Genomic DNA, 127,881 nt, shown 5'->3' with positions numbered 1-127,881 from the left:
TGTAGCAATTTTCATCATTTTAGAAACGCCAGCAACGAGCAGTCTGTCTTTTCGTATTCTATTCAATGTTAAATTTTTTAAGCTTTGAATTGCATTGTCTTTTCGTAAATGATGAAAACCTAACTTTGATTTAAAAAGCGACAGCTAATGAGACAGATTTATCTAACTCAGTTGATTCTGAAGATGTTGTCATGTATTTAATTATGATTTTAAAAATTAATAACAGAATTAATGTTGAGTTTATAGTCCTTGCATTAGTCTTACTTTGGACGAATCAAATTCCAATCCCCAAAATATACAAGGGAGACAGACCCTAATGGATTAGGTTAAACAAACTCGTACATGTGCAATCATTGCCCTCTTCCTTGCCCAAAGCTTTTTCGCGGCATTTAATTACGTTCATCCTAATCAATTTGGTAGTATTTTAATCAAGTTTTTTTAAATAAATTGAAGAGTAATTGTATTCAATTTGAATAGCAAACAATATGCCTATACATATATATGTATGCATGTTCTCTCCTACATGAAATACGTTTATCCTAAATCAATAACTCGGCAGCTTCATGTATGACAATAGAGCTAGTGACATTTATAATGCTCTCTTGACCGTTAATATATGATAATTATGTCAGCTGACTGTCTCATTTAAAAACTGCAAAGGTCGATATCCCTGCCATTAGTCTTTGCCAATATGCCTGTTCATGTAAGACACAAATCACTGGTCGCAACAGTTAGGTTCACGTGATACCACGTGCTGTCTCGAATTTTCTCTGGTGCACAGGCACTTGGCGTTAGAAATATTTTTGGGGTTTTTTTTGTATTAATTTAATCCTTTTTTTATAATAAAATGTACAGGACTATCAGCATTATTCTTCTACAACATTATTGCGAATGAAACACACTGCGTTGCAACATTTGAAAGGTACACTGTATCAAAGGCTTGATACCACCACTCCCACCCAATCTGTATTTCCATAGATGTTACCAATTTTTTAACATCATTTCGTTATCAAACAGTTTTGACAGCAAGTTGTTTGTTTTGTTTTGATTTGGGCTTTTTTTTCTTCCTTTTTAGAGGTTTTTTTTTCATTAAAAAAAGTACACTTGGTTTCATGATGTCACTAATAGTAATATACGTACGAATCAAAATTCGTTCGTTAACTAAAAATGGCAGTTTCAAGAATACGTTAAGTTCAGGTCATAAATGTGTCGTATATTTGATAAAAAAGAAGTTATTAATTGTTGAAAATTAATCAATTAACTTTTTTTCTGAATCACTAAACAGCGAAATCAACGAACATTCAAAGGACAGGTACATCGCATTGGGGGGTGGCGGATGGGATGATGTACAGGTACGAAAAATCAACAGTGAGATGAAATTAAAAGGAATACTAACATGCCCACCCCCCCCCCCCCCCCCTTGATAGGGTTTTTATGATTTTGGAAAAGAGATTTTTCTTTTTTTTCTGCTTCAAAGTGGAAATTTTTGGATGAGGTCTCTCCCCCCCCCCCCCCTTTTTTTTCAAAATCGATGTTACGTGCCTGCATCGATCGTCAACGGGACCACAGTAATTCATGAGATAGTATACAATTATTTAATGCTTGAGCAGTCAATAGACCAGAATATTTTTCCCGAGGTGCAGGGAACAGCTCAGTATGATCTATTGCCCGAGGCCAACGGCCGAGTCTATGACATCATAAAGTTTTATATTACCTTTTCCCACCATTTTCTCATTTTTAGCATAAAACGGTTTGTTTTGAAGCAGTTTTTTTTAAAGGAAACATTGAGCGACTGCTTGAACAAACAAAATATTTTCACCGAAGATGTATTTCTCCAATACTTATAAGTGACAAAAAGTTCGTTCTTGTTCAAAGAGTCGCTCTATATTTCCCTTTCGAAAAAAGATAAGAAAAATATCAATTTTTGACTGATTTTGATTGAATTATAAAAATAACGTCACTTCTGACGACATATACTGCCAGTGAGTGCATAATAATCAAATAAATAAGTGAAAACATATTTCATGACAACTCTTTTATAAAATAACACAACAAATTAATGTACAGGAATTATTTTAAAAAAAGCGAATTAATGTTACTTTTCAAACTTACTAGTACATGTATATCATCTTTCAAAAGGCTTGCTCGAGTAAGTGTTTTGACTGACCCCAAAGGACATCCACACTCATTGTCTGCTACGTGCATGATTTACAAACAATATGAATTCATACTATATGCTGGTCTGAGTTGCTGCGCCTGAATATCGCAGGAATTATAAAACATGCTTTGATGTGTACAGCGGAAAAAAGTTTCCTACTGAGTGTGTCTTATTCACACAGGCACATGTACAATAATGTGCCGTGAGTATTTATCACAGGTAGTTCTTGTTTTGAGTATGTCACGTGACGAGAAACTCTTGATAAAAAGTCATATAAATGTAATTAGCACAAAATGAACTCGAAAATGAACAAGAGAAGTTTTAAAATACGAATTACTCGATCGTATGAACAGATTTTGAATGCAAAATATTTTTCCTTGTTAAAATCTTAAAATCATATATTTGGGACAAATTAAACTCAAACAAAGGAATTTTCAATACAAACTACTCGTCTGAACAGCTTTTGGTTAGATTGGCTTTTATATACATACAGGACATAGTTCTCTAGTTGTGAACTCACTCAGTGCGGTCATATGCTTGAGGCGTCTATAAGGGATTTTCACATAGCTACTCGAGGTGCTGTCTCCATTTTTTTTTTTAATAAAATGAAATTTATCGGAAGGAACAACATGTCCAAGCCATGGCCAGCGGATATGAAATGCTATATTAATGTAGGCGATAGCACGATAAAGAAGCTGATACATGTATATTGTACAGTGTACCAGTTAATCCACTACTTCTTTAACCTTCTTTTAATATCATTTAATCGACGGAAAAATTTAATTCCCGCTGATAATTAAGGTCTTCCGTTTCCAAACGGAAGACCTTGTTTCTTTTTCACTATTATTAAGGTCTTCCGTTTCCAACGGAAGACCTTATTGTTATTGCTTTGTTTCTTTTTCACTATTATTTTTATTGTTTTTTTTTTCTGTCACGTTTTCTCAAAAATGCTTCAGCCAATTTTCATGAAATTTTCAGATCTTATTCATGACAAAATTTGTAAGAAAAGAACACGGGCTTTTTTTGGTCGTCACTTCCGGTACCGAGAAATTAAAGATTTTACGTTTTTGCTTGTTCACAATTTTTCTCAAAAAGTATTTATGCACACAACATTTAGCAATGCACCAACGTTATTCTACATGGCTTGAAAAGGAGGACTGATTAGTATTTGTTCACATATATAGATACACGCTTGCATTAATGCATGCGTTTCTTGACATACGTTGCTGATATACTGATTCCCTAAACACTGCAAAAAACTAGAAAATATCTCTCTCTCTCTCTCTCTCTCTCTCTCTCTCTCTCTCTCTCTCTCTCTCTCTAAAGTATATAAGAACTAAGTACAGGTAACATGCAGTAAATTGGATAGAGGCTAAATGTACATTGGCGTCCAAAAATTATACATGTATTTATATTTCAAGTTACGGGATAATGTCTATGGATTCAAATAATTTGAAATTCATTGTTTAATGATTGGCTTCTTACTGATTGGAAGTCAACGCTAAAAAGTCATTTTTATTAAAGATGGTGTACTTTTTCCTTTTTTGTGCATGTCTATATACTGATACAAATCTGTTGCCTGTCTGGGATTAAGAAAAACCTACGAAGTTTATACTCGTAACTACACAAACGAACGGGTGACTGCGACAAGATTTGAAAACTGACCACCCGTTTATGAGTGTTAACGTTTGAGCCTAAAAATAAAAAGATGTAAAAAAAAAAATCAATAGTTACATCTTTCAAACAACGCTTCTACATTGTTTTTAACATATGTATTTTATTTAATACCACATATTGCAATATGTGATATTTAGAATTTAATTTTCTACGTTTAATATAGAAGTCACCGACCGACACCCCCCCCCCCTCCAATTGCAAATTCATAAAATCATTTAGTTTTTAGGGCCCGATTTTACTTGATCTTTGATCTTCGACCTTTAATTTCAACTAATTACCATTCTTGATTACTGTACTAATTACCAGACCAATTCGTTCATTATTAAGAGAGTTATGAAGCTTTTGGCATTTGAGTTTTAGTTGTTGTGTTTGACATGTACTGTAAAAAAAAAATTCTAACTCCCAAGCCCTTCACTGAATCCTAATGAAAATTCGTGAAAATGAACCTCTGACCCCATTCTTATTGTCTGTCAAATATGCAGCGGATTGAACAATTAAGACGAAATTCCTGAGATTAAACGGCGCTTGTTGCCTATACGTGGAAATTAAATTTACACACTGTACACGCACCGACCCCTATCCCCCCCCCTTCCTATTCACAAAATCATTTAGTTTTTCTGGCCTTATTTTACTGGATCTTTCATCTTGAGCCTTTATTTTCAACCTAATTCAATTCTAGATTACTGTACTAATGACCAGACATATTCGTTCATTTTTAAGAGAGTTATACATTTTTGGGCATTTGAGTTTCGATTGGCGTGCTTGACATGACTGTAGAAAAAAACCTTGGACCCCATTCTTATTGTCTGCCAAATATGCAGCGGATTGAACAATTAAGTAGAAATTCCTGAGATCAAACAGCGAGTATAGCCTGTACAGAGACCTTAAATTTACACAGTACAAGGGATATAAGCAGCCGCATAATATTTCTGTTGCATGTATACTTCTACTTATGAATGTTAGAACTGTGGAAATTACTGTCATCAAATTTTTATCGAATAAATTTACGTGTTACTGATTTCGTTATTTCTACATTTATAAAGATTTTATCAATCCTGCTGAAATAGAACAGTCAAACATAAAAGTAAACGACACGAAAAAAAATCTCAAAACTGAAATACATGGGTAAAATGCATCAGTCATTGTTTTAGGACTTTACTTCCCCTAATTGTCGTTAACCGAATCCGAGATCCACACCTCAAAATTCTATTTTCGATTTATTTAAGACGAAAATCAAGCTCGGGTCTTTTCAACCCCCTCCAGACACAAACACGCATCAATATTTCAAATGACCTCGCACTGTTACCAAACCTGAATAGTCAGACATCTTACACGTTGTTTTTCATCTCATACAAAAACTCAGCTCCTCTTACGGGCGAAAACGCCCCAAATTCAAAGACAAATTCGGGAATTATTTCGCGTCAGCCATGTTTTGAGACACCTGCAAAGGTTGTGTGTTCTAATCTCGCCGGAGCCAAGATTTGCTCTTTCTCTATATTAATTTCTCTCCTTTTTTATTTCTTTTTCTAACTAAAATATTCAACATAAAAGTGTTGTTGGACTGTAGTACAAGTCGAAAAACACTCTTCAATTAAGATTTAGACAAAAACAGTTTTTTATTATTAGGGTCTTCCGTCTTCAGCGGAACACCCTTCTATTCTTATTGTTATTAGGGTCTTCCGTTTACAAAGGAAGACCCTCTTTTTTTTCTTTGGTTTCTTTTTATTACAGGTCATTAGACCTGTTATTAGGTCAAAAGATCTCTTATTTAATATGATATAAAATGGGGCTTTTCCTTCAAATTAGGAATCCAACGGGGTGTATAATCCTTCATCCATCGCTCTTTTAGATCACATATGCATTTCTTGATATGTTTCGTTGATGAAGATAGGTGGTGATGAAAGGCAAGGTGGTCATTTCCTCTTCTAAAAATCGGACGGAAGACCTCCTCGTTGCTCGCAACGAGATCGTGTCTAGTTTTTTTTTCTATTTCTTAAATGTTCTATACAAATTGACAAGGAAATACAAATGACGTTTCAAAACAACAACGGGCACCTGATCATGATTAAAAATTCAAATAAGTGCGACATGTTGAAATCTCCCTGTCATTTTCAAAATGCAATTAGTTTGATTTCTAGTGCTTTTTCATCTAGTCTTTAACAATAATTTAATGGTATTCACAAAAATTGTGTTCAAAGGTTCGGGAAGTAAAAATGTTGGTAAACAAGTTAACGAACTAAAGTAGAGTTATTGCACCTTGCGCATCCTATTCAGTGCCCTAGTCTAAGGCAATCGCAACTTCTCGGGCCTTTCCAGGGGTTTTTTTCCGAGCTCTGTCGGAGAGGCCTGAGAAGCTGCAATGAAAAATAGCAAATTTGATACTGTTTCGTAAGGTGGTGGGACATCAGTCGATATTAATGTGAATTAAAGTACATTATAATTCAAAATACTTTCAACAATTCAGACTTTCTAATTTTACAATTTTTTTTACCAAAAAATACGTTTTAATTTTATTTTTTTTTTGGAAAAATAAAAATGATTTACAGATTCAGAGTGAACCCTCTACGCTCTTAGCTGACAACTTTTGGAAAGAACCTATTCATAAAATTACATTTGATTTTTTTATCGTTTATTTCGATAAATAGCAGGTCAAAATACGGTAATGTCCAATACCACCTTAATTAAGGAGTTCAGTTATTACGAGGCAGAACAACCGTTTGGTTGTCTGTACAGAATATAGAAATTATGCGAGATATGGGTTTCTCTCAAAATTTGGTATTATTTTTTTTAATTTATGTATTTTTTTTTTATCATTTTTTTTTGCCAATATACCAATTGCAAAGATTATCAATAATATCTAAAGTCATGACTAAATTTAAAATTAGATTTAATAAACAATGAGTTTAATTTATGATCAGAGCTCCATGTAGTTACATGTATTATAAAATACATAAATATTTAAGTATACATATTGAAATGTAAAAATGGATTTCATCAATGTTAAGGTCATGTTGTAAGTTTTATCTTAAGAAATCTTCTTACTCCCACATACTTTTTATAAAAACTAAATGCATGGTTATAATGCTTCTAAAGCCATCTATTTTTGTAAAATTCATGGCCCTTAAAATTTGTTGGGGTTTTCAGGCGGCGCCAATGTAGCCATTTAGTGAAAGTATATTTAATCTTAAAAATTTTCCCATTCCACTTTCACACACATTTTAGAAAAAAATAAAGATAAAGAAAAAAAAGGTAAATGTTAATGATATTCCTAAGGTTTTCTATCTAAATTCAGCAATTCATGGCCCCCCGTGTCGGCGTTCCTGGGGACCCTTGTTCGGGTCCATTATGACCATATACATGTAGTGAAAATGTATTAAATTTATAATTTCCACAGAAGGGGGAGATAATTTGGAATCAGTTTCATTCTTGGGGGAGGGGGGTTGTTCGCTGGAACGTGTAGCAAAAATTGTCTTTGCTAGTGGGGATGTTATATGTCGTTGGTACGTGTAGTGTGAAAAGTTTGATAAATATTAAACAGATGTCTGACTGTAAACTTTAGATATACATGTAAATCGAGGGCATGGCTTCCCATCGAAGGTCATGAACACTGGTCCCCCACAGTAAATTAAGATTCGACAGTATATTTATTTTAATAAATATTAGAATGATAGAAAGCATTCCACTAAAATTGCAAAATTTGAAAAAAAAGTTTTTTCAGAGTGTGGCAGCATAAGTCGCACAAAAATGTATTTTTGCAATTTTCTTATTTCATGTATATCTGATAGTAAAATTAAATATATGTCTACCAAAAGTATTATGTGACATGCGACGCATTAATCCAGGATATGTGTTTCAAATTGGTTTTACTATGAAAATACATCGGCTTGATAATTTTAAGATCTTTTTTTTTATTCGTATGAAGTCGTTAATATATGTATTTTTTTCTCTCTGAATAAAAAAAATATGGCAGGACAAAATCTTATTCCAACACTCTTTCTTATGATTTATTTTCTGTAATGAAAAGTATTACTTCCTAACTCTCTTTGCTACACCGATCCAAGAAAGAAAGACAACTTCAAGATTTTGTAATAGATAAGAAGAAAAGAAAAATAAAACAGATGAATCATCTAATCGTATGCAGAAGTTTCATAGTGTCAAACCTTTCAGTGGAAAAGTACACAAATTCAGCCTTAAGAAAGTGGTGAGGCATGAAAAAAAATTAAAACAAAATATGTATGAAACAGGTTTTTAAAAAATGACAAAACAATTTAAGAGCCTATGCCAGGAATGCTTCGAATACAGATTTAGGATGCTAACTTCGGGTTCTGGCTAGGGGTAGAATTAACTAAGAGACAGCGATATTGTTTTGAGAGTGGCAGGTCCATGTTATATTTTATGGATACTTAGTTGGAAATGCTGGAGGTGGAGTACCTATTGCGATCACCTGAAAAATCACACCTTAAACAGAATTAAAACAGGTCTTTTTGGTAAAGAAAATCAAGTAAATTAAAAAAAAAACCAAAACATGGCTCTCTGTAAAACTATTTGGTATAGAAGCGGAAGCTTTTGCTCTGACGCTGTTCGTTTTTTGTTTTTTTTCTTTAATTTTTTTTTTTATTTTTGCAATGGTGACATCGGTTCCAAAAAACTTAATTTTATACACGTAGCCAAAGGCCGTTAGGGATTTCTAATCTACATCCTCTGCCTCTGGCTCTGGCGAGCGAAAAAAAAACACCTTTATAAACAAAAAGGTTGCGTCCAATTTTCATTTTAAGGATGTCGGGGAAGACTACCAAGCAACGGGTCGCTGTCATTGGAGCCGGTCCCTCGGGGCTGATTGCTCTCAAGGTCAGATCTCTCTCTCTCTCTCTCTCTCTCTCTCTCTCTCTCTCTCTCTCTCTCTCTCTCTCTCTCTCTCTCATAGTAATGTTGTTTTTAGAATTGGTGAACAAGGTTGTTTTTCCCTTTTTCCGGAATAAAAATGACATTTATTTGAAAAAAAACTTTCAAACCTATGAGGTTATCGATATCGGAAAAAAGAAACAAGTGGGAACAAATTTGTCATTCAACAGTTACGAGGGCTGTTCGAAAATTATTGAGACATTTTCTCTTATTCTTTTAGTAAAAAAGATAAACTCTTGAAATTTCACCAAAAAGTAAATCAGGATAGAGATTATCAATTTGAAAAGTTTCTTGTCCATGGCATGAATAGATCATTCCTGGTAAGCTGGCCAACGTGCCTTCGTCCAGTGACCCGGCGCAACCGCAAACTTTTCGCAACGTCATTTTAACGCTTCTTATTGCTCATGTGTTTTAAACACCTTACAAACGAACGGAAATAAGAATTATTCTTGATTTCTCTCTTTTGTTTTCATTTCAAGATATCATCATTCACGTTTTCTCTCATTCTTGGTTTTTTTTAAAGGAAAAATCGAGTTATTTTTACCCGAGAGTCTAATTGCTGTGAATGTCTCTTGCAGTCATTTTTTTTTATATATTTTCGAACTGCTGACAACAGTTAGCGTGTCGAAAGTACTTGATAAATAATCCCTTTGGCCTATTTCTAGTTAAACAATCAGTGAAAAAAATATGATGAGCTGAAGCTCTATACCTTGTCTTGTCATCGTTTAGTTTTTTAAAGCAATTGCGTGGCCCTAAAAGGTCTTCTGAGATTTCCACCAGTTTGACGGTTTTCAATGCGCCGCCTTGACGTCAAAATTCAATGTAAAGTCGTTGTCAGATTTCTATTGCTTAGTAAATATATGTTTACCATATCCGTATTTCAACTCGAACATCAGTGAAACTTAATCAAAAGTTAGTCGCAAAGAATAGCAAAATGAACATATTTAATTTGATTTCTTTTATCATTAACTGTAATTCTACGTACACTTATAACGTAGATGTTTAAGTTGTTAAATATCCGAGTTCATGGCTGCGCCGGGTACCCCGACCACCGACTTGTTTATCTACCGTCGTAAAAAAAATATTAAATATTCTTTTAATATTACTTTGTTTTATGATTTGCTGGCGTTTCTTCCGTGTCGATGCCAATTTTCACCAAAATTCGTCAATTAGAAAAGAAAATATTCGAATTGTCTCAATAATTTCCGAACAACCCTCGTATATTTTACCCAGTGTTAAAACCTAATTATGAATGACATGTCTTGACCAAAATAAATTATGAAATCCGTTCAAGAAAAATCGGTATATAAAATGACTTTAATCATATGTGTAAGGTGCAATAAGACTGGAAATTAAATTCATCCGAAACACGGCTAGAAAAAATTACAGTGTCGATTAAAAGAAATCTGCAATAGTTTATTAAATATGTGGCCATCTCTGGCATAGTTTCTGACTGGTTATGGCCACCAATCACCGAGTAATCATTCTGCAATCTTGAGAGTGCATGTAAAATTTTAATTTGATTAAGAGTTTAAAACACGGGTCGTCAAAATTGTTGCTGAGATACCTGTGCCTTCACAACAGATTTCAGTGACCTAATCTCTGGCAATAATGCATTGCATTTCCTGACTGCACATGGGCTGCAATAATCGCATTGCAATTATATTGAAAATTGCAGATTTGAACCTGTCAAAACACGGAGTAAAGCTGGTTCGTGTTCTAACAATGGGGCTTCAGGTGGGATGCATGGAGAAAAGTGAAGTAAAGCTAATTCTTTTAAAACGCCCTCCGAAAATTCAGTTAAATCATTCGAAAATTTTGCAAAGAACCTTTTTATAAAAATGAAAACTTAAGATAGTTTCCGGACTAATTAAACGGCCTAAAAATGGAATAGAGTACTAAGCATCACTTAAAGGTGTAGTTTGAAAATATTTACAGAATTCTAAAACGTACCTAAAACAAGCATTTAACAAATTTTATTTTAATTTAAAAAAAAGTATTACATCTGATCGCAGCTTACTTTTTAATTGGCTAAATGTAAATACAATAGTTTATAACGTATAGAGAAATGATGCCTATATCATAAATATTCATTTGGATTCTCAATTATTATTCCATTAAATGTACCAGGAAAATAAATTATATTCATCCCTGTCCTGATTACATTCTGACCTAAATATTTAGTATTTCTCAAACTGTAAAGAAATACCTTGCGGCGTTTTCCTCAAGGAAGGGACATGACCTAATGAATCAGCAAATCATTTTTAGCATTGATTGCTTAAATTTGGATGTCGTCGGTCCTAAAACACAACTAGTCTGTGAAGACAAATTGAAAACAGATGTTGCAAATCACTTTAAAATAAAATTCAGAGAGCGTTAAAGCAATATGAGCTGCAATTTTCATGCTGAAATTTTTTTTTGTACCAAAATGTTATTTTCTACTAAAATGACAAAAATCTAATGGTTTTTAAATTTCTGTTAGGCTTATTTTGTGGTAAAAGCCGTAAAGAAGCCTTAATTGAAGCAAAAATGAATTATTGTCGTCCTGTACAAAAACTGATCTACTATATATTCCTTAGAAGAGAAATCTTTCTACTAACAAAAACTAATGATATTTTCAAATCTTATTTATCATAAAAGTTTAAGTTACATGCAGACTTTACATACTAGCAGGTTTTTGAAGCAAAATAAAATTCTAAAAAATACAGCTCATATTGCTTTAAATTTTTGACCAAATGAACGCATTTTGATTATTTTTTTCTCAAAGTGTGTTATAAAGATACATAAATATTTTTTTTATTATCGAGACACTAACGCACCGAGAAAAAATATGTATAAATCACATATTGTCTTCATTTAATTAAAAATAGAAAGAAGGTCCACTACCCTTTATTTTTCCTTCCAAAACATATGATATTATAGCAACTTGGAGTAAACGTATAAGAACAGAAAAAGAAATACGCTTTGTTGTGAATTAAGTACAGTGATATTTTTTTTCAAAAAGAGCTGGCCAAACAATGATTTCTCCAATGGTATCTTACAGAATCTATAAGTTTTTCAACATAAACCCCTTTAAAAATCAAATCAAATAAATCACTTCATTATAAAATAAAAATTACATTGACAAACATTAAATTAATGTTAACGTAAAAATAAGCATTGGGTTTTTTTCTTCTCGTATTGATGTCGTAAAAGGTCATATTGTTTTTAATAAACATAAATACGTAACGTATCATTTTCTCCTATCATGTTTGTTTATAAGCACATGCAATTGAAAGCCGTTGAAATACATTGATCTCTAGTATCAATATATGTGAATCATTTTCGTTTCTGGCATAGAGTAGTTTACCAGATAAGAAGTAAACTTGCTGTCAAACTACATACGCTTATCAGAAAAGAAAAAAAAAAACAACAACACTAACCGAGAAACAGTAAATCAAGTTAGCTGAGAATGCATTAGGTTCTTTTTCAAATACATCCCATTGAGCTAAACAAGGTTAATAAAAGCAATTAGTCTTTGTATACAAAAGTATCAATTATTTTGACCAAACCTTGAACAATTTATTTTCAACGACGATATCAACGCACTTTGAAAAAAAATATTTTTTGTTCGAAGTGCGTTGACTTGGTTCCAAAATTAATGCACTTGGGAAATCAAGGAATTGTTCACTCTGTATCTATGTAATTGCTAGACAACTGGCTTTCAAATTTTGACTGTTCTAATGTAGTGTTTCAAATAATTATTTTCAGCTCAGATCATTTTAACCAAGCCCATTTAAAGAAATTTCTAACGTTTTATGACGGCATATATTATCAAGAAAAAAATTCCTATAGTATAATCTATTTTACAAGGAAAAAAATGATTGATTGAATGTTTTTAAAAATCAACAGTAAAGTCAGACTATAAGCCACCGTTAATTTGTCGCCAGTGGATTGAAATCAGAATGCCTGGAAACGAAAAATAACGTCACGGGCTCTTTTTGATTAGTTACATGCATTAATTTGTACATTAAAATTATTCACTTAGTATTGAAAGTTTTCATAATTGTGTAGCATTGCTTTTTGATCAACCCTCATTTATAATTTTCTCTCATCTTTTATGTAGTGTAAAATAAATTATTCCATTTTTATAGAATATTTCGATCAGTTTTTCGGTTTTTCATACTGCACGTAATGTTAAAACGTTTTTTTCACGAAATGCGCCATTGTGAAGAAACATATCACAAACACGTGCATCTAACATATGCATGCATGCCCTTGATTTTAACTGTCGTTGATCAACAAAAACGCCCAAACTTAATATCCTAGTAACTCCCATGAATTTTTACGACAAAAGATAAAACGCGGGGTTTTTCCCTTTGGTGCAGATCGAATTGCAAAAGCTGCACAATGCAAGTCCTGTCTAGTTGAGAGTCTGTTTGATCAATCATGACAGATTTAAGATCAAAATGTCTCTGCGCGTGGGATGCTGTCGTGTATTTCTGGTTTTTAATGTCTCTCTGTGTTTACTTTCTTCGACTAAAGATAAATAATTAAATGGCTTTCAATGCAGATTTGATTTTCTTAACCAAATGATGGACATAAAAAAGAGTATACCAAAAAAACCAAAGTTTTATCCAAAAATCGTGTTGAATTCAGTAATTAAAATGGCCTGTCTGCTGATTTATTGAAAGAAATGTGTAAATATTTAAAAGAAAGTTAATCCAACATATTGACAATATTAATGATAAAGGATTTTATAAGATTTAGGTCAAAATAGTTTTTGCACCCTATCACTTTTCTGATATTTTTAACCTTTAGTTTGTCTACTATGAAGAAAATGACACATTATTATATTATATGTAACATTAATGATTCATTAAGCCATAAATAGTTTGCAACCAAAATATTCAGTAATTTACATTTCTAAAGTAATCAATTTTTAAGTGATTGATTACATAATTATTCACACAAAATATAATCCCTGTTGTCTGAAAGCGCTAGACTAAATAAAAAAAAATATTTTTATATGTACAATAAAATGAAGGATAGATGGATGACTTTTGTTTAATGATCGCTTTAAAAATTTCCAAGGCTGATAGCGGCCTCCCGAAAGAGATAACTCACGCTGTTAAAATGCCGCTTCCGCAATTTTACCGCGAACCAATTTCATTAGTTACTCCGCCCGACGTTGACTTGGTGTATACATGCTGTATTACTGTGACGACTACTGTGACGACACCGCAAGAGAGATAACTCTCGCGAACTTAACGGGAAAAATTATAACACGTAAAATATTTTGGTAAATCTTAAAATTCAAATGTTTTTTTGCGATGCAGTTTTATATTATTATGTTTTATATGCATGTAATGTATTATGTACAGTTAAACACGCTTATAAAAAAGTGCCAGGGACGAGCGATTTCTCTTCGTTATCGGCGTAAATCGTTCCATGTACATGTATATCCGTCAATTTTACAACATTTAATAAAGTCATGAGGAATGATTCTTTTCATTATAACCGGTGTGGGATCGGTTTGTCCGGTGTGAGACTGCAGTGTGAGATTGTTCTACCTTACACTGTGTATTACTACGCCGCTTTAATCTGTAAACAAACGTTGTTTACCGTATAGAAATGCAAAATGATGGATTGAGATTATTCCTTTAGTAATTGTTTGCTTAATTAATTGCAGTTTATCATTTTTTATTGAAACAAAATGATATATGCTCTCATTTTGACTTGCGCTATATGAAGCATGCGGAGGGATAAACCGAAAGTAATCTTTTGAACGTCATAATAGAAAGTTGTCAGAAATCAGTTTTTAGTGTAAAATGATGCGAGAAAAATAATCATTCAGTATATATACTTGTGTGGGATAGTGAAATTCCACATCGGGTCCAATATTCACTGTCTAGGACTCGGCAAAGAGACGTTCTAGACCGTGAATCTTGTCCCCTTGGTGGAATTTCACTATTCCGTGCCTGTGATAATGAAAGGTTCTATTACTCTTGCTGTTTGCGTCAATTCATTATAAGTGCGTTCGCTGTAACTTTGTTTACATGTCTAACTGTATATGTTTATTGGATAAAAGTGCTATACATATTGTGACATTTTTTCTTTACTTTTGTTGACATTTGAATAATGCTAAGCATTTGCAAAACAACGAACTAACTGGTTGTTAAATCTTTGACTTAAAACTTTGATGTTATTGCTATCTAGTAACTAAAGAAATTTCCGCAATCCAAACCGCAATTTAGATTAGGGCGGAAGAATACATGCACGCATTTTTTTCAAAAACTAATGTAGATATTTTGTTTAGTTTTCAAAACGTGAGTATATATAGGTATGTGTATATAATTATACATTTTACATCATTCATTGTAAACAAATGGTTTTATGTCAATTTTGTTCTTTAAAGATTATTTTAGGAGGCTGTAAATATGTACGGCTTTATCGTGAAGTTCTTTAAAAAATTGTAAAATGCAGCCCTGGTTTGCATGTCATAAGACACGTCACATTGCACCAACGTCAAAAACGTACTAATCCGCTTGACGTTACATTTGAATTTTGAACAGATCTATTCATTTTTAAAAGCAAAACGCATTCAATTTGTATGAAATATTTTAAATTATAAGAAATGAACGCAATATATACTCGTATAACCTGGGTGGAGCAATTTACGTTTCATAATCCGCAATATTACTTGGGTAGATGTTGAGTTCATTTTTTAGGTAATCCTTAAAAAAAACGACTTTTCATTACATAAAACATATGCTTAAGATAAAATGTGAAGTGTTTAACCACATGGATGAAATACATGTAAGGACAGAATTTTTTAACGTATGTTTCAGATTTCCACCGTGTTTGGTTGCACGGCAATTTAAACATTTAACGATTTGATAGGCAAATGTGAAGTAAACAATTAGAATTTGACCTACAATATTTTCGCTTCTGTTTTGGAATGTCACAGTTTTGTGTGGCATTGCAATGTTAATGACAAACATGTTACTGCCTTATGCCGATTAAGTGAACTTAGGATTGATTGTAAATTGTTTCTTTTGTTTTTGTAAATTAATCATTCTTTATGGATAACTGCGTTTGGCTCATTAACTATTCAAACGATAAACTGATCCAAAACCTTTATCGGGAAATAAAATTATGATTTATTAAGTGAACATGCATATATTAATATTTTAATTGCAGCCAATGCAAACCCCATATTTTTCCCAAACATTAAATCCTCTCTGCGGTAAACAGTCACGGTATAATTATAGCAGTGATTGTAATAGTTTTCAAATGAAAATAAAATCAATTTGCTTTTTTGTTTGAAGATAATTTATTGTCAAGATGGTATGTACAATAGGATCGGGCACACTTTCTGTAAACTTAAAACGCCAAACGTCATATTAAAATGCCATCATTGAAATTATACTGAAGTAGATATACATTGACAAAAGAAAAAAATAATTAGTTTTATAACCCTGATCTCTTAAAAAATACTAGTAGCTGAACGTTCAAAAATAAATTTGCATTGCCTACAATACTGACATGAGTGCCGATTATGTGTTCTTATGTGTTCTTTTCCACATGAACATATTTCTTGAGAGAGAGAAGAAAATACTTGTACTAAGTGAATGCTAATATGTGACACAGTTGTCCTTAAACCGACCCTTTCAGAAAATCATCCGCAAAAGTTTCAATGTAAATTGCCCCATATAATGTGGGTAGTTCAGAATGTGAGTTAAATAACAACTTTGACACTAAACAGTAAAACTTTTGTATTAGTTCGGGCTCTTATCGTGTTTTGGTGCACAATTACATTACAATTGATGGTGATTGGTTGACACTGGTGAAATAAACATCTCCCAGTCTGACCCACTTCTTTATCACCTCTGGGGGTTTTTTGTGTGTGGCACTAGAAAAAACAGTTTATTGCCTATTACCGACTTGGTGAACTTATGATTTAAAAATGACCTACTTTTTTATCACCTGTTTTTTTTTTTATTTGTGTGTGGCAATAGAAAAAAGGTCATTGCTTTTTACTGACTTGGTGAACTTATGACTCTAAAATGGGACGCTGTTGTTTACGTAGATATATATTAAAATTTTATGAACAACTATATTTTGATAACTTACTATTCAAACATTAAACTGAGCCAACAGATTTTGTTGAGAATAAAAATGGTTATTTATAAAGTGAACATAATAAAACAGTAACATCACTGTGGTTAACGCAGATCCCGTATATTCTCCTTTCTGCGATAGGCCGATAAAAACAGTATCATGGCGGTATTTGCGGGGCCAGGAGTTCGACGCGACGGTGTACAATGTGCGCCACTATAATGGGCTTTTGTTTTGTTTTTGTTTGTTTTTTTTTTGTTTATTTGGGGGGTGTTTGTCCTTTTTGTATTTGCATTTTATATTTCATTTTTTCACATTCATACAAACACAAACACATAACATATCATGATTTATTATAATATGAAGTTGATACAATCAGCAAAAAACTTATGACATTTGCTCTTGTGTAGATTATATATAATAAAAAATATATTTTTCCGTTCAGACCACGCTATGATATGTTTGTATAGAGAAGAATTTCAAATTGCTTGACAACTTATAATTTCATATTCAAAATGTAAATAATACGTCAGCCCAGCAAGGTTTGTTTTTTTACTACAATGACATTGAAAGATAATCATACTGTTTGATAAATAAAGTTAAAAAGTTAATGACTAATATTGATGGATGGCCATTTGATCGTTTTCCAAAAAAAACCATGAAGCCATTGGGTTTTTTTTGTTTGTTGTAGTTGTTAGAATTAAAAGAATGGTGACAAATGATAATTTTATGGGGAAAACACATTATTTCTTTTAATAATATTCAACGAAAATTTCAAGAAATCCATCACTTTATTGTAAAATATCTAACTTGTAACGGAAAGATAATGTGTTTGTAAATAAAATTACATACATGTATGTACCACGCGTAAACGGCAACTTTATCTGATATAATCCCTATAGAAGATTGTATGATGTATTTTGTACTGTATTAATCAAATGTCAAAGGATCTTGAAGAATAAATTTAAGATATATAAGTAATGAACTAAATTATGGGATTAAAAAAGGAAATTTAAACTTCATCGCGTTTAATAAACTGTTTTTCCACTAAAACAAAATTGACGGATTGCACGTTTATGCAAAACACTTATATTTGAATAATGAATCAATTTTGTAATTTTTTACATTGCTTATGTTTATCTGAAAGCACAATTTGATATGCATACGCAGTCTACATTCCTGATTTAATAAGATTGCAATACAATTAAATACTCTGCATTGTTTTATAACAGTTTAACCTATCAAAAGATGGGTTATTTATGATTATTTAGAAAACGATTCAAAGGATGTTTATTTAACACCAGACAGTCGTACTTTTCCTTCCAAAGAGCCTCCAAAAATGTGTTAGACAAATAAACAGTGACTTCATTTTTTAATCCCGATATATGACAGTAATTACAGTGTGACATAAGCATGTGATTACATAACAATCACGACGGGAAGCGGCAAACTGTTTATGTAAGTGCGGGTTCCCACCGTTTCTAGTTGCAAGACGATAAAAAAATGACGATTTAACTGGCAAAGGTGTTTTTATAATTTAAAACAGCACTGCGTTAGGCCTTCTATAGCCCATAATTTTTGTCGGCTGATTCTCCGAACGCCTACTGTCCAATTATCATTATTCAATTATACTGGGCAATTATGGGGCCTTCTAAAGGGCCACAGGTAAACTTTACCTGTGTTTCCTTGAATGAAAAATAATATAACAGTTTGTAATTTTTGTTAATTTTTGAATGTCTTTATAATTAGAATTGTTGCATAAATAAAAAGAAAACATTGAATGAATTTTAATATATTTATTTAATTTATTAGCACTACATATAATTTAAAACAATAAAATAATGTTTTAAAATTGCATAACATTTTATATACAGTTTTCTTTTTATTTTGACACATAGCAATGTTTTATAACAAACTCATAAATACATGGTTGTCTAAAACATAAATAACAATTAAAAATGACATTAAGTTTTAAAAGTATAATTCATACCAGTATACGTTTATACAATATTTACACATATACTAGTATGGGCACGGAGTCTGTCATAATGTCCTTTCTCTTTCACTGTCACTATGTCAATGTCCTAAATAAAGAAGTTCCGAAGCTGAATCTGTGTAGGTCATAAGGTCGATGATCCCGTCTTGGTATCGCTCCTTTAGGGTCTGCAGTCTCCTCTTGATGTTCGCGTACTTCTTTGTTTCTGGATCTGTAGAATTTCTTTGCCGTTCTGGATGTCCTTGAAGATCTTGATGACAGTGTAGATGTTTGGGTGCGCGTGTAGGGCCATCCTCTTCAGCTTCCCGTGCCATGCTTCTAAGTTGTTATTGGTCCATGGTCCATTGGTTCCGAAGTGATTCCAAATAAGTCTGTCACCATTCACCTACTGTTCTGTCACATAGTCTGTAAAGGTCTCTCTCACTTCCGTAAGGTCAGCTTCATCGCGGTCTTCCAGGACCACACGTCTTCGATGCTGTCTAGAGGAACTAGGGGTAGGACGGCTGCTCTTCTTATCAGTTTCTTCACGTTCATTTATTTATTCACAGCTTGGACAAACTTGTTGAAGAAAGTGATTTTTTATCATAATTTTATCTCAGTCATAATTTAGATAATCAACATTCAAAATCTCTGATTTTAATTTATACCTTAAGAAATAATGTTTTATTCTTATTTTGTTAAGATGTAAATTTAAAAATGAAGAAAGATATTTAATTTTAATTTTTTTTAATTTAATGATTATTTTATTTCAGTGAAACATTTAGATTATTAAAAAATATGGTATTTTTCATTTAATGTCAGGTACATGCAGCCATTAGCACTATTTATTGCATCTTTTTTTAAATTAAAAATAAGACAATGTCGTCTACCTGTGTCACAAAGTATATACAGGTAAAGTCTACCTGTGTCACAAAGTATATACAGGTAAAGTCTACCTGTGTCCCCTTAGAGGGCCCCATAAATGCCTTGACCAATTATTATTTTTAATTGAGGAGTAGGCGTTCGGAGAACACACCTTTGTGTCCTTGATAAAAACATCCGTGTGTGGTATTGCATTAGTTGAAGAAAGGCATGTTTATTGCCCTATCCCGACTTAGTACTTGATTTTTTGGTCGTTATCTAGGATTTTTTTTAAAAAATAATATTCATAAAACCATCTTAACAAGAGCTTGGAGTTTGGGTAGTTGAATCAAACAGCAATGTGACGTAGGCCTCACTATTTTATTGCTAGCCACTCAGCCATGGCTCTTTGAAATCAACAAGATCTGTCTGGCTTTTGAGCTAAGACTATACAGGAAAAATGTCCATATGTGTAAAACATGTGTTTAGTACCACACATGTTTTACACATATTTGATATGTGTAAAACACATGTTCAAATTTATACATGTATATGTATAATTTATATGAAAAACAAAACATAAAATATACATATATTTCACATGCTTTTATTTGAGATAATCAGATCATTATAATCGCAACAGCCTATGGCCAATTTAATGAATATAAATTAAAAATAAAAAAACAGACGAAAATCGAGTTTGGACCAAAGCACAAATGATGGTTTGAAAAACATTACAGCTGACAAGATATAGTGCTTGAAAATAACAAAAAAACGGATGTAATGAATGCTAAAGCATTGTTTTTAAGGAACGTTATTTATGAATACCTTGAAAATACTCGGATTTTATAAAGTATGAAAGATTAAGATATTTTCGAATCGTACATGTATGAACAGTTTAGATATTTCTGAAATTGTATATTTTTTTTCATTATTTCAGCATTTGTCTGCTTTTCCTGATTTATTCGAACCGGTTGTGTTCGAACAAAATTTCTGGCCTGGAGGACTCTGGCAGTACACTGACAAGAACGGAAATGATGAATTTGGACTTCCAGTGAACTCAGCGTTGTACAACAACTTACAGTTAGTATCATTCAAAGGTCTTCTTAAATAAAAGTCTTAGTAAAAGAAGTTAATAATATGATAAACCTTTACATTTTTTAAAAATATATACCACATATCAACTTTTTGGGGTTTTCTTTTTCTGGTAGACAAAGTTCTCTTCAACAATTTATGCATGTTATACCTATTTGCTCTTCTTACAGAGTAAATATTCCCAAGGAAATAATGGAAATTCCTGGTTTCCCGTTTCCTAAGGAATGGAACAAGTCTTACATCACCCGCCAACAGTGTCTTGAATACCTCAACATGTTTGCGGATCATTTTAATCTAAGGAAACACATTCGGGTATTTTTTAAAAGTTTAATATAGACTCCCATTATAAACAACAACAGAAAAGTGTCCGAAAGTGTATTTAAAGGTTAACGACAAAACAATATTAAATATGCATCAGACCATTTCCAAAACTGAAAATGCATTTTTACCTGCAGTTTCATACACATGTCCGTAATGTTCAACCAATGAAAGAGGTCAGCGAGAATGGGAAATCAAAATGGCTGCTGACTTTCTCACCAGTTAACCAGACGTCGGAAGTCAAACAAGAGAAGTTTGATGCCGTATTTGTGTGCAATGGGTAAATATAACATATTGCAAAACAAAACAAAAAGAAACATTGTATTTATTATTTCCTTAATTGCTTTGAGGTTAAGGAAAATTTAACAACATTGTAGACTGTTGGTTTAAACGCTCCCGACTCTTCTATACTTGAATCATTTCAATAGATGGTGACCAGTTCTAGTAACCGACGTCTTGTTGACTGAGTAGATGTTCCAGATTTTCATACGTCTAATTGAAATTATGTCACTTCTGGTGTTGGAACGTTGAATTGTGGGTAAAGGATTAAAAACGACGCATTTCTTTTATTACTCTGTCTTGTTAATATGATATTTTTAAATATATGAATATCTTTATATTCAACGATCCCAACAATTGCCTTACTACAGACCTGTATGTTATTAGTTATCCAGGTTCAATGGTCTGAATTGGACTTGGGTAACAAATTTATTTCCTATATATGTGATTCGAATACTGTGGAGTCATCATTATTCGTAGATGACCAATGCTTGTGGCTTTCGTGGGTAGCCCTTGTCCACGAATTTAAACCCACACGAATGTTTATACTAGCATTTGTGTAATATTCATTTACGAAGTAGAACTTGTAACCAACGAAATTATGACCCAACGAACCAGGAATTTTTTTACTACCCACGAACATTGACCCCCACGAATAAAAAAGATTCCACAGTAAATACTTTTTCCCAGTCCAATCAGGGCCGTATTCCAACGCAAGGCCTCCTTGCATGTAGAAAGAAAAGGCTTTGTGACGTTATGTTAATTGTCTCCAGGTATATGGAACCGATAAACACTTTGTATCAACACAAGGTACAAATGACGCTCTTTTCAAGCAAAACATATGCAGATATTACGTGAGTTTTAAAGGGTGAAAATTCTTGGTAATTTTAATGGATCTTAACAGAAAGGCCGATGAAGAAATAGGCAGGCCAACGTTTCATTGCTGTATCATAAAACTTCAGAAAGAATAACGTCCTGTTAAAGGGGCTTTGAACTTAGAATAAGATCATGATACTCTTTTTTTCCCTTTTACAGCCACGATTCTAATCCATACATCCCCGATATTGCTGGAATGGATGGGTTTCAAGGAAGAAAGATTCACAGCAAATGGTTCCGATTCGAAGAACATTTTGATGGACTGAAGGTAGCCATTCTGGGCTGTCACTTTTCCGGGGAAGATATCTCAATGCTTGTGGCAAAGTTCGCCAAAAAGGTAAAAGAAAAATAGATACTTGTAACAGACTGAAATATGGTTACAGTGTATATATTTGTTTGAACATTCAAAATTACGTAAGAAATATTTCTGAACAATAAGAAATCAAACTAGAGCAAAGCTCGTTGCAAAGCAACTAGTGGGTCTTCCGTTAATGTCGGAAGAAAAGCCGGAAGTTCCTGGAAGAAGCAGAGCTCTTTAACCAACAACAAGAGAAACTTAAATAAAAAGATTTAAAAAAAAAATTATTCCTGGTACGACTTAACAAAATCCGAATGATTTTAAGTACGAATTAACAAAAACCTTTCTAATTTCAAGAACAACTTGACAAAAAAAAATCCGAATGTGTTCAAGCACGACTTAACAATTATTTTTGGTACGAATTAATTTTACTTTGAACCTAACGCTATTTTTTATCCCGAGGACGTGGAAACAAAATTTCCGGAAAAATCAATTTTTAAACCCCGTTATCTCTGTAATGCATCGTCCGATTTTCAAACGGATTTCAGATTTGAATTTACCAAGGCCAGTTCTATAAGACTGTAGTATTGTCTTATTTTGTTAAAAAAAATGAAAATTTCCAAAAATTGGAACTGCTTCCGGTTTTGAGCAAAATTAATGAACAAAATTTTAAACCCCTCAGTACATTATAGAATTGATACATCTATCATCAGTAAAAATTTCAAAGCGATATCTTTAAAGTTTACGGAAATTTCTTCCGGACAAAATCACTTTTTTTAAATTTAAAAATGGCCGCCAAATTTGAACGGAAGTGACGTAAATGCTGAAACTTTAACATCTTTGAGGCACGGTAACTTTACAAAAGCTCTGAAAATTTCATTGAAATCGGATGAAAACTTTTTGAGATATAAAGCCGAGAAGGAGTCAGAAAAAAAATAAAAAATAAAATAATAACTAGAGCAAAGCTCGTTGCAAAGCAACGAGTGGGTCTTCCGTTAATGTCAGAAGTAAAGCTGGAAGTTCCTGTCAGAAGCAGAGCTCTTAAACCAACAACAAGAGTAACGAAAATAAAAAGATGAAAAAATCGAATTATTCCTGGTACGACTTAACAAAATACGAATGATTTTAAGTACCACTTAACAAAAACATTTCCGATTTCAAGAACGACTTAACAAAAAAAATCCGAATGTGTTCAAGTACGACTTAACACTTATTTTTGGTACGAGTTAATTTTACTTTAAATATTACGCTATTTTTTAAACCAAGGAAGCGGAATCAAAATTTCCGGAAAAATCAATTTTTAAACCCCGATATCTCTGTTATGCATCGTCCGATTTTAAAACGGCTTTCAGTGTTAGATTCAGCTTAATAAGCTCTACAAAACACATATTCGTTTTTGATTTGATCAGAAAATTCATTTTTTCGAAAAATTTGTTTCTCTTCCGGTTTCGACCGGAAGTGACAAAATAATTTTTTCTGTACATTTGCCATAAGTCAATCCGCAGATTTACAATCACAGAAAATTTCAAGTCTTTATAAACAACCGTTTACGAGAAAAGTGCTGGACAAAATCACTTTTTGAAAATTTTTAAAATGATGTAACTAGAAAACGGAAGTGACTTAATGACTAAAAATTTGAAGGCTTCAAGGGACAAGAAATGAAAATAATCCCTGAAAATTTCTTGCAAATTGATTGAATAGTTTTTGAGATATAAAGCAAAAAAGAAGTCAGAAGGAAAAACAAGAAGAATAATAATAACTAGAGCAAAGCTCGTTGCAAAGCAACGAGTGGGTCTTCCGTTAATGTCAGAAGTAAAGCTGGAAGTTCCTGTCAGAAGCAGACTTCTTAAACCAACAACAAGAGTAACGAAAATAAAAAGATGAAAAAATCGAATTATTCCTGGTACGACTTAACAAAATACGAATGATTTTAAGTACGACTTAACAAAAACATTTCCGATTTCAAGAACGACTTAACAAAAAAAATCCGAATGTGTTCAAGTACGACTTAACAATTATTTTTGGTACGAGTTAATTTTACTTTGAATATTACGCTATTTTTTAAACCAAGGAAGCGGAATCAAAATTTCCGGAAAAATCAATTTTTAAACCCCGATATCTCTGTTATGCATCGTCCGATTTTAAAACGGCTTTCAGTGTTAGATTCAGCTTAATAAGCTCTACAAAACACATATTCGTTTTTGATTTGATCAGTAAATTCATTTTTTCGAAAAATTTGTTTCACTTCCGGTTTCGACCGGAAGTGACAAAATAATTTTTTCTGTACATTTGCCATAAGTCAATCCGCAGATTTACAATCACAGAAAATTTCAAGTCTTTATAAACAACCGTTTACGAGAAAAGTGCTGGACAAAATTACTTTTTGAAAATTTTTAAAATGATGTAACTAGAAACCGGAAGTGACTTAATGACTAAAAGTTTGAAGGCTTCAAGGGACAAGAAATTAAAATAAGCCCTGAAAATTTCTCGCAAATTGGTTGAATAGTTTTTGAGATATAAAGCAAAAAAGAAGTCAGAAGGAAAAACAAGAAGAATAATAATAATAAAAAAAAACAATAGAATAACAAGAGGGTCTTCCGTTGAAAACGGAAGACCCTAATAAAAAAAAAACAATAGAATAACAAGAGGGTCTTCCGTTGAAAACGGAAGACCCTAATAAAAAGAAACCGAAGAAAAACAAAAGGGTCTTCCGTTGGAAACGGAAGACCCTAATTAGTATCTCTAGAGCAATGACCACAATAGGAATAAAGACTAAGAATAGAAAAAAATAATTGGAAACAACAATAATTGTAATCAAACAAGAAAATTGCTAAATGAGCAAAATTAGACATGCTTTTTTCACGACCCCTTTTTCTATACCGGTATTCCAGCCTTTCGATAAGTGATAAGTAGTCTTCAGATCACAACATACGTTTCTATTTATATATATTTAAGGTGATTGTTTGCCACAGAAGAAAGGCAGAGGAATTTCCACCCTCGTTTCCAAAGGAAATCGAGCAAAGGGCACCCTTTGTCCGCATGACCAAAGATTCCGTCGTTTTTCCTGACGGAAGTTCCGAAAAGGTCGACGCCATTATTTTCTGTACCGGATATCGGTATTCATTTCCGTTTCTGAACGACGGCCTCATTACAATTAAGGATGAGCGGATCGAGCCAATATACAAACACATGGTTCACATTGAGCATCAAAATCTCATATTTTTCGGAATTCCCCGCCAATTGCCCTATTTCCCTCATTTTCATGAAATGGCAAAGTTCGCCATCAAACTGTTGGCGGGAAAAATAACCCTTCCATCTGAAGAGGAAATGCGGGCTGAAAGTGAAGCTGAATACCAGGCTCGTCTGAAGGAAGGGAAGCCACCCATTTTTGCACATTACATGGGAGATGGGCATCGACAAACCGAGTTCAATGCACAGATTGCTAAACTCGGCGGATTCGAACCACTGTCGCCTGTCATACAAATGATTTGGGATGATGTCATGGATGAAAGGTACATGAACATCATCAATACACATGAGTTTGACTATCTGGTTACCGGTCCAAGCTCGTACCGCTGTCTGACCCCTAACAAGGCCAAATCGAGGGTCTCTAAAGCTGAGAATGTCGTTAGAAAATAGAACATTTTCAGACCATGCTCGCAGAGTCTGGAACTTGTTCGCATGAAACAATGTAACAGCTTTTATTCAATGAATACGAAAGAATACAGCCGCTATATATTTTAAAATAGCAAAGGTGTAATTTTAAAATGTGAACGTTAGGCCTTGTGTATTTCATAGAGATTCGTATTGTATCAATATGTAATCATGTACTATGTATACTTATTATATACGTGTACCAATCAGTCTTTTCCTTTTCCTTTACTTGAAATTTTACAGAGTGTGATCGGATTTCCACTCGGTGGGTTTCCGAATCCAGATCACCACTATCTTAAACTGATGACGTAGTACACAAAAAATAACGTCTGTATTTTAGAGCTTTTTAAAAGAGTTCGTTTAAATTACCGTGGGTGAAAAAATAAAAGGTACACAAGGAATCTTAAAGAATAGTTTCGCAATTATAACTTTTGAATGGACAATTGTATAAAATTGATAAATTTGACATTGTTTTGCGTTCCTTTGATCTGATGATCCGCGCCTGAGAAATCTATCTGATCCGACGCTTTGGATCAAGTTCTTGTTATAACAATCTATACCTTTATAAGAATGTATGATTGTCAAGAAGTTGAAATAAGTGTATATATTAGCTTCATATGCGTACAAACTTTTCCATTTAACCTTAATAATTATATGATAAATAAATATGTATGAAACTCTACCATATGAAATATGCTTTATATTATATACATGTAGCTCTAGTATATTGGAGTATTTACATGTACCAGTGAATTGTATCTTGAGAAACAGATTAACATTATTTGGACAAAATACCAAAAATGTGTTTGTTTGTATAATTAGGTTATCTAAGGAGAAGATTTTATTTCCTGATAAGTATGCTTCGATGATACGGTTGTGGTTTTTCGAATAAAAATGATCATATTCAAGCTGTTCAATTCAGAATTATCAGTCTAACATGTGCTTCCTTCGTATATCAATTCATTGAAGAACAAAAACAAAAATCATTTGATGCTTTTTTTTTTTTTAAGAATTTGATACTATTACATACGATGCTGTTTTTTTATTATGCTATCAAAAGGTTTTTAAACAGTTATTGACCTTCCGAATATAAGATCGAATCACTCTCGTTGCAACAACTCAATTAACATTTACTGTGGAGATGCTAACAGGTTTATCTTTATCTTTAAATCTTTGAAGAAGTGTCTGCCTTGTCTAATTCATTGTTAAAGGGGCATGGTTACGATTTTGTTCAAATTCCATTTTCTGTTTTATTATTTACAATGATTAAGAAATGCGTTTCTAATGATCAAATGCAATTTGAAAGTCTGTCGTAGAGTTATAAGCAAGATACAGGGCTAACAAATCTTTATCTTGTAAACAAGGCTTGTGCCCTGTTTTTGTTTACATAGGCTCAATATTCCTGTGAAAAAATTTTGTTTCAAGCTGATTTATCGATCTTCTAATTCGCTTTAAGCATAAAAAGATAGTTTCTTACGTTCAACACATTCATTTTATGTGTAAAACTGGAATTTTCACTTCAACATTCAAAATGTAAACAAAAGCTTCGTATACATAGCAAAGAATTGAAAGTTCAGTAACTAGTTTATAACGCAACGAATGACACTCAAATTTTAGTTGCCTATTAAAAATGCCTTCCTGAAGCATTGCTAACATTGAAATCGGAAAGATAATTGTATACCCAAATCGTGACCATGCCCCTTAAAAGTGTATATATACCATACAATAATTCTTTTGAATTAGAACGCCATCTGCTTTGCTAATGGTTTCATTTATGGAATTTTGTAAACACCCAATATGGAATCATAGGATGTACACGGTTTCGAAAAACATCTTAAGTTTCATAAAACGAGTCCCAACTGATCATATCAAACTTCAAAATTTAGCAATTTTCTATGCGCATTGTTAAATTGTATATTTTATTTTGGTTTTTTTTTTTTGTTTTTTTTTTTTTTTTGCACAGTGAGTGAATTTTTAGCTATCAACAATGAAACAAACACAATCAAATTTCAAACTTCTATCAACACCTCCTGTTTATTCTGTAAAAGATCGTTCATTAACAATAACATGATTATGAATACGTGTTTAATGGCTTCAGGAAGTGGATTTGTTGCATGGATTAACTCACGAAATATCAAAAACATTTAACACACATGATTTTGATTATTTTGTATACTAGCAATATGTAGTAAATGGGCATACATGTATACTTCAGTCATTAATTTTTTTTTTAAATAGTACATTCCATTTTTTTGACAAGAAGTCATTAAACTCTTTAGGACATGTTTCTTACTGATCAAGCATTTGATTTGATTTGATTTGAAAAAAACATTTTAAATATTTAGGTTGGTAAGAGTATGGTTGTGGCATAATTTTTATTTTCTTTTTCAAATTATGATCATCTAACTCAAGTAATCTGTTCGTACACATGCTAAGTTCAACTGACTATTAAAAACATGAATCTGGACAAAACATTATACCCATGAAATGAAAACATGACTTTTTTATTGCGTGACATTATTTTGGATAACCCTTTTCCATTTTCACCCCATTAATGAAAACGATGTACAAGTTCATTTAGAAACAATGAGGAAAAAACTAATGTTTTTATTAGCATTTGTTGCAAACCCAAAACGTGTGCCATATTCGAACAATTGTGAACTCTTTCTAGTTTGAATATTGAAAACCGACTTTCGTCTATCGAACTATATGCTAGAAGATTATTTTTCTTTACAAAAGTAAAAATTATATTTGTAAAGATTCGAGGGGTAGATTTGATAATTTGCAGCTTATATCACTCAATGATGATTTTAATAACGCATTTATTTCAACAAGTAACATTCAACTTTTTTAGCATTAAAGTTATCCTTAGGCTATCTGATTTATAAATATAGAATAAAAACAAAAGAAGACATTTGGACAATTGGTTACCCTGCTACTTTCACAAGATAACTTTGGCAATTTAGTTAACTGATACATTGCCTTATATTTTGTTCCAAGTTTGTGGTAACTGAATGACACAACTAAGCCAGTTAGTCAACCAATGACATCTCATAACATTCAGTTGGCTGAATGGTAAAGGTTCATCCTGTGTTTGGTTTAGGTTGGATGGTTTTTGGGGGCATTTAAATATCCATGAACTTCTCGATGATGACTTCTAGCAGACACTTATTTACTTTCTTCGGTTCAGGCGAGGTAGAAATATAGTTTTTTATACAGAGGAATGTGCGTCCAATTTTCATTATAAAGATGTCGGGGAAGACTACCAAGCAACGGGTCGCTGTCATTGGAGCCGGACCCTCGGGACTGATAAGTCTAAAGGTCAGCTCTCTCTCTCTCTCTCTCTTTCTCTCTCTCTCTCTCTCTCTCTCTCTCTCTCTCTCTCTCTCTCTCTCTCTCTCTCTCGTAGCAATATTGTTTGGATAAAATTAAATATCCTTACAACTGTAATTTCTAATAAATCTAAAAGAAAACTGATGTATTAATGAAATCACAATAAACACAGAAACCAGATCTAGATATATGATGTATGCGTAAAACAAGTTCTAAAATTATACAGCGTTTCATAAACTACTGTAAAATCAACTTTATAATAATGGAAATATATAAATTTTGCAATTTACACCATGGAAAAATGATTCGTGTCGCCAAATTTCCGACTAGCATTAGCGATAAATTTTAGTGGCTGTGTGGTTACGGAAATGTTCACTAAAAATAAAAATGTGATTCTTTCTTAAACAAAGACAAAAAATAACCATTCACTTAATAATGAGACTAAGATGGTTAAGATGACAAATGTTTTCTAAAATGCAACTTCTCACAAAAACACTTGATAGATTTGGTAAGGAAAACCATACACAAATGCACCGTCCGGACATCTTGCATATATCTACATATGGTCAGGTAAAGGTACAATTGTGTAGTTTAATAATTGAATAATAAATGTATAACAAATGCCATTCATAGGATACATCATCGTCGGATACCCACGGGTGATCGCGTCTTTTACAAAAGACGCGATCACCCGTGGGTATCCGACGATGAGGATACATGTAAATTAATTTTGTAAAATGGGTTCAAGGGCATTTAAAACTTCATAGGTAGATGACCGATGTTTGTGTGAAAAGAAGCTGCTTATACATATATGAAGTGTTTATAAAATGAAAAATCGGAGGCATACATGTAATGATAAATCGATTCTACAAAGTTAACGCACCTTGTCCTTTGCAGTTGGTGCGTTAAGTCAGCACAATTTTAGACAAATAAGCAGGTTTATATCTGATCTAGTCAGATTTAAATGCAATCGCGTATTCTATTTTTATATGAACATTTCATAACCAGTTTTGATTATCAAGAGATGAAAATAAGTTAATAAAAAGATATCATTAAAATATATTCCTGTGCTGGTTCTGCTCGAGTTTTTAATCGTGATAAATTAACCCATTAATAGATTGGGTTGATTTAAGTATACCGGTAGGAGGACAATAAATAGATCGGAAAAGACATATAATATTACATATCACATGATCTATCTAATCGCAAAATCCTCAATATTCCAGAAAAAAAATTAGCCATTAAAAATATCACAAACTTTATAAATACAGTTTATAAATAATATTTATATTTTTAAAGAGCTGCATAAAAATGTTAAGGCAAGCCAACGTCACGTCGCTGTTAGGTATTATGAAGTTCTTATTTAAAGTCATCCTTCAAATGACCCCCTTCAAATTCGTCTGATAATTAAAATTTGAATTCACTCAATAAAATATCCTGATGAAATGGTAGTACATGTATAACCATTGTGGTTTAAGTATGAGGATTACATATCATCCACGATCAACACAAAACAGTAAAATGTAAATGAGTTTGTATTCTCACCGTTTCTTTTTGAATGCATGGTAAACAGGTCTTGATACGGTAGGCAAATGTGTAATAAACACCACTTAGTCGGATGTTTAATCTGATCGGCACAATATTGTGTAATATTTTAGAACCATTTTACCAAGGCCTTGGATTTTCAGTAGGACGTAACTATCTAATTATTGCGTCAAAACAAGGTGAAAATGACGATGGTTTCAAGTGAAATATACACCGATTGCGTAGTCTTAACTCAAAAGCCAGACAAATCATGCTGATTTCAAAGAGCAATGGCTGAGTGACCTTCAATGAAATAGACAGGTCTATGTCACATTGCTATTTGACACAACTACCCAAAGTCCAAGCTCTTGTTAAAATGGTTCATGCGAGTTTTTGTATTTGTATAAAATATAGAAAATACACGACAAAGTTAAAAAATTGTTGTAAAAACCTGAGTGTAGATTCAAAATATAAATATATATAATTTATCATATCCAGTATTGTCAATAGAACGTTCAATTTTTTTTAATACAACCTGATCAATTTTTCTGTCTGTGTTTTTATTTCAGCATTTAACTAATTTTCCTGATGTATTCGAACCGGTTGCATTCGAGCAAAATTTCTGGTTTGGGGGAGTTTGGCGGTACACGGATAGGACAGAAAATGACGATTTTGGACTTCCAGTCCACTCAGCGATGTATAACAACTTGAAGTTAGTGTTACAGTTGTATTATGAGCTTATCAAAGAAAGAATCGAATTTTAAGAAGTTGATTCAGTATATATTAAATTTGATATTTTATTCGTCTTTTAACTTCATATGCATGTACATGTATCTTTTTGCTCTTTTGTCGTTTGTTTTCTTTGAAACCTTTCATTTGCTGACAGAGTAAATATTCCAAAAGAAATAATGGAAATTCCCGGTTTCCCGTTTCCTAAGGAATGGAACAAGTCCTACATCACCCGTCAACAGTGTCTTGAATACCTCAACATGTTTGCGAATCATTTTAATCTAAGGAAACACATTCAGGTAGCCTATAGAGACATACTGTCTGCACCCCAGGGTTTATAAACAGTTTAATACAAAATCTTTAGTATTATTTATAACAACAAAAAAGTATGTCTTTATAGTGATTAAGACCAAACTGTCAACATACATGGGTGGACAAAAAATAACACATCGTACATTCGTATCTTAATTTATATTTTATGTTTTTGTCATTAACTATTATTTATCAAAGAAAAACATCAAGATTTTATCTTTAAAATTTGATACTTTCCTATATCTTCATTACATGAATTTAAGTCTAAAAATAGTCAAAACTATCTAGCCCTCTTGAAAATAATGAGTAATATAATATGAAAAAAGTTCAGGTCCTGGAATAATTTTTTGTTGCAGTTTCATACACATGTTCATAATGTTCAACCATTAAAAGAAGCCAACGAGGATGGCAAAACAAAATGGCTGCTGACCTTTTCACCAGTTAACAAAATGTCGGAGGTCAAACAAGAGAAGTTTGATGCCGTCTTTGTGTGCAATGGGTAAGTAAAATCTTAAGAATTACGTTTACTGAGGGTTTGAGATTCACAATTTTATTTTTACAAAGTTCAATACATGAAGTCAAAAGTTGATTTGAAAACACAAAATAACAATGTTATAGACAAATATCGATATTGATATCCATAATCTTATGATATTTTGTTTATTTGAGGAAGATATGCTACAACAAAGGTAGATTAATATTGAACAAAGGAAATTCTTTTTCACTAAAATACTTTGTGTAGCAATATGATTGCAAACGTTTAGTCCTACGTTTATTCATATCATTTTAAATATTTTAAGGTTGTATAGTTTAATATATGTGGCTGGCATGCAAAGGGAAAAACCTAAAAATTCATAAATTTAATTCAAGATAGAATATCTCGAAAATTTTATCATTCCTTATATAATGCTAATGTCAACGGAATAAAAACAATAAATATAGTTTTGTGCAATCAATGGTTTGGGACTCTTATGGGTCAATTTTTAGTAATACTCGATCAAACACTGGTAGAATATTGAAATTGAAAAAGGAAATCTGGGCTAAATTGAATTTAAAATATGAGCTTAAAAATATGAAAATAGTAAAACTATTCGTATTTTATCATTTTCAAACAACAAATATTTTTATTATTTCTATTAATTTCAAAATAAAGCAAACCTTGGAAAAGGTGAACAATTTTGACAAATATTTCAATAAACCTTCAGAGGTCACTAGCGTAAAAAGTAGGTCATTGACCTAGTTACTTGAAAGTGAAAAATAGCAACACAATAGTAGGGCCAAGATGTACAATAAGTAGTTTTTCGTTCCTATGGGTGGACATTTTTTCGCCCCTAGGTAAATGAAATCCTTAGGGGAAAACCCCATGAAACGTATACTTTTTGTAAGAGTTGAAGTTCAATAAAAGCCATTGAAACACGTTTGGTTTTGAAGTAACAATTAACCTTTATCATAAGAACAAGTTAAATAGTACGCTGTTCTGAAGATCACAAAGATTAAAAAGGCACAGTTATAGAAATGGACAAATTTCGTTAAATTCATTGCACCATGATTGAATGGCCGACAATGAAATAGACAAGACAACGTCACATAGCTGTTAAACACAACCCAAATACATGTATATGACCATTTTAAATGTAAAATTTAGTATTTAAAATAACAATATTAAAAAATTCATGAGGATATGAACATAGTTGGTACGGAATCAAATCTTTACGGCAGCCCTTCGGGCTTCACAGGATTTGATCTTGTAACCAACTAAATTCATATCCCGGTGAACTTAAATGGCTCTGATACTACAATCAGATGAATATGCATGTATTATTTTTCTCTATTTCAGCCACGATTCTAATCCATATATCCCTGTCATTGCTGGAATGGACGAGTTTGAGGGACGAAAGATTCACAGCAAGTGGTTCAGATTCGAGGAACATTTTGACGGACTGAGGGTAGCAATTCTGGGTTGTCACTTTTCGGGGGAAGATATATCAATGAATGTAGCAAAGTACGCCAAAAAGGTGAGAAAGTTTAAGACATTTTTAGACGGGAATATCGTGCATTTGTTTGAACGTTAACAAATAAAATTTCTTAAAGGGGCATGGTCACGGTTTGGGTTAATATTTTTCCGTTTTTAATGTTTACAATGCTTTGGTACGGCATTTCTAATTGTCAACCAAACTTTGAGTGTCATACGTCATGTTATATGCGAGATACGAAGCTCACAATCCTCTGTCATATATAAACAAAGCTTTTCTTAACGATTTGAAAGCTACAGTAAAAAAAAAGCAGTTTTAGATCTTGATAAACGTAAGGAACTATTTATTTATGCTTAAAAAGAATTAGATGACAGAGAAATAAGCTTGAAAAAGAACGCTTACCGTTTAAATGAACCAATGTAAACAAAAACGGGGCATGAGCTTTGTTTACATGAGAAAGAATTGTAAGCTATGTAGCTTGCTTATAACTCTTCAACTGATACTCAAATTTTCGTTGATCATTAGAAATGCATTTCTAAAGCACTGTAAACAATAAATATAGAAAGATAAAATTTGATTAAAATTGTGACCATGCCCCTTTAATAATAAAATTCAAAAAATCATTTTTTTTTAATAAAACAGGGTTTTTAATAGTAACACAATGTTGAATTAGAATTTTATGTATAAAAAAATTGGTGCTACAACAATCATCTTATTCACGACTTTGCCAGATTTTATTTACTTTGTACATGGCTCGTTTCACTAGCCGTCAGTTTTTGTAATAGTAAGTAAGAATTCCTATATAATTATGGACTTTGTCTTTCTTTTAAATACAAGGTATTTGCTTGTCACAGAAGAATGCCAAAGGAATTTCCACCCTCGTTTCCAAAGGAAATCGAACAAAGGCCGCCCTTTGTCCGCATGACCAAAGATTCCGTCGTTTTTCCTGACGGAAGTTCCGAAAAGGTCGACGCCATTATTTTCTGTACTGGATATCGGTATTCATTTCCGTTTCTGAACGACGGCCTCATTACAATTAAGGATGAGCGGATCGAGCCAATATACAAACACATGGTTCACATTGAGCATCAAAATCTCATTTTTTTCGGAATTCCTCGCCAATTGTCCTATTTCCCTCATTTTCATGAAATGGCAAAGTTCGCCATCAAACTGTTGGCGGGGAAAATAACTCTTCCTTCTAAAGAGGAAATGCGGGCTGAAAGTGAAGCTGAATACCAGGCTCGTCTGAAGGAAGGGAAACCACCCATTTTTGCACATTACATGGGAGATGGGCATCGACAAACGGAGTTCAATGCACAGATTGCTAAACTCGGCGGATTCGAACCACTACCGCCTGTTATTCAAATGATTTGGGATGACGTTCTGGATGAAAGGTATATGAACATCATCAATACACATGAGTTCGACTATGAGATTACCGGTCCAAATTCGTATCGCTGTCTAACCCCAGAGAAGGTTAAATCAAGGGTCTCCAAAGCTGAGAATGTCGTTGGAAAATAGAAACGTTTACCATGTTGTACAATAAAGTGTGATTTAGGCGAATCTCTAAAAATGGAATAACACGTTAACACCCCAAATATATCCCGGTGTATTAGTTTTGTAAAGAAAACCTTATATTGTAATATGTTATCATGTAGATAGCAATTAAGGATTACGTCATTTCAGGGTTTTAGATTTCAAAAAAATATTTTTAGAAAGTTCATTACCTGAAGTCTAAAGTTGTTTTAAAAACACAAAATAACAATTTTATTAACAAAAATCAATATTGATTTCCATGCTTTGTTTATTTGAGGAAGATATGCTACGATAAAGGTAGATTTATATTGAAACAGGAAATTAGGACTATTTTTTTCATTTTATTTTTTTTTTTTAATTTATGTAGCAATGTAATTGCAACAGTTAATTAAAAATGGGTAGAATTTTGAGAATTGATAGAGGAAATTCGGACTAAATTAACTTTAAAATATGAGCTCAAAATGATTCTTTGAAATATGAAACTAGTAAAGGTTTTCGTATTTTATCATTTTCCAACCAACAAATTGTTTATTATTTCTAATAATAGCAAAATAAAGAAAACCTTAAAAAAGGTGGACAATTTCGACACATTTTTCAATAAACATTCCGAGGCCCATAGCATAAAAAGTAGACCTGTGATTGACCTAGTTATTTGAAAGTGAAAAAACTCCACCACAGAATTAGGGATACAATGTATAATAAGTAGTTTTTCGTTCCTATCAGTGGATTTTTTTCCGCCACTGAGTAAACGTTATCCTTGATAACAGTATATTACTATTAACATTATACAAATATAGCCCTTTCATGAGGTCGATCCATAGATGTATCGACTTCACAAAAAAGCATATCGACCGAGCACGAAGTGCGAGGTCGATATGCTTTTCTGTGAAGTCGATATATATATGGATTGACCGAGTGAAAGGGCTACATTCGTTATATTATTTTCCAAAGAAGAATTGGCAAGATTAAAACAAAATTATTTCTATATTTAGAAAGTACAGGTCAATCTGAGTTTTTAAAGCTTATTTTTAGAAAGTACAGGTCAATCCGAGTTTTTAAAGCTTATTTTTAGAAAGTACAGGTCAATCTGCATTTTTATACTTTGACACGTGATGTCAAAAGAACCAATGATATACTTCGTTACAATGCATGAAAATAATATATACATGTATAATCATTTTTTTTCATTGCATATCAAATTTGCATATTGCACCTCTTGTATTTCTGTTACCCAAGAAAGGAAATAACATACATGTAAGACCGGCCAACTCGGCTTATTTCCCATATTTTGTATACTTCGGCAATAATGTTTACGCGCATATTGATAAATCTAATAAAAATTGAAACATTTTTGTGACGCCGTCTTTTGTTAAACCGAGTCCAGTTGATCTCTTATTGCCCTGCATCCCTCCAATAAGTATCTATAAAGCTGCCCAATAAGTTTCCTCTCATTGGACGGCTTCAAGTGACCTACTTGATTGCTACAAATTATTTGGATGAACGCATTCTCACAAAAAGTAATACAATGAAAAAATGACAATTACAAACTATCAAACATCTCGAAAATCTATAAAACGAAATACAAATTCAAAGCAGAGCAACAAGGACCTCTAAAAATATAGAGGCAGGATCAGGTGTGAGCATCTTCTGCTGACCGGTGTTGTATAATTTTTGGTCCGCCCTGTAAAATGGTCCGGGGCACACCATAAATGTTAACATCTAAGGTCCGCCTTTGCACTAAAAGGGTCCGGCCCGTATAAGAAAAGGTCCGCCTAATATAAAAGGTCCGGGTATATTTTTAATTTGTATTTTTTTTCTCAATTTCGAGTATTTTGTTATAAAATAAGTGGCATCATTTTGTAACTCTTTAAAAGGAGCACTTACCCGAGGTGAGTTGGTAAACATCCATCACACAGTGTTAATGAAAATACATTATTTTACATGTACATGTAGTTAGGACACACATAAACAGTTTAAAACTGGTGGGGTTTTTTTTTATTTCAACATTAATTTTGCCAGTCGATCTTATAAAAACAGGAAATGAAACTGATTATTCTCATTAATAAATCAATGGCTTCAGTTAGGTGTTATATACACACACGCACCACCCTGCAAGTGTGAAGGGTTCACACCTTCGAATTCAGGTGTTTGACTTTTTGAAATGATCATGTATTTTAACAATGGATATTTTATACGTCCTCTTTTTGCACATCTTTCCAATACGATACACGCTTAAAAACGTGACCCATTACAAAATTATAAGAAATTAAACACAGTCCTGTAAGATTAGCAAAGAGCCACATTCCTTCGGATGTCTTAGCAGTTTGTATCTTAAAATAATTTAAGGGGATTCTGTTCCTTATAAAGAAAAAAGTTGTGTGTAAAGGGCAAATGTTGACACTCCGTCCGGTAAAATTTTATTTTAAATTCCTGCTTGCTACACGCACATATAGTATTCGGGTTTTTTTCTCATAAGTATCATATAAACATTATGAAGTGCCTCGCCCAAAAAAGAATAAGAAGGCCATTAGATGAAAATCAATACCGTCAGACAAATAGGACAAACCGACCGTAATATTTTAAGATTATTTCAACGAGACACATTGGATTTCAGGCCTTTGTCACATTTTTAAAAAGTCGTCGGATAAACTCAATTATAAATTTGTTTTACTAGAGCAACTTCTCTTTCTTAACATTACATTAAGTTTCCGGTCTTTTTAGTGACACAATACATGTATATATATTTATGTACCGGGTCTCATTCCTTTAATTGGAATATCTTACGATGAAAATCAATTATTTAAATACTATTATAAATAATGTGTAACTTTAATCTGAATAAATAAAAAAAAAACCTATGCTAAAGTAACTTTTATGTCCACTCCAACAGTAAGAAGATCAAGTGAAAAATATCACTACAAGAATCAATATTAAAAAGTAGGGAGTGGGGGGGGGGTGGCCTTTCCCTGACGCTATGTGCCTAATGGTTAGGTCTAACTTTGCAAAAAATGTGGAGCCCCCCCCCCCCCCCCCCCCACCGGTTCCGATGTCTATGACATGTATGACTATGCAGTTCTTTTAACGAGGCGGACCTATTCTTGAACTATAATATTGGGTCCTACCTCTGAAATAAAAGATCATCGGGTCAACATACTGTGAATTTTTTCGCATATAGCATTTCAATGGGGCGGACTTTTTCTTGTACTATGATATTGTGTCATACCCTCTGAATAAAAAATAGTTATAGATAAACATCCATACATTATTAATATGTATTTACCTACTAGTACTTAATTCCTTGTTTAACTACATGTACTGACATGTTGATTTTTTTTTCAACGAGCGGACCTTTTCTTTAGCGATATTTTATAAGATCATCGGGGTATATCAAACCAAGTATTAATATCAGTATCAATTATCTGCATCCAGCATTTCAACAGGCAGACCTTTTCTTGAGGCATAATATTGGGTCCCACCCATATATTGAAAGAACATCGGGGTCATTCAAAGCAAGTATCAAATTGAATAAGAATTTTAATTTTCTGCATTCGGTATTTCAACAGGCGGGCCTTTTCTTGAACCACAGTATAAGGTCCTATCCCTAATATAAAAGATCATCAGGATAAATCAATACAAGCATCAATATGAATATTAATTATCTGCATTCAGTATTTCAACGGGGCGGACCTTTTCTCGAACTATACTATTGGGTCCAACCCACTGAAAAAAAGATCATCATTAAATGAAAGTTAATGCAAGGGTCAACTTGATTAACTACATGCATTTCCTATTTAACAATGATACATGTACCATTGCTGCATCGAGACTGATCTTATCTTGGGATATGAAATTAGGCACTTTTCCAACATGGAAGTCAGAGAGAGAGAGAGAGAGAGAGAGAGAGAGAGAGAGAGAGAGAGAGAGAGAGAGAGAGAGAGAGAGAGAGAGAGAGAGAGAGAGAGATTAGTCTATACCAATGAAAGACTGCTTCTCTTAGACACTATCCCTTTTGATAAGGACATCAATATTTTACTCCACGGAGATGCATATTTTTCTTTAAACCGCAAGGATACTGTTTTTTTAAGGCAGTTTCAAATATATTTCTGCATTAAAGCGCTTTGTAACATAGCAATTTTATCATAAATTATACACTTTGCACCTACATGTTGTTATTTTCTTCCTCAACGCAATTTTTGAAAGTATCAGTTCTGTCTTTAATTTTTAATAGATGTGCTTTCAGAGAAATCATAACTTGGACATATCAACAATTTGAATTTTGTAAACTTTATTGATGGAAACGGATTTACTTATTAAGTGTTTACTTGTAGCCAAATCCTTGCTTAATTACATGTATATTATATACTATATATTATATACATATAAAAGTATTGCACGTTTGATTAAAGGAAGTGGGAATAAGTCTTTGAGAATAATGAGGTGATCAAATACCGTGGGGAATAAACACTTATACTTTTTTTTAGGAATATTGCATGCACATTATGAAGAGTCAGAGAGAGAGAGAGAGAGAGAGAGAGAGAGAGAGAGAGAGAGAGAGAGAGAGAGAATATTATTACAACATTATCACTTTCATTACTTTTTTAAACACTCTACCGGTAGTCAATTAAAACATGCTTTTTAATTATGGGTACAAGTATTATCTAATAAATTTCATTTGTCTTTTCACGTCCTTACAGCTACCACAGCTACGTATGTACGCTATATTGTCAACGTATACCCTCTGTTACGGTCATCCACGTATGCAACCTTTTATTAATCTTGAACTAGTGATAAATTTACCTAGATACTTATAAATTATTAATATAGTATGATAACTTTCTGGTCTACTAAAAATTAAACAAAGCACAAGCTAAAAAGACAATCCTAGTTGCGAAGAACACTATACAGCGGAGACATTTTTTTTTTCTTTCTCAGCTCAGTGGTGTATTCTGATTAGCACATGGCTTCTTTTACCCGTGTTCACCTGTTGTGAAACCCTCTGCTAATACATTATACACACCGGAAGAGATTTAAAAACAAAGGGACTACATGGTGTGTGCAAATTATCGACAAAATACTCCTGGTTTTCTTTTTTTCAGATTCTTAAACAATTGGTCAAAATCTAACCCGCTATCAATATTTGATATTCCACAAAGTAATTTATTAAAATAATACGGTCATACATAAACCATACGCAAATGGCCGACTGGATTATGTAAACAAAGACATCTTTAAGACAATTCAATTCAATTCAATTCAATTCATTTTCACTCAAACCGTCAACATGACGGTACATGAGGTACACACACACACACACACACACACACACACACACACACACATATATATATATATATATATATATATATATATATATATATATATATATATATATATATATATATATACACAAATGTATGTATAGAGTCAGAGGTACATGTACAGTACAAATTAGAGAGAAAAAAATATGAGAAAAAAGTACACAAGTACATTAGCAAAAGAGAATAATTAATTCATTTAACTTTAATAAATGACTACGAGTAGGACCTTTTCTTATAGGAGAAAGCCGGACCTTAAATGTTAACATTAAGGGTCCGGCCGGACCATTTTACGGGGCGGACCTTAAATTATACGACACCGGTCACACCCGCCGTGTGCTCTTTGTCGTAATCGGGGGGAAACGGAAAACTTCGTAGACGATTGTTACATTAAAAGTTTGAAATTTATCAATTTAAATTTTAAACTTTTAGTGTAACACAGTTACAGTGTAGGTTATTAATTATGGTCTAACAATTAAATATTATAGATTAAAAACACAACTACTGGTTCCTCCAATCTATTGGGTATTTATCAGCTCCCACATGCAAACTGAACAGAATATCAATGATTATAATTTAGATTTTCAGATAAAAAAAGCCTATTCATTCTGTCAGAAACCACACTGTCAGCTGACGCGTATCGCACTGTACAATGTCAGCGAGAATGGGCAGTTTTCGGCTTATTACCATTACAGAAAGTGTTGTGTCCATCAATTCTTTGAAAGATTTATTGTAAACATACTTAACAAAAGATCAATAAATGTACTATTACTCATTAAAGAAAAAGAAGTTATTTTTCATTGCTTTGATTGAGTCTACTAGTGTGTTTAATTTGTTGTTGAATTCAAATGAGGGATTAATTGATTATTCATCTATATAAGACCCAATTATCCAAGAATTTTATTCTGCTTCTTGCTGCCCCCCCCCCCCCTTTTCCCATGTTCAGATAAGAAAGAGTTTGTTTCTCAAAAAATACTTCTAAACTAAGTGTTAATTTCTAAACAGCGCTAGCTTAATCTTAAAATTCGTCCATTTTTTTAAAAAACATTGTATGGGTTCGGATTTGTTTCAAGAAAAGAGTAACTTACTTTTTTTTTAATTTATAGATTATATCTGTAAGCTCTGTATATTTCTATATCGTTATAAAGGTCTCTTCTTTTTAAGGGGATTCCCTATACATGTAGTTTAAAAATGGCCAAAATCACATGCCCCATTCTTTGATAATCAATGCGGGATATGAACATAGCGATCATTATATTGCAGAAGAAATTTTTCGGATGGTATTAATAGCAGCAGGTACATACATATTTTATCATAACATGATTGTTTTTATACCTGCATCGAAAAAAAAATCACAAACTGCGTGCAGGTGATTATTAAGGTGGTATGGGGCATTTCCCTATTATGACGTATTTTTTATCGAAATAAACAAATATGGTTTTATGCCCCCTCCAAAAAAAGAGAAAAAAATGTTATCTAGCAGCGTAGCGCAATGAGGAAGAGTATGCAAGTCATCAGTTCGAATCCTTTCTGTGTCTTTTATAATTATTTTTAACGTTTTTCGGTCCAATACTGTAAAGAATGTTTGAAAATTCTATTACTGTTGCGGTAACCGTATTTTGTTCATAATGTACTTTTATCCACATTAATATCGACAGGTGTTCCACATCACATTAAAAGTCTTCTTTTTTTAATCGAACGGCAGACTTCTGCATGTACATTTAAATGCTCTGAGACTAACGATATATAGTCTATCGTAAGATAAATTAAACCTGATTTAGATTTACGTGCTTGGTGAAGTTTTTCGATTTATCTGCTGGTCCAAAACTAATTTTATTCATAATATACACTTAGATTACTGAAACGGGTCAAAATACTTCAAAAATTCCCTGAGTCAGATGCCCTGTTCATTTATGCCCTAATTGTTTTTATTATTATTAATCTAGTGTGCAAAGCTTTGCAAAAATGTGTTTGCATAATCAGTGCATGACGAGACTAAGGCAATCCATTGAAATTCAACAATGTTCTCTTGTGAGAGAAATGACCGATCGAACACAGAGTTGGCTGATAAATCGTTTCTTATAAAGCATTAAAAATTCTCTCTCATGTACATTCCATAGAATTCGTAGGAAAAAAGTCATACACAAATACTGTATAAAGTTCAAGCCTTAACTGTGCTGCGTAAAGTTAGCGTATCCGATTTATTCAAGTTAAGGTACAATTGTGTATAACCATGTTTTTCTTATAAATATATGAAAGTAAAATAAACATGGTATTTAAACACAGGCAACGATTTTTCTCGTATTGGAAAAATACAGCTTACTCCCTTCATTATCATACCAGCAGTGCAGATAACCGCTATTTTGGAATTTTTTCAAGGACAGTCACATATGCCCGACTTCATGGTCTGTATAACTTGAAAAAAAGAACTTTTTCTTACGATCATCTCCTTTTACAGCAAAATCTTCAACATCTTAGTTAACTTATATTACTACCAATTCAACTCATTAAATTTAATCAGAAACTCTGCATCTACTGATTACACCAGAAATACAACATGTGCATATTAAAATTAAAAAGGGGCTTAAGTTTTTATCTTTGTGCAACATACATTTTCCTCACACCGAGATTTTTTTTTTTGGGGGGGGGGGGTGTTTTTGGGGTTTTTTTTTTTTTGGTTTTTTTTTTGGGGGGGGGAGTGGGTTGTATTAATATCCTCATTATACCACTCGGCCAATTCAAATATCAGCTACATGTACATTGTAATGTATTTATAGTATTTATAGTGTATATTGAATTCAAACCATCATCCTGGACCATGGATCCCAGAAGAGGGTGGGGTGGCTGCAAAATTTAACCAGATTGTAGTTGAGATGGGTCTAAATTATATATCATTTTTATGTGCTTCATTTTTATATATATATATATATATTTTGTTAGCATCATAATCTCCAAAACTGTTGTCAGTGTTGATTCATTCTTTTAAATATTAAACTGTGATCATTGCTCAAAAAGACGATGTGTCTCACGACCCAATTTTTTTTAAAGGTTAAAATGCATTTTATTGATGTATTTTTGGAATCATTTTATTGAAAAATAAATGCATTGATGATTTTGAATTTGTAGAAAAAAAGTAAAATTTTAGAATACTATTCATTCCTTATCTAGAATCTTTGTAATCTACATGTATTTCTTTATTAGATTATTGACATGCATTCAGTGCACTTGTTATGGAGTAAGCTTAAATTGCATAATAATTATATATTCCTTGGATTGCATATACATGTATATATCCCTTGTATTGCATATATATCCCTTCGTTTACCCAACGTTCTTTTGAGCTTCTGAATATTCAAAATATAGTTTTCCAAGCAGGTCCGCCTCACATTGTTGTCCATTTTCACCTATATTCGTAGTTTTAAACACAAAACGCAGAAAAATTTATAGAGAAATAATTTTAATTTAAAAACATGAAACAATAAATCTTGTGAATACCCTAAACAACAAAATGCAGACTAGAAAAACAGATAAATTTTCATGCGCGGATCTAGAGGGGGGTTAGGGGGCCCAGAACCCCTCCCGCCTGTAAAATTCAAATTTCTTTAAAATTACATTATAAAATTACAAAAAAAACTATAATCGGACCCCCCGCCCCCCCCCCCCCCCCCCCCCCAGCACACTGAAATAACCGTCGGGACCCCCTCCCCTTGGAAAATTTTCTGGATCCGCGCATGTTTTTACATTGAAACATCGTGAGCATTAAGATTATCATCATTTATTTCATAATTAAGAGACTCTGAATTTTCAATCCTTTTGCGCATATGTTTTAACATGATATAAATAACATGTACCACATACAACTAGGATGTCATATACAATGCAGACGTCATACAGTTATGAAAAAAAATATTAGTTTCACTTTACTGTAAGTTATGAAAGGAACTTTACTGTTAGTTATGAAAGGAAGTACACACAAGGAAATAAATATACATACAGTTTAAGTATACGAGTAAATATAGTACATAATTCATGAACACATTTGAATTAAAATCCTTCTCCACGCCATGAGGAGCATACAGCTGGTGCTTATCCCCGGTTTCCGTGGTGCTCATTGGATGAGTCATTGATTTCCCCTGGGTGGGACACCAGTCCATTGCAGTTAACCACCACACAGGGTACACATTGCAGCTGTGTGTGTGTGGGGGGGGGGGGGGCTGAAACAATGCAGTTATAGAGCCTTGTCTAAGGACACAACACAAAACATCAAGTGTGACCACTTGCCCTAGCGAGGTTCGGACCAGCAACCTGTCGGCGTGGATGTAGGTTACTGTCCACACACCTTTGACCACTAAGCCATGTGCTCCATTAAACACATTAAAATCTTTGACAAAAGGTCCACATGATTGGATGAGCATTTCACAAAGGAGACAAAAAAAAAACCAGAGTGGTGTAAATCAGTCTCACTACATGTACATTGACTTCATTTTATCAAAATTAACATTATAGCTTTCAGACACTTTGCATGTTGTTATTCATATATATATATGATATTCAGTTCCCATTCATAAAGTTTTTCTTTGTTTTGAGCTAAAAAAAACTACCTTACACAATCTGATTTCCTGGTACGGGAAAACCTCCATCATACAATGACTATTCTTTATCCTCCCTTATATGCCAAGACTCTTAATCAATGCCAAGACATCCAAGATCTGGCAAATTGCCAACTGGCTCAGGCTTCTGATTAGACTCCTGAATTGACCAATCATCTTCAGCCTGACGGATGGGGTGGTGATTCTCACTAATCTGCACCTCAGAAAATGGCTGCTCTAATGGAAAATAGGCCTCACTGATTCCTCCAAAGTACCCTGTCTGGTAGCAATCAGTCAACAATCCTGCCCTGTCTCGAGCTCCCTCCTGCAGTGATTCCGATTCCTGGTTCCCATCCAATGACATTCTTATCTGTATCCCACTGACTGAACCACTCTGACTTGATTCCCTCATTTCCAGGTCTAGCTCCATGGGCTTCATGACTTTGTCTGGAATGGCGGATGGATGCTTGAGTAGCTTTCTCTTCAGTTCACCTTTCACCATGCGCTTTTTCAGCTGTGGGTTTTCTGCCAATATCTGCTCACTCTTCTCTGTCATTTTAATCTGAATCAGGCAAGAAAATGAATATCAGGAAATTTATTTTAATTCACCCAAGACATATTTTATTATTTTTTTAAACCCTGCAACTACTTGACTTGTTTAATACAATTCCTTAAATCATTCCATCTGTGTTCACTTACAAAGTTGTAAGTTTGTATGTGTAACTACTGTTGTAATAAAAAAGAAGTCTAATAGTGGTTTATTGACTTAGCTTTATTCTGTGAAGAGAAAGGGCAGTTGCAGAAAAAAGTATTTTAAACCTTTACAGGTAACAGAATCTATAAGGAAAGTTTATTTACTGTTGATTCATTAGAATTCACGGTGGCTCAATTTTCGTGGTATTTGTGGGTAGCCCTTCCCCTAAAAATTTACATCCTCGACGAAAACACAAATTTTGCAAGATTAAGTTTTCTACTGAAACTGAAAACCCATGCATCCACAAAATCATATCCCAATGGATAAGCAAAATATCCCACCATCCACAAAAAATTGGCCCCAATGAATTTAAACGATTTCGAGGTTACTGACAAATGAACTCTACCCACCTGTGGTGTGGATGACGGAGCTTCCTGTTTCTTTTTGCAACGTCCTCGTCTTGCCCGTGGTCTGCCCGACTGGATCTTCTTCTGCGCCACTACATTTTCTTCTACAGCTCTCTCTGACAGTGGCGTATTTTGGTCTTTTGCAGATAACATGGCTAAAATTGGAATTAATTTACATTTGCCAAACGTGCTTTGAGAAGTGTACTTACGGAGTTGAACAAGAACTTATAGAGAGTTGAACAAGTACAGACTTAGAGAATTGAACAGTAGAAGCACGTATAGCTTACCTTTTATCATCATCATTGTCTCTTCAGCTGAGGATCTTTTCTCAACATCAAACTTCAGCATTCCCTGTAGAACTCTCCTCATCTCTGGGCCCATTGGCTCCTGGATCAACAAGGATTCTGGGAGTGGTTGATTCGACAGCTGAAAGCAAATCGAAAGCATTGATCAATACAAAATTCTTACATAAACTATTAGAGTCAACTAGTATACTTTTAATATACCTAGCTATCCTTTATTTTCAAAAGCATTACCATATTAGGCTGTAAAACAAAACTTCAATGCTTAAACCATAACAGAAAATTTATTTCTGAAAGCAACAAGTAAATCGAAAATAATTGTGGTCATCAATTTTTTGTCGCATTTTGTTTATTCATCTCACCGAAAAATTTCCCCCATGAATTATGAAACTTTATTTGGACCATCAAATATTGGACCCATAAATAATCAATTCACAACTTCATACAAAGATTTATTTGAAAATTGAAGAGGGCTGAAGGGTCTTTGCCATTTTTAATTACAAGACTATATTTATCTTTCTAAATAAAAGAGCTCTTTACATGTAAAGATATAATAAAATATTCAAATTTTAAAGCTCAACTATTTGGATTTTTTTTTTAAACGTAAATGACAATTTATGGCTAAATATATCATATCTGAGATTTGACAGCAGATCTAATGGATAATTTGTTGATCATACAGCCTCAACAAATAAGATTGGAACTTACAGACAACAGAATGGCCAGTTGCTTTTCCTTATTGTCTGTGATGTTAGGTTTGTCCCTGGTGATGAACTGATTTAACACGTGGTCCCCGACATACATAAACAACACCACCAACCCAGCAGAGAACATGTCCGTCTTGGGTTGGAGGGTTCTTTCTATTTCTTGCTCGGTCAGTAAAATCCCAAGGTTCTCCAACAGGCCTGGAAAGTTTCTTTTCAGAAACAGTCTTGCCATCTCTGGGGTACAGTATACAGCAGTCCAAGCTGTCATTTCCGTCTGTGCCCCAGGCATTCGGGCAGACCCAAAATCACCAATCTTAAGAATGTATCCATTTTTCTCGTCTTCTTGCACAAAGAGGTTTTCAGCTAGAATTGCAAACAAAATTCATCATCAGATTACAAGTTCATCAACACCATGCAATTTACTGGTTAAGTGTTAAATCTCACACGTTTAATCATTAAGTCTTAAGCTTATACAAATGGGAATATATTAAAACTAAAAAATAGACATACATATATAGTGTACTTATCCACAAATAACATGCATAATGTAAATCATGATTTAGTCCTTACTGGTTATTTACACCTATCAATATATCAAACATAAATACATGCATGTTAAACATACGTTTGATATCGAAATGAACCACGTTTTCAGATTCCAGGAACGCTAGACCACAACAAAGGTCCAAGGTCAGAGACCTGATGATGCTTTCTTGTAGAGGCTTCACTGTGTTCACCAAGCTCAGCAGTGATTGTCCTGAAAGCAGCAGAAGAATGTTTTGATTAACAGATTTACTTTCCTTTGTATAAACACTATTTGTAGCCAGCTAGTCACAGTAGCTGATTCGGTTAAAGATTAGTAGAAAAGACTTGAAAGAGATTTATTTACTAATGCATTTTTAATGGGAAAATTTATTTCTTAACTTTTTAAAATTTTAGACTTCTAAGAAAAAATGTCAAACAATTTGGTAGCATTCATACATCAAATTGATAATTTAAAAAATGTTCATTCAATATTGATGAATATTCAAATTTAAAAAAAAGCCCAGATGCTTAAATTCCCTTACAAATTATTTAATCGTTTTACATCATGTAGTCCTTTCTTAAACCTATAATCAAACTTGCAACCCACTGACAAACTAACCTGCAAATTCCATGATGATTTCCACTTTCCCAAAGTTAACAATCAATCCATATGACTTGATGATATTTGGATGCGTGGCTCTGTTGGTAAATACAGCCTCTGGTTGGTGGAATTTCCCGGTCACCTAAAAGACATTTTAAGCAAATGTTTTAACATCATATGTATAACTACACCATGTACACTAGAGATTAACAACCTCTGATCCTCAGCAAAGTTTGATAACTCTTAAACTTGTTCATATCATTGATTTGGAACATAGATTAATAAATTGCATATAACATGTTTTTATTGGCTCAGTGGTATCACAGAGACTAATAACATTTCATGAATGAAGGTTACTGGTTCAAATATTAGAGATGAGATGGCATCCCTAAGATGTTAATATTACTTGGAGCTGAGGATCTGAGAACAATCAGACACAATATTTTTTTTGCCATATATATCATCATCATCATGCAATCCAAAGCCGCTTATGAATCAAAGCTGGAATTGGACACAGAAGAACATTTTAAATGATGTGCGTTCTTCAGATTGCAACGCAAAATTTCTTCTATCAATTCAATTTTGACAATGATGATAAAAAGGCAGAAAATACTTATGTTTCAGTTATAAACAGTATTAGAGTGCTTACCTTTTTCTTTACAAATTCTAAATGGTTGGGCCCAACACACTTGACAACAACTCCAAATGACCCCTGACCGAGCTTTGTGGACTGGATAATGTCAGGTTTCCGAGTCTCCAATCTCAGAGCTTCGAAACTCTGCATGAAAAAAACCCCCACATAATATGCTGTCAGAAGCTGGTATCTAAAGTGCATATTTTTATACAAAATTTGATCATGTAAGTGCACATGATCATGCATATACATGTATATAGTTATATGGATTAAGAACAGCTAGCATAATTCATTTAACCCCACATCACCAAAGAAATGAGCCATGTACCATATTCATCCTATTAAGCACCCTTAAATTCTGCTTCATATGCCCTTCCCTTGGACAATTCCAATCAATGGAGAATATTAGGACCTCTCAAATACAAAAGACCTTTTCTCTTTGTGATAAATGTGTTTTTTATGATTCTAAACAAGTACTGATATAAATTTTGATATGCAGTACATCACTTTTATTAACATTTAATCTTCCCCCTTTTCTCTATTGTTCATAGCACTTGAAGTGCTCGATAGGACAAATACGGTACAAGATTTTGTACAAGGGGGCTCTGAGTTTACCTTGTCAGTGTAAACACCATGTACGCCGGTTTTCAGTAGATGATGATCATGTCTCTGGGCCAAGTCCTCTACAGCGTTGGTACTTCCATGAACAACATCTCTACAATACAAAATTTAATATGAAATAATAACATTTCACACCCTGTTCAATTTCTGTTTAACATTAATATTATTTCATGGTAGAAGACAAACAATCTTTTGCAAAAAGATATGACAATATCTTTTCTTCATTTACTGTTTACAAAGACATGATTGGTAATACAGTTGAACTTCGATATCTCAAACACTGATATCTCGAAAACAATGGATACATCGATGCGATTTGCAAGTCCCAACCACTTATTTTTTAGACCTATTTTACCATCCAAGGCATATCTCAAATGCTTGGATATCTCAAAAGTTTTCAAACAGTCCCAACTAGTTCGAGATAACGAAGTTTGACTGTATTTGGCTCGTTGCAAGCTGATGAAAAGTGGGCACATTAACAAATATTATTCAGCCAAAGCTGTTTACTTATATATATTTCAAATAATGTAAAAGTACCCTAGGGAAAATTTATCCTTGGGAATCTCTTCCGGTAAATCATCACAAGTCATCTCCTGATCCATGTCAGTTTCTCCTTCAAACCCCGTATGATGATCTGAAGGCACTGTAGTTGTACAACAGTCTGCATCTTCTCTGCAATTCTTGACTGGGACTGCCTGAAAGAATCTAGCGTCCATTCCTGACATTTCCCCATCAGGCTCTAAGGCAGCCTCTTGAAGAAGCATCAATTCCTTGTCAAGCTGGTAGTCAGTCCCTCGACTGTGTGAAATATCAGTGTCATCCTTGAAGCTAGCCTCTAGGTTTTGCAACATTTCGAAATCTGCTTCTGGGCTCAGCATCATTTCGTTACCAACTGCAGAGCCAGTCTCTAGGGTCTGCAACATTTCCCTTAAATCAGCCCCTGAGCTCTGTGTTTGAGGACAATTTTCTGTGCTGGTAGAAGCGAAGCTGGCATGGCTTCCCTGTACATTCAAGTCACTATCGGGTAACTGATCAGAGCTTTGGGAAGACTGGGTCCAAGGAATGAGCAATTCCTTCACAGCAGAATTTGTATTCTCTGCCTCTGTTGCCTTTGATGAGTTGGGTACCCTGATATCCACGGACCATAAATCCCCATCTGGGGGATAATCTTTGAAGAGCTGGTCCAATAAATTAACAGTAACATTGGTTGTTAACTGCATGTCTTCTATCTCCTTATTAATAAGGTCCTCTGTTGGGTCTTTTTCAAGAGTCTTTGTGGTCAATTCCTGGTTTCTTGGAGGCATGACTTTCTTGTTTTCCGGAACAATGACACATTGTGTGCTAACTTTCTGTGGGGACTTCTTAGTCTGCAAATTCTGCTCATGTGGAGAATCTGCATTTAAAGTTAAAAGGTTAAAAGTAACTACATACAAGTGTTGATTTATGAAGAATGTAAGTGCACAAATAAAAACTAAAATTCCATGGCACATTAGTAATGGAAGTCGACAAGTCCCCTCATAGTTAGATTTATAGATGTGTTTTATGACATTCCATCAACAAACATGATTTTTTTTAAATGAGTTAATTACCTTGAAATTCTTTGCTGTTCAGACTTTGACAGAATGGAGCATAACTTCCTGTGTTATCAGAGGGTAGCACTTTGCAACTTCTTAACCGTGGTTTGAGAGACACTTCATGGTCATGAGTCAAATCAATGCCCACCTTCTGATTGACAACGGCCCTTCTTCTGGTGTTGTTACTCATCTTTGCACTGTAACTTAGAAGGACAAAAAACATGAATTAATTGTTGAGAGTAGGGCCTGAAAACAGATGAGAAAAAACTGACAAATTTTTCACCATTTTGATTGAGATCACCTATTATGATTCTTTGATTAGTCAACAATATGACATAGGTCTTAGAAGTAACCAGTCAACATAGTACTACCATAATTGCATTTTCAAATAACTCTTACTACATGACATTGTATATTCATAAATTATCCCCCCCCTTTTTTGGTGTATTCGTTGGACACTCATTGACTTCTGGCACACAGCCATCACAAACTGAATCTCAAGTCAATACTCAGCCTCAAGTGTGAGCATTGACCTCAAACTCATGCACTTTACTTTCACAGATTTGAGTTGACAACAGAGTTGAGTAATTTGAATATTGTGGCAAATGGGTCACATGACTCATATCTATGGCTCTGACTGACTCATCCAACCAAAAATCTCCAATTGACCCAAATCCCTGTGTTGCAATCTTACAAGTACATGTGATTTTTACAGTTTATACACAATATACTATAAGAGGGTTTTACTAAGCTTCAGTTCATATAAGCTAGAAAATATCAAAAGGTTTTCTTGGATGCAGGAGATTCTAATATTTAATTTGTAACCTGAATTTCAATCATAAAGTTCTACCTTACTATACATATGCTATACGTATATAAGCATCATAGTTCAACACTATATATTATAGTACATTGATGCAGACATTTCCTTAAAAATCAGCTTGCTAGATGTAAATCAGTCGATACTTGAAACAAAGAAATACACACCATAAAAATGGTCACATTTCTCAACCAATCAATTTATTTTCCCATAAATATCCTTGATGTAGGGTTTATTACTTGAAGAATCTAAATGTTCAGCAGTGCTTCTTTAAAATTGTCACACAATTCAACATATGATCATAAAATCAGGATAGGTATTAGGAATTAAGTTTACATATACTGTATACACTCATACTGAAAGAGCAACATGGCCTGTGTATCAATATCCTTATAGTACACATAGGGCACTTCTTCAAGAACTTTGTGCGCAGCAAGAAACTCATTAATGATGATTGGTTTTGGACCTAGTTGTAACAGCTGTACTATATCAAATGTATTTTTTAAGACATGACAAATGAAAACACGAAATAAAAATTGAATGTGGTGCTTTTCTCGTCAGTTCTTCAATTCTTTGATATATAGATCTTTATTATTATTAATTTGTCGGCTTGAAAAATGGCAATCCTGCAAAATCCCCAATAAGCCTCAAGGTTTTCAAAAGTTGGCACGTGTGACATTATTGTAACAATATGAGGTGCTTTGAATTTCCGGGGGGGGGGGGGGGGGGGGGGGTGGAAATATATTGGTTAGATTTTCAAGCATGTGTAACTTCTTATCTCATCGAGATTCGTCGAGTCACTGAAAATTTTAGAGAGAAGTCCGTCAAAAATTTTTAGTCTGAGTACTCTCGACGAATCTCGCTGAGATTAACATGATTAGTGTAACTTCGAGCTGAACAAACTCCCTTGCATTGTTGGTTTCTCAATAAATGTACTACTGCACAGTAATGTACTAACCGAATTGTATCTAAATGTAAAATACATGAATATACTATAAAGTGTTATAGTGGTTTCGTTTTGTAAATGTTTTTTTTTTCTTCCTTGATCAGTGTTGATATCGATATTTGATGATTCAGTACTATTTTTAGAAATAGGTTGGTAAATATATATAAATACAACAGCCAAAACAAGATAATTTTCTTTAAAAATGTGTAAAACATTACAGAATATGTAAATAAGAAAATTGAAATACCTTTGAAATTAACTTGACTCGGTCTTTTCAGCAAAAACTGAAAAAGTAAGACACCACAATTTCCACTGTCGTTGGTCTCAAAATGGTGTCCTAAAAATCTGGGACGTACTAAAGACCTGAAATACTAATGACCTGAAAGACCTGAAATTTTATATTAATGATACTTTCCTAAGATTTCTATCAAATAAAATTACTTGTGGGGGTTTAAATCATATTTCCAGGTATAATTTTGTTTAAAAAATATCATAATGACCAGTTACTCACGCAGAAATATGAAAGACCTGAAAATTTGAATTGACCTGAAAATTTCAAATGACCTAAAACTTTATATAATTGATACATTTCTATGTTCTGTGTCAATATAAATGTCTATGTGTAAGTTTTTATCATATTTCCAGGTATATAAGTGTTAAAATATATCATACCGTACATCAAGACAAAATTCGTGACCTGGTAAACTCGGCACCCTGTTCATTCGGTACCTTTATCTTGTTAGGTTAATTCGTCATCACATGTTTGTTGAATTAGCGCCGGTACATAATAAATATGTCACGGAATATACAATTACATATTTTTTTTTACATGCACATAGACATGGACATGGGAAGAAAGGTAGTGGTGGCGTGGTTGGGGGGGGGGGGGGGGGGGATAGGGGCGACGGTCGCTGCCGTTATAATTTTAATGAATTTATTCCAGCAATATCATGTTTAGATTAAAATTCAAGTCTTTTTTAAAAAAGTTCATCTACATTTAACCCGGGGGAGATTGTAATAGGATGAATATAATAAATATTTTATTAATTGATTAAGTATATAGATTGTGTTTAGGCCTATAAATTTTAAAATAAAACCAACCAAATCTGACACACATTTTAAATACACACCACACACACTTAGATCCACCCTGTACCTTTACACACCTGTATATATATCCCAGGGACAGTTATTTGGTAAACAATTGTGTGCACTGCCATGAGTTTTATTGGTCAGTTCATTAGGGTTGTTGATCATAATAATCCCCATGATATTTTGTGATCATTCAAATCTATAAATGCAAGTATACATTTAAGGTAAGGTTAACGGCTTATTTTATTTTCAGGAATTGTACAAACTGAAAGTCTGACTTCAACTTATGTATGCTAATATCCAATAAGTCTGATACATTTACAGTGTTAATTATGATTTGAGGTTTATTTTTTTTTTAACGTTATATATAACCTTTGATTAAGGTACTGCATGCATCCCTTGTGTATGAACAAACTGTTATAAGAAATAACCAAAATATATACTCTAATAACACACTGCTAAAATAATGATCACCACGGAAAATAAAACTACCACTCCCCCCCCCCCCCCCTTTCATCCGCCCCACCACGATTTTGGGAAGAAAATCTGGATTTGTACATGAGTATTCTTTATAACATACATCTGAATTTTAAAGAATTTTACACTTTATGCATAAGTTTCTGCAAATTTAAGCAAAAATATAAATATATCGATATATATGTATATTTCCTTGCTTATAGCTTCAACACGTGCCGAGTTAAGTAGAGACCGAATTAACCAGTTGCCCCTTTACTAAATGCCTGATCGATTTTAAGAAAATGTAATTTTTTGGGGTTTATCTACGCGTAATTAGGGAACTTATATAAATCGATTTTAAATTCATAATGGAATAACTCATTTCTTATCTCAACAAAAAACTGTTTTGTTTTGGTATTTTTTAATACATTAAATATGTGGTCATTTTAATTACCTGAAACACCAAAGACCTGAATTCACCTGACATTAAAATAGACCTCAAGTATTTTCCTTTTTCGGGGGGAAAATCATCTTAAAATTGCGAGAAACGTTTCCACAAAGTTTTTGAATTCCTTGGCTTTAACGCAATCGATATGCAGTGCTGGTTAATCTCATTTTAAGTCTAAGTTCATGATTGTAAAAATGTAAAATGTCTTAAGGTTTCAGATAATTGAATTTCCTCACCTCTCATTTTTATACTGGCTGCTAGAATCAATTGCAGGCATTCAATAGTTCAAAGGGGATTATTTGGCTAGGTAACTTACGTTATAAGGGATTTACTCGAGTGTCAAGGTCTGAGCTACAGGTACATGTATCATTTTTTTTCCGGTTTTACACATGTTACATAATTTTTGTTTTATATATAGAGACTATAATTATATCTATGCTAGGAGACTGTACTTATGCAAAAAGATTGTATGATTATATCTATGCTACGAGATGGTAACTAGGCAAACCAACCGGGAAATCTAGAGTGCTACCATTTACAGACTGTGTGTATTTAACCAAAATATTTACAAAAACATTAAATCGAAGTAAACAAACACCTGGCAGCTGACCGTCACATCAACGTGCGAGAATTTATATTTTAGAGTTTAAATCTTTGCTAAGCGCTATCATATGTCTACTTATAACAAGTCCAACAAAACGGTTTTTCATCGCTTTAAAAAGTACATTAATAATGTTGTAACTCTCAAATTGTTGGTACAGTGTAGATTATAGACAGAACGATCTACATGTATGCCAGTGTTTGAAAATGTCGGGGTTCAAATGATATTTTCAAATCAGAATGCATGTTCAGACTTAATTATTAAAACTTCACTTATAAACCAGCTGAAATTGTGTAAATTTTTAAGCTTTCCTCAAGCAGGGCATTAGCAAATAAATGTTTTTTTTTTAGGATTTCCTTCAGCTGAATGTTACATGTGTCGTTATTACATAATTTGTCTGCAGATATCAGTAGAATTTGTCTACAGATATCATTGTTCAAAGCAGAATATTTTCCTCAAACAAAATTCTGCAAAGAGAACATTTACTATAATTTTGTGAGAAAGTAATAAAACTAAAGAGAGTCAACTGAGGGGAATGGAATATCAAAGTGGAGTGGTGACAGTCGTTTACAGTTTATGATATGTATGCAACGTAGTCTAGTTTTAATTGTTTAGTCAGTATATGTGTCTTTCATAAAACATAAGTAGTAGACCATTTGTTCTCATTTTTGAATTAACTGTTAAACTGATTACTGTAGTTTCATTAATATTCAAGGGTATCGATTTTTGTGGATAAATTGAAAATCACAGTTTCAAGGATACGTAAATTTGTGGCCAATGACTCTTTCAATACAAATTGTTAATAGAAATTGCGTTTCAATGAACATTAAATTTCATGGATCAACTTAACAACGAAATCCACAAAAATTGGTATTCAACGAATATTGATGAAATCACAGTATGCTATGTATTTGTGTGCTAATTTTAATTAAATGAAATTAGAGATTTTCACTTTGTTCTTTTTCAAACTTTTAGAGGGAAGCATACAAGGAAACATGTTAGTAAATTATTACAAAAAAGATTACTGTACTTTTAAGTCATCAGGTTCATATTTTGGACTCCAAAAACTATATCACTCTTAAAAGGCCCGTGCCATAGATGACATCAGCGTTTACAAAGTCAGACAATGGTTAAATAGTCAAGATGATTACAGTTTACAAAAAACCAACTCGTCATCCTTATAAAAGAGCAAGAGTTGTAGTCTCTGGTATTGACAATCAATGGGAGCTGATCTAGCGGATATGTCGTCACTGTCTAAATATAACAAAGGTATTCCATTTTCATTAGTTGTAATAAACATTTTTTTCTAGATTTGTATGCAACCGTTAAAAAACAAAATCGCTAAAGAAGTTGTAAAAGGATTTAAAGAGATTCTACAGAAAGGTCGTAAATGTTAAAAAAAAACCCCAACTTAGAACGGATAAAGGAAGCGAATTTTCAAACCGATTGCTACAAGAGTTTTTAAAGTCTGAAAACATATATTATTTAACCGCATAGAATTCTAAGACACTAAGGCAAATTACTCTGAGCGTGTAATACATACTTTGAAGTCTAGAATATATAGGTATTTCACAAAAGAAACAGAACTAAACAATATGTTAACGTTTTGCAAGATTTAGTTGAAAGTTATAATGAAACACCTCACACATCTTTAAACAATATTGAGCTCAAAACGTTACCAAAGCAAACGAAGCAGATATATGGGCCTATCAGTATTTGAAACCCGTAAAAACAAAGAGCGTTGAACTTGTTCCCTTTCATCTTAAAGTAAATGATATTGTTAGAGAATCTCACGAAAATACAGCCTTTATAAGAGCATATAATGAACAATTTTCTAAGGAAATCTTTAAGGTAGCACAAATGTTTCGTATGCAGAGCATCCCTATGTATAAGATAAAAGACTTTTTAAACGAGTTGATTAAGGGTATTTTTTTATGGATCTGAAATACAAAAAGTCAGTAAGAACGAAGACTCTCTCTGGATCATAGGCAAACAAATTTGAAAACGATCTGTTAATGGCAAGGTTGAATACCTCGTATCATTTGAAGGTTGGCCAATGATGTAAAAATGTTGAAGAGTATAGAAAAATCCCCAAAAATGCCCAAAATGCCTAAAATAGTAATCTCTCTTCTTGACATGTTGGAAATGAATTATATGAGAGAGCAGTCAGTTATTATTCTTGAATACTATGAGTTAAAGTCTGTACATGCAAATTACTACGTCTTTTGGACCAATCAAAATTTCTTTTCCAGCGCGAAAGATGGATATCGCAATCTAGGCACATGGACAAAAACCTTTCTAATATAATTAAAGAGAACATTTCACGTGACTTGTCGTCGTCAGAAAGAGGATGTCCTAACTGTAGCTGTTTATTTTGTTGATCAATGGTCACTAAGGGTCACGCGAGATTTTCTTTTTACGTAATTCTGATTTGTAAATAAGAGTTGGTGTAACTCAGTCTTTAATTAGTTGAAAGGACATATTTGTCCAAGACAAATCATCAGAAAGAGGAAGTCCGGATTTTAACTGTTTATTTTGGTGACCAATGGTCATTAAGGGTCGTGGGAGATTTTTTTTCTTATGAAAACCAAATGATTACAAACTATAGAAATCATTAGTTATGAAAGTCGACATCTTCTCGAGACAAATATTAGTTTAAGGAGAATGTTTTTAACGGCTTAGCAATTTTGGAACTAACCAATGATTTAAACCTAAAATACGATTTCCGAAGACTGACGTCGTCAATCAACCAACAAATGCATATTTGATCATTGACATTTTTATACATCCATCTCAATCACACCCCCTCTTCAGTCTAGAACCAATGCATTTCTCACACAGTATTATAAATAGTGTAAATTTTCAAAACTCACCCCTTTCAAGTCTTAGAAGCAACCCTTAAACGCTCCTAAACGAATTAATTATGAGTGTCCTGTACGCATTAGAGGCCAACAACAAACTTAGGCAATTAGCGAAAGAGTTTGGTAGGAAGAAGAGAGTTGTTGTGAAATACAACATGGACTATAAATATGACCATATTTATGAAAACAGAAAAGGGGCGAAGTTCCAAGAGTTTAGAAATATCGTCGAGCGTATGTACGCAGCAGACAGCTTTTTTAGGCAAAGGTACGTATTTATATATCTTTTCATTTTTAGCTCACCTGAGCTGAAAGCTCAAGTGAGCTATTCTGATCACATTTTGTCTGTCGTCCGTCTGTCCGTCTGTCCGTAAACTTTTCACATTTTCAACATCTTCTCAAGAACTACTGGGCCAATTTCAACCAAACTTGGCACAAATCATCCTTAGGCAAAGGGGATTCAAAGTTGTGAAAATTAAGGGCCACACCCGTTTTCAAGGGGAGATAATTAGAAATTAAAGAAAAATTTCGAGAATTTTTCAAAAATCTTCTTCTCAAGAACCAGAAAGCCAGGAAAGCTGAAACTTGTGTGGAAGCATCCTCAGGTACGCAGTACAGTTAAGGCGGTCAATAAAAATATGGGCAAATTTTTGTGATGAAAACACGTATACTTTAGTTAAACTGGCATGTCCTTTTTAAAATCAATAACAGTCACTCAAATGCAATATATTTCTAAAATATATATATATATAACAATACAATATTTTATGTTCATAGTGGTCACGTGATATGGCAGTCGCATGGTACAAGCAGATGTATTTGTGGTTTTGAGGTCATTTAAAAAATTCAATATTGCAAGGGCATAATCATGTCAAAATTCACAACTGAATTATGAAATAACTTGATGTTATATCGTACATTTTGAAAAACGGTGCGAACTTTTTAAGATAAGAATATTTGTTAGTAGAAACCGTAATTTATAATGCATATTTTGAATAATTTTGAAGGTCACAGGGTTAATTTCATTAAAAATAATTAATTTGTAAGATTTTACAAGGATCGTAGAAGTTTTTAAGTTGCATAGCATATTTCAAATTCACATGTAAAAGTTTGTCGGGATCAGGTAAGTGTATGCCCTTGCAATTAAGTGATTTATTTAGGTACTCAGATTTTAGATATACGATATTTTATACAAAACCGAGGTGGCTTCTTTATACGATGCATACTTTTAACAAAGTGAAAATAAGATAATATAGGTAGCATTCTACTAATAATAATTTTAAACAAAATATTCATTTATACTTTTCCGTTAATGTATGACATTTATTTTTCTTCGCTATAAAACTGCACGATAGCCTTCAATGATTTAACTTAATGCGTCATTTTGAAGCATATGACGTCATATTTTGTAGTACAGCGAGAACGACATTTCGCTTATTTTTCAGTGTGTACGATATAACGGACATCAAAATTGTAAGTAATAGCATTTGTTGTTTTTAATCAAAAGATTAGTATAAGTTAATTTTACTAATAAATAGATTAATAAGTACTTTCGAGGTTTGTAATATACTGTGATGTCATAATGCACATTTCCCGTACTTTTTGTCTGAACGGAGTTTATTGACAGCCTTAACTGTGCTGCGTAGTGTAGATTCAAAGTTGTGAAATTCATGACCCCTGAGGGTAAGGTGGGGCCACAATGGGGGGGTCGAAGTTTTACAAAGGAATATATAGAGTAAATCTTTAAAAATCTTCTTCTCAGAAACTAATCAACCAGTAAAGCTGAAACTTGTGTGGAAGCATCCTCAGGGAGTGTAGATTCAAAGTTGTGAAAATCATGACCCGCTGGGGTAGGGTGGGGCCACAATGGGGGATCGAATTTTTACAAAGGAATATATAGAGTAAATCTTTAAAAATCTTCTTCTCAGAAACTAATCAGCCAGCAAAGCTGAAACTTGTGTGGAAGCATCCTCAGGGAGTGTAAATTCAAAGTTGTGAAAATCATGACCCCTGAGGGTAAGGTGGGGCCACAATGGGGGGTCAAATTTTTACATAAGAATATATAGAGTAAATCTTTAAAAATCTTCTTCTCAGAAACTAATCAGCCAGCAAAGCTGGAACTTGTGTGGAAGCATCCTCAGGGAGTGTAGATTTAAAGTTGTGAAATTCATGACCCCTGGGGGTAGGGTGGGGCCACAATTGGGGGTCGAATTTTTACAAAGGAATATATAGAGTAAATCTTTAAAAATCTTCTTCTCAGAAACAAATCAACCAGTAAAGCTGGAACTTGTGTGGAAGAATCCTCAGGTAGTGTAGATTCGAAGTTGTGAAAATCATGACCCCTGAGGGTAAGGTGGGGCCACAATGGGGGGTCGAAGTTTTACATAGGAATATATAGAGTAAATCTTTAAAAATCTTCTTCTCAGAAACTAATCAACCAGTAAAGCTGAAACTTGTGTGGAAGCATCCTCAGGGAGTGTAGATTCAAAGTTGTGAAATTCATGACCTCCGGTTGTAGGGTGGGGCCACAATGGGGGATCGAATTTTAACATAGGAATATATAGAGTAAATCTTTAAAAATCTTCTTCTCAGAAACTAATCAGCCAACAAAGCAGAAACTTGTGTGGAAGCATCCTCAGGTAGTGTAGATTCAAAGTTGTGAAAATCATGACCCCTGAGGGTAGGGTGGGGCCACAATGGGGGATCGAATTTTAACATAGGAATATATAGAGTAAATCTTTAAAAATCTTCTTCTCAGAAACTAATCAGCCAACAAAGCTGGAACTTGTGTGGAAGCATCCTCAGGTAGTGTAGATTCAAAGTTGTGAAATTCATGACCCCTGAGGGTAGGGTGGGGCCACAATGGGGGGTCGAAGTTTTACATAAGAATATATAGAGTAAATCTTTAAAAATCTTCTTCTCAGAAACTAACCAGCCAGGAAAGCTGGAACTTGTGTGGAAGCATCCTCAGGGAGTGTAGATTTAAAGTTGTGAAATTCATGACCCCTGGGGGTAGGGTGGGGCCACAATGGGGGTCGAAGTTTTACATAGGAATATATAGAGTAAATCTTTAAAAATCTTCTTCTCAGAAACTAATCAGCCAGATGATTCTTTATAATTGATAAGACTTTGGCTCCAGAACAATTCTTCGGCCTCACAAGAAGGTTCAGAGTTTGATGTAGCTTTATATCCCATATATAAACAATTGTTAAGGATCTTTTTGAGAACTGCAATACTCAACATCTGATATGACTATAAAATCATCCTGTTAGAAAAGGGACTAATGATTATAAACATAAGAATATCCAGGGGGAAAAGTGGATATTATTTATACAGAATCTACATGTATTATTGTACATTGTCCAGATTGTTTGTATTATGACCCAATTAAGCTGATTTTATCATACCTATTGTTCCTCAGGTGAGCGATGTGGCCCATGGGCCTCTTGTTTAAGTATATTTAAGGTTTCAATTTCTCTACATTGAATTTTGAAATATATTTTCAGTATCTTCCTTCCAAAGTATTTAAGAAAATAGCAAGAGCTAGGGATGCAATAAGGGCAAATGATACAATAAGGGCAAATGACCGCTCTGACCCCAGACCCGCCTCAGGACGACATGCCTGCTGTACAAGTCGAAAATGTAATTCAAATGAATATTTTCCCGGCAGCGTGATAAACAGCGTGAGGAAAACCTACCCCGGGAGCGTGAGGAAAACCTACCCCGGGAGCGTTAGGAATGTGGAAGCGTGAGGAATGCCTACCCTGGAAGCGTGAGGAATACTTACCCCGGGAGCGTGAGGAATACTTACCCCGGGAGCGTGAGGAATGCCTACCCTGGAAGCATGAGGAATGCCTACCCTGGAAGCGTGAGGAATGCCTACCCTGGAAGCGTGAGGAATGCCTACCCTGGAAGCGTGAGGAATACTTACCCCGGAAGCGTGAGGAATACTTAACCCCAGGAGCGCGAGGACATCTACCCCGGGAGCATGAAGTATACCTACGCTGGGAGAGTGAGAAATACCTACCCCGGGAGCGTGAGGAATACCTACCCCGGGAGCGTGAGGAATACCAATCCCAGGAGCGTGAGGAACATCTACCCAAGGAGCGCGAAGGACAGGATCGTTAACGGGGGCGTGTGGAGCACGGTGTGCTAGAATGTGAGCATGAAAAGGACATTTTTAATGTCGATATTTTATTGATTTCTTAAAGACAGTTGGGGAGTTTAACTTATCAACTCCTGACATAGAGACACCTCAACCCCCTGCTACAACGGATGCTGTTATGCCCACCGATCCATGCGCACTCCAAACCCCTTCTACGACTGATGCTCTTATACCCACCCCTTCAACACATATGCTTTTATATTTGTTTTATTATTTTTATTTTATCTTTAGTAGATATTGAAATGATACCATTGGTTACGTTATAAAATACTTATAAAATATATCTTAGTTGATTTTTCGATAGTGTTCTTAAATATACGTGACTTGTTGTTTCGGACTCGACGCTAAAATCAAGCAAACATTTTTTTCAATTGCTCGTCATTCATTTTGGTTGAAAAACTTTAGTGATCTGTCTAGGTAAAATGTCAGTACGCAACTAATCCGCTTTATTTGAATGTGTTTTTAAATCTATTAGTAAATATCCGTAAGGTTTTGATGTTGCCTTTTCAAAAGCTTCCATGAAATATTTACTTTTCCTCGGAAATCGCTGCTTTCCAAACGTTTGAATTTGAAAGCGGTGTCTGTAACACGGGGTCAGGATAAAATCAAAGTACTGAGGTACTGAAAGCCGGGCTCTTTTGGTGTTTCTTTATGCATATTGTGTAGTAAGACTGAAAATCTCTCTCTCTCTCTCTCTCTCTCTCTCTCTCTCTCTCTCTCTCTCTCTCTCTCTCTCTCTTTTAATGTCGGCAAAGCATCAGAGAGCGACCAAATTTTGTAAGCGGCTATAAACAAAAAATATGTCTGTCTAGTAGAAGTTAAAAAGTTCAACAGTTGCTGCCTTGAATTTTGCAACAAGCATTATATATTCAATCCCCATTTCTTCATCGCGCAGCAAAGTAGTTCATGGAAATTCATGTGCACTGTATGTGTCCAAAATGCATAGTAATGTGTTAAAAACACATTGTTAATAAGAAAACTCAAACAGATAGACAATTCATTCGAAATTTAAAAAAAAAGAAACAAAATGCCAACACTTTTTACAAAACGTGGCTCTTTGTGTAACTATTTGGTATAGCGGAAGCTTTACCTTGACGCTGTTTGGTTTTTTGTTTACTTGTGCTATTTATAGTAACATTGGCGATTTGCCTGCCTAAAGCCAGGACTCTGCTTTCAGCAGACCTTTATGACACGAGTTTTGTTCCTCACTAACCTACATGTAAGTGGCGAGTTGGAGGAAGAGATCACATTCTGAGTGGTTTCAAATAAAAACATTATAAAAGAAAATAAAGGAGCAGACTGATTATCTGATTTTAAACAGATTGATACCCTCGGTGATACGATTTGACTTTAAGAGCTAGAAAGTATGTGGAAGTCAGAGGGAAAAGTCTACCACTATACTATAATACAGCTCAAAAGGAGGGCCTCTTATAACAAAGATAAAATGTGAAGAAATGCTGACAAAATATTGTATTATTCCATTTATCGTATTTGTCAATTCAGCCATTTTATAGATGACAATTACAATTTCGGTTGAGATCAAGTCATACAGTTATTATGCTAAAAAGAGGAACTAGCAATGGTGTATTAAATGGATTTTAATTGCATCAATTTTTTTTGCCCTAGTTCAAAATTTGAAGATTATCATAATAGATGTTTTACTCGGTCTTCATAAACAAAGTTCGTAGCCTTCACATTATAAAGCACAATCACATTAAAAGCACCATCATATAAAAGAGCACCATCATATAAAAAAGTAGTTGATGGAAATTCATGCGCATTGTATGTGTCCAAAATGCATAGTAATGTTTTAAAAACACATTGTTAATAAGAAAACTCAAACAGATAGACAATTCATTCGAAATTAAGAAAAGAAACAAAATGCCAACACTTTTTACAAAACGTGGCTCTTTGTGTAACTATTTGGTATAGCGGAAGCTTTACCTTGACGCTGTTTGGTTTATATAAAAGAGCACCATCACATAAAAAACACCTTCAAATAAAAAAGCACCTTCACATTAAAAAAAGCATTTACATATAAAAAAAAAAAGCACATTCACACAAAAAAGCACCAACATATAAAAAATCACCTTCTTCATATAAAATCACCTTCATGTAAAAAAGCAGCTTCACATTAACAGGCACCTTCATATAATTACAGTACTGAAGTACTGTCGGGAGTTGATTTTATTGATTATAATCAATTTTAAAATCAACGATATGTTATTTTGCCTGGCAAGTAGTTTCTAATCTGTATTTGAATTTCGCACATTTTTATAATATGAATTCTCGAACTTTTCCGGCAAGAATTTCGAGAAAACCCCTTATGAATCATGCTGTGTAATATTTAAAAATAAAATTAATTCCATCAAACTGTGTATCAGTAATCGAAATGTTTCTAAAAATTGTACCCGTCTGGATCCAAGCAATATTGAACTCTAGTTTCGTTCAACCAGACGCTCGGCTGTCTCCGTTAATGTCCGACAACCAAGAGAGACTCTCTGCTTGTCGGAGATTTACGGAGACAGCCGAGCGTCTGGTTGAACGAGACTATATTTAACTCTGGCATAAGAATACATACAACTACAAAAAACAATTAAATTGTTCGTACTATATAAAATCTGACGATTTTCAAGGTATTTATAAACACGTGTTTTTTGAAAAACAATGGTACAGCATACAGTACACCAAATTTATCTATTATTTTCAAGATCTAAGTCTTGTCAGCGGTAATGATTTGTGTTTAGGTCCAAACACTGTTTCACTTTCGGTCTGCCAGAGTAACTGCATTGGAGAGTTGATTAAAATCAACTCCCAAAAATCACATTCACATAAAAAAGCACTGCCATAAAAGAGCACCATCTTAATATAAAATCACCTTCATATAAAAAGCAGCTTCACAGTAAAAAGCACCTTCATAAAAAAAGCAACTTCACATCAAAAAGCAAATTCATATAAAAAGCACCTTCACATAAAAAAGCACCATCTTCTTTTAATTAAACACAATTTTCATATAATATGCATCATCTTAACACAAAAAAACTCCATCTTCATCTAATAAAGCAACGTTTTCATATAAAAGAGCACAATCTTCATGTAACAAAGCACCGTTTCCATATGAAATAACCACTGCATGATATAATAAAGCACCATTCTCTTATGAAATAGCCAGCTATGGCGTTCCATACCCTAACCTTGCGAAGTTGAGTGGATCGTTAACCCTTTCGAGGATGATAAATGACTGTTTACGAAACTGTGGTACATTATTTGAACGGTTTTGAGCGGGGTTAATTTTGGTCATCAGCCTATTTTACTAAATTATGTCTGTTTTAAATGACACGTAATCCGATTTCAAAGATGTTTACTACATACTCAGATATTTGAATTTGATACTGTAATGTTTAATGTTTAGTAAAAATACATGAAACGCAAAAAAAAAAAATACTTTATCGATAATGTATGACAATACGTTATAGAAGTAGAGTACTTCTGTACTTCTTGGAAGAGATATTTTACTTAAAAGTAAATTAGCATTTCAAGCATGTCTATCTTGTAGAAAAAACATTAATCTAAAGAACAAAAATTCGGCCCTTTAGTGGATATAATTATGTTGTTAACGTCAGTAAACATACGAAGAACAAGAACCACACGTCCTACAGTCACGAATACATGGTTTTATCAATATTCGTTGAATACCAAATTTCGTTGTTTAGTTGATCCACGAAATTAAATGCTCATTGATGTGCAATTTTTTTTAACATTTTGTATTGATAGGGTCATTGGCCACGAATTTATGTATCCTTGAAACTGGGATTTTCACTTTATCCACAAAAATTGATGCCCTTGAATATTAATGAACCACAGTACACCCCATTTATTTCCTTCTGATTTAATGCAATTCACTCAATTCACTCAAGCCCAGTTCACTGGTATTTGAGGTTTAAAATAAGTATATATAAATGTAGACAAAAAAACCCAAAAAACACAGAAAAGGGTCACATGTACAGTAGAAGTAATAAAGGTAAAAAAAAGTTGAGTTTACAATACAGTAGGTTTTTAAAGTTTGTTGTTGGAAGAAAATTTTCGTGCATGCATGGTTTTTGCTACCCATTTTATTCGACAATTAAACACGATTTTAAAGATATATTGAAAGAAACGCTTATACTTCTTTTTCCTTTTTTAAATGACTGATTTTTTAAATTAGATAATTGGAGACCAGCTTGGGTCAACAGTCTCATCTAAGGTATCTTAACAATTATAAAGTTCATTAATCAGACTACGAATTATTTCAAACAACCTATTGTTTATTAAATTTTAACTTCAACGCTACCCTTTCTATGTTATGTTTGTGTATGGTTTTATGGATAAAAAAATATAGTTCATATAAAATTTCTATCAATGTCTTGAATTGAGGACCCATTGAAGCTTAGGACAGTCTTTGTGAAACGCTAACAAAAGATGTCAATTTATCAATGGTTAATTCAAACAAAATACGCCATGTCTAGTTGAAATACATGAAACAGAAAATATCTTAAGAGTGATTTTTGTCAGTACATCAGACGACATCTGTACTTTTGTAATAAAGCTCGTATGTAAAAGTAAATTTGCATTTCAATCAGCATTATCTTGAAAAAAAAAACCATTAATCCCAAAAAAAAAAACCCTTTAATAAAGTGGGTAAGATTAAGTAGTTTTGAATTTGAATACGTCAGAAAATACACAATACTTGTATAGTAAACAATTAGGTATTTAAAGTGTTTGGTGTACCTACACTGTTATTTATTGTACGATGTTTAGAATTCACCCCTCGTAAATCTTAAAATTTACAAAGCTAGTTTTAAAAAAACCCAATTCTCTATTACATTAGTTTAATAGCTAAACGTAATTCAATGGGAGAATTTATTACATAGTCATTCTGTCACGTTCAGATGCCAAACTTATTCTAATAAGTCTGTCAATCAGGAGAAAATGCAATTCAAAAGATCCATAATAATTATGGGGGAAATTTGACGGAGGAGTTTAAGGGAAAAACGTTAAACTCTATAGAAAATTTAATACCTTGGTCATTATTCCACGTTTACATGCCAGATTTGTTTAGGAAGAAAAAGTTAAATTCAAAATATCAATAATAATTACATGTATAATAGAAAAACATCGATTGAATGACACCGATATTTAGAGGATCTATATCCCGCTTAACTTAAGGTGGAATAACACATTATCACAAAATGGCTGACATCTGATCGAAACAACTTTTTCGTTTATTTTTTTATTTTACATGTATCTTTCATAGTTAAATAGTTTACTGATAATTTGAGTGCCCTTTTCCATGTGTGTTAATCCATATTAACTAACTGAAAATACCGCACTGTCAGGCATGTATGAATTATCAATTGTACAGTTGAGGAGACCGGGGGGGGGGGGGGGGGGGCGGGATTCAATAAAATCCCATCAGGTTACCTGAAAAGTTTAAGATATCATATTTTAAGATATAAATTATTTTTTTATGAAGAAAAATTGCACTTCATTTCAACCTTAAAATTAGAATGTTTTAATTTCTTATCGCTACTTAATGTTCTTCATGGTATGGAAATAAATATATCAAAAGATCGTCGCGACCATTCATCCCTGTTAAAGAAATATATACATGTAACAACGTTAAAAAGATCACTTGGACATTAAGGTGTATGATAAACTATAATGCACGTTCAAGTCTTCAGTTGTGAAGACTTTGTATAAAGTAATATTTCAACCATCCAGTTGTGAAAGTTCAATCAAAATGTTACTTTACATGAAGGGGGGATGCAAAGAGATTTAAAAGATATGAGCTATTCGAACTGACTGGATAATGTAAAACTAGAAAGACTTTTATTTCGCGAAATCCTGGATATAAACTGGCTCGCAACCACTATTTTACGCGATCACGTACGCTTTATTCACACATTTTCAAACTTAACACTCGTATGACAAAGCATCGTTCGCTGCGATTGAACTCACGACGTAGAGGCTCACGATTCTGGCGAATATTTATCGGGCGCGAAAAAAAAGGTTTACATACAATAGCTTACAGATTACGGAGATTAAGATTTTGCAAAAATTTGGGTTAGTTAATGAAATACCCATTGTTTTTAAAGCAAAATGCTAACATTTTGATTTATTTGAACTGATTCACTTTATAAAAAAATCATGAACATACATAAGCCTTTTTTCAAAAAAAAAATAATAAAGAAATTTTACAGTGTCGACTTCGGTCATCGTGCATTTACCAAATAAAAAGAAAAAAAAAGTTTATTAAATTTGCTGTTGAATTTATTACTTCATTTCATTTAATTTAGCTTAACACACAATCGGATTTGAATATACATGTACGCACTAGAAAAAATGTCATTTAAATCATCAATGACGCTCTATTCTCTCTCGCGACGATATATTTTTTTTTGCTTGTCTCTGGATGATCTCAATTGAAAATACAGATTGTTTTTTATGATAAGGAGGTCCTATTCAACCACAAGCCACCCATTTGAATCACTGTTTAATAAACATCTAAATAGCAAAATCCATTTAATTTTGTTTCTGAATACAAACGATGAAAACGGTCATGTGATTTAACTATTCAAAGTTAGGTGTTTGTAAAACCACATAATTTTAGACTGTTAATTTATAGTCAGAATTTAAAAACCCTAAAGATGGATAACCTGAAATTCACGTTAGTGATTTATGTTATACTTTGCTTATGTGTACCACAAAGTTTAGGTAAGTGTGTTGTATGTTGATATATTTAAAAAATTGACTTAGTATTTATTAACACGAATTCAAATTTATTTATCTGAATTACACTTGGTATCTAGTAAACATAAAATCCCGAATCTGTAAAAGAATCGATAAGGCAGATTAAGGTAAAACTAAAACAGTTTCTGAATTTCACAATAATTTTTTTCGTGTTTCTGGTTTGTTTGTTTTTTTGTTTGTTTGTTTGTTTGTTTGTTTTTTTTTTATCAAATTAGATCACTATTTTCTAGTTACGGATGCAATAAGATTTTCCCCATATCATATCTTTCAACTATTCATCAACTTAATCAAGAAGAAATTGTTAGATCTAAATTCAGAAGACCGTTATGATATTTAATTAGATATCTGATCATCTTACCCACGTCCATATACATCCCCATAAAAATCGAAATATAATTTAGATAATTTCTAGGATAATATGGTTTTATCTGTATCCGTAGGCTTCGGTTTTTATGGATTTTGTAAATAAAATTCACGAGAATTGTAGTTCAAGGAATTGTGAAGGAACGACTGTAGCATGAAATATGCCCTACTTATCCACTAAAAAGTGAAACTTCATGTTGAATGATTTTGTAAGCTAGAGTATTGAACCTTGACCACAGGTGCTTAAGGACAAGACCCAACCTCCTTCCACCCCATTCCCTGCAGGTTGGGTTTGTTTAAAATAAATCTTTTATTTTCAATAAATTCTCAAATATTTTATACGGTACATGTTATGTGCATAGCTTTAAAGGAATTTCTATCAAAAAAGCGCAAACTACCCCGGTGGTCTAAATCTGATTTGGATGGGGGGGGGGGGGGTCCTGTCCTCAAGCACCTGTGACCTAAACCTAATAAAATATCATTAGATTTGATATATTTTTATTTAATTTTGATATGGCATGCGACATACAATGTAGGCTCATAAAAGATTTTAACGATGCCTTTTCTAATGCTTGAGGGTTGAGTTTGATGTCACCAGGAAAATCCAATTAACAAAAATTGAAACAAAAAAACTTCTTTATGGCGGCTGGGTGGTAAGAAAAAATCTACATAATATGTACCTTAGATTTTTGATAAGATTTTTTAATACTATAAACTATCATCTAGAAAAGAAAACTTCGAAAATAATGTATCTTTAGAATTTGATTATTGGTCTTTATCTTTATACAATGCCCCTTTTTTATAGTGGAGATTGAAAATTTCGTCAAAATCCAGTAAGTTGAATTGTTATAGGTTCAGTTCATCTAAGTATCAATATTTAAAATTGGATTGATTAAAAATCAAACAATTAATTAATCAATCAATATTTCAAACATTTAGTATTTCAGTCATTAAATCAGAAATAAAATCAATAAATCAAAAATACAATCAATTTAACATAGAATACTCATAATATGATCTGTCAATACCTTAATCAATCAACTAATTATTTATTCCATCGATCGATCGATTAATCAATCAATCAATCGACCAATCAACCGATCGATCAATCAATCAATCAATTAATTAATCAATTAATCAATCAATCAATCAATCAATCAATCAATTAATCAATCAATCAATCACATGTTTCTACTTTATTATAGGACAGAATTGTCCCAGTACTAGGAAAATAGGAGAATCAAATCCATCGTCGAAAAAAGACAAAATTGATGCATTTGGTACAGGTAGGACTTATCAATCCATTTCTAAATGGTAAACATAGGTATTTTGTAGAAAATGAGCTTCTTTTAAAGATAATTTTTGATCAGCCATTGTCCCTTCACATGGTCTGGTCAGTTAGTTATACATGTACTATCCTATCGCAGATTTAAGTAATCCCCTTCTTTTTTGTATTGTTATTGTTTGCATGTAAGTAGGGCAATTTGAATAAAGTGTGTACAACATTTTGGAAATATAAAGCTCCGATCTTCGGCATTGAATTAATTCTTAATTCAGCAAGGATTACATGATTGTATACGTTGTTTTATTAGATTATTAAGGCGGCTGGGTGGTAAACAGGCAAACATTCAGATCTACCTTTGATTTTTATATTTTTATTTTTTTAAGAGACTAGCTTTAATCTGATAAGGAAAAAATTCATATATTTCATTTTAAAACTATGAAAGTTTATGATATCTATATACAGAACTCTTCTTCTCAAGGAGATAAAAATGCCTTAAAATAGTCGCAACCATTAAGCCCTCTTAATGTAAGGGGTGTTTGATTATTAATTACATTAGCTTACGGGCAATGTTGAAAATATAATATGTTCACGTTTGTGGGCAGAGGTTTGAATATGAAATGAGGTATTAATTTTTTCATAAAATTTTAAATAAATTTCAGCTTGTCAAGTATAATACTGGTTTTTAATCGCTTGGATACCGTAGTAAAGTTTCTTTAGATTTAAATACATGTATTACAGTGCTCGCAATGAAAAGAAAACATATATAAGGAGATAACACTTTATATCAGGATAGAGGCATACACATGTAATTGTTTGTCACAATAGAACGTTTAAACATTGAATGATGTGGGCATTGCGGCTTTCTATAAAAATCAATCCTTCCTATTCGAGAAATTTGAATTTAATGGAGGATGCCAAATGATTCTAAACGACATTAAATATGTTATTCATGACTTGTATAATTGAACATACTCGTCGCCCCAAAGCTATATATTCCAGTTCGTTTCTACATGCATATAACAATCTCAGAAGTGACATTCATCAAAGTGTTAATTTTCCAAATGATTTTTATTGAACTTAAGATAACCGATTTCAAACTTTCATGTGTAATTTTCCAAGATAAACTGCAAATTTTATACATTCTGCATTCAGTTTAAGGCAAAGTAAATGATCGCACATGCAAAACAAATTATTAATCAGTGTTAACAGTGACTTATAGTTTATAGGTCCAATGGGCAGAATGTTCGATTTATGTAATTGTATACTACTCAATTGTTTAAGATACACAGGTCATTATAATAAATGATTTACTTACTTACTTATACTTATCTGCGTGAAGAGGATGACGGGGAAAGTTGGGGGGGGGGGGTGTGATGGAGTTCTCTACTATACACAACCTTCTAATATTGTTTTATATCAAAACTGTTAACATGTATATAGCTAAAGAAAAGTGGAGTAAAATGTCGATTTATAAATTGATTATAAGGGAAAGGGGAAAGGTTGTGAATGAGGAATGAATCCTCCTTATTCTCGCCTGTTTGATATAAAATTAATAATATCACTTATTTCTTTAATTGAATGCTATTATATACATTTGTAAAAAGAACAAACAATGCAAACTTCAACGGGTAATATTTCAAATAAATCTACAAGAATTTTAAATTCTTCAGAATTTTCCAGCGTGATTGTTTTTCAGTGTGTTTAGAAATTGATTGAATGATCAAGCTTTCTTCTAAATATCAAGCTTTAAAAAAAAAAAAGAAGAAGTATAAATTGATAAGAAGTTCTGTTCTATATGTCACAGTGCTTTTTTAAAGAAAAAGTTATGAACCTCATTCACGCATTAGGCCCAAGTCTAGGTAAGTGGTCGGTCTTTTAGCAGAAGTTTTGTTTATTGCTTAATATATTTATTGCGCATATCTAGGAAGGTGGTGGGGATCCGGACCCATTAAGCCATTCCGGGGTATTTTATCGGCACCCTTGAGCACTTGCCAAAATGCCAAATTATTTTTGGCAAGCGCCTGCTCTTTTGAAGTAGCCTTTGGTTAGCTACAAATATCAGGATTATGCATGTATATCATTGTGGACAAGATGAGCGACATGGCCAGTGAGCATCTCTTTTTATTTTACAGGACTGGGAATTCTCCTAGACGCTACAGATGATGAATACAAGATCAACTGCTGTGGAGTGGTTGAGTCCTGGGAGTTCTACGTCAAAACCAACCCGGGTACCGTCCAGCTACAAATATGGCGGCCAGACGGTGCAGTGGGACAATTCAAACTGGTCGGCCAAAACAGCTACACCGTAGATTGTATGTGTGTTTATATATCCATTTAATTATTTGAATTATTTCTATCAGTAATTCAGAACGCATTTCACATTTAGAATGGTTTTAGAACTAAATAATATCTGTCTGCATGTTTAAATTGACATGCATGCGGGTTAAGCATCGTTTTTTGAAAAAAAGGGGCCAGCTGGTTTATATCAGTCTACATGTATGAGAATGTACGAGAAAGGTCTAAGGTTGTTTTTTTTTTTTTTGCACACCTGAGCTGTAAGCTCAAGTGTCCTTTTTGGATCATTTCTTTTCGTCCGTCCGTTCGTCTGTAAATGTTTCACATTTTCGACTTTCTCTCCAGAACCACAGGGTCAATTTCAATTAAACTTAGCTCAAAGCATCATTGGGTGAAGGGAATTGAAATTTGTTATAACTGAAGGGCTACCTCTTTCAAAAAGGGAGATTAAGATTTCTTGAACATGTGTTAGAATTAAAAAAAAAAATCTCAAAAACCATTTGACAAAAAAAGCTTAAATTGTGCCATTTTTCAGAACTTCAAAGCCTTTTCTTATAAAGATTGGGCCTGTTCTTCATATTTTGGTCAGATTCTAAATAAGAAAACAACCCGATTTGGATTTGGATTAAAAAAGTGCAGATCTAGAGATGATCCAATATTTATTAAACATATCTTTTGATCATTTTGTTTCCCAACAATGAAATGTTTTAGAAATTAAAGTTATGCAAGTCTTTATAAGCTACGCACTATATTTTGACTGAATGGTACATTTGTGAGAACAAAAGACATTAAATAGTGTTATATAACTAGGCTTTATTTGTTGTGGGTTTGAAAACCAAAACGTAAGACAATATATATGTTTTCTTACCGTTTGTTTAAAAAAATCAAAACTGAACATAGTTAACGATTGTGCTTTTGCAAACTTGTATTTAACCATTACTTAATAAATTTAAATGGATTTTTTTAAATATTTTAATTATCTTTTAATGGCCATATGCGCTATCTTTCCCTCCCCTGTTCTATGATCTTTTCTATCACAATGGCCAGATATTTTGTATATGCCTCCTTAAATTTTGTCCCCCTGTAAACAAAAGTGAAGTGTCCATCCAAAAACTAATAAAAAAGAAGTTTTTATAGTTCATATTGTGACAATCTGTATGATAAATTAAAGTACAGGTAAATAATATTTCTAGAACCTTACAATATGTCAACTATTTTTGTGAGAAAAATGCAAATTCGAAAATAATGATAATGGTGCTTCGTAATTATTGAAATCTTGAAACAGGGGTTAGTAGCAGTGGCTATACCTATAAACACTTTAATGAAACGTAAAATTTTTGTAGATTTTTAAAAAATCCCTATTAAACATTCAAAACTTGGTGAGGTGAGGATAGCTTTCAAGATTTAATTGTCTACAATTAACACTATGCCGGATAATTATGCCAGTGCCAAGGTGGCATTTTTGCCATTTCCTATCGGAGTATAAAAACTTCCTATAGGAATTTCAATTCCGATAGGATTTGATAAAATCCGATAGGAAAACTTAATATCCTATAGGAAAACTACATGTGTGAATCAAACTCCTACAGGAAATACCATCCTCCTATAGGAAATTTAATTCCTATAGGACTTTTTAAAAATCCTATAGAATTGTCAATATTTCCTGGAGGAGAATCAATTCTCCGATGGGAATTATCATTTTCCGATGGGATATTAATTTTTAAAGGTAAATATCTCACCTGTCAGGTGAAATACACTAAAAACAAAAGTGGTTATATACTCTCTAGACAATGGTCTATCATTTGGTATACATGGATTTTTCCGAAACTGCATCTTAAGCGGGTGCAAAAATGCCACCTTGGCACTGACATAATTATCCGGCACAGTGTTAATTATTTAAATTAAAAAAGCTCGACAAAAGTGGTCAGGCCCGCTGCCCCTTCCCCCTATAGTCTGATGCTACCTGCCTGTTTGAGTCGATGTCTTGTTTCTTATTCAGCCGGGAACGAAAACGCTGAACTTCTGTACAGTGTTCCAGCCAGCCAAAGAATATCCATCCGCGACGGGGACTACATTGGATTGTACGTACATTATAGACTATATAGTATTTATATAATAGACTAAGTCTATTTATATGATTCTCTTTCTCTCTCTCACGGGTTGTCTGTCTGTCTCTCTCTTTCACGGTCTGTCTGTCTGTCTCTCTCTCTCAAGTTTGATTTTCGGGCCTTATAGAATCTGATAACGTGACCAACCCAGCAAAAAAAAGAAAGAAGGAATCTCATTTTGTAAATGATTTTTTACAGCTACACGGCTGGAGACCCAATGATCTCACACAAGGTGGAGGGCGGCGCTTCGGATGGATATACCTACAGTACCAGTATAGGGGTCCTGACTGTGGGTAGTACCTTTGACTGGGGCTCCCAGACATCAGACACCAGGAAGGAATATGCTATACACGCACGTGTCGACCCGGGTGAGTATATTATGACCGGTAGAAATTCACAAGTCGGTTTATCTAATAACGATTTATTAACGATCCAAACTTGTCGTTTCTACACGATCTATGCAGTCGGCATGGACAATACAAGGTCCAGTCTCCAACTGACGATCATTTTGGATAACGATCAATTTATAGGTAAAACATACATGAGTGAATAAATAGAGTTACTCTTGGCACAATAGATAATTAATTTCAAGGATAACTCAAGATATATAATTAGTTCAATAACAGGTGACATCTTAATGTCCGGCGGTGAAGGTCTAATTAGAAATAATTAGCACTAAATCAAGAAACATTATGTCACTCGAAATATGTATTTTGCACACGGTGACAATACCCTCTTGCCCCCCGAAACACGTCCTCGTGTTTCCGATAGCTCCTTGCATTCCCGGTGGCACTTCCGGTACATGGATGGGTCGAATAAGCATAGTGAGGATTTTGTTGTCCTTGGTGACGTTTTGGTGTGGTACGAGGGCGGAATGAAGCTCTTGGTCTCTCGAGTAACGCTTTTTGGTCTCCTTTCGAATGCATTTTTTTAACCTTGTCTTGTAATGTCTGCAACGCGACTTGGAGCTCTTCTTGTTTAATCCTCGATTCCGCCAGATCGTCTAATTGGGCACTGAGTTCTTCACTTTGTTTCTTGATGGTATTGTCTTTTTCTAATATTTGACATTCGAGGGTTTTTCGATCACGTTTCCAAAAGTCCGCCTCTGCTTTCTTGGATGACGCCTGCTGCCTATATTTTTCGATTTCTGTTTCTATCATTTCACTATGAATTTCATTAACATTTACGGTTGCAAAAGGCATTTCACGTAAATTGTTTCTTTTATTTCGATTTTTGTTGAACTTTTTGATGCGATCTCTATCCCGAGTTTGTTTTCTGTCCGATTTTCTTTTCCCAACTTCTTCTGTTTGCGTTCTAATTGTGCGAGTTGGAATAGAAGAGACGGCGTTGATGGCAGCTCCGGAGTTCCTAGTTCTGCACATTCGCGCATAATGTCCTTTTCTACCGCACTTGAAACATTGAGATGAAATGGCGCTGCAGATGTTCCATCCATGCCTTAATCCGCAGCGTCCACACGGTTGTAGAGGGAAGCGCGGCCGGACTGGATGCATCCACGCAGGGCTTAGGGGGAAGAAGAAATCCATGGACTGGGGATTGCTTGCTGCTGTGAGTAGGTACTGGGATCCGACTACTACAAAGTATATGTAGCAGCCCCGGGTATCTTTACCCTTAGGAATTCTCCACCAAATATGACCGGTAGAAATTCACAAGTCGGTTTATCTAATAACGATTTATTAACGATCCAAACTTGTCGTTTCTACACGATCTATGCAGTCGGCATGGACAATACAAGGTCCAGTCTCCAACTGACGATCATTGTGGATAACGATCAATTTATAGGTAAAACATACATGAGTGAATAAATAGAGTTACTCTTGGCACAATAGATAATTAATTTCAAGGATTACTCAAGATATATAATTAGTTCAATAACAGGTGACATCTTAATGTCCGGCGGTGAAGGTCTAATTAGAAATAATTAGCACTAAATCAAGAAACATTATGTCACTCGAAATATGTATTTTGCACACGGTGGGAAAAAAGGTCAGAGGTCAGCGAATCGGTAAGTCGCCTTCCAAGCGAGCTCCGGTGATTTTGAAGATTTATTTATATTTTCTCGAAAGTTTTAAAACTTTTTGTTCTAGAAATTGAATATACAACTTCCCAACATAAGACTGTGTGTTTTGGGGGTTAAACCCCGTTAAAATACTAACTTTGAAAAATATTTTTGAACGGTCTGTGACTGATATCGTGAGCTCAACTCACCTGTATCAAACAATATGGAGCACCTGTGTGGAACACCTGTGTAGTGTGTAGTATCTCGTGTTATTATTGTGTTTGGAACGTGACTGATATACTAAAGTAAAGTCAACAATCAATATGAGTGAAACATCTGCAATACTTTCAGAGAGTCGTTCGATATTATATGGCCAGAGTGAATTAGCGAATGACAGCGAAAACGTCAGTCACGAGAAGCAAATCACCTTGTCATCTATACACTTTCTATTAACCCAAATGAACTCAAAACTCGCAAATATAGAACTTAAAAGTGACTCTCTCGACTCTAGACTATTTGCAATTGAACAGAAAATGGCATCATTCAATGAGCTCCAAGCCTCAGTAAATTCTTTAAATTGCCGAGTAGGTATTTTAGATGAAGAGATCGTTAAGGTGAAAAAAGATATGACGGATTTCGACAGAAACATGACATCCCTTGGAGACGTTTTCGATAATGTAAAAGAATCAACAGAAAGAAACACAAAACTGATGACTGATAATAAGACACTCACAGACAAGTGTATTCAGAGCCAAAGAGTCATGGAAAAGGATCTGGTGTCAATAAAAGAAGCTAATGAGAGTCTACAAAACTCTGTTACAGACCTAAAGGCTCGTTCAATGCGCGACAATCTGATATTTTCTGGAATCCCGGAGGAGAGACATGAAGACACCGAAGCTGTCCTACAAGAATTTATCCAAAAAAAGTATAAACTGGATTACGAAGTCCCATTCGAAAGGGTCCATAGAATGGGTAAATGGAAGGAGTACAGTTCCCATCCCAGAAATATTGTTGCCAAATTTACCTATTTTAAGGATAGAGAATTAATCCGTACACGTGCCCCCCAGAAGCTCCACAAATCAAACGTTTGGGTAAACGAACAATTTCCCCCTGAAATTGAGGAAAAGAGAAGGAAGCTATATCCCGTCCTCCGCCAGGCAAAGAAAGACCACAAGAAAGTAAAACTGGTCCGGGACGTGCTTTACATTGACGGACAAGAATATATCCCTCCTATAGGATCCGCTCCGAGAGCATTTCCAACGCCCACGCCAGCTCAGACGCGATCCGCCAGCAATCAAACAACTGAGCGACAATACACTCCGCAAAACCCGACCAAAGACGACCGACAGGCTTTTAAACGACAACGTCAAGGATCAACCCCCGACCGAATTGGATAGGGAGACGCAGGAGAACAACTCTCGCGAACAAACAGCTACACGTCTCTGAAATTTCTCTCGCTTAACGTATGCGGTGTCAAACAAAAACTAAATTACCCCGAATTTTGTGATTTTATTGCAAACTATGATATCATTGGACTATCTGAAACAAAAACTGATGATTCGGACAATATTCAAATACCCGGTTACGTCACTTACATGAAAAATAGACACAAACTTTCTAACAGACGTTCTGGTGGTTTAATTCTAGCTTTTAAAAATACTATTGTTAAATACATAAAAGTATTGGAAACCGATTGTAAATTTATTTTTTTGTTTAAATTAAGCAAAACATTGTTAAATATAAGTGAAGATGCTGTATGTGGGTTAGTGTACATTCCACCTGAAGGAAGCAGATTCTCCTCCCCAGATTGTTTCTCAGAAATTGAACAAGAGATAATTAACGTAGAAAGTAACTGTAAATATTTATGTTTGTTTGGCGACTTCAACGCCAGGGTTGGTAAAATGCAGGACTATTATACTCCTGATGATTTTTTAGCACACGTAACTCATTGTGAAATTCAATCAGAGGTCGCAACCCGCTCTATTATTTTTGATAATTATCAGATTCCTTTAGATAGAATTGTACGAGACCATACTATAAATAACTTTGGTTACAAACTGGTTGAATTCTGTAAGAATAATGATATTTATATTATGAATAGCAGAGTTGGTAACGATAAGAATATTGGTGGTACCACCTGTAAAGATAGTAGCACTGTGGATTATGTTTTAGCCAGTGCCAATTTCTTTGCAATTGTAGAATCCTTTAATATTAAAAATTTTTGCGACTTGTTCTCGGATGTCCACAATCCAATTTCTTTCTCATTTTCCATTTGTATTAATGACGCTAACAATAACATTCCAGGTAAAAACCAACCAAGCGTGAAACTCTGGTGTGTGGACAAAGCAGACGATTTTCGCAATAATATTCAGATGTCTGCGGTGTGTGAAATTGAAAATGAACTTAACGTTCTTTCCTCTTGTATCGATAATATTTGTAAAGATAACATTTCCAAAATAGCAAAAGATATATGCACTGTATTTGTCAACACAGCCAGAGAAACGTTCGGCATGAGTAAACACGTAGATAATTTTAGTAACGAAAAAAGTAGTAAGCCGTGGTTTAATCGGGTTTGTAGAACAGCAAGAAGGAAATATCATTTAGCAAAACGACTATATAATAGAAATAATTCAACAGATAATAAAGAAAATCTGAAGGTACTAAGTAAGCAATACAAGAGAACAATGGATGGTTGTATCAAAGATTATAAGAAAACCATTACTAAGAAACTTGTCAACTTGCGTTCTACTAACCCGAAAGACTACTGGAAAATTTTACATGGTTCAAGACGGGATGAAAAATGTGCTGTTAGCATTGACGATATGTTTCAATTTTTAAAGGATATGAATGAGGGCTGTGAGAACGGTGAATCTAATATTGATAACCCTGGTTTTATTGGTACATGTATGTACATATGTATGACGATATTCTTAACGGTGAAATTTCTGATGAAGAAATTGTTGCGGCAGTTAAGAAACTTAAAAATAGTAAAGCCGCTGGGTATGATCTTATTGTAAATGAACACATTTCATCTACTCTGTCTATTTTTCTACCAGTGTATAAGAAGTTTTTTAATATTATTTTCTGTAGTGGGTTCGTTCCAGATGAGTGGCTAATCGGTATTATCAAACTAATTTATAAAAATAAGGGGGATCCTACTCAGCCGGAAAATTACCGCCCGATATCTCTTTTAAGTTGTCTAGGTAAACTTTTCACTAGTATTTTGGCCAATCGTCTGGAAGCATACGCCACTGAGACAAATCTTATTTATGAAAACCAAGCCGGGTTTAGAAAAAACTACTCAACTTTAGATCATATTTTGACATTACAATTTCTTTGTGATATTTTCATGAAAAGAAAAAAGAAATTATTTTGTGCTTTCATCGATTTTAAACAGACGTTTGATACTGTATGGAGGACCGGCCTGTGGAGTAAACTTATTTTGAATGGAATTAACGGGAAATGCTTTAGATATATTAAAAACATGTACATGGGTATAAAGTCACTAGTAAAATTAAATGGTATTGCTTCTAATTTTTTTGAATGTAATGTAGGTGTTAGACAAGGAGAAAACCTTTCCCCTTTCTTATTTTCTTTGTACATTAATGACTTAAAAAACTTTCTTTTGGAAAAAAATATTGTAGGTTTACAAAGCATTAGTAATGAAATCGAAAACGAGTTATTATTACATTTGAAACTACTTATTTTATTTTACGCTGACGATACCGTCATAATGGCGGAATCGACAGAAGACCTTCAAAACGCCCTCAACGAATTTTATAGTTATTGTACTCAATGGAAACTTAATGTCAATGTTAATAAAACAAAAATAATGGTTTTCTCCAAAGGTCCAACATCGAAAAAGCTTTTTTATTATAAAGGAGAAGTTATTGAAAATGTTAAAGAATTCAAATACCTGGGTATCGTTCTGTCCAGAACTGGTTCATTTATTAAAGCAAGAAAGCATTTGTGTGAACAGGCTCAAAAGGCTATGTATGGTGTTATAAGAAAAATTAGAAATTTTAATTTACCAGTAAATTGTCAATTTGATTTGTTTGATAAGGTTGTTTTACCAGTTTTATTGTACGGCTGCGAAATTTGGGGCTTTGAAAATCTAGATATTATTGAACGTGTACATCTGAAATTTTTGAAAACAGTACTTAATTTAAGAAGCACAACACCGAATTTTATGATATATGGAGAAACAGGGCGCTACCCGTTGTATATTAATGTTTATACAAGAATAATTACATATTGGGGGAAAATGCTAATAAGCCCCGAGAACAAAATTGTATATACAGTGTACAGATATTTATTTTCACAACATTTTAATAGCGATTGTAAAAGCCCATGGATTGATTGTATTCAAAGAATTTTGAACATGTGCGGGCTACAATATGTCTGGCAGAACCATAATTTTGTCAATATAGAGTGGTTATCTGCTACTGTAAACCAAAGATTAAAAGACCAATTTATGCAAATATGGTCAAATGATATAAATTGTTCTTCCAGAGGTCAAGTGTATAAAATTTTAAAACCATATTTTGGCTTTGAGAAGTATCTTGATATTTTACCGGTAAAACTAAGAAAAAAATTCATTAAATTTCGTACATCAAACCATCGTTTTCCTGTAGAGACAGGCAGATGGTATAACATTCCTTTGAATGAGAGGTTATGTCTTTTGTGTAATAAAGGTCTTATTGGAGATGAATTTCATTATATTTTAGAATGTTCGGCACTAGAAGAAATAAGGAAAAAATACATAAACACAAAATATTGGAAAAGACCAAATTTTTTTAAGTTTTCTGAACTCATGACTAATTGCAATTGTAAATCGCTAAGAAAATTATGTGTATTTATTTCAAAAATTTTTGATGCTGTCTGCTCCTCTTAGTTGTTTTCCTATTATGATCCTTTATACTAAAATCTAACATAAGTAGTGATTCTTTTTTATTTATATTTTTTCCCGGTATGAAAATGTACCTGTTTGTCTGTACCTCTGACGATTTGTATTTGTATGTATTATATATATGTTCCTCTTGTACCAAATTATTTGGTCTGAGTGAATAAACTGAACTTGAACTTGACAATTTGTTGTCATTACAGGATGGTCCCAGCCATTTTTTTTAAATATACTTTATCAATCTCCTTAAAGAGAAGAGCTCTGTACCAAAAAATAGGGAATATTCAACTTTTTCCTTTAATCAGCTTTGTTCGTTTACTGTGAATTTTGTATCAGACATCCAGGTAAAGTAGTTATTTGCACAAACATAATTACATTTTTATACCCCCGCTCCCATTTATCGTGGGATGTATTTTTGTACCAATCGGACGTCAACTTCCTGTTTAATGAGTACTTTGTTTATTTTTAGCCAAAAATTTCAAACGAATTTCTGTCAAAGATTTCTCGGCAACTATTCATCGCAGATGCTTGAAATTTTAACACATTATTTGTTTTGGCATGCCCTATTGTGAGATATATTTTTGTATCAATCGGATGTCAACTTCCTGTTAAATAATGACTTTGTTTATTTTTAGCCAAAGTTTTCAAACAAATTTTCCTCAAAAATTTCTCAGCAGTTATTTATTGCGGATGCTTGAAATTTTTACACAGTGTTTGTTAAGGCATGCCATATCGTGGGATATATTTTTGTACCAATCAGACGTCAGCTTCCTGCAAAATGAGTACTATGCTTATTTCAGCCAAAATTTCAAACAAATTTTCCTCAAAGATTTTTCAGCAGCTATTTATTGCAGATGCTTGAAATTTTAACACACTATTTGTTTAGGCATGCCATATTGATGGATATATTTTTGTATCAATCGGATGTCAACTTCCTGTTAAATAATGACTTTGTTTATTTTTAGCCAAAGTTTTCAAACAAATTTTCCTCAAAAATTTCTCAGCAGTTATTTATTGCGGATGCTTGAAATTTTTACACAGTGTTTGTTAAGGCATGCCATATCGTGGGATATATTTTTGTACCAATCAGACGTCAGCTTCCTGCAAAATGAGTACTATGCTTATTTCAGCCAAAATTTTCAAACAAATTTTCCTCAAAGATTTTTCAGCAGCTATTTATTGCAGATGCTTGAAATTTTAACACACTATTTGTTTAGGCATGCCATATTGTGGGATATATTTTTATACCGATTGGATGCCAGCTTTCTGTTAAATGTCGACTTTGCTTATTTTGCATATTCACATCAGAGCGGGGGTATCACTAGTGAGCATTGGCTCACATATATTTTGTTGCGCTTGTTTATTTGGGTAATTCAGTTGACCTATTGCAATAGGTCTTTGTCCGTCGTCGCGCGTTAACAATTTTACAGTTTAAACTTCTTGAAAAATACTACAAGGCCAATAGTAAAGCATTTCCATGGTAAGAGAAAGATGAATTGTTAAATTCGTGGCTCTACCAGCACCGGGGCCATATAGGTAAGGCCAAATATGCAAAAAAGTCATAGACACACCTGTGGGGAAAAACTTACTGTATGGTTATAATATCAATGAAGCCCTCAACCTAAATTTTGAAATTCAGGGCTCTTGAGACAAGAAGTCAGACTCTAGGACAGGGCCAATATAGCAATATAGTGTACATGTATTGATTCCTAAAAATCTTCTCTACTCCCATTCATTTCTTTGAAAAACTTAATGCATGATTCTTATGTCTTTCTAAATTGTGAAATTTATCGTCCCTGTTACAAGGGTTCAGGTCTTATTTGGCTTATTTTGCAATATATTAAACATTTATCAAAATCTTTAAAAACATCTTCTTCTTTACTCTTATTTATATTTGAGAAAAAATGAAATGCATGGTGAGGATGTCCATGAAGCCCTCTAACTAAGTTGTAGAATCTATGGTCTCTGGATAAGGGGTTCAAACCCTATTTTGGTCAAAATGGCTACATAGTAAAAATGTGGTTGTCTCATGGGAGAGAAACTCATGCATAGTTACTATGTTCATAATGTCCTGATGTTAAATTGTGCAATTCACTGCCCAGGGCATGGGACAGAAATGGAGGCTTTATATCGTGTATCGGGGAGGGGGTGATAAATACATGCATGACTTTTTTTGAACATCTATTTTTACTCAGGGAAATTGCTGTTTGTCATCCATAACAATTTTAACTTCATTTTGAAAATAACACGGCAAATTGTCACTCAACAGTATTGAATTTAATATGTGTTCTATTTTTAGGAAATATACTTTAATGTCTTGTGTATTGTATGCTTTTTGAACAATTGCATCGCTTGTCCCCCCTCCCCCACATTTTCATGAATAATTTGTTTTCAAACATCAAATAATAAAAATGGGGTAACAGGCAGGTGTCTCAGATTATGGTTTAGACTTCAATATGAAGCTTATAATGCAAATATAAGACTCTGAAATGTCAAACAAGGGGCTATGGTACTCAGCTAGGTGGCCTTCAAGGCCTGCGGGCCTCTTGTTTACTGTGCACTGACAACCAGATGTAAACTTTTGAATTTTCTTCTTAGAGACAGAAAGGGGAACAAGGTAATTTAAAAAGCAAAATTAACATAAAATATCAAATTTCCTAAAGCGGGACTTATTCTACAGTGTGGAATCATTATTTTGATTGCTGGAACCGATAAATAATTAAAAAGTTATTTTGTTTATTGATTTTTTATTATGTTTATTTTCTTAGGTAATACACCAACTTTATCTAATTTGGACCAGACCGTAACTTTTCCGGATAGCACGGCCGCAAATACTCTGATGTATACCGTGACCTCTTCCGATAACGATCCACTGGACACCCTAACCGTTTCTATGACAACGACTACCTCATCGTTTTCCTTTGATGCGGTTTCCGGTAAAGTTTTGCTACTTAGCCAACTGAATCAAGCGCATTAACAAATATAGCAATTAAAAATTATATTCAATTAAAATAGTTTCATTCCTTCTTCCCACTACAAAAAAAAAGAGAACTCATAAAGATCTGGAGAAGATGGACGATGTTTTGCAATAATGAAATATTATTTTCATATGACAGGGAGATCCCCCTGCCATTGTTGTAGACTAGTTTGGATATATGTTATCTTGGGATCTCCCATCTTCTAAATGTGTATTCATCAATAATAATTATGTCTTACTTAGTCTTTAGGGAGATCCCACTGCCTGTCTGAAATTAGGTGCTTAATAAGTCTCTTTATGTTTATCTGGGATCTCCCTAGTAGTTCAGGTAGTTTATTTGTAGTTAGTTGTTTATCTTCGTCATTAATAAATGTCAATATTCATCAAGTCATGACTTGTAGTGTTTAAAGGAGTAAAAATTAACAAAGCTGCAGGACCAAGATGGAACTGGTTTCCATACATTTTAGCATAAGATAAATGGAGGACATTATTAGCTTTCTTTATAGTTTGTAGGAGTTATCAAAAGCTGTGAAACAAGCGGTCACACAATAATATTTGAGAGTATAGAGTTGAGAAAGTACAATGTACTAGTAGTCTTGTCTAGTTTTTGACTTTTTCAAAATATCAAAAGTATACCGTATACAGGAAAATGTTCGCCCCGTTTTATTTTCGCCTTATCTGCCCTCGTTGTCATCAAGGGGAATTTAAAATTGGGCAAATTCTAATGTTTCAGATCATATCTCCTTAAACAGAAACGTGTTTAGGCGAATTCAAGACGGGGCAAAACTGTTTGCAATTGTGGAAGGGCGAAAATAACACGGGGCGAAAATAATCCAGTTAACAGTATCTCAATAAGTTTACATTATCACATCAAGAGGAAAGAAAATCAAACGCTCATATTTTTAAATTCTTTCTAACAATTTCACAACTTAATATTTTTTGTTAAAGGTAAGAATGATAACCTTGACCTGAACTTGCTGCGTAAAAAGGTCAAATTTGATACCACTACTTTGTAATGCGATCTCTTGACTACGTAAATATTTCATGCAGTTCTGAATGTTAGGAATATGAGAAGACTCCTTAAAAAGTTAACTTGAAACCATTCTAAAGGTGGAATTATTGATTGTTTGAGATATTTATTGTAGGAGAGGTTCGAAATACAGGAGCACTTCCGCACGGAAACAATGACCTGTCTTTCACTGTCACCGATGATTGTGGAAATACAGACACCGGGACCCTCAGAATAACAGTAACCAATTCAGTATGTAACGCGCTTTCTGATTGGATGCTTCAGTTCAGTTTGTAATGCGAAATCTGACTGGGTGCTTGGATTCTCAAAATAAATGAAAGAAAATAGCTGTTGAAATTAAATAAATTTCTTACGGAATGCTCAAATTCTTAAAATGAATAAATGAAAGTATCAGCTGCTGAATCTTGATAAAATTACATGTATTTTGCTGTATTAATATGCAGTATATACAGGCATCAATATGACTTGACCAAAAAACTACAGTGTTAAAGGTGGTATAAGACACCTCTATGTTGTGACGTATAGTTTATATAATGAACAATGAAATGAGGTGTAATCATATAAGTAGTTTCTTTCTCAGTATTGTCACCTAACAGCGTAGCGCAGTAGGTTAGACGGTTAACTACGGCTCTGTAAGTCAGGAGTTGCAATCCCGCTAGGGGGTTTACATTTTTCACTTTTCCCAAAATTTTCAATTTTAATTAATAGCTATTTTTTTGGTTAAATAGTGTAAAATTTGAAAATTCTAAATCGATGGAAGTATTCTAATTTTAATGTACTTTAATCCACATTAATATCGACAGATGACCCATACAACCTTAATGCGTTTTGAATAATCCATATATCTAATATACATGTACTTATAGAGAATAGATTAATTTTTTTCACATTGATACGCTTTTTTCAATTTTATGCAATTGGTAAACATTTGCTGCAAAGACAACAATCATATTAAATACATCATTTGTGCGAAAATCGAATATTATACCATTAGCTAATCTTATTCAAAGACATCCATTTGACATTTTTTCATCAAAAAGGGGAAAAAAGGAAAATAAAATAAAATCTGAAATTTTAGGTCCCTGTCATTAATAATCTACCAGCAACAGCGGATATTACGGAGGATCACATGACAGAACAGCTTCTCTACACTCTGGATGTTACGGATGCCTCCCTCGCAGACACTGTCAGCTGTACAATCGCTAGTACGACCCCCTCCACAACGAATTTCTTCTCCCGAATAAACGCCGGAAGTACAAGTAATTACGTCGTTATTTTATATTAGTATACTTTCATTTTAAATACTGAAATCTGATTGGTTTAGACGTAGTTGATAATCCGTTCTATTACCCTCAGCGTTAGCACCACATTTAGCAACGGGTAACACAACTAATTGTTACATGCGCGTTAATTATGCGCATACGGTTCGCCGTGAAATTCACGTCACTTCTATATAAAATCAGTCAAAAAAACTCTAAAATGAAGACATTCAGTATAATAAATTAAATAGTGCCTGTTTGGGAGGATAACAGTTGAAATTGTCACCCCTCGAAAACCATTGTCAACCTCCGCTTCGCGTCGGTTGACAATGGTTTCCTCGGGGTGTCAATTTCAACTGTTACCCCTACCAAACAGGCACTATTTATATAATGCTACTGCTGAAAACCGACTAAGTTTTTTTGTATGCAGGAAAATTTCATGAAGAGTTTTTATACATGTATATATTCGTCCCGACGTTCTTAATGTCCTTTTAAAATATTCGGTGTCTCTGTTGTAATTTGTAAAGACTTCTAACATAAGGTTCAATGCTTAAACGCTAAAATTATAATGCCTGCGAACCTATAAAACATTGATTGGTCGCAATGAAGTCGTTGCGAATAAAGGATTGTTAACAGTAAAAAAAAAATCAACCAACTGTTGCTGAGGAACTGGATGGTCAACAAAATAGCATTTAGATGGACCTAAAATGTTTGGATAGGATTTAAGGAAACATTTTGATATAATCTATAGCCTAATAAAAGTGTTGATATTTTCCTATATTCTCTAACGAACTCTTTATCTTTAGGAGATCAAAATTGTCGCTGTTAAAAGTGTGGATATTTTCCTATTTTTCTATATAGAACTATTTTCTACAGGAGATCAATTTGATCTATGAAAGACAAAGACCATCCAGTCCTCTTTACGGCAATTAGTCAAGTGTAGTTAAAGATAATTTGAGACGACGAAATATGTTTCGATCATTAATATCTAGCCAAAGGGCCATACAACCTTGACAAACTTACTGTGAAACAAGTCTCATATTCACAAAAAGATCTTATTGTGGGAAAATGAGACCCAGATCAAAAGATCTTTTTAAGTTTCCGCTGTCAGTGTTGGATTTATGGCTGCATTTTTTTGGCTCCATTAAGACTATTTTTTTAAGATTATTTTTTTAGTACTGTATTTCTTCTAATCACAATGAAAGACGCCTTCAAAGGGTGTAGTCAGTTTTGCGTTTCCTTTTGATTTGTACAATCTTTTGCTTTTTTATATTCATCGACATTTTTTTTCAGATTTCTAGATTGAAATAGAAAAGATACATGAAGACTTAATAGGCACCGAATCTATACGAAAATAGTCTGGGGTGCGGGGTTTGCTTACTTATATTTAAATATTTATTCGTACAATGGCTTAAAATTATATAAATATAAGTAATAAGGAATAAGGAAGTATGAGGTTCTAATTTGGTCGGGCGTGATCAGATATACTATTAAGCCCTTCGAGCTTTATTGGATTTGATTATGCCCCGACCAAAATTATCAGCTCATAATACTCAAAGAATGATTCGTTATTAACTGATTCAAATTACCAACCAACATCTTTCATTAAAAGATCTATAACCTTTAGATGTATACCATTATATTATTATAACACGTATTAATTAGACATATTGAAAATTGCAATGATCGCAATTGAAGCAAATTGCAAAAATAATTAAGAATACTAGACATTTTCCTATATAATTATAACGAAATTTGATATTTGTCTGTGATTTTAGAATACTGATGAGGGGGAAAAACTCAGTAGGTAAAAGCCACAATTTTGACTAAAAAAATTACAATCAAATATTGGGAATCTCACGGAATTTGACCCAGTTTGATCATACAAGCAGAAAAACTCCCAGTGAATGTCTAAATTAGTACAGAAATAAATTGTATTTATCTTTAAAACACCACACGTGTTACGAAAGGTAAACGGTGACTCTAAAAAAAATATCTAAAAAGTAATTGCATACGGGTAAAACTTGTTACTGATTACTGTAAATTGAAATAAATTGATACATAATTAAAGTGATAGCATTGTAAATGCAATGCTCAAACATAAAATTCAAGCGTATTTAGTTTAAAAAGATTTTTTTTACTACAAAGTAGCTCACAGATTACATGCAATACTAAAAGTAAATGTACCGAATTCTAATAATCCTAAAATGGATACAAATACGTCCAAAGGTCTGGAGAAAGACATTGAGGAAAGAGAAGTTCTTAACGTATTAAAGCACATGAAGAATAATAAGTCCCCTGGTAGTGATGGGTATACCGCAGAATTTTTCAAGTTTTTTTGGAGTGATATTAGAAATTATGTTGTTAGAGCTATTAACTGTATTTTTCTTAAAAAAGAGCTTCCTATCTCTCAAAGACTTGGAATAATTTCATGTTTGCCAAAAGGGGACAAACCAAGACAGTTTCTAAAGAACTGGCGACCAATAACCCTTTTAAATGTTCTCTACAAGATCATATCTGGTTGCCTAAGCTTTAGAATCAAACAAGTTTTGGACATTATTATTTCAAATACACAATCTGGTTTCATAAAAGGTAGATACATAGGGGAAAATACTCGCTTTGTTTATGATCTGATGTCGTACACAGAGATACATGAAATTCCAGGGCTTTTGGTCCTCATTGATTTCGAAAAAGCCTTTGACTCTATGTCATGGTCATTTATTTATAAAGTTTTAAGTTATTTTGGGTTTGGAGAATATATTATCCAGTGGATAAAAATTTTAAACACAAATTTCCGTGCCTGCATTTTACAAAGTGGGTTTTTATCAAAACAATTTGACATACAAAGGGGTTGTAGACAAGGAGATCCTGTTGCTCCATATTTATTCATTATATGTGCAGAAATCCTTTCAATTCTTATAAAGCAAAACAATGATATTAAGGGCATTTTTGTTCATAATAAAGAACATATAATATCACAGTATGCAGACGACACTTTGTTAGCCCTTGATGGTTCACCAAAATCCTTGTTCGAAGCATTAGAAACTATAGATTTTTACTCCAGCTTTTCAGGACTTAAAATTAATACATCTAAGACAAAAATTGTGTGGATTGGTTCAAAAAAATTCTCTGATCAAGTGTTTCATCATACCAGATGGAAATTAGACTGGAGATCTACATCTTTTAATTTATTAGGTTTCCAATTTTCCGTTGAACTTTCTGAAATTGTTGATATTAATTTTGGTAATCAGATTCCAAAAATCATTGCACTTATGGAACAATGGAAAAGAAGAATTCTTACTCCAATTGGTCGTGTCACTATCATTAAGAGTTTGTTGATTCCAAAACTAAATCATTTATTTATATCGCTTCCTACTCCCAAAAAGGAGATTGTAGCATTTATATGCAAAGCCTTTTTTGAGTTTCTATGGAAATCCAAAACAGACAAAGTTAAAAGGTCTCTTATAACACAAGACTACTTGTCAGGTGGTATGAAAATGGTAGATGTTAGAAGTTTTATTACATCACTTAAATGTACATGGATTAAAAGGTTAACTTGCTCACATAAACCATGGATGGATATTTTCTATGCTCTCAATGGAGATGATATTTTACAGAAATTGTATGATTTTGGAGATAGTTTTGTGTTTGATTGTTTGTTAAAAGAAAATAACGCCTTTTGGAAAGATGTTTTGATTGCTTGGTCATGTTATATGAAATCTTTTACTTACTCTCCGCACTTTAAAAACAAATTTCATTATATTCCAGTGTGGTATAACTCTAATATAAAAGTTAACAACAAACCAGTTTTTTTTAAATCCTGGTATGAAAAGGGAATAAAGGTTGTGCAAGATTTTTTTGATGATGATTGTAATCTTTTAGACTTTGGAGTTCTTAAAAACACATACAATCTATCTGATAGTTGTGTGATGCAATACAATAGCATTGTTACAGCTATTTCAAAATATTTGAAATCATTGTTAATAGATAGGTCTTCTTTCAAAAGACTTCCTAATCCATATGTACCTTTATTTTTTTAACCTCTCATATCTTCTGAAAAATGCTCAAAAATCTTTTATAATTTCTTGAATAAAAATGAGGCTATTCCAACCTCAATCAGCAAGTGGGAGGCAGAGCTTAGGCCATATGGAGTAGACACAATATCAGTGCAAGATGTTTTTAAAATTTGTTATAAAACCACTAGTGATTCTTCTGCCCAGTGGTTACAATTTCGAATCTTACATAGAATTGTTCCTGTTGGAAAATACCTTAAGAAAATTAACATTAAAACTTCTGATTGTTGTGGTTTTTGTATGGAAAATGTTGAAACAATAATACATGTTTTCATTGCTTGTGATAAAGTACAAACACTCTGGAGTGATTTAAGTCTTCATATATACAGAAAAACCTCTGAAAGAGTTGGTTTCAATGTTTCGAATGTTATTCTCGGTGATCTACCATTGTCAAACAATAACAGGGTTATAAACTTCATAATTCTTTATGTTAAACAATATATTTTTATATCCTTAATGCAAAACAAAATGCCAAATTTTCTTGGATTACTCAGTCATTTAAGAATAAAATACCATGTAGAAAGATATGCTGCTATCCAAAATCAAAAGCTGCGCAATTTTGAAAAATTGTGGCTTACATGGAAAAACATTTTAGATTAGTTTATGATATTATGATTATTACTATTCGTATTATTATTTGTTATTTATTTTTTGGTTTTTTATTTTTTTTGGTTTTTTCTCTTTTTTTGGAAGCAAAGTAACCATTTACCACTAATATTGAAAAATGTATGTAATTATACTTGTGTGTGAGTGAGTATGCATGTGTATAAAATTCATAAAAACTGAATTTAATAATGTCAACATTAGTACTAGTATGTATGGAACAAAAACAATAAATTATAAAAAAAAAAAAAAGTAAATGTACCGAAAAGGTGGGCCGGTATATGAATTTTTAAATAAAATAAGTAGAAGCAAAGGTTACCTATGTGGCAAAGTGCCCGCGAAAAGACAAAAATAAAAGCGCTAGCTAACGTTACACAAGAAATGTTGATAGTTTTCGATACTGTCTTCTTTTGTATTCGTATTTTTGATTAAAACTTCCAATTTGGTATTTTTGGGTACATTGACAAGTGCATTGTCATAATCAAGGGTATTACATATTGTATCAAACTTACAATGGAATTATATAGCACATGTATAGTGTCGGTTTACTTTTTGGGGAGAGAAGCGCGGCGGGATCAGTTAATGAAATGCTGTAATCTCGAGGAAAAGGATATATATATTTTTTTTGTTCAAGTAAACAGTTACTTTTATTGCATAATTTTGACGGACGTCATAAGTTTGAATATCAAAGACAAGGAAATTAAAACAACGTGAATCTTTGTGAAAACATTACGCCATTTCATCCTGCCATATTACGTCATTGTGACGTCATTACTAATATATTAAAGCATTAACGGATTCAGTTGCTGTGAAAACTGTATCAGCTGTCTGTTTATTTGTCTTTTAAAATTTTCACGATTTTTTTATCAAGTGCAATAGTTTCAAGCTATAAGGAAGTTTATGATATTACTGGAATGTAAGTCTTTTAAAAATTGGGAGTTCATTTGAGTGTTGATAATTTTCTTTTTAATATGGGCACCAAGTGTCACCAGGCAGACAGTTGATGTCTTACTTTGGTTTTAAACTAAATATCCTCTATACTCAGTTTACATTTACCGTGTTTGTTGCCAGTCTTTTAAGTCATGGGTTGCAGAAGAGAGAGAGAGAGAGAGAGAGAGAGAGAGAGAGAGAGAGAGAGAGAGAGAGAGAGATGCTCTTTAAACTTCATTTAGATCTTAATTTTTTTTCATAATAATATCTTTCTATCATAACATGTCTATGGGTGGCGAAAATGGTTAAAAGGCATTAGTGCTAAACGCTAAACTTATTTTTAAAAACATCCTCAAATACGAAACAGAATTTAAATCAACAATTTCTTTGGCAGAATCAAACGCGATGCTTTAACGTCTTTTTTCGCCGCCGCTCATAATATTATCTAGTAAAGAAAATTCTAGTATTTAAGGTTTTAAATTGGAATGTTTGTTTTTTAATATCGTTATAGATAATTCTTTTTCCTAAGAATATTCAAATAGTCTGAAAATGAAACGACCATTGAACCCTCTTTAAGATAAAAACTACTTAGTTATTGTATAAAGTCAATTTTAATTTGAATATTCTAGCTCCCAAAAATCTCATGGACGAAACAAAAAGGCGAGAATGTCATTGCTAATTGAAAAGAACTTTGTTTGTAAATTACCATATATGTCAAATTGAATACAACTGAATGAAACAAATAGCTACAAAATGTATACGAGTATAAATTAAGTTGATACATTTCTTAGTCCGAGCTGTTTTGACGTCATCGCAATGGTCTATGTGCCAGAATTAACTTCTTCTTTTTTTTTTCTTTCTTTTTTTTTTTTTTTTTTTTTTTTTACAAGTGTTGACTTTTTAAATCTAAACCAATAGGAATAACTTGTAACAAAGAGATATTAAGGTACATGTTTAATTTGTTTTTTTTTTTTTTGGCTATGGAATTTCACAGGTGTATATGGAATTTACATCAAGGCCCAGCCTAGCTTATCTTACGACACTGCGCGGCAGTATACACTGATCATCTCATGCACTGATACGAAAGACACAGCACAGGGGTCATTCATTGTCTACGTCACGAGGAACAACCCGCCTACGTTCGACAATCTCCAAGGTAATTATAACGTGCTCTACCCACCGAGCTTGACGCCAATAGCTGCAAACGATTAAACGTCGAGCATCAAGTGTACCTATTCTATAGTATCAACCACCGATGCATGCATGTTTGATAAAATTTTGGAAATTTGATAAGACCTAAAAAACACGTTCATTCCCTTGAAAGATTATTTAAAAATCCCATAGCAAGACAAAACAAGAGACCAGTGGGCCACATCGCTCCCCTGAGTAACAATAGGCATGATAAAATCAGCTTAATGGAGTCATAATACAAAATATCTGGACAATGTGGTATAATACATGTAGATCCTGTATAAATAAAAGTCCATTTCCCCCTCTCCCGGATATTCTTATGTTTATAATTAGGTCCGTTTCCTAACAGGAGGATCTGAAAGTCATATTACATGTCGAGCATTGCAGTTCTCACAAAGATCCTAGTTAACAATTGTTTATATTAAATTTTACATTTGCAAATACATTTCCTTATATGAACCTAAAGAATGGCTCGGGCGAGCTAAAAACGAAACAAACAAAAATAAAGCAAACAAAGGAACAATAAAATCAAACAAAAAAGAAAACAAACAAAACCACCCTTGGAAAAAAAATGGGTGATAAAAAGGGGAAAACAATATATATCGTGTTGCTTACCTTCTAATTTCATGAAACGAGGTTGAATTGTCAACACATACCCTTCAGGTCTGCCTTAAAATATTCCCAATGTTGTATGTGGCCTTACACTATAATTATAAATGAGTAAAAACAGCATTGAATCTACTCATTCTAGATTTAAATTGACTAATTATTTAAAATTTACATGTATTATAGATTTTATTGAGTTCTTCGTCTAAAGCAGATCACTATGGTCTAAACATTGACATCACCATACAGCCTTCTAAATAAATGCATTTAGGAAAGAGTCTTTTTTATCCTATACTTTTTATCTAAGGATCAACACCAAAAAAATTGTATACTATTGTATACTATTACATACAGTCTATAATTCCTTCTTTGGTTAAAAAACCAACGCCCTTGCCAATAATGATAAAAACCTCTGATTACCTCGAAATCGTTGTTTTACGCAGACATATATGAAATTGACCCCTTTAATAAACTTTAAGATATGTCAAGGCAGGACAGTGTGTTAATAAAGCTCCGCCGGCAAGACAAAACACATTGCGATTGATTAAAATCTAAATATTGCAGATAAAAATGACACCGAGACTAAGTAAAATTATGAGAAAAAAATCAGAACAAGTATAAGACATTTCATATCCAAGCCAAGATAAAATTGAAATCGGAAAAAGTCTCGAGACATTGATCGTGATTTATATATCCAAAGCTCTTTTTTATATCAGCCCAAGTGTAATATTGGCATTGATTTTCTACTTATTTATCATCACAACATTTAGCGATAACAAAAACTGAGAACGGCTTTTCATGATTCCCGTTTTTAGAATAAATCGACATAGGCCTATGTATCTATGTCCAAGTAATGTCATATACTGTAATGCCTCATTGATTTGTGCTTGTTAATAATATCATGTTTATAGATATATATTGATGATAAGACCTGCATGCACGATACATTAAGTCCGTATCTATATTTTCTATAAAGTTTCCATAACTTGTATAATACATGTACATCTTATAATAACAATACTAATATATTAAGGTCAAGATCTAGTAAATGATTCCAGACTGTCTTTTTGGTGCTAGAACCATTATGACGTCATAATTGATTTGATGAATCTTTTCCCGTATTTTACGGTTTTAAAGGGATTATGTAGAAATTTAAACAATATCTTGACATTCTATATTTAATCAAGGGAAAAGAAATCCCGGGACCTATATTCAATTTGACATCACTTTAAAGTGGAGGTCAAGAGCTTGTTTAAAGCCGTTTTTGGAGAGACTGTATGCATTCTAGATAAATTTCATTAGTCAAAAATGGACAACCCTCCGAGATTTGTTACTTTTATCCTTCATTTTTCATAGAAAATTGTTGTTTTAAACATGTCCCGTTACACCCCATGAAACAAAGATATTGTTATGAAGCATTATTAAAAGAATTTATATCTTGAATTTCATAAATCTGTAGGCACCTTTCATTTTTAAACTGACGTTTAATTTTCTATCCAGCATAAGAGATTATGTAGGGGAAAATGTCGAATTCCAGAGGAGTATAATTGTGTAATATAAACAACGCAATACTAATTACACATTAACAAGTTTTATCTTGTAATGTTAAGGAAATCTTTAATCGATTTCCTACTCCAACTCAAACCCTCAATTAATAACGTTACAATATAAATGACTATGCAGAAAATGGTTAATATTTAAATTCTCTCAATCATTATCATAATGGTCAATGTCATATCCCCCATAAAAAACTTGAATTTGTGAATTTTCCCCCAATAAATACTAGTTTATTGTTAAACACCTGTTAAAGAAATCAATTTTAAAAAAACTGAGGGGGATCTGATGGAAAATTTGTTAACCGCCTAGTTTCCATAAAATAAGTTCCAGGCGTGGCTGGTGTCCTTCATGTATTAAGTAATTTACACTTTTGCATGCATATTAAATTGTTAATGTGTATTGATGTTTTGTTGTTGATAATTATATTGTACTTATCCGGTATTTGTCATTTCGTATTTCACAATGGAAATGACATTGCTCGTGTACCATACAGTTTATGAACATGACAGTTTGTAGAAAGTATAGATAAGGACTTATTGTACCACGTTTGTCGTTCATTTTGTTGATAAACAAAAATCAGGGGGGCGTCACAATTTATGACATCACTTTGACCCAGATACATTTGTCCATTTTTTTAAGACGGGAAGCATGAAAAATATCCTTCTTAGTCGTTGTTACTGTTAAATGATGTGACAATAAGTGAAAAGAAAATCAGTAATAATATTGCATGCGCAATTCATTAAAAAACTATTTATGGTTACTTCATGTTGTACAACATGACAGTCATGTTGTAAATTTTTTATTTACTGCCACCCGGTAAATTCAAAATTTGCAACATGACATTACAATACCAACGGATGTACGATATTACAGATAGTGTTTATTTGATTTTAATGATGGTTCAATCCACCCAACATCCATTAAAAATCATAAAACTTTTGATAAAAGTAGAAAAACGACGTAATCGTGTGGTTTTTTTTTTTTTTTTTAATTTACTTCAATTATGTTTGAATTCACCCCTTCAAAATAAAAATCAAAACTGACAAACTATTTATAGTTTGAGTACACGTGTTTCTGGCCCGAGGCCTAGCTACTGTGGAATCACCATTGTTTTGAGGGGACCGATGTGCTTTCATGGTTTACTCTTGCCCAAGAATTTACATCCCCGCGAACGTATAATTATTTTACAGTACAATTATTTGTTTAAAATTTATCAAAATTATGCCGGTTGCACTACCAACGAAATTACGTCCCAACGAACCAGAAAGTTTTTGGCTAGACATGACCATTGACCTTCACGAATAAAAATGATTCCACAGTATTTGGTGTTACATTACTACGTGATTATAAAATTGAAGTTTAGAACCGCGCATATATGACCCTCTCGATCCAATCTCCCTCTATTCTTCAATTGATTTTGCAGCAACCACCAGTATCACAGCCAGTAGCACCACCACAGGAACCACGATCTATACTGTGAAGTCAACCGACACCGACTCAAGTCAGCTGTACTACAACATGACGTGTGTTCCAGCCAACTGTCCATTCACCATTCATAACTGTAAGAGACAACCCCCCCCCCCCCCCAAAAAAAAAAAAAAAAACAACAACAAAAAACAAAACAAAACAAAAAAAAAAACAGCAAAAAAAACCAAGCAAACAAAGAAACAAACAGACAAACAAACAAACAACGAACAATCAAACAGTTAAAAAACATATCAGTGTGAGACAACAACAACAACAACAGCAAATATCAGTATGTAAGATAATAGTAAGACATAAGTCTGCAAGGGTGCTGAACAATTAGATCGGTAAATGTTCAGATATCAATCTTAAGTCTGTAAGATTAATGAGAAAGCAGATAATTATATATTGATTTTTTTAAAAAAGCCAGAGTTGGACAACATGCAGAGAACATTTTTTCAGTAAAAAGGTTGTTAGGCTAAGATTCTAAGATTACTGATAAACTTAATCAGTTTGGATAGTATGTTAGAATAACAAATAAATAGACCATTGTATGTGTGTTTCTTAGCATCTAATTGCTTTTTTTTTCTTAAGCTGGAGAAATACTTGCGACGGCCGACTTGTCGCAGCACACGGTCGCAGGTTACGATCTTTACATCTACGTCACCGATGGCAAGACATTGGTAGGACCACGAACCTTAACCGTTATCCTGTTAGGTAATTCATTATCGGATTATTCTATATACAATTAAATTAAATCGCAAGATGGATCTAATTTTTGACATCGAATGGTTTATTACAGCCTATATCAACTTTTTACATCATGTTAATATAATAGAAAGCATTTTATAATCTATCTAAAGTTGAACGATTTATTGAAGCCTATTTTAAAAATGTAATTTTTGACATGCTTGTTTTGTCTCAGACTCAAATGTCACAACGTCATTGGATTAAATGCGTCACGTTGTGACTGTCTATTTTCCAATAGTTGGCAACTAACATAAGATGGTGGCAAAAAATGGTGGCCATATCGTCTTTTTCATTGTAATTTTTTCTTCAATTCTAAAAGTCGATGACCTTGACAAAATTAAACTTAATTTGCTTACTGACCTTAAAGTACTCTAACATGTACATGCAATTTATGATAATAAAATGTTCAACTATAAATAGTATACTTGATAATAATTATTTGTTATAATAATGATATATCGTATTGGTTACAGTTTTGTAGATCTATCAGGTCATATTTTTACATTTAGTCAATACTCAAGGTGTTTTCTAAGGCTTCCTTTATTTTGTCTTTGTTAAACATGGATTTTTTTTTTTACAAATTATATTCATCGTTGGGCACAGGGTGGATGTAGAAAGATCATATATATACTAGGAAGATCTTTCAAAAACTTCCTCCTCTTACTTTCGTTCAAAGACCCTGCAAAATGTTTAATTGTACTGTCCTCTACAAAAATTTAGATTATTGAGAATCAAAATTTGTACATGCATATGACAACTAACTAAATGTTGATTCTTAATCGTCTTAATTTTTGTAAAAGACAGTGCCCTAATATTTAAAAAAAAATGCAACAACTCTAGAAAATCCACGAATTGATATGTTGTTGATTTTTCTTTTCATGTTTGAATTCGCAATTCGCTGTGGGCTTCTATAGATCTATTTTTATTATCACACAGGGATTAACACATCTCCAGTAATTACCAATCTACCACTGGCTTCTCCCATTTCCATTCCGGAAAACTCCGCGCTGTCCGCTTCCGTATTTCAGGTGTCTGTGTCGGATGTCAACACGGGAGATACTCACACCTATACCGCCTCTTACAATCCTGGGCTTGGCTCTACTCTCTTCTCCTTCAACACGGCAAGTGAGTACATGTATACTTTTTTAAAAGGACTTGATGGTAGTAACCATCTGTATGGTTATTAAATACATACATGTACTCTAGAGAAGAAAAGTCCTGAAAAAGTAAAATATTTTGTGTATTTATTGAACTTTCATTAATTGTAATTGAAATTATGATGGGTAATTCGTAAAACACTCAGCCCCCTAAATTTGTGATACTGTGGTTTCATTGATATTCGAGGGTATCAATTTTCGTGGATAAAGTGAGAATCACAGTTTCAAGGATAGGTAAATTCGTGGCCAATGACCCTATTAATACAAAATGTTAATAGGAATTGCACTTCGACGAACATTTAATTTCGTGGATCAACTAATCTACAAAATCCACGAAAATTGGTATTCAACGAATATTGATGAAACTACAGTACGTACCCAAGATCTAAATTATTTTCCACCTAATGTAGATTATCATTCCGTCACAACACTATTTCCTCTGTCATATAAATAATTGAACCTCGATAATTTCATAATATTCTGCGTATTCTTTTAATAGCATTTTTACGAAAACCATATTAAGGGAAATGAGAATCCGACTTCATCGAACATAGTTTCGACTAAAATCAACATTTTTAACATTGTATACAGGCTCAGTACCCACGGGAAATTTGTTACTTTTTTATTAGCTGGTGTTATATTCCATGGTAAATCACAATGGTACAGAGTTCGTACAATTATCACCAAAAATCAATTACAGTGTTCTTCCATTGCTTTGGCTAGTTTTCTTACCAAGTCGAAAACCTATTTTTTGTTCGATCATTATCGTGGTTATTATGCCAGTGTATTAAAAAAATCTCATTAAGATTACTTTTAAACAATATTTTTGATGAATGAATGCCTCTTGTTGCTATCTCTATGATATCGAAAAGGTTTTTGTTTAAAATAAATTTCACAAATTTTGCTTTTTAAGAATTGAATTACAATGATCATATATGACTGTATATATATATTCTTAATTTTGAAATAGAACACATATACATACCATAAAGTACATAGATTGTTCTGTCATTATTACGTAGCTGGTCTATTGTCAACGTCGTCGTCACAGAATATTAACTACGAATCCATAGTTTCAACCGCAACAACGTATGTGATAACAATCACGGCGACCGACGGCCAAGCGACGGCGACGCAAACCCTTAGTGTCGCCATAACAAATCAAAACGAGGCTCCAGTGTTTGGGAAGGACTCTTACGCTATTTCTGGGAACGAAGGTTTGGTAGGTTCTCTGTAGATTGTGAAGGTTGTTGACCAAAGTACGTGTAATTATAGATATATAGATGTTTCAAATTTTAATGGCTAGAAAAACTAAAACCCATTACCATAATAGATATTTTAGATTTGACAAGAACATGATGCAATTTCATTCAATATCATTCATTATCCGTTTAATTATATAACTTTACAAAACGTCATGATTCCACTGTGGAGACATTTCTAAATGCATTGTTTACATGCTGATTTTTAGTCGGGATCGACAGTTGGTAATCCTTCCTTTGACGTCACAGATCCTGACTCCGGTGCCACGCTGACATATGCCATCGACTGTCCAACATTTATTATTAATTCAAATAGCGGAGTTATTACATTCAGGTTGTTATTAATTAGCTATTATGGGAATTTTTCAATTCTACTCATATCATATTCTCCCGGAAAATTGATAAGCTAAATATGTTTAACTTTTTCCTGTCCAAGCTGGCACAATGACCAGAACTTGAGAAAATTTCTAAAACGTAAAAAGTTTCAGTCAATAATAAAATGTTTAGGGGAAAAATTCATTAAATGAGTGAAGTTTCTTTTGTGGGTTTATATCGTTTTATATTAAGCAAATGGCATAGACGTATTTAAAAAAAATGTATCAAAAATGAAAATGATACTTTTTTATCCAAATTGTATTGTTAACCGGGTTTTCAATACAAAAAATTCAATTATTTAAATGCTTAAAATGGTGGGCTACTAAAATGGTCCTCTAATGTACAAATAAACCCTAATACAGGTTTCAAGATAGGAAGACATAGATTATATTTTGCAAATCGTTTGTACATATATTAGAGATTTTCGTATTACTTTTGGAATTTTTTTATTATTTTTGATAAATTTTGCGAAAAATAACAGCTTTTCTAATAGTATTGCATATAGGCTACCCCTGTTTTATAGATACCTCCCCTTGCAGTTTTTAAGATAGCATTTTTTTCATTTTAAGATTTGTTGGTTATTTATCAGAGATATGAATACATGTACATTGTATTACTTTGATTTTAAATTTTTATAGATACACCTTTTCTATGTGGTTATGTAATGCTTATCAATTTAGGCTTCACAAATGGATTTTGTATACTGTTTACACAAAAGAAAAACCGGTTTGGCGTCAAAATGACAGCTTTTCTCTTTTTCAGTTATAGTCTTGATGCTAAAAGAAGCTAATTTTCAAAACAGTTTGTTTTTATACAATCATTTTAATTATGTCACCTGATTCACGTTAGATAATGCATTTTCGTTAGTTTTAAATGTCGAGATAACAATTAAAGAATATATATTGCCTACCAAATTAGATTATGTAAATCTGCTACTAATGATGTGTAATGTGTCTCAAGATGAGAAATGATTTTTATTCCTAATATAGTTTTCACTTGCTATTTCACTACTTTTAAAAAATAAAATATCATTATTGGAAACAAAAAATGTAATTAATAACAAAAAATTAAAAGAGAAGCAAATCATGAATATAATATGTAATTATGAAAATGGGTCCCTTGAATCTTAAAGAAAATGGATGAATAATTACTTATACCTAAAAAAATCTTTCATGTTCAAGAAAATCAAGTATTTGTTTTTTACAATTAAATGCAGCAAATAAAAAGGAGCATATTTTGTAGCCATGACTACGACCTGGATGTAGCTGGAACCGCCAGTTCTATCACGTGTACTGTTACAGTGAGTGACGGAGATTTAAAAGACACAGCATCATTGGTTGTCACCATAAATGACGTAAACGATAATACGCCTACTTTTGGTAGCTCCGCCTACACATTTTATGCAAGTCCAGCCACAGGTGTTGGAACAGTTCTAGGCTCCATCGCGGCCTCTGACGCTGATATTGGGGCTTTTGGTTTGTTTTATTGCTTATAATATTATAACTTTGAATTCTTACCTTGTTTTTATTATTTTGTTAAATTCCTTATTTTAAGATCCATATATGAAAAAGTTATAAAACTATGTACATTGTGATACAGTCAACATATTAAAAATATTAATATAACCAGTATCTAGGTTTCAAATCAAAAGGCTTACAACTCAAAGCAATTCTTCAATCCTAATACAAAAGGGGGATGGGAAAAAACGAGCAAACAAACAAAAAGACTGCAAAAAGCAAACAAAAACGTACTAAATAAAAGCAAACAAAACACAACACAAACCAAACACAGCCAAATGTTACAGCCTATTGCATAGTATTTTTTTCCTAGGCACAGTTTCATACACAATAGACCAAGTGGTGCTTGGAAATGAATACTTTGGAGTGCAAAGTAATGGGGATTTTTACGTCAAAAATGGCCTGACTGCGTTTTCATCTGGGACAACTTTAACGGTTACCGCCACGGTTGCAGACACAGGTGGATTACAAGGTAGGTCAAAAAAAAAATTCATTTTTTTTTTTATCTTTTTAAAAACTTTTATCAGTGAATAGTTTTAGTAAATTTTATTTTTGCTGTTATTGGAAAATTTACTTCTCTTAAACAGTTTTAATATTCCATTGCCATACGTTAACATCTTAATGTTCATGTTCATTTCATGAATTGAAAAGCAATCTGTGAAAAATAATATTTATGGCGCATATCATATTCACAAGATTTTCGCAACAGGTAATTATAGAATTTTGCGAATGAAAAAAAATATCCACAAATTCATTCGCCCCGAAGAGTAATGGTCAAAATCAACTTTTGTATATAAAATATAAATTTGCTAAAAAAAAAGAAAGTGAGCAAATCATTTTCTTGCCCAGAAAACCTTTTATACAAAAAATAAGCAAAAAAAAAAACCTCCACCCCAAAATAAAAAAAAAAGAGAAGATATATTTTCACAACCATCTGCAAAGTATTTCACATTCATGTCACCCTTTCTTGCAGATACCGCCACTGTCTCTGTCATTATCCCGGAATCTACCACAGCGGCACCAACTACCACCACAGATCGCCATATTACCTTCTTAGAAGACTCGCGCAACATCGCTTGGTTGACGGTTGCTAGTATTATGTTGGCCGGTCTGCTTCTTTTCTGTGCATACTTGATAGTTCGATTTGGAAGCTTTCCTTGTAAAAACGGATCCTTCAAACCTAACGCCCAGTATGTATTTTTTTTTAAATAAAGAATCTTTGTAGGATTTTGTACTATGTCACTTGTACATTACAATTATTTGCGACTGTTGATCAAATGGCCGATTGTAACCAACATAATTTCATAATTTTGCGTCTCCCATAATGGCTGAATAAATGTTTAAGAAATCTATTATATTGGAAACGTTAAACACCTCGGGCTTTTTTGGATTTGATCACGCCCCGACAAAAATTATAACCTCATAATACTCAAAGAATGATTCCTTATTCCCTCCGGTGCTTGAACTCACGATCTATGGAACCGACTATTATAGCAGAGTGCGGCCAGAGCGCTAACCACTCGGCCATCAAAGCAATACAAAATATCTTGCTTTTTTTGGACGAGTTTAACTTTATGCACTGGCCGCACATTATTCAGTCGTTTGAGATACAGGTGGAAGACAGATAAAATGCAATTTGAGAGGATGGGAACCACACTGAAATGTACATAATTATAATAAGCACAAACATATCTAATATCGTTTTGTTGACGCTTTTGTTTTTTCTTTGTCATTTTTTCCGGGTGGATCGTCGTCTAATTATGTTTTTTTTTTAATTTATGAACAGCAAGGTGAACAGATGGCCAAGGACAGACAGAACAGAAAAAGTCAAATTAGCCAGAAGTGAGCTTCCCTTATCGTACATCTTTCATACACCTATTTATTTAAATTTAAGTTAAATTTACATGGAATATTGATAATGACAGCTTCAAGTCGGGTTACGATATTGATATATCAGTTAGATAATAGTGAAAACAATCAGTCAGATTACGATATTGAATTAACAGTTAGATAATAATGGCATTTATCAGTCAGATAATAATATTGAATAATCTGTAGGCTTATTTTAGCACACTATCAGTTAGATAATATGACGTACTTTTAGTAAGATACTGGTTTTATTAACAGCTATCAGTCAGGTTTTGCTTTCAAAGATCGGTTAGGCTTATTCATAACTATGATTATTCAAATGTCATTAACATAAAAGTAACGATAAGTCAGATTGTATTGACATTTATCCGTCAGATTTATATGACAAACTATGACTCAGATTATACTTATAAACTACGAGTCAGAACGTGCTAATGAATACCAGTTATGTAATAATACACAAAAGTCTGTTCTATAACATTACCAGCTATCAGTCAGATTACAATGACAAAAATAAACGATTAATGACATTTTTAGTCAGATCTAACTGTAAACTAACTTGTTTTGGCATACGAGAAATGTCCTCGGGGTTTGCGATTATTAGTCGCCGCAAACCAGTTTATCGGAAGTAAAGCGCGAAATAAAATTGTCGCTTATAAAAGTTAGTGTACAGTTTTAATAAGTATCGATCATAAAATAGATATTCGTTAGAACGCAGCAATGCTAAGGTGACCCGGAACTGAAATAAAGGTGGAAAACGAAATTATATAAAGTAACAAAAAAAATACTTTTTGAGATGGTTGACGGTTTGTAATTGTCATTGTTTCATTTGAGTGGGGGTATTTCTCCTAATCTTTATTAAATATATTTACAACAATGTTAAAGATTATACTTGATGAATTTTTGTGACGTCATTTGCACTGGCGCAGGTGATTAAATAGCATTAGAACATAACCCAGTTATTCAGCCAATCAATTGTCCCAATTTAATTTTTCAAAATTTAAATTGCAAAAATGTTGTCACCTTTATATCAGATACCAACGATGTTTTGAAGATTATTTGGCCAGATTTTGCGGCCAGTTATATTTATTGAAGAGAAAACACAGCGTTTGCATGTATTTGGTTACCTTGTACAGATTTAAGGTATATCTTTAATCATCTGTATAGTGTATAGATTTAAGACCTTAACACAATAAAGCTCAATATCCAATCTAATCAAAACCAAGATCTTTCAAATCATATTCATTCTAACACGACTAGGTTGGAAGTCCATGTTAAGAATAGGCGTGTTCGATTTTCATGTAAATAAATACATCGGGCTCCTTATATATCATGGAAGGCACGTTAATAATTGGACACAATAAGGGGCAGTGTATTTTCCTCAAATCTTTGATTTGATTGGCTTGGGTTCTGTCCTAAGACAGTAAGATCATATGAAGAGAAATCTTCGTCAAAAAGAATGGGATACGCTTCGCTCCGCTCTGCACATTCCTCATTACGAGGATGTCTCTTCATTTGATCTTACTATATAATTACTTAAACCATAAATATCTTTAAGAAAAAAACCTTTGTAATGTCCTACATGCACAAGTTTTGCGTGGTTAGCGAGAACCCCGTCGTCGCAAAATTGAAATATATCGCCGCAAACCTGTCCTAGTTAGTGTGAATAAGGCTTGGTCGTGAACATGCAAGAGCCGTCGCAAGCCAGTTTAATAGAAGTATATCGCGAAATAAGGTCGCTACGAAAAAAAACTGTTTAAAAAGTACTTTGAAATTCTTGTTTAGGCTTCAAATAAATATTTCGACTATGAAAGATATTGTTGAAACCTTTCAACCAATCTTCAAAATAAGGCAAATTTTTACCAAGCAAAAGAGATTTACATAAAATCCCTAGGTTTCTTAAAAGGGCATGGTCATGATTTTGGTCAAATTTTGTTTTCTGTTTTTATTATATACAATGCTTTATGAATGCATTTAAAATAATCAAATGAAATTTGGGTGCCCGTCGATGAGTTTAAAGCAAGATACAGGGCTCACAATTCTTCGTCATGTAAACAAGGCTCGTGCCCTCTTTTTGTTTACATAGGTTCAATATACCAGTAAAAAATCTTTTTCTTGATGATTTGTCTATATTCTTATTCTTTTTAAGCATTAATAAACAGTTCCTAACGATTAACACATTTATTTTGGTCTAAAACTGGAACTTTCACTTCAACATTCAAAATGTAAACAAAAGTTTTGTTTACAATGCGAAGAATTGTAAGCTCTGTAACTTGCTTATAACTCAACAAATGACAATCAAATTTTGGTTGCCTATTAAAGATGCCTTATTGAAGCATTACAAAGATTAAAATCGAAAAAATATATTTTTGACCAAAATCGTGACCATGCCCCTTGAAGCACAATTCACATGGGTTCTTTACCAATTTTACGCAAAATATTTTAAAATTATATTGATCTTTCATCTGCGCCAGGCTGGGTTTTTAAATTTTTTTACATCGTTAAAATTTCTTGATTCCGTTGTTTGCATGTAGCAGGGAAAGTCCAATAACTATTAATAGTCTCTAACATTAAATAAAGCTTTATATCTGCCGATTATTTGATACTGATTATTGATATGAATGAATTCTGTATGTCTAGCAATAACACAGCATCTATGATAAAGAAACAAGCGGTTTTATTACTGTTTCAATATAGTTCATCTCAAAAGTAAGGAAACATTCTCTAAGATATATCGAAATGAACACAGTTTGCGGCGTCAAAGTTAATCATGACGTCATATCATATAAAGTACAGAGCAGTTTCTCTCTACATATCGCCGTGAAATTAATCGGGAAGCCTTAATATAACCGTGAATAGAATAAAGAACTGTCAATGAAAAAAATGTGCAAAACTGTAAGTCAGGCCGTAATAAAAATATCAGTTAAGTATTATTACCTATTTTCAATTACTGTGGTTTCATCAATATTCGTTGAATACTAATTTTCAAGTATTTCGTAGTTAAGTTAATCTATGAAGTAAAATGTTAACTGAAGTGCAATTTCTATTAACATTTTGTATTGATAGGGTCATTGGCCACGAACTTACGTATCCTTGAAACTGTGGTTTTAACTTTATCCACGGAAATTTATACCCTTAAATAATTTAATTCTGGTTGTAACGCGCTTTCTGATTGGATAAAAAATTATTTCATATCGTATAAAGAATGTTGCCTACGTCATAGTAAGACTAACGTCAAAAAATGTATCAATACGCCTGACGTTACGTTTGAATTTTGTACAATTTTACGTCATTTTAAAGGTCAAATGACCGTTTTTATCTACAATGAAGAGTAAAAAAATTAAATTATAAGCAATGAATTCAATATTTATTAATTTTATACGATATAAAATGGTTTGAAACAGTTTACGCTTTTTTATAAACCGCTTCGCGGTTTATAAAGCGTAAACTGCCCCAAACCATTTTATATCGTATAAAACAAATAATTATTGAATTCATTCCTTAAATATTTAAATATTTATGAAACCATAGTAGACAACTATCAGATAATAATGACAAACAAAAAGTTAGATTACTTGTTCTTTTTCTACTCCCCGTTGTCCGTGGGCAAATTTAAGATTTATAGAATTTCTGTCTTAAAATACCTGTCTTTCAGGTGTAATTTATCTCATGGGTCGTTATAAACTTGGAGTATTATTTTTGTAACATAAACCCGTTGTTTAAAAAAGAGTATATGCTCTTAATGATTTTGTTTTTTTAACTTTTGATGAGAAAGTGGAAAATTTGTTTAGTATGCAAGTAACACAATATACTGTTTAAAATTTGCCACAACCGCATTTAACACAACGCTGCATCATCGTTTAATCCTTAAAATAATAAATTCGGGTCATATAACATAATATAAGGGGCTGTCTCAAAAGCTTCATTATATAAATCAAATTGTATGAGATAAATAAACATCTACAATTGTGTGATTTTATATTTGCTTTATCAAACTCGTTTAATGATTATATTTGCTCGGCAAGCCTCGCGAATATATACACCATTTCAACTCGAAGGATACAGCAAATATAAAATCACACAATATAGATATCCCATATAATGTATATTACAAATTTTAGTCACGCATCAATTTAGAATGTTGTAATAGAATTTGTGCCACAAAAAATATGTTGTTCATTTTTAATTCTAGAAATGAGTTATTTAAAGTTTCGATTATTTTCCCAGAAAAGCATGCAAAAAACCATTGGAGGTATGGATTGGAAAACGCGCGTGATAACAAGTAAGAATATATTCTATAATTTTAATTAAACTATTTCAAATGATATGTATATTTTCAAAAAAAAAACAATGTTGTAACATAAGTTTAAATGTGCTGTATCGAAGCTCAACCATCAACGTTTAATAGTGTTTAGTTATCGGATATAGATGTCATTCAAGCTATATAATTGAAAGCAACTATTTTTTTTTATGACGAAAGTTAAGTCTTGAAAATGAGTACAAATTGGCAAACTATATCATTTATCATGTATTAGTTATGATATGCTAGAATTTGTTCTGTCACAGGTACGGACATTACATAGTTAACCATGTGTAACAACATCTTTCGATTGATGAATAAGAAGTTGTACAAACCTGGCGACTTACTCAATGCGAGTACTAACTTTTATACCAGTGTTCGAAAAAAATAACAGTTGTTGTATTTCAATTATTATTGTAAAAGAAATCTGTGGGAAAGGACAAAAAAAAGAAGCAAAAATATCATTTATTTCTCTATAGTAGTACTTTGTAGTATCATGACGATATCTTCAATAGTTAAAACAAGGATTGTAGTCATTAAATTTCCTTTTAGACTGATGGAGTGTTTTAGTGTTATTTTTAATTGAATAAAAAAGTGTACTTACATCGAATTCGATCATTATTTCCGAGAAGGCGTACACCAATATATGAGCCAAGGTAGGTTATATATGATATTCTAGTATGCAGTCTACTGCCACAGGAAAGTATGACAAAGCACAGATCAGTAGGCAAAATGCTAGCGGCATCGATTGGCTGATTACCTTGCAGTCCAAAGTGGATTCTGTATATAAACAATTAGCTTGTAGGGACATGATTGTATCTCACTGCTTTACTTCAGTTAAACAGTCGACTGTGAATCGTAAACCAAATTTACTTACCGGCACACAGAGACAAGAGAAGCAATGAAGAACATTAGTGGTCTGGGAAATTTGACACTATCTTCAGTCGCAGACGAACAAGGTCTGGGGACATTCCAATATCTATTGGGTGTACCGATTTTCTTTATTAACTTTACAGCAATTATTTTGCTTTACAAAAGTAAGAAGCTTAATTTCAGCATTCGGATTCCAGCGTTACAAATGGCTATTTCAGATACGACTCTTGGTTTGGTGCTGTGCCTACCAAATACAATCATGCATAATTCAACCCTGTGCTTGTCCAAAAGATATTTCATAATGGTATTTTACCTTGTGGGAGCTCTAACTATCTCACTAATGAACGCAGACAGATTTTTCTCTCTGCAGTTTCCATTCTATTATTCGACAACGGTTACTAAGGGTCGAGTGATTGCAGTCTGCACAACATGGTGGATAATCGGGTTTCTTTTGCCAGCTTTCGAGAAATATTGCGATCAGGTAATTGTATTACAAGACAGAGAACCCATGCAGTGGTCATTTATCGTTTTCAGCGGTATTGTTTTCGTTAACATTTTAGAATATTGCTTCGTTATCAAATTTATGCAGAAGAGTTTCGTATCGACTAGATTAAAAGGGAACCGGAAGGGTGTAGTGAAAGTTACCTTGTTTACAGGTTGTTTCGTTCTATGCACGTTTCCATCTCTGCTATTGAATGCCATCATGTCTTTTACTTCTAAACCGGAACTCCAGTTCTTAGACGGACTGCGCTCGATTCTTAACATGATTGCTTTGATGAATTCCCTTCTCAATCCCATCTTATACTGTGCATTGTTCACCGAGTGCCGATTTCAGTTGATCAACTTACTGTGTTTCTGGAACGAATCATTGATGGGGAAAAACAAAGCAAAGAGAAATTTGTTTTATTGTTCGTATGACATGAGTGCATCTAAATGAAAGCACGATTTAATTGATTGTATTTTACATGTTTCTGTTCTGTGTTTTGTTTCTGGGTGATAAAAATATGGACTTTAAAAGTATATAAAGTTAAATTTGGTAAATAAAAAAAAATTATAAAGCGCTTAATATTATTATTTTCTTGTATCTTAATATAAAGATTTTCTTCTTAAAGAGTTTTCAACACAGTTTAAAAATGTTTGCGACCATCCATACCTCTTCATAAACCTCAAAACGGTTCTGAATTTTGAATACATTTTATTTTTTTTATTATTCATTTTATGTCATAAATTCATTTAGGATACATTACAAAGCTATTTTTGGAATAAGAATAACTTGGATTGTCCTTATGATAGCAAGCAAATGCAATTGATATATTTTTTATATATATAATTCTTATGAATATAGCCACAGTATGTATTTTCCATTGAGAAGGGTTTGTAAAAAAAAAATATCATTTTTGTAAAATTTGTTAAAGGTATTTTGAGAAAAGATAGTTTTTTCATTGGCTTACATGATTTCAATTTGATACATAACATAATTGCAATGCTTGAATACAATGAGCTGATAGCAGCTAAACGAGAATGGCTAAATAATCAAAAGATGGTTCTTCTGTTAAACGTATGCACGCTTTATATCATTCAGAAGACATGTTCACTGCTAAATGCTAAATAATCGAGAAATCTTTACAAAATTCTTAGTCTGTTGAATCATTTTGCACAACTAGTTGGAAATGTCTATTCAATTCACGTCATTGAAATCGTAGACCATTTTTGCTATCCCTCTCAAATCACCAAAAATACATGTATAACTTCAATGGAAATAACCTTTAATTAGAATGTAAGCAATTTGAACAAATTGCTCCAATAAAAAAAGGTAAATGCGTATGAAAGTTCTTTTCATAAAATAGAAAATGGAAGCTGTTGAGCACACTTTCTGGGAATATGAATACTAGTATATACAATATATATTGAATGATTTTGCTACTAACTGTTTAAGAAATATTCATACTTATGTTGTTTTTGTAGAGAAAGAATTCTCATACTTTGACCTGATGAAAATTTAAATCAAATCAAATTTGTTATTTCCTTACAAATTAAGTATTACATAATTACTATGAGATCCTGCAGTAAGAAACCTTCTCTAAATGGGTCGATATCCTCCATCAAGAATAGCTATGCCACAAATAGATATACTGCTTGTAAAAATAGTAGACAGGAACTACTTGAGGTCTGAAAAACTGGAAGAATTTCTCTCTCTCTCTCTCTCTCTCTCTCTCTCTCTCTCTCTCTCTCTCTCTCTCTTATATAGATAATCAAATTATTATGTGATATGATTTATGTTACATGAATTCCTGAATAATAAAAAGAATAATTTCCTTGAAAAATATATTCAAACAGGGAGTATTATACGAGATGATATATAATCACCACGTAAAGGATATAGAAAACTAATGGAAAATAATTGAAGACCGTAGGCAATTCATTTTTCAAATTGTAGTCTCACCATTTTCCACATTTTAAAAGAACGCGGTGGTCAAAAAATTAACCATCAGAACTTACCTTAATGTTTTGATATGATTAGTTCATTTATTTAGTGAAGGGAAATCTATATATTGTATAGTTAAATTCTGAATATTTTGCAACGTCTTTAAACAGGGCTCTTCTGGTTTTTTTTTTCTTTTTAGGAGGTCAATATAGTCTAAAAATGGCGACGACCATCCAGTCATTTAAGTGTTCAGTGTCTTGCATGTAGTTTACTGTACCAGTTATTGTGCCCCTTTTTGATTCCTCAAGGTCTTTTTTCAAACAAAATTAAACTCTTAATGATACATGTAGAAGAAACATTTGACCTGTGTAAATAGGTGATTTTTTACGTCATGTTATATGTCACTTCACAAATACGTCATTACTATGTAATTATATGTTTGATTGTTTATTCTATTTTACTTCTTTTGCGTGCAATTTGTATTGTTTATATGATCAGTGTTATTCAGAATAAAATCGATTCCAAGCCCCTATTCAATTTGTTGATTTTTTTCGTGATTCTTTTTTTCCAGACCAATATTTAATGCCCTGCTTTCCTAGTTTCTAATCCTAAAACTCTAATTCTGCAGCTCAATAACATGACAGTATAGTGTACTATTATTAACAAATGTTGATGAAGTAAAAGCTTTTTTATTAACTTCTTGTTACCGGTAATCAAATGTTTGACTGACTTAAAACAATATGAGCGGCAAATTCCTTGTTGAATTTATATTTTTACAAAAATGTAATTTCTACTTAAATGACAAACAGTATCATGGTATATAAATTTCGGTTAGCCCTATATTTGTGGAAAAGGCCCTTAAGAAGCCTCATTTGGAGCACAATTGAATTATAGTCGTCCTTTACAAAAATTGATCTGCTATGTCTTCCTTGGAAAAGAAATCTTTCCTCTGACAAAAATTAATGATTTTTTTTTTCAAATTTTATTTATCATAAAAGTTTGTTACATGCAGACTTACCATACTAGCAGGTTTTTGCAGTAAATTAAATTTTAGGGGGAAAAAAGCTCAAATTGCTTTTAAAGTTCGATATTTTTCAATTTTACCGATCATTTTTGAAAATACTTGACGGTTATCTCTCATGTGAGTAGTTATCTAAATATTGTCCACTATTTATTATAAAGACTGTAAGATTCGCAAATAAATTCCATGCAAGTGCTTGGAAAACAATATCTTCACAAGCATGCAGATCCGATGGTACATGAAAAATAGATCACGTCTAATAATTTTGTTACACATACAAGTACGTTCAAAGTAAGTTTGAATTTAACGAACTGTTCCGCCGAAAATGACATTAAACTGAAATTAGATTACGAGTAATCCAGGGGTTATATCAATTACTACAATAACTTACTAACTTAATTATATACTGACCACAACTGGAAGATAACTTTTCATTTAAATTAGTGAATAATTTAAGAATGATTTAAAAATTATCAATTTATCATACCGCGCTGATGCTAACGCGCGGTATTCAATTTGTCTGCACTGCATTGGTGTGTCATAGGATCGGCGACATCCAAAAATAAGCATTCAATGTTTAAATAATTCTTCTAAAAAGAGCAAAGAAAATCAAACCACTTTAATCAATAATGATTTCATTTCGGGTTCAATACATTTAGATAAGCTCAATAAGTGTGTATACGCTTGTGGAGTTAGTTATAAGTTTATTATAATTATTCATCACTTTTCTAGAAGAAAAAACTGGTAATTTAAATGCCACGATAAACTCAGGTGAATTTTTTTTAACATGACTTACCAGTTACCATGATCAGCTCTGCTATTATCAGCAACATTTTTTTTTTAGATAAAAATCTGTGATTCTGATATTCAATTTATTTAGTTATGAAAAATTTAAAAGCTATTTTTTTTTAATTTTGCCATGGTAGCTTAAAGGTTTTAAAAAATTAGGGGTGTAGTGAAAGGGGTCTTTTTACACTGTTTAAAAGTTAGTTGAAGCAGTCTATGGGAAATCATTCAAAAGCTGATTAATATCTCCCATTTTGTCATCTGCCATTGCTCCCTTTGTTTTTTAAGAGGGACTGATGGTCTTGGCCATTCGTAGATAATATTATTCTCCTTTTGAACAACTAATAACAATAAAGGAAACACCCAAGTATAAAAGAACAAAAAACATATGGATTTTTTCTTTACTTAATGCATGTAATACTGAATAGTTAAACAAATCATATCTTATAATCTTAGATAAATCTGACTTGTAATAGTTGACCATCCATCCTCCTTAATAACAAAACAATTTTTGATAGCTAACAAATTTTTGCATGTTAATACTAGATGTTTTTCTTTGATGATAGAAAAAGATTTTTTAAAGCCATTAATAGGATATTCTTCAATAGTTTTTTGAACTACAAAACAAATCCAATTTGCATGACAGTTGTATATATTAAGATTGAAAAATCATTTGCTTTGATCTGGTCTTTTTTTATATTGAACCAATCTATTTCTTTCCTTCTGTCCAGTTTCGTTTCAAGGGTAAAAAGAATTAAATGAGAGTACAAGGGAATGTTTTCATCTGGGAATAAGGTTAATTTGTGTCGCAGGCTACACTCCTCATTGCCATGCGTGTGTCATTAAAGACAAAAATCATACAAACCCGATCTCATTCCATTTGCAAATAATTCTTTTTCGGAATTTGAGGTATAATGATTCATATGAGCCGTTGATCAGTTAATTTTAAAAAAACCTTATTGTGGAGAACTTTCTTTATCAGAGGTAAAAATTTACTTTAACTTCACAAGAATCAATGACATACGTCTGTGCGATTTCCTTGCATGCATGTCTTTACTATTCAAGTGGCCTGTTCATAGAAAAAAAACTGCTGACCAATTAGCAATATCACTAATATAATGTCAAAACATCTAACTTTGAATTAAGTTGTCTACGTTTATGCTTTTCCGTATCAAATGTGTACATTTTCCCAGTCTTCTTAAAGGAAAAAAAAACAAACAATCATTTTAAAATATCGGCGTTTAATTTGAACCCTTAATGTGATACTTTCAATATCATGAGAGAGAGAGAGAGAGAGAGAGAGAGAGAGAGAGAGAGAGAGAGAGAGAGTAACGATTTGACTGAACTTAGAGTGTTTCATGGAAAATCAATATATTTTGAATGATAGTTAATCTTATTGTATTGAATTAATTGTGTCTCACCAATTTAGGCGAGTCTGAGATTTTTAATGCTAGTCTGAAAAGATATATCTGTCAAATATATGTTACGTGATCCAATCATTAACACGTTCGATTAAAAGAAGCAACCTTTCGCACGGAGAATTTTCATATTTAGACAGACTAGCAATAAGCAACATTAGAATAATATGTCAAAAAACACTAAATGGTCCTAAATCACTTAGTACCGATTCACGAGAAATAAATGCTTGGAATCTATATGATTCTAGGAGGAATATCTATTTTTGAAAATTAAAAAGAATGATAGAGCATTTTTACAGTATAGTTCAGCGTTTAAAAGCTTTGTACGAGTAAATAGGAGTGATTTAATACTTTGACATTTTTTAACAAAAAAAAAGAAAGCTCAGTCAAGGAATAAAAATATGAAAATATACTGATGTAACCACTGCATGGTATATAGAGGATGTCTTTATTGTGTGATTTTATATTTGCTTTATCCAACGAGTTGAAATGGTGCATATATTCGCGAGGCTTACCGAGCGAATATTACCATTTCAACGAGTTGGATAAAGCAAATAATAAAATCTCATAATTAGAGATGTTCTATTTATCTCATACAATTTGTTTTATATTCTGAAGATTTTCAGACAGTTCCTTAAATGACCCGAATTGTTGTTTTTTTTTTTTCTCAAAGATTTAAACGATGATGCAACGTTGTGTAATGCGGTTATTGTGACCTTGCGCAATACAATTTAGTACGTCATTTCTGAGATAAATCTAACTGTTTTGAAGTAAATTAAGTTTCACTGAAATAATCCTTGAAATAATTTCTTAGCTCTAAACAATTTTTTTAGAGCTTATTTACTTGATTAAATAGAAATACTGACCAGAGGACTCGAATAATCAAGTTTGTTGACATATAGAAAGTTAGGAATGCTCGTTAGTTTGAATTGACTCGAAAATTATTTCGGTAAGCTCTTGTATATGAACACAACCTTCACCGCGTCGTCAAGATGAACTCCTTGACAGTTAACGTAAGTTGCAGTTTTATAAACTACACAAAGCAAATTGAAAGTTGGAAGGGGGCTAAACTTATAAATAAAATCTTTACAAACAAGAAAAATGGTCTTTTCGTGACGGTTATGTATAACTTTGCAAAAAAGTGTGCGAGGGGGGGGGGGGTGCTAAGACCCCCACAACCTCCCCCGGTTCCGACGCCTGTGCTACGCAGTTATGTGTTTTCCTTCATATTTGTAAATTAAATCTTTGACAAAATCCATTTACTATCAATATTTGTAGTAGATATAGTTATGTTTAAAGCACTAGCATCTTTGTAAATAGGTCACTGAAACATGCAATTAACTTACTTTTGATAATCTTTATGTTTAAAAATATATAGTAAATATGTCATTCTCATTTCAATTTATATTACATTAAGAAATTACAAATTTAAATATAAGGTATGTTATTACATATTAACACTCTCTATAGGTTTTTCTATTTGTGGAATGTGTACACCAAGAGTCGACATAATTTACAATAATTATATAAAATGCTGTATTGTCATCATTGCAATCATTGTTATCATCATCATCTATTTATTTATCTGTAGAAAATGCGATCAGCCTGTTAAAGACATCCTTAATATGGAAGGAAGTGTAATTAATAAGCATATTGTAGATTGATATGTTATTTCGTGTAAATCACTGGAATTATGCATGTTCTCTTGGGGATTAAATCCAATTCAAAAACTAACTTTGAATAATACCCCATAAGTAAGATTGCATCAGCAGGATCCGCAATCATTCAGCCGCTAAATATGTATATAAGAATTTATTACCAACCGATTACAAAGAGAAAGAAATGGAAATATGAAAAGGGGAATTTTTCAATTATTTTGGCGGTTTTTTTTTTAGTTAATCTTGTAATATTTCAATCGTCTTAATTTAATTTGATCACATTATCAAGCGGCCATCCCCTCTTCGATCCAACGCCTATCATCTTAAATCGCGAGTGACGAAGCTTCATTATGTAAAGGTTGTGATCATAAGACAACTGCTGTGAAGAAAGCCATGGGTGATCTCTCAGAGTTGCATAATTCAGTGATTTAAGACAATCAGATCTAGGGCCAGATAGTGTTAATTTCAGATGTTATGAAATAGTCTAGGGGCAGCTCTTAATGTCAGTTGATTAATGCCATCTTACACCATGCTGTTATTTGGTAATTATGTTCTATCTATTGAAAGTGATTCGTAAATAAGAGAGACACCAAAAGTTTAGATTGCCCGCTTTACTTACACTATTCCTACTTCTCGTTTGGCTACAATTTAAAATTGTAAGCCCTGCAACCTATTACCTAACGCATCAATCTTCCATTTGAGATCGTTGTTCTATTGAGATAAACCAGAATCTGATGATCAGTCTCAAGAACAGAAGTTCTACTGTATTGATATGCTTGGAATTTTTTGACTGATCATACTATAGCCAAACAATCTTTCTCGATGACTGAATAATCTCTTTCTCTTTCACTCAAAGTTGCGACATGCATACGCAGCTGAAAACTTTTGCTCATGCTCTTGCAACAACACTGCATCGATACAATAATATGATGGTGTTCAATTCAAATAAATTTAAGTAATAATTTTAGCGATTTTTAATAAAAGGCCTGGAAATTCTCTCGTTTATAAACTGAACTTTTGAAGAAATAAAGGGAAAGAACTGTAAAAAAAAAAAACCTATTTACAATGTAAAAGAAAAAAAAAGAGATCGCGTTCGCGTGTGTCAGTTTTCCAACGTTGACGATGGGTCGTCTACACTTGTTCTGCATCCACAGATAATACGGCCATATATGCCGATAAGCACCAAAGGCAGAGGCCTCAAGGTCCTAATACATTTTAACGAAGACGCACCTTCGAACACCGCGAAGCTTGTTATTGAAGGACACACCTTATTTCATCAAATTAACAGCTAACGACTAACGTACCATTGCACTCAATGCACTACGGAGCGCCGTTACTCAATAAAAAAAAAAACAACAATTTTTTAAAAGATATATACAAAAATTTGTGACAAAACGAAAAGTGGTTTAATTAGCATTACTTTCCATTCTCTTTTAAACACAAGAAACTTATTATATTCCGTTTTTGCGGTCAAACAGCAAAATGTTATTCTAGCATTGTTTTGGTGTTTGGCGAGAAAGATCATTACGTATGACCTGGTCTGTACATTGTTTGATTACAAAATGAGATTCAAATATTCGATTAGAATTGTTTTATTTAACAAAAAATATATACATGTACAACTTTTGGTAAGCGAATCTGTGATTATGCCTCCAGTTCTGTATAAATGTTCGCGTTTAAATGTTGGTATTACACCTCCATCCCCCCCCCCCCCCCCGAAAAAAAAGAAAGAAGAAAAAATGTATCTACTGGTCCCTAACTGGTATTAAGATGGACAACAAAAGGGGAAAGGAGGAAACACCGACCAAGAACAACGTGGAGGCAAACTGTCGAAAACGAACTTAAGGACATGAACCTTACCTGGGGAGAAGAGGAAGGCTAGCAAAAACAGAGAAGAATGAATTAAATCCTTAGTTCTTGCCCTATGTGCATCCGTTTGCAAAAAGGACTAGGTAGATACAGTCCTACCTAACACCAGAGTAAACCCTAAGTACACCCCGGGTTTACTTTGGGTTTACTTTTTGAAAGTTTGGGTCCACTCAGGGTTTACTTTGGGTTTACTCGGGGTTTACTTTGGGTTTACTCGAGAATTGCTTTTGGAGTCAACTATACGCACTGAAGTGTAAAGCAGACCTGTATTTTATCTTGTCATCCTACTGCCTGTTATTCCTCTCCCTTGTATATTCCGAACACACATGTAGCATCTGCTTTCAGGGTATACTTCTGATCGGGGTTTACTCTCTGTGTCCACTCTGGGCTTACTTGGGGCTTACTCTGTGTTTACTCTGGGTCCACTCTAGGTCCACTCTGGTAAACCCAGAGTTAACCCAGAAAGTAAACTCAGGGTTTAGTTGGGGTTTACTTTCTGTTAGGTTGGGTCTGATCGGTACTGTAGGTATTGATCCTTAAGTAATGCCAACCACCAAAACCAAGAAAGAAAAGAATAATTGCATCATTTGAAGCTTTAGTTACTTTAACGTCCTCTTGAGTTGTTTTCCCCCCTTTTTCACTTAAAGAGCCTTAAAAGCAAATGATTGTACTCTATAACTCCTTCAATGTAATCAAACGACACTGACGCCCCAATGTACCAAGTGTTATATCTCCCTTGCATGTCTATGATATCTCAGAGAGCGGTGTCAGAGTCCACACCAGGGGGGTAGTTCGGAAAATAAAAGTTCCATTTGACTTGCTCAACAATACGCGGGTTGACTTTGTTAAAATCACGAAGGTGCTGATATATTTGGTTCTGTATGTATTCATCCACTTGTTTGTCCCAGGGGTTCGCTTTACCAGTATGCGAGTAGAGAACGGATTCATACATCCACCCATCTGGGTCCGTGTTTTCTCTTCTTCCTTGTTGATAATCAATTCCTGTAACGTTATTTTCAACTTGATGCGAGTTATAACTCCGAAACACCGCATATTCCGCCTGTTCAAGTTTATAAGGAAATAAATCAATGGGAGCAAGAGACCGTTTTCCCGGCTTCATAGAATTAATAAGTGATTTCACAAAATATAAATGTCTCAGTTGAGTGAATATTCTTAGTTCATGGACATTAAAATCTACAACGTCAAATAGTGAATTCATTGATGGTGAGAGAATGAGGAAATCGAAATTGTCTGTAAGCAATTCGTTCGAAATTCGGTTTTTATAATCTATTCTAACACCTTTTCTCCTGACAATGCGCAAAATGTCAACGTTTAGGCGAATATCTACGTTTATCCTTCTGGCCATTTCCCGACAAAGATTTTGCCAACCACCTTCGAGTCGAAATAATCCCTGTTCTGGTTTGAATAAGGAGAGAACAGTAGCTGGCGTCAGGAGCAGTAAGCCGTATATTGCAGATGTTTCGTTCAAAAAACCATAGGCGTTAAAAGTAAGGGCATTATAAAATATTGGCCTAGCGTCTGTTAGGTTATGTCTTTCCAGAAAATCATCCACCGTACCTCGAATCTGCAGTAAAATAAGTTATGTCAGTAAAATCTGGCATATAAAAATTAGTAAGTAAATGCAAAACATGTATATTCAACAGAAACATACTTAAAAATATATTCACAATTGTCAATTTAGGTTACCGTTTGTACTAAAATAATCCTAATTATACTTTCGGCACACTGCTCGCATGCATCGTATTCTTATATGGAGTACTCTTTTTTTAAACTGTTTTTCTTCAATACTTAAATGGTGTGTAGGGCAGATCAGCAGTACTTCATTCGCAATGTATAACAACTGTCTGTTAAATCTCGTGGAAAAGAAATTTCACATGCTTCTTGTGGGACGGAATTCATACTATAAATCTGGGGCAACCAATCCTTCAACGGATTATTCTTTAAACATATACTAGTAGATTACAAATATTGGTGCCCATGTTCTGTTTAAATCCCCCGCTCCTCTCCTTGCACGTCTGAACACCATTGTGTTGCTAAATTAATTCACGAAATTAAATGTTCATTGAAGTGCAATTTCGGATAACATAATGTATTGATAGGATCGATGCCCACATACTTGAAACTGTCATTTTTACTAAATCCACGAAAATGGATTCCAACAAATATTGATGGAACGTTACCACAGTATTTGTATCAGACCTTGACTGACCTTGTACAGGACGTCTATGGACGGTCGAGGCATCAACTCTCCCTCGTATTCGTCAAAATAACATCTATGTAGAGCTATGTACCGCTCCGAAGCCTCACGAAGTCTGGGGAGGGGCACGGGACTGGCTTGGATGGTGGGTACAAAATCTGAAGATTAACGTATATCCTGTTTAAGTGATCAGTAATGGAGATCTTAAGAAAGTGATTAAATCAGTTAATTGCTTACAATTGAATGTTAACCACTGAATGCAAAAAACAAAATTATAAAAATAATAGCCTACGAATTGAAGCGCTACACCATCCTTTTTGTTGCGCTTTTGATACAATCTATGCTAATAAATTAAAATGTATTATGTAGCTAATGGGTTATTAAAAGTAAGAAAAAAAACTGCAAAAAACAACATCTATATGTATTTTTAGAATAAATTGTTTTTAAATTTCTAATAAGCTTTAATTTAATAACTGTTTTCTTGTCTGGTTTTTAGCTTGTATATTACATTTTTAGTTTAATGTTTTCCGATTTGCCATCGTTACAAAGAATATCATTATACTTTCATGTTAAATACTGAAATCTGATTGGTTGAGACGCAGTTGGTAATCCGTTCTATTACCTTCAGCGTTAGCAAAAGACTTGGTAACAGGTAACACAACGAATTGTTACATGCGCGTAAATTATGTGCGTACGGTTCGCTATTACTATATAAAAGCAGTAAAATTTTCTTTCAAATTAAGACATTCAGTATGATAAAATGAATAGTGCCTGTTTGGGAGGGTAACTGTTGAAATTGACACCCCGAGATAACCACTGTCAACCTCCACAAAGCGGAGTTGACAATAGTTATCTCGGGATGTCAATTTCAACAGTTACCCTCCCAATCAGGCACTACATGTATTTATATAATGTACGTGTGGCTCTTTTCCATGTCGCAAGGTTGACACTTTCATACGTAACTTTAAATGTGATCCAGATCGTTCGTTAATCTGCCACGTTTCTGATTCGCGATCGAAGTTTGAAAATTATACTGTAGAATCATTAGAATTTGTGGTGGCTCAATTTTTGTAGTATTTGTGGGTAGTCCTCACCCACGAATTTACATCCTCAACGAAAACAAATTATAGAAGATTGAGTTTTTCTTCTGAAACGAAAGTACATCTCCTCAAATAAGCAAAACTCCTACAGTCAACGAAAATTGGTTCCCACGATATTAAATGATTCCACAGTATTCAAGACATGTTTGAAAGTCAAGGACATAATTATTTCAATCACGCATTTGGGGAAAATACTATCAGAAATATATTATATTTATAACACAGTTGTATCAATGGTAGCCATGTTAAAAGAATGTAATTAGCGATGAACATATTGGGCTACAATTTTCAATTCATGCAGCTAGGTAAGGGTATCCAACACGTAGAGACCTAATTTTAAACGCAGCTGAAATACCTACTGTTGTTGTTTAACCATGTACTGCTTTCACCCTGGGGTAGAACTTCGAACCCGACGTTAAATGTTTCCAACAGCTTGACAGTCCTATCGTAAGTTTCACCAATTACAGCCGTTCCGAAATTTTCCCACACGTTTCTATAGAAACGAGAATAGGTTTTTCCGCCTACTTCGCCTCGTTTTTCAAAAACAACAATGTTGCTGTATCCTCTTTTCTGAGATAAAAAAAAATGCATTTAGGTACGACGAAGAATTTACATGTAAGGTGTGAAAAGTCCACGCTTAGTTGATGATGATGTTAAAATGTACCGGTAGTAACTTCCCATTAAAAAGAATTTCTATTATTTTCCCGGTGATTTTAAAAATTAAAATATTGATTCAGTGAATTTCAAATAAACATGTAGTTATACAGAAATTCTTTTTGAAAAATAGATGCAAGAAGAAAAAATGGATGTTTTACACTTCCAAATAAACATTCATTGACCTTCATTTACTTTAATTATTTTTTATTCATAATCAAGACAAATCTCAACCAGGCAGATAATCAATTGGTTTAAAAGTTTTAGATTTTGACTGGTGTAAATGGATAGATTAATGGATAGAAATAAAATTGTTTTTTTTTCAGAAAATAGTACTAGTACATGTACAACTAACATAGTAAAATGAGAACATTCCGTTGTGATATTGATGTTTTCACTTTGCATTGCATGTTCATTGCTGTTTGTAAGCTGTCGGGTTAGACCAGTTACAGCTTAAGATGGCTGGATGGTTGTGGCCATTTTTAGACTGTATTGATCTCCTTTGTAAGAAGAGCTCTATTTCAAAAATAAAGGAAAATGCCAAAATTTGAAATATAGAATATATGGATTTTTTTCTTTACTAAATAATAGTTTATTGCTAAACTAATCATATCTTAAAATTTTAGCAGATCTGATGGTTAGTTTGATGACCATCCAGCCTCCTTAACCGACAGTTATTCAAAACATTGTCTTGAGTTCTTTATGCTATGTAATAGTATTGTTAAATGAAGTATTACTTACAATGCACTGAATATATTGTCATGTTGTAAATTTTGGATTTACCGGGTGGCAGTAAATACAAAATTTACAACATGACAACTAGTTGTCATTTACTGCCACCCGGTAAATTCAAAATTTACAACATGACAATATTACGCACTCATCTTGAATACTCATCTTACATTTTATGTATAATGTACATTTACCTCACGGTCTTTGAGTTTATTGAAATTTTACTAAACTTGAGTTCTATAAAGTATTACTTCCATTCTGCTGTATGGAAAGTAATTATACTCAAGCTGAGTTATGAATTACCCCATGAGGCGCCTTCTTATAAATGAAATATTTTTGTCGTCGAGTTAATTACATATCAATTACTTGAGTACTTGAATTCGTTTAATTATAATAGCTATGATAAATATGGAGCATTACACGCATTGCTTTCTCTCTAATGTGACCCACCTTGAGTTCATAGGCCATGTGTAGACCGGAGGGCCCGGCGCCGACAATTGCAATTCGATCATCTAGGGATCGAGGGCCCTTAATCCGTGGGTGACCTTGAATAAATTTCTGTTAAAAAATAAATGAATACTACATGAATTACACGATAACTTTGTGTTTAAATTTATATGAAACAGTCTTGCTGTTTAAGCTTACAGCCTTGTATAATAATTACTCAAGGCATTTAATCTAACTCAAACGTATGAGATGATTTTCTCCGCTCTCGCCCTTGTGGAATTAAATGACCACATATAAACCACATAAATTAAACTATAAACCATGTAATTCAAATTGTTTTTCATCTGAATAAATTTTTTCACTTTCATTGGTTTTAACATGACACGTGATTTTCGGTGTATTTCTTTGTCCGTCTGATTAGAATTATAATTTAGCAATAATACCGACGCTTCTCCTATTTATCTCGACATTTCTTAATGTTTAATACATAAACCGCGTTCCTTAAGTTCTTAAAATATTTGTAGTAACCCGTTGCAATTGATTTAAAATTAGTGAAGCTGCCCTTTGAAATGACATCACACTGATGTGACGAGAAGAATACAATGATAGCGTCGAAATATGATCAAAATTTTGATTTCTGATCATTTAAGAAAAAAATACCAGCATTTGAACTTAGTCATTTTTTGGCTGAATATTGCATAAAGGGTACCTCATTTCACTTGATACGGTAGGTAGTGTTTATCAATTCAGGGGTTGACATGGATTATGTATACAGTTCACATAAAAGAAAACCCGGTTTGCTGTCACATTGACAGCTTTTCACTTGTTTCTTTGTATTTTAAAGTATATGTATGTTTTGTCTACAAACACCAGCGATATCCGTCTCATGAAATTCTTGATACAACAACTTCAAGCAGTGAGATATCTCAAACATTGTTTGCTACATACACAATAGTTTTGATTAAAAACCATTTTAACAAGAGCTTAGACTTTGGGTAGTTGTGTTAAGCAGCAACATGACGTGGGCCTGTCGATTTCATTGCTGGCCGCTAAGCGTTTTTACCACGTATAAGTACGGGAAAAAATGTTGTAGAAAGGTCTAATTTTAATTAGATTGAATTAAGTACAGCTATACTGAAAACAGTAACTTCTTCAATGGTATTTTATAGAATCTGCAAGGGTTTCAACATAAACCCTCTTTTAAAATTCTAATCAAATAAATCCCTTCATTATAAAAGAAAAAGTTACTTTGCCAAACATTAGATTATTATAAACCTTAAAATTAACATAAGGTGTAGAATTTTTTTTCTCGCACTGATGTCCTAAAAGGTCATTTTGTTTTTGATAAACATAACTAATGTATACTTTTTCACATCATGTTTGTTCATAAGCACATACAGATAAATCCGGTTGAAAGATGTTGTACGTTATCTCCCTTATCAATAAATAAATTAAATCATTTTCGTTTCTGGCATAACCCAATGTACCAGATAAGAAATAAATTTGCTGCATGCATAAGAAAGGACACTTGCTTAGCGATGCAGTTTATGTTATACATGTATTTTGATAATTAAGATCTCCCGAGTTGTTCTTTATGTGTAAACTGTCAGACTACATAAGCTTCCGATTAAAGAAAAAAAAATCGAGAAACAGTTTATCAAGTTAGCTGAGAATGCATTTGGGTTCTTTTTTTTAAATATTTCCTTATAAGCTTGGAAAAGTTAAAACAATTATTTGTTAGATAGATAAAAGTATCAATTATTTGGAACAAACCCAAAAAATTTTTTTCAAAGTGCGTTTAAACCGACGATATCAACGCACTTATTAAAAAAATCATTTTTTTTTCAAAGTGCGTTCACTTGGTTCCAAAGTTGAAGATTGAGCAGTCAACAAATCACCCAGCAGCTCCAGCTGAAAATTTTAGAGATTTTTGCCAGAACTATGCACTATTATTTAATTTATTGACAAAACGCATGCACTAAAATCTTGTTTATAACTTCATTTTTTTTTTTCATTTTTTTATTCAGAGCTATTCATCTAATGAGATAAATATACTAGTAGTCATTAAAATACCACAGCCACCCAGGCCTCTTAAAATGTGATGGAATTATTTATAGCATAATGGTCGATGTTACATTAAGTAAAATAGAAGTGAATACTGTTAATATCCTTTTCTGATAATGAAAAAAATACGATAATTATCTACTTACTCTATTTGTACAAGTATTCGGTCCATTGTTTAAGTCCAATGCTGACGAATACCCAGTATAGATTAATGAAACCTGGAGAAATAGGCAAAATCCAGCAAGCCAAAATTCTGACATTGTACATGTAGCAAAGTCGACAAAAACACACAGGCAGAATTGGTGACACCTCGTTTACAGCCTTAAAGGGCTACATATACTTTCATGATGTGACGGTAACCAGATATATTAATTTGTTAAAGAAATGTCAAGAATGACAACCATGACTTTCTAATGCGGTTATCGATGCATGAAACTGCATCGTAAAGCATTTTAAGAAGTCAGAATTCGCTTTTAGTATATTCTTGCTTTGTAACAACCGTTAATGATACAACGCAATTGCAACGCTAGATGAAATTCATCTTATCAAGCGTTGCAATTGCGAAGCCTAATGCTATGATATATTTAACTGCTCAGTTTTCTCGGGCCATTCCGGTAGAGCTCTGAAAAACACCTCGAATGTAGTTCCTAAGCGTCCATGACTACTCCGTTTTTATAAAACTTAACTAGGTGTACAACACATTTTACGATCTGTTGAAATGTGAGTTAGACTTAATATTCAATGATGTACCTTAAAATATCACTCAGAAGCGAGTCACAAGGCTGTCTAGCAGATATTTATTTAATGGGCATCTTAAAGCATATAAAATTGCCGATATATCATCATACAGTTTGTCAATTTTGATTTTTGAAGCCACAGCATAAATGAAAAAAAATATTTAACAGCGTTTTCACTGGACAAATTTCCGCCAATAATGTCAGCAAAAAAATGAATTAAATATCAATGTTTGATATTTGTTCT

General features: G+C 33.1%; 5 protein-coding genes across 7 annotated transcripts; 3 read left to right on the top strand and 2 right to left on the bottom strand.

Moving 5' to 3' along the window:
• Positions 1–8,611: 8,611 nt before the first annotated feature.
• LOC128164368 (uncharacterized) lies at positions 8,612–27,082 on the top strand. The gene is made up of 6 exons (XM_052828162.1): positions 8,612–8,683; positions 20,614–20,756; positions 20,939–21,080; positions 21,224–21,366; positions 22,401–22,578; positions 25,495–27,082. Exons 1-6 carry the CDS (start codon positions 8,612–8,614, stop codon positions 26,176–26,178), a joined length of 1,362 nt encoding a protein of 453 aa, XP_052684122.1. The 3' UTR covers positions 26,179–27,082.
• Positions 27,083–29,338: 2,256 nt separating this feature from the next.
• LOC128162092 (flavin-containing monooxygenase 2-like) lies at positions 29,339–36,952 on the top strand. 2 transcript variants are annotated; one of them, XR_008240614.1, is made up of 7 exons: positions 29,339–29,514; positions 31,620–31,762; positions 31,937–32,078; positions 32,448–32,590; positions 33,929–34,106; positions 34,902–36,641; positions 36,682–36,952. XR_008240614.1 is itself a non-coding variant. In XM_052825285.1 (6 exons), the coding sequence occupies exons 1-6, from the start codon at positions 29,443–29,445 to the stop codon at positions 35,583–35,585; spliced, it is 1,362 nt and encodes a 453-aa protein (XP_052681245.1). In that variant the 5' UTR covers positions 29,339–29,442; the 3' UTR covers positions 35,586–36,952. The 2 variants fall into 2 exon arrangements, 1 of the variants encoding a protein (XP_052681245.1); XM_052825285.1 differs by having other exon boundaries at positions 34,902–36,952.
• An 8,586-nt stretch (positions 36,953–45,538) lies between these two features.
• LOC128163881 (uncharacterized) lies at positions 45,539–53,683 on the bottom strand. Of its 2 annotated transcripts, none has more exons than XM_052827561.1 (11): positions 53,583–53,683; positions 51,585–51,766; positions 50,533–51,388; positions 49,990–50,089; positions 49,390–49,518; positions 48,759–48,882; positions 48,240–48,371; positions 47,616–47,977; positions 46,893–47,031; positions 46,609–46,760; positions 45,539–46,066 (listed from the first exon to the last, which is right to left on the bottom strand). In XM_052827561.1, exons 2-11 carry the CDS (start codon positions 51,757–51,759, stop codon positions 45,599–45,601), a joined length of 2,637 nt encoding a protein of 878 aa, XP_052683521.1. In that variant the 5' UTR covers positions 51,760–51,766; positions 53,583–53,683; the 3' UTR covers positions 45,539–45,598. The 2 variants fall into 2 exon arrangements, with proteins under 2 accessions (XP_052683521.1, XP_052683522.1); XM_052827562.1 differs by having other exon boundaries at positions 51,585–51,772; positions 53,583–53,666.
• Positions 53,684–69,634: 15,951 nt separating this feature from the next.
• LOC128163871 (cadherin EGF LAG seven-pass G-type receptor 2-like) lies at positions 69,635–110,261 on the top strand. The gene is made up of 20 exons (XM_052827546.1): positions 69,635–69,708; positions 71,313–71,393; positions 73,525–73,704; positions 75,687–75,768; positions 75,994–76,163; positions 85,484–85,651; positions 86,838–86,953; positions 87,801–87,981; positions 94,582–94,743; positions 98,365–98,502; positions 99,000–99,122; positions 100,092–100,280; positions 101,335–101,534; positions 101,784–101,908; positions 103,192–103,424; positions 103,780–103,938; positions 104,440–104,656; positions 105,253–105,308; positions 109,563–109,617; positions 109,902–110,261. Exons 1-20 carry the CDS (start codon positions 69,642–69,644, stop codon positions 109,930–109,932), a joined length of 2,733 nt encoding a protein of 910 aa, XP_052683506.1. The 5' UTR covers positions 69,635–69,641; the 3' UTR covers positions 109,933–110,261.
• A 9,032-nt stretch (positions 110,262–119,293) lies between these two features.
• On the bottom strand, positions 119,294–127,207 carry LOC128163519 (uncharacterized). Its single transcript, XM_052827134.1, has 5 exons — positions 127,047–127,207; positions 124,840–124,947; positions 123,363–123,573; positions 121,916–122,061; positions 119,294–121,270 (listed from the first exon to the last, which is right to left on the bottom strand). The coding sequence occupies exons 1-5, from the start codon at positions 127,158–127,160 to the stop codon at positions 120,440–120,442; spliced, it is 1,410 nt and encodes a 469-aa protein (XP_052683094.1). The 5' UTR covers positions 127,161–127,207; the 3' UTR covers positions 119,294–120,439.
• Positions 127,208–127,881: the final 674 nt, after the last annotated feature.

This window comes from Crassostrea angulata, chromosome 9, assembly GCF_025612915.1.
Source record: "Crassostrea angulata isolate pt1a10 chromosome 9, ASM2561291v2, whole genome shotgun sequence".
Classification (NCBI taxonomy): Eukaryota; Metazoa; Mollusca; class Bivalvia; order Ostreida; family Ostreidae; genus Magallana; species Magallana angulata.
Note: the sequence above shows the minus strand (reverse complement) of the source record. Positions and strands in the feature narration are given on the sequence as shown.

What these genes read in the sequence shown, in the direction of transcription:
- LOC128164368 (XM_052828162.1), top strand. Translation starts at nt 8,612, where the DNA reads ATGTCGGGGAAGACTACCAAGCAACGGGTCGCTGTCATTGGAGCCGGT. An exon ending in GCGTTGTACAACAACTTACA is followed by an intron (nt 20,757 to 20,938) that starts GTTAGTATCATT and finishes CTCTTCTTACAG; the next exon opens with AGTAAATATTCCCAAGGAAA. An exon ending in TGGCAAAGTTCGCCAAAAAG is followed by an intron (nt 22,579 to 25,494) that starts GTAAAAGAAAAA and finishes TATATATTTAAG; the next exon opens with GTGATTGTTTGCCACAGAAG.
- LOC128162092 (XM_052825285.1), top strand. Translation starts at nt 29,443, where the DNA reads ATGTCGGGGAAGACTACCAAGCAACGGGTCGCTGTCATTGGAGCCGGA. An exon ending in GCCGTCTTTGTGTGCAATGG is followed by an intron (nt 32,591 to 33,928) that starts GTAAGTAAAATC and finishes TCTCTATTTCAG; the next exon opens with CCACGATTCTAATCCATATA. An exon ending in TAGCAAAGTACGCCAAAAAG is followed by an intron (nt 34,107 to 34,901) that starts GTGAGAAAGTTT and finishes TTTAAATACAAG; the next exon opens with GTATTTGCTTGTCACAGAAG.
- LOC128163881 (XM_052827561.1), bottom strand. Translation starts at nt 51,759, where the DNA reads ATGAGTAACAACACCAGAAGAAGGGCCGTTGTCAATCAGAAGGTGGGC. An exon ending in AACTGGCCATTCTGTTGTCT is followed by an intron (nt 47,032 to 47,615) that starts GTAAGTTCCAAT and finishes ATTTGCTTTCAG; the next exon opens with CTGTCGAATCAACCACTCCC. An exon ending in GACAATGATGATGATAAAAG is followed by an intron (nt 46,761 to 46,892) that starts GTAAGCTATACG and finishes TTCCAATTTTAG; the next exon opens with CCATGTTATCTGCAAAAGAC.
- LOC128163871 (XM_052827546.1), top strand. Translation starts at nt 69,642, where the DNA reads ATGGATAACCTGAAATTCACGTTAGTGATTTATGTTATACTTTGCTTA. An exon ending in TTCCTTTGATGCGGTTTCCG is followed by an intron (nt 85,652 to 86,837) that starts GTAAAGTTTTGC and finishes TATTTATTGTAG; the next exon opens with GAGAGGTTCGAAATACAGGA. An exon ending in AATAAACGCCGGAAGTACAA is followed by an intron (nt 87,982 to 94,581) that starts GTAATTACGTCG and finishes GGAATTTCACAG; the next exon opens with GTGTATATGGAATTTACATC.
- LOC128163519 (XM_052827134.1), bottom strand. Translation starts at nt 127,160, where the DNA reads ATGTCAGAATTTTGGCTTGCTGGATTTTGCCTATTTCTCCAGGTTTCA. An exon ending in CGAATACTTGTACAAATAGA is followed by an intron (nt 124,948 to 127,046) that starts GTAAGTAGATAA and finishes ATTTTTTAACAG; the next exon opens with AAATTTATTCAAGGTCACCC. An exon ending in TACATGGTTAAACAACAACA is followed by an intron (nt 122,062 to 123,362) that starts GTAGGTATTTCA and finishes GTTAATCTTCAG; the next exon opens with ATTTTGTACCCACCATCCAA.